Source organism: Ammodytes marinus (assembly GCF_949987685.1).
Source record: "Ammodytes marinus genome assembly, chromosome: 6".
Lineage (NCBI taxonomy): Eukaryota > Metazoa > Chordata > Actinopteri > Uranoscopiformes > Ammodytidae > Ammodytes > Ammodytes marinus.
This window is the reverse complement of record NC_137235.1, coordinates 25,815,818-25,917,319: the sequence shown is the minus strand read 5'-3', so window position 1 is coordinate 25,917,319 and position 101,502 is coordinate 25,815,818. Positions and strand designations below refer to the sequence as shown.

Sequence of the window (101,502 nt, the reverse complement as noted above, 5' to 3'; positions counted from 1 at the left end):
CGAGGAAAAAAGAAAAAGAAGTTGCCTCCCAGACGAAAAGAAAAAAAAAGTACAAGAAAAAAAGAAAGGAAGATAAAAGTTAAGAAGATGGAGCAACACATTGCTGTTTTGTTATTTTTTATTTTATTTTATGCCATCTCTGAAAAAAATGCATTGAATCTTGGGATATGTTGGGCCGCGAAGGATACATCTGATGCAGCCTTCAAAACCGTGAAACGAAGGCTGCATTTCTCGGCCGCATATGAGGAGCCTTGCAAGGAGCCTTGCAAATGGAACAACCTTTGCGCGCCGCTATGACGCAATCGGTCTTCAAATGCAGCCTTCGTAGACCGCAACCCCTGTATTGAGATTCACCCACAGTCTACAATCTGGCAGTGTCTGGAAGGTAGGGCCGGGTATATGAAGAGCGGTTGATTGCTGGTACCTGACTCCAACACACCTGACTCAAACCCTGCAATTACACCAGACACAGACAAGGCAAAGGGCAAAAACAACACCAGGGCAAAGAGGCCCAGGCAGGATCATGACATTTATTGTCAAGTCCCTTACCTTCAACTTGAGAGTTTGGGAATAATATATCCAGTTACATACAGTATTATCTGCCCCACCTTTGTTTGGACCCTCCAAAGCTGTAAAAACCTTAATACCTTTGGGGTGAAATTATTCTATAAGTATTACCAAATGTGTCACTGCACAGTATTTGAAGTAAATTGAGTCCAAAAGGTGGGTTTTTTTATCAAATTCAAATTCAAATTCAAAAAAACTTTATTTGTCCCCAGGGGGCAATTGAAGGCACATAGAGCAGCAGCATTACAAAGGACAAGGCCATGTCCAAACATAAAACAAACAAAAACACAGCGTTGCTACCTGGCAGACAATACACACAAGCACAGGTGTCTACAAATACACAAATATATGTAAATATGTATAAAATATGCAAAGTGCATGTTTATAAATGGAGAACTGACTCTCAACAGTGTAAAATGTGTCAAATATGACAGAAACAATAGCGCAGTTCGCTACCAATCATACCTTTGGAGGCATTGGTATAAGTGCCTTTTATAATTGGTCGGTATGTGTTTTTATTCTTATTTATGTGTGTGTTGTCTATTTCTTGTATTGTAAGTTTTTTAAATGGACCTTGAGTCTAATAATAAAAGTTGATGATGATGATGATGAATAGCAATCAGTTTATAGCTGTATATGACCGATGATATGACTGAAGATAGCAGCCACCTGACTAGTCCTTTACTGGAAGTCTACACCCTGCGTCATAGGACCTGCTGTATATAAATATACAGCTACAGAGGGTTGGTGGGGTTGCAGGTTCCACGTCTGAGTCAACAGAGCTGAACAATAGCAAGGTATGTTTGTAATTCAAAATTAAATGTTGTAAGTCTATTTACGTATATTTTCTATGTGTAAAATGAGTATACATATTAAAAATCTTGGTAACACTTTACAATAAGTGTACATTAATTAACTGTTAAAAAGGCTTAGTTTATGCTTTTTTTGACAAAAAAGAGTTGCAAACCTTAATGTAAGCAAGAAAAATAGCGTAAAGCAACAACTGCAATTTTTTTTTTCATTAAATTCAACTACGTACCAAACGTTTGTCTTTGCCAATTAACTGTTAATTTCCTCTTCAATACAGTACCCTGAATAACTGGCCTTTGTTTTGAAATGAAGCTCTTATGTTCTGTTCAAAAACACCAAGATATTTGAAAGAATGGCACAGAAAAAAAAAGCTCCTTGAAAATCCGCAAATTTAAATGGTTATTATCACGTTAAAAATGTTCCTATATAATTTTGTTCCTGAACATTTTCCTCTTTCTTTGTCATTTCACCTAGAATGTGAAATCTCTGATTCTTACTGTATGTGTCTAGTTCAGAAACATTTGGTAATAAAAGCATGCGCAATCTGTGCACAAATCTGTTCAATCACCAATATGTTCCCATTATTTATTATTTGACAACCCGATTATTGATATGTCATCATTTCTCTCTCCTTTTAGACTGGTCATGACTTCAGTGCAGGGCATAGTCCTGCTGATGTTGGCCCTACTAGGGTCCAGCATGGCCTTTGTCCCCATCGGGGGGATAATCAGTCACACCACCATTACAGCAACTACTTTATTGGAAAAAGTGCAGGAGGCGTGTCGGGCAGTGAATGAGGAAGCTGGTCATGAGTTCAACCCCACGGTAGGATGGAAAATGAGAAAGAAACAGTCACAATAAGAAGCTATATACTGTACATTATATATAGTATATTGTCAATATTGTATATATATATATATATAACATACATGCATGTCCGTTACAAGTTGAATTGTAATCACTTAGGGGATCTCTTAACTTTTTATCCTGCTCCATTATAAGGTCAACATTTTTATTTCATCATTACATAGTACTATTATTCTGACCAAATACCCGCAACCGGTTTACAGGGTACATCTGCTGAAGAGCTGGTCCAGGCCTGTCTGGGTCCCAGAGCAACAGGAGAAGTGTCTGGTGCCAAGTTTGTCTCTGCTCTGCAAGAGATCTACGTCCAGAACGGACTGGTAGACCGTGACTTTATTGCCAGGTAGGAGAAAGACTGAAACAACCGTTATTAAAGCCTCTGGAAACCTGGTCTGAAAATGTAAAAATCACTATATGATATCAAAGTGGGGGGTTTCAATAAGATTTTACAAATAATCAGATTGACAATAAATGTTCATTTTCTTTTGCTATTTTTTTTTTACTGTCTAGACAGTTTGACACTGTGTGGGCGTGGCCATATCAAATGGTCTCCAGGGCAACAGTTGTTGTTTTTATACAATGTTCGGGCAGAGAACTGCTGTGATTGGTTTAAAATAATTATTGTGTAATAAGAACCAGAGCATAGCCAGCCTCATATTAACTGAAATTCTGTAAAGTGTATCAAACTTAAATGACAATATCTTTACTTTGGATTGATAAATATGGCTAACTTTTTTCAGATGCTTACTATCATGATATCAAGTACAAAGTTAGAAAGATTTTGTGGATTTGGGTTTACGGGGCTTTAAAATGTAATTAAATAATGGGGCTGTGCGACGTGTTGAAAAACAGTCAATATGATTTTCTCTTACGCTTACCGAGTAATTTCCTGTGATCAATTCTTTCAGTGCTCCACACCACTTCAACTCAGAGGCCTTCTTGGAGGGACGCAGCCTCATAACGGAGGGCATAGTTGCCATCAAAGCCAACATTCACAAAGAAAACTTCCAGGCTGCCAGAGAAACACTGGGGAGAGTCCTTCATACACTACAGGTGCGAGGGCTGGAGAGAAAAAGCTCAGCAGAGAGAGGCAGGATGAGGAGAACATGGAGTTACTAACAGTCAGAATGAGCCAGAAACTAGATTGAAAAGATTGAAAGTAAAACTCTTAATTAAAGGCCTATGTGTATGTATAAAATAGTTCATGTGTGTGCTTCCATTAATTTCCAGGACTTCTACAGCCACAGTAACTGGGTGGAGCTGGGAAACACAGAGCCTTACGTCAATCTGCTACGCCCAGACCTTCCTCTTGAAAACCTGGCAGGTGTGTGTGTGTGTTTGTTATTGCCATTGGAGGCCTATACATGCATGAATTGGGTAATATGTCATAAAGAAGACTACTACTGCATTTAGGCTGAGTGCGTTGTCTTTGTCTTTATGCTATGGCCATTCTGATTGGCCGGTGGGTGTTTCTTTTCAGAATATCAGTCTGCTCTGACATAGCACTCCTGTCCCTGCTCTATAGCACACACCATAGAACATAGGTCAACACAGTAACATGAAGTGATGCTTACCTACCATGGTTTGGTGTTGAGTGTGTTTTACTCAGTGTGCCTTTTGCTTGTGCAGATGTCCTCACTGCCACCTGCAGTGACTGCTCAAGTGGAACATGCCCCAACTCCATCCTCCCCAACATCATAAAGGAGAAGAAACTCACATCAGGCTACTTGGGAATCTTCTCTTCTGACAAGCCCAAAGGTATCAAACACATCTCCAAGCCATATTCAAATACATAAGGTCATATTAACTAAGTCACAAGTAGGAAGGCTGGCTGAGAGGCTTATTGTTGGCACTAGACATTTGCTTTCTTGAGAAAGATTAGAAGAGAAGCCTGTCAATATAAAGCAGTCAATTTCTGGAGTCTTGATGTCATCATAATGTGCAAGACAAGTAGTCCCACACGTAACTGCTACTGAAACATAGTTTTTAATCTTTTACTTCCACTTCATACTCTATAAAATGTTAATCAATGACTTTATTGACCCTGGTAAGTGGTTTTGTTATTTGGACAGTGCCAGGCTAACTCTTTCCCCTGGTTCCAGTCTGAATGCTAAGCTAAGCCAAGTGGCTGCCGGTTGTCTACACTATTTCATATGAGAGAAGTGTCAGGTTCTTGGCAGGAGCGCAAACAAGCTTGTTGTACTTGGAGTTCAAGACAAACATGATCAAATTATGTCGGGTAGTTCAGTGTAGCAAGATAAGTAAGTACACGAGAGCTCATAAAATGCAAAAGTACACTTCAAATTGCCCTTTGAACCATGTCCCCGATCGACCTTTCTCTTCTGACCTGTGCCAGGTAAATGCAGCCATGGAGGTGCAGGTGACCTAACAAGCACAACAATTCCTCGCGGAGGCATCAGCAAAGATGAGCTTCGCAAGGACAACGCGGACATCTTCAACGCTGCCTTGAACACAGCTGTAAAGGCCAGTCTCCAGCTGCTAGAGGAAATCCGGTTAGCTGCCGGAGACAATGACTTCTTGAGGTATGACTTGAAAAACACATCTCGATTTGATCTCTAAGTTCAAATTTCATCATCCAGACAAAGACAATTTTCTTCTCTATAATGAATCACTATTTTTCTTTTTCACAGAATGATGGGAATCGCCCGCTCATCCGTTGTGGTTTTTGTTATTGACACCACTGGCAGTATGTCAGATGACATTGCTGAAGCCAGGGCTGTCGTTTATGAACTCATTGACCGCAAAAGAGGAACCCAAGATGAGCCCTCGGAGTACATTCTGGTGCCCTTCAATGACCCCGGTAATAACTCTTCTACTTTGTTGAACCTGTAGAAATGTTGGTGTTAGGGGCTCCTGGTGTTTGGTAGTGACATAATAATATATACAATATTATATACTGTATGTAATGCTTGATTAAATAGTTGTCATTCTAGCTACATAAGTTTATGACTTCTGTGAAGTAGATTTAGCACACTGTGGTGCAACCTGTACATTTGCATAAAGTCACAGTGGATCAAAATGTATTTAAAAAAAAGTTACATTTTGTCCAAAATACTCTGAACCAACGTGCTGTGCTTTTTAGAATTTGGACCCATCTTCAGGACAACAGACGCTGAGAAGATGAAAACAGAAATCTCTAAACTCAGACCAAATGGAGGTGGTGATTACCCTGAGATGTGCCTGTCTGGACTTCAGGTACTTAATCTACGATATTGTCAGATTATCAATGGGTTGGTTGTTGACTGGTAAAACATTTTCCGGTTATTTTTATGGCTCCTTTTAAAAACTACAGTTTTTCAGTAATAACTAAACAGGTTAATTTTTTTATTTCCCCAGTTGGCTCTCACCGGTGCCCCGTCCTCCTCCCAAATCTATGTTTTCACGGATGCTACTGCCCAAGACATCCACCTCAAGGACACTATCGTTGCTCTCATCAGGAGAACCAAGTCAACGGTAAATATAGACACCCAATGATGCCCTATGTTCACCGTGTTAATGTAATTGAATTCCACTTGAAAGGTTTGGGGTCTATTCTCCACAGGTATCATTCTTCATTACAGCGTCCTTTACAAGGCGCCGCCGTCGTTCAGCTAGATCCTTTGACGTCTATAAGAACCTGGCGTTGGCCTCCGGGGGCCAGGCCATCAGCGTGACTAAGGGTCAGTTGCCTCAGGCCACAGACATCATCCTCGACACCTCCACTTCAGCTCTGGTAGGTACGGTGGCCAATGAGTTCAAATGCACTAAAATGGCCCCTAAAGTTTACATCAGACGAAACGTGTGACAGCCAATTAAAAAACACATACCATAATCGACAAATTTAGTCAACACACCATGCATACTCCGAGCAACGAGGGGGAGTGCTGGGTGGAACAGTTTGATTTTCCACCTGAGGGAGAGAGAGAAAGAGGTGTTGTTAGCTGCTGTGAACGGAAAAGGTTGTCCAATAGAATACTGCTACTTTGAAGACTGTCAACTACCTGTGTATTTCTGCACCGATGTCTGTACATACTGTATATATATATATATATATATATATATATAGAACTGATAGAAAATAAGAAAGAATACACTATTCACATTATATTTTTGAATTGTCATTGTTTCTGATACTGCAGCACGTTTCTCCTGATGCAAATGTATTTCGCCCGTTGTATCAAGTTTGGCCTTTGCCTTGACTGTGCAGTTCCAATAGCAATCCTGTACTATCTCAACAATTCTGAAACATGTAGGCTACCAGGCCTTTCGAGGTTGGACCAGTTTAAAAAATACAGACATGTTCTTCCCCAGGTGACAGTTCTTCAGCGAGCAAGGGCCAGTGGGAAGCAGACATTCCCCTTCATATTGGATGAATCTCTGACAAATGTCACTATATACATCACAGGATCATCTATTTCTTTCACAATGACCAACCCTAAAGGTACACAACAAATTCCCAATTCCCACTTGAGACCTGTTAAGTATCCCCTTTCTTAAGAATGTTATTGTGATACCTATTTATGTAATAAATGATGATGCATGCATACACATTCCAGGTGTGACCCAGAGCTCCTCGGAGGCCAGTGTTAAACTGGGGACCATAAAGACAGTTGGCAACCTGTGGAGAATTGGTCTCAATGCTGACAAGCAGACAGGAACCTGGCAGATCAACATCAACTCTCTGCAACCATACACTCTTAAAGTCACAGGTCAGATACTCTTGCTTACATCATACTCTGTTAATTAATTACAAGTACCTTCTGTACAAATTAGCTGTTGAAATTGTGTCTTCTAGAATATGCACTTAATATGCAGATTAAAGTAACAAGCTTTCTTGCTGAAAGAGAGATGAGAAGATTGAGAGCACGCCTACACATTGAAACGGGTAAATAGCTAGCCTAACGTTTGCCAACAGTATTTAAAGTGAGGCTGCCTTGCAATCAGCGTAGGCTTTATGAAGTTACTTTTCGCAGCCAAAAGCCACTTATAACCCACCACCAATTCTCATTTGTGCACTTGCGTTTTGTACAGACCAAAGACAAATATATTAGTGATTCTTGAGAAGAATCACTAAAAAAACAGGGTGTAATGTTGAAAAAATACAAACCCTATGTTTCGGCAAATTAAATTACATGTATGTATCCAACATGTACTAAGCTGAGCTAAGCTTTGACACAATTTCCCAGCTTTTGTTTTTTTCACCGTCATTGGCCTATCACCACTGTCAGATGTCAAATCTGACGGTCTCAATCTAAGGCCTCATGAAGTTCAGTGAGTTCTTGTTTTGGTGTTTATTTGTATTAACTGTAAGTCTGTACTTGTGTTTCCAGGCCAGAGTATGATTACCTTTGTCTATGACTTTGTGGAACGCTTCGAGGGACCTCACCCAGGTTATGCAGTACTCAGTGGGCGTCCACAAACAGGTACACTACCTGCTATAAAATCAAGTGTTACAAAACAGTAGCGCCTCATTCCCCATCCCATACCATACAAGGCCATAAACTGATTATATTTAATCATCAATCATAATTGTCATGGCCCACATCTTTGTAAATAAGATGTTTATAGTACCTCTGTTATATTTTGTATATAAGTAAGGATGCACAGATTATATTTTTTCTACATTATAATAGAGCATGTATTGACGTTCATCATTTCCTACTCTCAATATCAAGCATCCCAACAGTTGTCTGTGACTGAGGCATTCAACAAAGTAACTACTCGCAGGAGTAGTTCGCTGCAGTACATGTGTTGGCAAGTTCCACAATGTGGAGAGTTTCTGGTGTTGAAAATAATGAAATGTCATCTTTAAAGGTGCTATAACTAATATTTACATATTAACATTGGATTACTTGTATGTATGTGAAAACCACAGACAACAGATACCTGACTGAGCAGTACCCTTTACAGAGCTCTACAGAGTCCTTTGGTATTTAAGTCCATAGACATACTTTTTTTGCTTCACTCTCACCACTCTCCTCAGTAATGCCCATTTTCAAGTGACCAGACAATCTGTTATCGCAGTTTTAACTATATAATGATAACCAGATTAGTCAACTATACTTACATTTCAAGACCACTATACTTTTTGTGAATGCAACTTTGTGTGCAATGCATTAAATGCTTTCCTCAGGCCTGCTAATTTCTTTAAATCAATGAGTCCAAAATAATCAGTTGCCTATTCTTTCCAGGAAATGATGGAACGGCCCAAACAAACACTTTAGCTTATGGGGAGGTCGGCAAATCAAGCGCCCTTCCACGACTCATTCCTAAAACCATCCAAAGTTTACTGTTCAACTTCAATTTCTTCCCTTAACTTGCTTATTTATTTCTCTCATTTTGAAAACCCAGGCAAGCCGGCCACCCTGATGCTCTCAGTATTGAGTAGGAAAGGTCCTTCCTCCATGACTGTTGGACAGGTTGGTCTAGTGATGGTGGATGGTCCTGAGGCTGTTAGCAATGGCACACTACAGGACATGGGCAATGGGGACATCCTGGTGACTGTTGATGCAGTCCCTGCAGGGGAGTTTGTGCTCACGGTGAAAGGAATGGACGAAGTTTCAAAAACTGAATTTCAGAGGCAGTCTACCACCCAGATGTCTGTCTCCAAAGTGATTATCCAGGTACGATCAAATCTTCAAATCATGTGCACCCAGTTAAGTAGGTTTTGTTCGATTTGAAGTAGCCTAATATGAATGAATATTTAACACTTTTGTAAAATGCTTTGAACTTCCTATAGGGTTACATAACGATAACAATATCTCCCTTCTTCTCCTCCATTTTGCTCTAGGCTGCAGTAGACAGTAGTGCAGAGCCGGGAAAAGCCCTCAAGATTCCCTTCAGTATCATGTCCCAGGGCTCTGGTGGTGTTTACTCCGTCACAGCCAGAAATGACAGAGACTATCATATGTCCGACCCAGGCAGGTGAGGGGAAAAACTAAAAGCAATTACTTTGATAAATATCCTTATCAATATTGACACATCTCCAAATCCAAAGTACAAGTCTCTGCCACCTGAAGCTTAAGTCAAAAATACATCTGGGTGGAGTAACATGTGCAACCCGCCAGTTGGACTTAAGGTTAAGGTCAAGTAGTAGGCTACACTCTGTTGGAACATCTTCTTGGACATTCAAAGATATTTTAGATGTTGGATTTGGGGAATGTCTTACAATTTCTCTATCTAAAACGGACAATTCCAAACCCACTTCCTGCCATGATTGACCAGCTGTGTGGAGGTGGTAGAAGTGGTTGATAGATAGCAGAGGCGGTATTTTAACTTCTGTTTCTAGCTCTCTTATCACATGTAATACAACCAAAGACAAACCAAACATTTCTATTAGTTTTCACATTTCTATCAACAACTGTCTGAACTTTTATCCAAATATATATATATATATATATATGTCTTTCCCCTCTCCAAACCCTATTTAACTTTTATGGTTTTCCATGCAATTATGTACACTCATTCTGGTCCTCCAGAAATTCTTATCACTTAGGTGATCCCTTAACTTTCTATCTAGCACCAAAGATTGGTTTATGCATAAATACATGAACAATTATTGACAGTCCCATTGGCTTGACTATGTGTTAAATGCTTTTCAGCAAATGCCAGCATTCAAAAGTGGAGAACATGGTTAACAGTATATCTGCGTAGCATGATTGTATCGTGACATTACATTTGAAATAACACTGTCAAATGTATGGATTACACACGGCCATACTTATTGTAATTAAAAATATATATATGTACATATTTCCTCTCTTCTCTCAGCCTTACCTTGGAAACGGGAAAATATGCTAATTCTACTTTGACCATTACGCCACCTGCCAACGTACCATCCGGAACAGATGTCACTCTGACTTTGGAAGCCAAGTCGTCCAGCGGTGCCGATTCCAATTACGCCGTTTTGAGATTATCTGTTGTTACCAAGGTAACCAGACATATAACAGAGTTAGAGTGAAACATTAATAGGGGAGAACGGGGTAATCTGAGCCACTTTTTACATTTGCTCCCCACTAAGCGAGCTAAAATGACTTTTCACTCAAATTTACACATATCCCATTAATTCAGGATGTTTCATAGAAATGGGCATTAGCAGAATTTGTTCAAGACAAAGGGCAATGAAAACATGATTGTTTAAAAAAAAGTTGTCATGTGGCTCACTTTACCCCAGCTGTGGGGTAAACTGATCCACTTACTTTTTCCACTCTGAAACTACAATAACAACACATATTGTAACAGTAAGAATCCTGAAAGCTAGCCACACATTCCAGAACTAATGTCAGACTAGTAAAAGAATGATGGGGTTTGCGCAAAGCAAATTTTCTAAACACTTGAAAGTAACTCTGAACAAAATCAAATACAACATATTATAATTCAAAAGGTTTTAATAAGATTCAAATGAAAGATAGAACCAGTTAGATTAGAACACAGTCTGGGGGTCAGAACACAGGACCCTTAGAGCCAGCTAGTGTCTGGGGGTCAAAGCATAGGAAAATCAGAACCAGCGAGAACAGCCTGGGACTCAGAACACAGGAGAAGACCCAACTGGATTATAACATCAGCCTGTCATACTCAACTAGGCCTACTCTACATTCCAGCCCTGAAGGTTACAGGGAAAGATGAGAAGGTGCTCTTTCCGTGTGGTTGCCCCAGGTCGTCTTCCTGGTGTATTTCCTTGGCATGATGGCTTTTCTACAATGTGTATGACATTAACATAAAACATATGTCATGTAATATTTAGGGCTGTCAAGCGATTAATCTAATTAATTACAGGCTCTGTGATTAATTAATCTAAATTAATCGCATACTTATATGACACTTGTATGCCTGTTTATAAACAACTGTATAGGCTACTCTCTCTCTCTCTGTCTCTCTCTCTCTCTCTCTCTCTCTCTCTCTCACCCTGTCTCTCGTAACTTCTGCTTCTTGCTAAATGACGACTGTCTATCTTCCACACAACAGACAGCGCTGCACTGCCACAGGTGCGGTGCACATAGCCTATGCCGACTCATTCACCGTCCTACTCATAGCCAAAAATATTGAGACACACACACACACACACAAAGGAGGAAAAAAAACAGGCATATGCCAGCTAGGAAGAGTGAGAGGGGGCGGGTGTCCATTTGTGGGAGACGATCGCAGCTAGCAAACAGACGGAGGAAGATTGAGAGATACTGTTTTGAACCTACATTGTTAATTAGGCACCCAATAGATCAATAATGCACAGACACTGCGGAGAATAACAAAAGACGTATTCCTACCTTCATGCTTATTTGCCCGGAGCAGCCCATAACACATCCATAAAGCCCTCGGCCTCTTTCCCCTGCTTCTTTCTTTACTCTTTAATCCCGTGCGGTCCGTGTCAGCAAGCTACAGGTGCAGCTCCGCTATTGTCTCACCTCTTTTGCACCGGGTCAAAGGGCAATATAGAAGTGCGATTAATCTGGGTTAATTTTTTTAATCACGTTAATTTTTCTGTGATTAATTAATCGAAATTAACTTGTTAATTTGACAGCCCTAGTAATATTACATTAAAATATGTTTAAGACTAAACTTAACTTGTGCCTCATGGTGGGGGAAAGTGAGACAGCAGCCCATAACACATCCATAAAGCCCTCGGCCTCTTTCCCCTGCTTCTTTCTTTACTCTTTAATCCCGTGCGGTCCGTGTCAGCAAGCTACAGGTGCAGCTCCGCTATCGTCTCACCTCTTTTGCACCGGGTCAAAGGGCAATATAGAAGTGCGATTAATCTGGGTTAATTTTTTTAATCACGTTAATTTTTCTGTGATTAATTAATCGAAATTAACTCGTTAATTTGACAGCCCTAATAATATTACATTAAAATATGTTTAAGACTAAACATAACTTGTGCCTCATGGTGGGGGAAAGTGAGACAGTTGCTCACTTTCCCCCACAGCATTTGGCTCACTTTCCCCCACTACCACAATTTGAGAAAAAACTACCTCTCTTAGCATTTCAGGCTAATCTTCAGTTATCAGCATCACATGGTTTCATATGTTGGTTCATCAACACGTATGATAGAAGTTTTTCTACGTGAATACATTTGCTTTGGCACAACAGTTGATTAAGTTGACAGCAAGAAAATTTACTTTTACATGCAAAATACCTATTTTGGTGGAAAAAACATGCTTACCACAGCACCATGAGGTCCTCTCTTTCAGGGCCATGGGGAAATGAGAGGGGCTTGAAAACATATATCTCACATGACCACAAATGTTTTCCGTTGCCTATATACAGGGGGTGGCTCACATTACCCGATGCCTCAGATTCCCCCGTTCTCCCCTACATTAAAAATATTTCGACACAGCCATTGCAGATAAACTCCTTAAAAAGTCATACGAATATCTAACCGATCTAAATGCCCCTCTGATTTATGCATTCATGTCCTGACTTTCTTTTCCTGTTCTTTTTGTCCAGATCACAGATTTTGTCCAGCCTTTGTGTGAAGTGATTAGTGTAATGGCTAATGCTTGCCCTCACAACGTGTCTCAGTGTGGAGCTTTCCAGTGGAAGCTTGTGGCAAACATGACAGACGGGAACGGCACCGGAATAGAGAGCGTTTCCCTGCGTCAGGGCAATGGCAACCTCACATTCGACTCCCTGGGTGCTCCCTTCACTATGGCCAACTACGCAGCATCCTGCTGCTCACAGAAGGTTACCTTTGTAGCTGTAGATAAAGTTGGCAATGTTGGCGGGTGCTTCCACTCCATTGAACGTTCTAATGGCCCTCCTGCTTTAACCCTGTCACTGCCACTGTGGTTGTGCCTGCTGGTATCTGCCTTTGTAGCAAAGCCCTAGGGTAGGTTGCACAGATATCCTGCTTAAATAAAATGTGAGCACCGATTAGGCAATGGATGATGAATGTTTACTTAATTTGTCAGAAATGTAATATTTATATAAAAATCTAAACATTCAATTGTATTGAAAGGTTGAACATTTGCAGAGAATGAGTGGCAGCAGAGAACCACTTTAACTCATGGAAATGTACATCAATGCCTTTAAGATGTCTTAGTTGCTGGAAGAAAGATGGTGCTTTCAGATGAGGCAGTAAAGCAATCAATTGCATAATCTGAGCAATAAACAAAGTATAGATTCATTTTAGAGGGCAGACAATACTATTGCTGTTAAGTGAAAATTACTATGTGAATAAAAGGAAAAAAATATGTAAAAAAAAATCAGCAGTTGATGTGCATCATTCACAATAGTTCACAATTTTATTTTTTATACTTTTTAACATCCACTGAAAGCTAAATACAGGATTTGTGACAATAGTATTCCTGAAAAGAATACATTTCTGTGAGAATATAAGCTTTCCTTCGACAATATTCCCCACCCTGTGTAAGGAAGTGATCGTTATTTTTCCCACACAGCCAAAAACACCAACAGAAAACAGTCACACACCCTACAAGCGTGAACATGTATCTGCCAGTACATTATCCCTGCCATGGATACGTTGCATGACAAACTTTCTGAATGAAAAAAATCCAACACATTAACCTATAGTTCGTCTTGCATTCTTACATCAAAAGGCCATTGCATAACTGACGACTATGAAGATTGGGGAGACAGTCGTGTTACCCTCTAGCTCTTTCAAACACCACACAAGCTCTGCCTCCCCCTCAAACTATCTTACATCAAGATTGCAAACAATTTCTGCCCTTTACTGCTATAAAACGCAGTAAACTGCATAGCATTCTTATTGTACATGAACCCTACAATAACATTTATAACTTTACTGGTTTAACTCTTATCTGCGTTGCTCTTTAATCAACATAGCCACAGACTGTTAAAGCTGCAAATGATATATGTGTGGTTACATTCATTGGCTTTTCAAGGACTTATTTAAAAAAAAAAAACACACATTCCAACAGTCAAAATTTGTTTTGTGTCCAGTGTGAACATACCTTAACATTCTTGTTGTCATAATTGCAAAATAATTACAATGAACCCTTTTGCTATTTTTTTGTGTATTATTTTTATGTAATAAAAGAAACAGCGAAATCAATGAACCCCATTCAAAATATTAACATTTTTACAGTTTTATAATAGTAACATTCAGTCATATTAATTTTTAACACATCTTGTGGATATGTATGAAGTAGTCTGTTTGAATACACTTTGTCATATCCCATATTTGCTGTCAATGTTTTCCTTAACATGGCTTTAGTAAAAGATACACAATCTTCATATACTTGTTCTTGGGTGATCTAACAAGAGTGCACTTGTTAAATAAAGGAATTAGTAGTTGAACAAAAATTTAGGTTTTCATGTACAATGAATACATATTCACCAACCAACTGATCATCATCATACAGTTCCCCAAAGAAACTTGGTCACAAAGATTAGTTTGATATATTGGTAATCACACTTGTTTATGTCGATTAACCGCTCTCACAGCTGTGCATCAAAGATGAAGCTGAGGCCTGGAGACAATCAGTTTAGATGGCACTATGGCTGGTAGGAGGGTAAACAACCAGCCTGGCTCTGTTCAAAATGTGTTGTAAGTTTGCAATCCAGCACCCCTGAAACTCTTTATCAACACTTTGTTGAATCTGCACTATTAAAATTGAAAATATTTTTTTTAAATATCCAATCAAAGCTTTACGAGGTACATATAGCGACTTGCTCCAGGTGTTTTCTTAAAATGTAAAACTAACCTTTCAAAACAATTAATGGAAAAAAAGCTCAAACAGGACTGCAATTCACAATTGACATTTGTTTTGCCAATAAGTTGCATAAAAAAAAGGATCCCGTCGGTAAACAGTATTCTTAATAAGGCTCTAGATGTCTGAATCCTTTCATTTTATGAACATTATTAACATGCTTTTTCAGGTGGCCTGACTGTGTAAAGTGTTTGGGGCAGTGGGGGCAGGATTCTGGTTTCTCCCGTGTGGATATAATTGTGCCTTTTCAGGTTATTGTAGTCTAAAGCCCCTATCTCACTGGGCTGCGACTGTTTGCGACCAGTTGGGGACACAAAATTGCGTCAAAATATGCCAATTTGCGACAATTTTCACTTGCAGTCTCACTGAGTTGCTACTTACGACACGTTTGCGAATGTCCTTGCCGGGAGGTTGCATTTATGTCTCACGAACGTCTGGCGAGTGTCGCACGAACGGAATGTCAGTCTCATTTTTGTCTCAAAGCAGTCGCAATTTAGTTTCATATGTCGCCAAACACTCGCCAAACCCTCGCAAAGTTGTCTCACACTTCTCGCACTTTCTGACTCGCCGAGACTAAATTGAGAAGGGTTTGCGACGCGTGCGACACACCTGCGACAACTCTGAGACTATTTTGAGACTGATTTGTCGCACACTTCTTTTGAACATGTTCAAAATTCATGCGACAAGACTGCGCGGCTCTGCGACTCATGTGAGGAAATTGAGACCTCCGCGAACGTTTGGAGACAGTTTAGAGACTCCCTCGCGAATGCAGTCTCCAACTTGTCGCAAACAGTCGCAGCCCAGTGAGATAGGGGCTTAAGAAACCTTTTCCACAGTATGAGCACCAGTGTCTCTTCTCCCCATAATGCCACCGTAAATGCAGATTTAGATCTGCCCTTTTTGTGAATTTCCTTTCACAGAATATAAACTTTCCTTTGACAATAATCCCCACCCTAAGTGATCGTTCTTCTGCCCACATAGCCAAAAACACCATCAGAAACAGTCACACACCCTACAAGCGTGAACATGTATCTGCCAGTACATTATCTCTGCCATGGGTACGTTCCCTGACAAACTGTCTGAATAAAAAAAAATCCAACACATTAACCAGTTAGTCTTGCCTTCTCACATTATGAGGTGATCTTGTAACTGACAACTATGAAGATTGTGGAGACCGTTGTGCAACGCTTTAGCTCTTTCAAACAGCACACACGCTCTGCCTTCCTCAAATTATCTTACATCAAGATTGCAAATTATGTCTGCCCTTTACCGCTATTAAACACAGTAAACTGCATGGAATCCTTTGTGTACTTGTACCCTACAATAACATTTACTGGTCTACCTCTTATCTGCTTTGCACTTTATTCAACATAGCCACAGACTACTGAAGCTGCAAGTGACATCTATATGGTTACAATCATTGGCTTTTCAGGGACTCATTCCAAAAAACATTCCAATGGTCAAAATTTGTTTTGTGTCCAGTGTGAACATACCTTTATGTTCTTGTTGTCATAATTGCAAAATAATTACAATGAAACCTTTTGCTATTTTTTTACATCATTTAAAAGCAATGTAATAAAAGAAACAGCGATATCAATTGAACACCATTCAGAATATATATATTTTTTACAGTTTATTTATAATAGTAACAATTCAGTCATATTCATTTCTAACACATCTTGTGGATGTGTATGCAATAGTCTGTTTTGCCCTAACATCGCACATTATGAAGGTACTTGAGAGGCTGGTCTTGGTCCACCTGAGACCACAGGTGACCAGCTATCTGGACCCACTGCAGTTTGCATACTGCCCAAAGGTGGGGGTTGAGGACGCCATCATATACCTACTCCACAGAGCCCACTCTCACCTAGACAAGTCTGGTAGCACTGTAAGGATTATGTTTTTTGATTTTTCAAGTGCGTTTAACACCATACAGCCAGTACTGCTACGTGAGAAGCTGGAGCTGATGCAGGTAGACACTACAACAACATCATGGATCATGGATTACCTGACTGACAGACCACAGTTTGTGAGGCTGGGGAGGTCTATGTCTGAGCGGGCAGTCAGTGACATAGGAGCGCCGCAGGGGACTGTGCTGTCTCCTTTCCTCTTCACACTATACACCTCAGACTTCCAGTACAACTCTGAGGCTTGTCACTTGCAGAAGTTCTCAGACGACACTGCGGTTGTGGGGTGTATCAGTGGTGGAGAGGAGACAGAATACAGGCAGCTGGTGGATAACTTTGTTGCATGGAGTGGGAAGAACAACCTGGTTTTAAATGTCACAAAGACCAAGGAAATGGTGGTGGACTTTAGGAGGGCCAGTCCTGAGCTAAGCACCATCTCTATCCTTGGGGATAAGGTGCAGGTGGTGGAGTCCTATAAATACTTGGGGGTTCACATGAACAATAAACTGGACTGGAAGCAACGCACAGAGGCTGTCTACAAAAAGGGCCAGAGTAGACTCTACTTTTTGAGGAAGCTTAGGTCTTTTAATGTGTGTAACAAAATGTTGGCCATGTTTTATCAGTCTGTTGTGGCAAGTGCCATTTTCTTTGCGGCCATCTCCTGGGGCAGCGGCATCAGGGCTTGTGACTCTAAAAAGCTCAACAAGCTGATCAGGAGGGCTGGCTCTGTGCTGGGTACTGCTGTGGAGCCCCTGGAGGTGGTGATGGGGAGAAGGATGGTACAGAAGCTGCTGAACATTATGGACAATAACATGCATCCCTTACACAGTCTTGTGTGTAAACAGGAGTGTTTTTAGTGGGAGGCTACGGCGGCTAAGCTGCAAAAATAACAGATACAAAAACACTTTTTTACCTACTGCAATTGCACTTTATAATGACTCCCCTTTCAGTAAGGACAGAGGACATTTGAACTTTTAAACTTTAGCCTGCGCTGCATATTTTGCATTTTTTGCACATATATAATTGCACACTTGATTGCTTTTTCTTTTAGCATAATTTTTGTTTTTTATCATATCATATGCACTGGCAGAGCTAGTATTTGTGTACTGTTATATACGAGTAACAGCTACTTATGCACTTATGCACAGAGACTATCCATACCACTTTCTCATCTTGGCTATGTATGTATGCTCATGTTTGGGTGGGGATAGGCCTATATGTGCTGTGTTGTGTTCTGTGTATGCTGGCTGCTGTAGCATCTGAATTTCCCTGCTGGGATGAATAAAGTATATCTTATCTTATCTTATACACTTTGTCATATCCAATATTTGCTGTCAATGTTTTCCTTAAAATGGCTTTTAGTCAGAAATACACAATCTTCATATAGGGGAAGGTGGGGTGATTTGTGCAACTTTTTACTCAAAGTGATTTTAAAGTGAGGCCTTGACAGTTATGTCTCCAACTCAAATATGTACATATATTTCAGGATGTTGTGCATCCTTGGCAATAAAAACTTTGGATCTGGAATAAACTGTTTAAGAAATATAGCTTTCGGAAAAAAAGTTGTCTTGTCGCACAAATCACCCCACTACGTGGGGTGATTTGTGCGTCATTGTGTCACAATGACAAAGTCACCATCATCATCTTTCTGGCCATCTGAACTCTCATCAGTGGTGTCGTTAAGTGGAATTGAGATGTCACTCTCTCCTGAGCTACTGTAGACTATCACTTTCTTTTGGTGACCAGCGTATACAGCCATGCCACTGGCACAACTCTCAGAAATGTACTTTGCACTAGTTGCTCCGTGCTTGTGGAACCAACTGCCACCTGACAAATGTGATTCCCCCTACATTTCTGCCTTTAAATCAAGGCTCAAAACCCATATGTACACCCTGGTGTTTCCTCCCCATTAACCTCTGCACTACTTACTTACCTCTGCACTACTATCTGTGTTTATGTGGATGTATGGGCTTTACGTCTTTTATTTTGGTTATTGTTATTTTACCTTCATTGTTTACCTACTGAATGCACTATGTACAGCACTTTGGACAGTGCAAACTGTCATAAATGTGCTTTTATAAATACATTTTACTTACTTACTTACTTATAACTCACCCAGGCCCTTGCGCACAAATCACCCCATCCCCAGAATTTTGGATAATAGGCATGATGCAGCAATTTAGGGTTGACATTGTGCTAACTATATAGACTCAAAGTGTAGCATACCAAAGCACTAAAACGTGTCAAATGTTTTCAAACGTGTCTATAATTGTTCAGACACAATAATCAAAAAACCTTGATCATGGAAATTTTACTTTGAAAGGCAAAACACAGTTTTTTGAGCTTAAATGTGCTTATATCTTATTCCTTGTGTCTCCCTTCTTTACAGGATGAGTCAAATGGATGGCTCTTCTTAAATATGTGGTCACATTTCCAATTTCTTCCACGGTTTTCTAGAAACAAGGGGTTTTGCAACTTCCAAAATGCACAAATCACCCCACCTTCCCCTACTTGTTATTGGGTGATCTAACAAGAGTTCAATTGTTAATTAAATTAATTATTAGTTGAACAAAAATGTAGGTTTTCATTTACAAATAAATCTATTCACCAACCAACTGATCATCATCATACAGTGCCCTAAAGAAACTTGGTCACAAAGATTAGTTTGATATATTGGTAATCACACTTGTTTATGTCGATTAACCGCTCTCACAGCTGTGCATCAAAGATGAAGCTGAGGCCTGGAGACAATCAGTTTAGATGGCACTATGGCTGGTAGGAGGGTAAACAACCAGCCTGACTCTGTTCAAAATGTGTTGTAAGTTTGCAATCCAGCACCCCTGAAACTCTTTATCAACACTTTGTTGAATCTGCACTATTAAAATTGAAAATATTTTTTTTAAATATCCAATCAAAGCTTTACGAGGTACATATAGCGATTTGCTCCAGGTGTTTTCTTAAAATGTAAAACTAACCTTTCAAAACAATTAATGGAAAAAAAGCTCAAACAGGACTGCAATTATCAATTGACATTTGTTTTGCTAATAAGTTGCATAAAAAAAAGGATCCCGTCGGTAAACAGTATTCTTAATAAGGCTCTAGATGTCTGAATCCTTTCATTTTATGAACATTATTAACATGCTTTTTCAGGTGGCCTGACTGTGTAAAGTGTTTGGGGCAGTGGGGGCAGGATTCTGGTTTCTCCCCTGTGTGGATATAATTGTGCCTTTTCAGGTTATTGTAGTCTAAGAAACCTTTTCCACAGTATGAGCACCAGTGTCTCTTCTCCCCATAATGCCACCGTAAATGCAGATTTAGATCTGCCCTTTTTGTGAATTTCCTTTCACAGAATATAAACTTTCCTTTGACAATAATCCCCACCCTAAATGATCGTTCTTCTGCCCACACAGCCAAAAACACTAACAGAAACAGTCACACACCCTAAAAGCGTGACAATGTATCTGCCAGTACATTATCTCTGCCATGGGTACGTTCCCTGACAAACTGTCTGAATAAAAAAAAATCCAACACATTAACCAGTTAGTCTTGCCTTCTCACATTATGAGGTGATCTTGTAACTGACGACTATGAAGATTGTGGAGACTGTCGTGCAACGCTCTAGCTCTTTACCGCTATTAAACACGGTAAACTGCATGGAATCCTTTGTGTACTTGTACCCTACAATAACATTTACTGGTCTACCACTTATCTGCTTTGCACTTTACTCAACATTGCCACAGACTACTGAAGCTGCAAGTGACATCTGCATGGTTACAATCATTGGCTTTTCAGGGACTCATTCCAAAAAACACACACATTCCAATGGTCAAAATTTGTTTTGTGTCCAATGTGAACATACCTTTATGTTCTTGTTGTCATAATTGCAAAATAATTACAATGAAACCTTTTGCTATTTTTTTTACATCATTTAAATGCAATGTAATTAAAGAAACAGCGATATCAATGAACACCATTCAATATATATTTTTTACAGTTTATTTATAATAGTAACAATTCAGTCATATTCATTTCTAACACATCTTGTGGATGTGTATGCAATAGTCTGTTTGAATACACTTTGTCATATCCAATATTTGCTGTCAATGTTTTCCTTAAAATGGCTTTTAGTCAGAGATACACAATCTTCATATACTTGTTATTGGGTGATCTAACAAGAGTTCAATTGTTAATTAAATGAATTATTAGTTGAACAAAAATGTACGTTTTCATTTACAAAGAAATCTATTCACCAACCAACTGATTATCATCATACAGTGCCCTAAAGAAACTTGGTCACAAAGATTAGTTTGATATATTGGTAATCACACTTGTTTATGTCGATTAACCGCTCTCACAGCTGTGCATCAAAGATGAAGCTGAGGCCTGGAGACAATCAGTTTAGATGGCACTATGGCTGGTAGGAGGGTAAACAACCAGCCTGGCTCTGTTCAAAATGTGTAGTAAGTTTGCAATCCAGCACCCCTGAAACTCTCGAATCTGCACTATTAAAATTGAAAATTATTTTTTTAAATATCCAATCAAAGCTTTACCAGGTACATATAGCGACTTGCTCCAGGTGTTTTCTTAAAATGTAAAACTATCCTTTAAAAGCAATTAATCTAAATAAAGCACAAACAGGACTGCAATTATCAATTTGTTTTGCTAATAAGTTGCATAAAAGAAAAAAAAAATTATCCTGTCTGCAAACAGTATTCTGAAAAAAGATCTAGATCTCTGAATCATTACATTTTATGTACATTCTTAACATGCTTTTTCAGGTGGCCTGACTGTGTAAAGTGTTTGGGGCAGTAGGGGCAGGATTCTGGTTTCTCTCCTGTGTGGATATACTTGTGCCTTTTCAGGTTATTGTAGTCTAAGAATCCTTTTCCACAGTATGGGCACCAGTGTCTCTTCTCTCCATTATGCCATCTTATATGTGTATTTAGTTCCACTTTTCTTTTAAATTTCCTTTCACAGAGGTTGCAATGGAATGGTTTCTCCCCAGTGTGAATCCGTATGTGGGCTTCCACGTCTTGTTTTGTGAAGAATCCCTTGTTACAGATCTGGCAGATAAAAGGTTTAATCCTGCCATGTACCGTCTGGATATGTTTGGTGAGGCCAAAACGGTAGACAAAGCCCTTATCGCACTGTTGACAGATATGAATTCTACCATTGCGATGCACCCGTCCGTGCCGTCTTAGACTCTTGGAGTTCGGGAAGTGCTTCGCACAAATTGTGCAAGCGAAGGGTCGGCGCCCGGTGTGGAGATTAATATGGCTTTGCAGGGCAGAACTGCTGCTGAGGATGCGACCGCACTCCCCACACTGGTTTTTGAGCTCACGGCTATTTGGTGTTACAACGGATGGTGCTCCGTCGGGTAACCTCTCTCCGCCTGCCGGAGATGTTTCAATGGCTGTAAGTATCGGAGGAGTCCACACAGCTGTAGATATACATTTCCGTGAAGTCAGAGAGCTAATACTGGTCTCTGCTAACTGGCTTGTATTAGCAAAACTCTGAAATTTTGATTGCTTTGAACTGCCCATTGAAGCTTTTGTTTTGGCTGTTGTTGCATTAGCCAGCTTCGTTCCATTCTTCACCCTTGAAATATGTTTAGGACTGGTACCATCCTGACACAATCTGGGTTTCTTGGCAGGAGTGGATTCCTGAGTTATTCGAGGACTGACACCGTCTTTATCCAAGTTAGGCAACCTAACAACTGAGGAACCTCTCTTACTCTTATAATATTTAGAACTAGCGTCATCTCGATTTAAATTTATGCTACAGCTCTTAGGACTGAAGGAATTGGATTCCCCTATATACTGTTTGGCGCTAGGATGACCCTTTGATACATTGGCTGATATTTTAGGGCTGGAACCTTTTTTAACTAAACTTGATATCCTAGGACTAACGGAAGTAGTTTTAATCTTTTTAGGACTAGCAGTCTTCTTAAGTCTCACAGAAGTGGTTTTGGCATTGTTAGGGCTAGCACCATCTCTACATAAAGTAGTCCTCTGAGGGTGCACATTAGTGTTTTGGGTCTTTTTAGGATTAACATCATCTTTACTTGAGCTAGATCTCTTAAGACTCACAGAAGTAATTTCTGTCCTTTTAGAGCTAGCCCTTTCTTTACCAAAGCTAAATCTCCTAGGACTTACAGATGTTATTTTAGACCTTTTAGGGCTAGTCCTTTCTTTACTCGAGCTAGGACTTACATACGTTATTTTAGACCTTTTAGAGCTATCCCTTTCTTTACTCAAGCTAGATCTCCTAGGACTTACAGATGTTATCTCTGTCCTTTTAGGGCTAGCCCTTTCTTTACTCGAGCTAGATCTCCTAGGACTTACAGATGTTATCTCTGTCCTTTTAGGGCTAGCCCTTTCTTTACTCGAGCTAGGACTTACAGACGTTATTTTAGACCTTTTAGAGCTATCCCTTTCTTTACTCAAGCTAGATCTCCTAGGACTTACAGACGTTATCTCTGTCCTTTTAGAGCTTGCCCTTTCTTTACTCAAGCTAGGACTTACAGACGTTATTTTGGTGCTTTTAGAGCTATCCCTTTCTTTACTCGAGCTAGGATTTACAGACGGTATCTCTGTCCTTTTAGAGCTAGCCCTTTCTTTACTCAAGCTAGGACTTGCAGATGGTATCTTGGTGCTTTTAGAGCTAGCCCTTTCTTTACTCGAGCTAGGACTTACAGACGTTATTTTAGACCTTTTAGAGCTATCCCTTTCTTTACTCAAGCTAGAGCTCCTAGGACTTACAGACGTTATCTCTGTCCTTTTAGAGCTAGCCCTTTCTTTACTCGAGCTAGGACTTGCAGATGGTATCTTGGTGCTTTTAGAGCTAGCCTTTTCTTTACTCGAGCTAGGACTTAGAGACGTTATATTCCTTTGAATGCTAGGACTTCCTTGAGTTGAGCTAGAGCTCCTAGGACTGACAGAAGTAGATTTATTTTTTTTGGAACCCCTGTCTGATTGAGACATCCTGAGATTCACGGGTGTAGATTCAGACGTACCATTCAACCTCCTTGAACTGGCAGATGTGGTTTCACCAAGAGTCAGTTTGGATGTAACACCATTTGTACATAGTCCTGATGTACTTGGACTAATCAGAGTGGGTTGAATTGTTGTCTCTTTCAGAGATGTAATATCTTCTGATTCCACTTGGCTTTTTGGGCTGTCCAGAATAGGTTCACCAGTTGTCTTTTCATTTGGGCTGTCCTCCTCTGACCTATGTTTTTTAGGGCTTTCAGTGAGAGTCTCCATTTCTTTGTGGGGTTCTTTATTTTGTACAGTTCTCCTAGCTTGCAAATGGGCTTTGAGGTGACTTCGGAGTTGGGCCACAAGGACGTTTTTTTGTAACCTTTTCTTGTCACTGGTACTGGGCCCTTCACAAGAAGCTCTGGCATCTACAGAGTCATTAGAGGAGACCTATAACAAATGAAAGGAGGAAAATACATTTATCAAAAAATAGATGCAGACCATTTAAATACTCAGCAGGGGTTTTAGTTAAATATTAATAAAAAAACATTTGCATATACATTATATAATCAATGCGATTAACAACTCTTCTTATATAACCTACAGATATGACATTTCAGATGCTGGGGTGTGCTTTCATACTATTACAGGCAGCCCTAATGTGTAGTGACAACTGCAAATATAAGTAGATCCCCCATGGAAATATTACAGACTGAGAAGTATTTCAGATCAAATTACCTTTTTTGGGTCCTGCACTACAGGTGTCACGTTCAGCTGCGCCAGGAACTGTGTTTTAGTCATCTGTGAAGGAGGTTCCAAAGTTTCCTTGGCTGTGATGGAGGTAAGATGTATGACAGAAGCTCTTTTTGTCTCTTCTATACGTGAGCCATTAGGGAATGCACAATCTTGCACAGAAATGCTTAAAGGTTCTTCATCCACGTTAGAAGTAGGTCCACTAGCCATTCCAGATACAGTTGAGGGCTTAGTGGTGTTGGGGGCTGTTGTCAGTTTCTCAAAAACTGGTGCTGACACCGTGGATGGTTTAGATGGTTTCATGCACCCACCGTCAGGTAACTTTTCCAAAACAGTGACGTCCTCAGAGGGTAACGATGCCTTTTTTTCAGTATGATTTGAATTTGTATTTACAGAAATAGCAACAGAAGTTTCATCTACATTGGAACCCATATCAGCGGTTTTCCTAGACATCTCAGATGGCTGTGTAGATATGACAACAGGTAAGGGGTTTTCTTGTGTCGCACCTCCTTTCAAAATTGATTGAGTTTCAGAAGGTTTATATATTGAGAGTCCTGAGACTGACACTGATTCTTTGGTGGATATTTGAAATGGGAGCCTGGTTAATCTGACCACAGCAGATAGTGGTACTACTTGAAACACAGAGGTTGAAACTATCCCAAGTGAAACGGTTAAACTGGAACGGGCTTTTGAGGGTTCATTTGTCTCAACAACTTCTTTTTCTCTGTGAGAATCCGGGGAAAAGCTTAATTCCTGTGATGAAGAAATTAATTTTGAAGATGACACCTTACCAGGAGAGGCTGACCTAGAAGACTCCTGCCTTGTTGTCTGAACAATGGTTGGGGACTGATCCCAATTTTCAGACGGTTCCATGGCCATGTCATCTAAGGTGGTTTGAGAATCTGCACAAAAGCTTAATTCTTGTGACGAAGAAATTAATTGTGACGATGACAACTTAACAGCAGAGACTGACTGAGTAGTCTTCTGCTTTGTTGTCAGAACAATGGCTGGGGACGGATTTTTCCTTTGTGCCACCGCCGATAACCGTCTTGAAATTATGACTGCTATTTTCGGGGGTGGAAGAGTCCCTGACTGTGTGACATTTGGGTTGGCGGTCAGCTGTGTATTGACAGCAGGTAGCGTTTTCTGCGACTTAACTTGTATGCATTTAGCTGTAGAAGGGGAATTTTTCTGTGCAGCAACAACGGTTGACAAAGCAGTAGGAAGCTTAGGTGGAGACATTGCAGCAGTTTTATGAGGAATTAATGAGGATACTGATGTCACCTCTACATTATGAGGTACTGTATTACCCTGTTTACTGGGTGCAACTGATGGTATCAGAGAATGGGGAGGCTGCTGCTTAAGTGAATGCACACTTGTTTGAGTGTTAGCAGTTGATGAGGGCTTTACAGATATCTTGCTATTGCATAGAGTGACTGTATGATGATCTTTTGGGATGACAATTTTAATGTGGGCCAGAGATTGATTTATGGGAGTGACATCGCTAGGCTTAGTAGTGACACCAAGTTCCTCTTTTGTCAATTGTTCTGTTGTGGACAGCTCTGATACAGGTACATTGCCTGACGCTTCATGAATTTCAAGAGGAAGCAGTGTTGTCTGTGGCTCTGCTGGGACTGGGTCAACAGTTTTCAAAGTACCCACACTGGAGGCACACTGGGTTTGGTGTGCTGCTGAAATTCTTTGTGGAGAAGACAATGTATTTTCACCTGTTGATCGATTCATGGCTTCAAACATCAGCATTGCATCTTGAAGTGTTACTGAGGTGTAGCGTTTTCTTGGCGTAACTGACTCATCTGTGGGAGTTTTTAGGATTTCAGTCTCAGAGGAAACTAAAGTGGATCCATCCTTAATTGTCCCTTCTTTGACTTCCTTGGACAACTGTTGAGATTTAGAAGTAGTTTTCTTTTCAGTAGATGTTCTACTCAAAGATGCTACTGTAAAAGCCAGAGGAACAACCTTCCTACTAACATGTTTTACAGCAGGGTTTGCTCTATTGTGGCCTGACATAGTGATAACAGATAAAGACTCTTTAGGCTCAATTGGAGATGCTTGTGGAGAATTGAAAGAAGTGATATTCATAGCATCAGCAGCGGATGACACCTCAACACCTTCCATTCTTTTCATTGGGGAATTGTTCAGATGAGAAGATGATGAATGCATTATTTGTTTCACTGGCTGTTGTTGATGCATTACTTCCTTTGGTGGTCTTCCTCTTCTCCTTGGTACTGACAAGTCAGGCTGAGAACAAGCCTCTGTAGATTTCACATCTGTGGATTGAGCCTTAATTGTCACTTCTTTGACTTCCTTGGACAACTCTTGAGATTTAGAAGTATTTTTCTTTTCAGTAGATGTTCTACTCAAATATGCTCCTGTAACAGCCAGTGGAACAACCTTACTACTAACATGTTCTACAGCAGGGTTTGCGCTATTGTGGCCTGACATAGTGATAACAGATAAAGACTCTTTAGGCTCAATTGGAGATGCTTGTGAAGAATTGAAAGAAGTGATATTTACAGTATCATCAGCGGATGACACCTCAACACATTCCACTTGTTTCATTGGGGAGTTCTTAAGATGAGAAGATGGTGAATGGATTATTTGTTTCACTGGCTGTTGTTGATGCATTACTTTCTTTGGTGGTCTTCCTCTTCTCCTTGGTACTGACAAGTCAGGCTGAGAACAAGCCTCTGTAGATTTCACATCTGTGGATTGAGCCTTAACTGTCCCTTCTTTGACTTCCTTGGACAACTGTTCAGATTTAGAAGTAGTTTTCTTTTCAGTAGATGTTCTACTCAAAGATGCTACTGTAAAAGCCAGAGGAACAACCTTACTACTAACATGTTTTACAGCAGGGTTTGCTCCATTGTGGCCTGACATAGTGATAACAGATAAAGACTCTTTAGGCTCAATTGGAGATGCTTGTGGAGAATTGAAAGAAGTGATATTCACAGTATCATCAGCGGATGACACCTCAACACCTTCCACTCTTTTCATTGGGGAATTGTTAAGATGAGAAGATGATGAATGCATTATTTGTTTCACTGGCTGTTGTTGATGCATTACTTCCTTTGGTGGTCTTCCTCTTCTCCTTGGTACTGACAAGTCAGGCTGAGAACAAGCCTCTGTAGATTTCACATCTGTGGATTGAGCCTTAACTGTCCCTTCTTTCACTTCCTTGGACAACTGTTCAGATTTAGAAGTAGTTTTCTTTTCAGTAGATGTTCTACTCAAAGATGATACTGTAAAAGCCAGAGGAACAACCTTGTGGCCTGACATAGTGATAACAGATAAAGACTCTTTAGGCTCAATTGGAGATGCTTGTGGAGAATTGAAAGAAGTGATATTCACAGTATCATCAGCGGATGACACCTCAACACCTTCCACTCTTTTCATTGGGGAATTGTTAAGATGAGAAGATGGTGAATGGATTATTTGTTTCACTGGCTGTTGTTGATGCATTACTTCCTTTGGTGGTCTTCCTCTTCTCCTTGGTACTGACAAGTCAGGCTGAGAACAAGCCTCTGTAGATTTCACATCTGTGGATTGAGCCTTAACTGTCCCTTCTTTGACTTCCTTGGACAACTGTTCAGATTTAGAAGTAGTTTTCTTTTCAGTAGATGTTCTACTCAAAGATGATACTGTAAAAGCCAGAGGAACAACCTTACTACTAACATGTTTTACAGCAGGGTTTGCGCTATTGTGGCCTGACATAGTGATAACAGATAAAGACTCTTTAGGCTCAATTGGAGATGCTTGTGGAGAATTGAAAGAAGTGATATTCACAGTATCAGCAGTAGATGACACCTCAACACCTTCCATTATTTTCAAAGGGGAATTGTTAAGATGAGAAGATGGTGAATGGATTATTTGTTTCACTGGCTGTTGTTGATGCATTACTTTCTTTGGTGGTCTTCCTCTTCTCCTTCGTACTGACAAGTCAAGCTGAGAGCTAGCCTCTGTAGATTTCACCTCTGCACTTTTTTGCATATGGACATCAGTTTGTCTGATTACTGACATATTGCCCTCCGTCTGACATTGTTGAGGAACCACTGATGGCTGCTCTTTTTCAAGGAGAGTAACCCCTGATTGTGGAGGAGCAGGCATTACTTTGTGTTTTTCAGATTTTAAGAGCTCTCTTTGTGTCCCAATTTTTGATTTCCTTTGACCAACTTCAGAATTGTCTTCAATTTGGTCTGTAATGGCAGTGAATGAGTTGGCCTGTGAATGCGTAACTTTAGGTGATTGGTACTTGGCTCCTTGTAAACTGCTGTCCACTCCCAAACAGGATAGTTTCAGGGCCACTCTGTTCTCTTCATCTCTTTGAGGCAGGGGCATTTCTTTATTGAGAGAAGTGACAAAGGAAACATGAGAAAAAAGGTGAGAATGGTATTGGTAAACCTTTTGAAAGCTTTATTATATCTTAGAAATTAAGGATTTAACAGGGAAAAAAGTCAGTTTTTAATTTATTTCTCACCTGCTTTATCATTCAAGACTTGCCCAAGAACCATATTGGGCTCAATTTCCTCTTGTGTCAAGACAGATTGCTGTGAAGAATCATAAGCATCCAGGAGAGGAGTTAAAAAAACATTCAATTTCAAGACGTGAATGTGAAAAACCATGTTTGCTGCTAAGATACTCACGCACCTCCTGTTTGACAAGTATACATGGCATTTGATAATTCTCTTTTGCTTTGGTCACATAGTTATGCTCCTGCAAAGTGTACCACATGCCTTCAGAACCACATTTCTGCTCTTGGCTTTTCAATGATGAGTGCCTCAATGGCTGACATTGCTCCACCAGCATTGTGCGGAACGGAACAAGATCTGTTAACAAACACACACAAAATAAGTCAACTGGTTATGTCTAAGTAAAGATGCTGGAAATACAACATCAGTAGGACCAATATAGTTGATAATGGGAAAAATGTCAATAGATGCGTTCCAAGTCCATTTAATATGTGCCCCAATATGTTCTGCTTGCGCCCCTAAAGATATTTAGGGGCGTGAGTGCAACTAGTAAAACAGGTTAGAGTGGAGCCATGGTATTGATCTTTGAAAGGGTGTACTTGCATTATTATGCCATTATCATAATATTAGTTGAAAATGGTCTCAAAGCGGCAATATTATTGCTTATCACAATCATTTCTGGGACAATTAATCACCCAGCAAAATGTGTTATCGTAACAGGCCTACTAAAGTGAGATTCCGATAAGATACTCATTTGCAAAAGTATCGATACCAATAGAGCCGTCTTCATCTCCAGTTTGTTTTTCTCGCCTCCTTCAGTTGACATAACTACACACAGGACCTCAGCAGACAGACAGGCACACAGCCCTCCCCTCACCTGCTGCGGCTAACCTCATCACAACAGCAACAGTTATCTGGTGTAGCCAGCAAAAAACCTAACATGAAAGACCTACTCCCTGGTCTTTTTGAAAACATGCGAGTGGTCAGTTAAGGTCCTGTTTGGATTAAAGAGTGATCATAAATGTTAATCTGGCCTGCAGCACACCTGAATGTTAAACGTTTACCGATTAGCAATTAGCGGATAGCCACGTTAGCCGCTACATGCTAACACGCTAGCTAATGATAAAACGACTAACATTAATGTGGGAGTTTGGCAGCAAAAAGAATCAATCTTGCCCGCCTGAAACGGAAATAGACGGTGTTAATTTAACAGGATAACCAGACTGTATAATATATAAAGAGAATAACGCAATTATGTTGGTATGGAAAGAGTTATGTTTCTTCTTTTATGATTTTATTAGCAGAATGCAAACAACTTTAAGGTGCCTGCCGCCACCTACTGTACAGGAGTGTAAAGCACAGAAAATAAACATTAATAACCTACTATAAAAGGACTACAACTTTTACAGTCTGAACACAGCGGCGCGCTGCTGCTATACAAATCATTTGCATATCAATTTAGGTTTAAAAGAAAAAAAAAAAAAAAGTTTGCTTCATTCAGAGCCTGTCATATCCGCACGTCGCCCACACTCCCAACAGGTGGACACTTGCGCAGCTTACCACTAGGAATATCTGTTGAAAGTTCTACAGCTCAGGATTTTAAGCTATGAATTGATGAACTTGCATCAATGAAAAAGATGTCAGTTTTCTAAAGGGCTTTAAATAGGCTAATCTATGTGGCTAAATAGCATGCTCATATTGATGTTTGATTTTGTCAAGTAGAGCTGCAAAGTAACCGACGAATCGATCATTAAAATAATCGCCAACTATTTTGATAATCGATTAATAGTTTCAAGTCATTTAATAAAACAAATCCAAATTCTCCGATTTCAGCTTCTCAAATGTGAATATTTTCTGGTTTCTTTAACCCATTGATGACGGCTGCTGCGCTATGCCACATTGTATCTCCTGCCTGATGCTGCGTCGCGCAGCATTGTTACTTTATCTAATTTTCATGGCGTGCGCAACATAGAATGCACCGTCATTGGTTCAAATACACATGAGGTGGGTTTTGTTGATTTTTTAAGACCACGTGACCACCCAAAAAATGTGTGGTTTGCCGAAAATCACGGCAATCAAAAAATTAATAAATAAATAATAAAAAAAATACGCCAGCTGTGTCGGCGATAGTGTATTACAGAACAGTTAGTGGCGTTCGGATCGCAGAATCAAGGTCTACTATAGGCAACTGACGAAACTCACACAACACATTGCATCTATTTATTAACAATATTTATGAATTAAGGCTATATTTTGCTGCTCCAACTGAAATTCAGCCCAGCCAGGCGATAGTTAAGTTTCAGTTTCGTTTTCATCTCCGTGGTATACAGCCGTTTGGACCAGCTGATCGGCTCCCGACAGCAGGAGTCAGTCAGTCTGCGTTGCGTTGTTGCAGCCCTAGTGGCTTTGCATTTCATTACCAATGTAAACGTCATAAATAATTTACACCGGTGCTGGGTCATGATTCCTAAAAAAATCATATTCCTTAATAGCTCTTTCTCAATGAACCTGAATGTTGTCTTCACAGAAAAAAAAATACATTTCCACTAAATTTATTCTAGAAAAGGCGCAGATCATCGGTGGATCCACCAGAATGCAGGAAATTAAGTGTTAAGTTCAAAATGATCTGGGTGCCCCCATCTATAATTTGTAGGGCCCGGCCGATTTTCGCATATTTCGGAATTATCGGCATCGGCCGTTTTTTTTTAAAGCAATCATGTGTGAAATGTATTGCTGCCCTGGAGGTAGCCTAATTAAATAGCATAAATGCTATATCCTATTTACAGCAGCAGCAGCAGCAGGTGTGTTGTAATACATTGGATTAATTTACACTCGACAGTTCCCCCTGCAACCAATAGCAGAGGCATTGGTTGCAGGGGGAACTGGTCATCGCTTGACAGTTAATAATAATAATAATAATAATAATAATAATAATTGATAGAATTTATATGGTGCTTTTTTGGAGGTCATTCAAAGACACTTTACATCATAGAGAATCATACACGTAGAAAAAGAAAACAAAATACAAAAACAATTTAAATAAGGTTTAAGTAGAGTCAGGTGTCATTATGCTTCCTTAAAGAGGTGAGTTTTGAGTTGACTTTTGAATGAGTTTATTGAGTCTGAGATGCTGATGTTTGGGGGGAGGGAGTTCCAGAGGGTTGGGTGCAAGTTCCTGTACATATTTTCAACAGTAAAAAGGTATATATATATATATATATATATATATATATATATTTTTTTTTTTTTTTTTTTCTCTCAAAATTAGGGCTCAAAATAATTTTTTTCCAATATATATTTTGGGGATTTTTATTATTTTTTAATCGGCCAATTTAATCGTAATCATAATTTTTCTCTGAAAATAATCGGCATCGGTACTCCAAAATCAATATCGGTCGGGCCCTAATAATTTGTACCCCCAAATGTTGACACAAAACCTATATGCCCTCTACGCAGGTTGTTTTACAATATATTCATAGTAGGTATGTTGTTTTTACTTTTTGGATTAAAAAGAAAGCATGTCGGTAAACTACCCATGCGTTCCGAATCGCATACTTTCTACTATATAGTATGTAGAAAAAAGATTTAGGATGTCCCGATTCTTGTGGCCAGATTTAGGATGGTTAGAAGTACCTGGATGTCCTACTTCATCCGGCCAAGATTGTTAAGTGTTGAAAACAGCATCCTATTTGGGCGATTCTGACCCACAATCCGGTGTGCACGTGAAGTGACGTCACATCGACGAAGCCTCCATATGAAAACAACGGGGACGCGACGGATATAAAAACAAGATCAAGGCGCAATGTTATGATGAAATAAAAGAGTAAAAGTATGTCCCAATAGTATGCCTACTGCATCATAACTAGATTATTTTTATCGTCGGAGGTAGTATGTAGAATAGAAAAAAGGAAGAGTATGCGATTCGGAACGCAGGGTACATGTCTGGCCCTTAGTGTGATTATCATATCACAGAATGGTCCTTTGTGAAAATGAGTTTGACACCCTTGATCTAGGGCTGGGCGATAAATTGAAATTCAATTTCGATTACAATTTTGGCTTCCCTCGATCATGAAAACAAGATAATCGTAATAACACGATCACTGTGTCGCTCGCCGTGTCTTGTGTGGTAAATGCATGAATGCAGCAAACTCTTCTGTGTGTGCTCCGCTCTGCCCCGCCCCCGCACTTTCGCTTTCAGCAATTGCAGTGCAATGGTTTATTCAGTATAAAGTTATAGTACTCGCCCAAGACCGATGTTAAATCGAAAAACAAAACCCTTGCACGAGCAAAGCAGCGATTGCCAGTTGAAACTCCGTGATGGTGGGTAACGGTGTCATTCACAGTGACACCTTGCCAGTGTGAGCTTCCGTACAGAAAAGCCATGTGGCTTTACGGTAAAATGAGCCGGGGATGTCCTGCCCGTTAACGTTGTTGATGTGGAAGGCTTCTGCGATCGGATTGCATTTCTTGAGCCTGGATACACAGAGCCATGTCACTAAACTGACAGCTCGACTAGAGAAATATACAGTGAGCCGCCTCCCTCCGTTAGTTTCAGTCGACAGCCGAAAAATTACAATAACCATCATGGACATCATTTAAATAAACAGGGTTTTTCCTGCATAGAGAACATTTTGGCGCCCGCCAAAGCGGATTTATCCAGCGCCAAAGGAAAATCAGGAGCGCCAAAATTATAAAGATTGAGAATAAATATAGCTATTTAAAACCTTTCCAAATTAAGCCCAATTTAAGTCATCCTTCTTGAGGGGTTGGGCAATAACTTGAATTTCATTTTCGATTACGGCTTCCCTCAATCATACAACAAAATAATCGTTATTAAACTATCATTGTTCCGCACGCCGGGGCATGCAGGCTGTTAAATGCAGCGAACCCTTTCAGCCGAGCGGTGCGCTCGCTCGGCCCCTCCCTCACTTGGTAATTTAGCTATCGGTAGGGCTGTCGCGATGAAGGAATACCCCGTGCGGTGAGTCAGGGTGGGTAAACAGTGCGGTATGCGATATAATTGCTCCACCCCTTTTTTAGACCTAATTATAGGTAAGACGGGGGTTTTTCCCCTGGAAATAGGTCATAAAAAGTCGGGTCGTCTTGTATTCGGGGTCTAGTATTCGTCGTCCCGTTACTAGAGCGACCATTCAGCTTAATAATAATAATAATAATGATAATAGGCTATATTTACTTTTACTGTGGCAGTAAGGAGAGATCAGATTGCCAACTGCACTTTTCCTTTTACGCACACGTAATGTTTAGATTTCATCTTTTACATCAAAGCCCTAATGATAATAAGAATAAGAGGCTTTATTTAAACGCTGTCCATGCAGTCGTTGTGATTGTAACTTTATCGGCTGTAAACTGAAACTAACGGAGATCGCGGAAGCCTTCCAAACGACAACTGTAACGTGCCCCGGTTATCATTTCAGCCTTAAACCACGGCGTTGATAGCTTTTGTTTCAGCACTAGGCTATGTGATTAACTATGAGCATTAAATAAATGTTGCGTCTCAGACGCCGAGGACAGCAGCGAGGATGACCGAACCAGAGCATAGAGAGATGACAGCGAGAGTGATCACAGCGGAGCAGAGGAATAAAGTCTGTAGTAAACACAGAGTTCGGTCTATTTGCACTACTGTTCATTTGCAATAAAGGAAAGTGTTTTATTAAATGTTCGTATATGATTTTAATAAATTAAATACATTTCCTTTTAAAAACAAGATCTGGCCTTCAAATCTTTTTTCCAAATATGAGTTTTGAAAAACGGGGGTTCGTCACCTTTTATAACAGGTCCATGGACGTCACGTGCCTTGACATACGCGACCGCGCACGCAAGAGAGAAAGGTACACGACCTGATCTGCACCTCTAAACATCCCGACCAATTTGTTTATTCACTTTAAGTCGAATCATAGTGGTCTATGACCAAGCAATCACTGAATAAAAAACACAGGAAGTTTAAAGCTCTTTGACTCCTGCCACCACAACTGTCAACACTACAATGCAACTGCCTATCCACCCTGCTCCTTGACATAGATAAATCATGCCCTTACATTTAATGCTATCAAAAGACGTTCCCTATCAACACCATTTACAACGGGTTATTTTTATTTTGACATATTTATTTTATTCAATTATTAAAAATATGTTTCACTTATTTAGCCTATTTCTATTCTCCCTGTTTTCAGTTCAATTAGGCCTTAGTTTAAAGTCCAAAGTCATGGTGTTATTGGAAAAAACCTTGTTAAAAGTTAAATAAATGCATAATGTTCTTAAAACAATGATTAACTGTCTTTAATAATCGTGATAACACAATGTGATTACTCAATCCTGATTATTTCTTTCTTCTTGCAATTTCCTTGGTTTAGATCAATTAGAAACAATTAAAGTATTAAATAGGTAGGCCTAGTCATTATTAGTATTTTGACTTCATATCTACAGGTTGTTTATTGTGATTTCATAAGCGTCAGTGAGCTCCATGGTTACGCAGTGTTTGACAGGCTGAATGAAATGCTCTTGAGCTGGACAGAAACTCCCCTCTCCCAACCCCACACCCTCTTAAAATACATAAACCGTTTGCCTTTACTGTTGCACATAGTCGCGACTCCAAAAAAAAATTGGTCGCGTACTGACCCCCCAAAGGCCCATTCTGAGCCAGGAAAAACCCTGTCATGAACAGCCTACTTTTAAAGTTTGTACTTGAAACAATGGATGTAAAAAAAGAAAGAAGATGAAAAGCCAATTTAAAATGTATGCATGGGAATCGTTTAAGAATGTATTTAATAGTTTGTGAGAAGATATATATTCAGTAATTTCGACAAAGTGATTTTAACAAGCATTGTCCAGAATTGCTGACTCTTAAGTGACTTCTCTCTGGGTCATTCCCAACGTTCCCAAGATGTGTATGCCAACAAATGGGACGTTTAACTAATATCATATTCCAGTAGAACAAAAATGTGAATAAAGGTTTGTGGATAAAATACAGTTGGTACGTAAACACCACTGACTTGATATTCATGATACATTCATTATCTGTTAAATCCACCGGATTGATTAATCTGTTTACCACAAGAGTGAGTAAATCCCCCTCCCCCTTACTGAGGCTGGTGGTTAGCTGAGATAGCATAGTATGGTTTCCCTCCTACATGAGAAACCATGCTTTAGCTTTAGCAGACTCAGCTAGGCTATGCTACAGTTACATAGACATAAAAGGAGCTGCAGCATGTCTCCCTAACACAACGAATACACATATAATATCGGATAAAACTTCACAAAGTATGGTCAGACAACTATTCCATAGCTTAATGAGGAATACAGGCCTTACAACTCACCGCATTGAACCGCTCTGTTACGTTGCTCGGTGGCGTGGCTTTGGCCTGGACGGGGCTCACTTTCTCTGGCGTGAGCAGCCTCTTGTCTCCTCGCGTTCTCAAACTGACTACATCTTGTTTTGAGGTCTTCGTTCTCCTTCTTGATGTTGGATATTTCTGCCTTCAACTCGTCGACCATAGTTTCGAAAAGTTTTCTGGTCTCTGCGACGGCACCCTTGAGCATACCCTCCATGACGGAGGAGTATTTCGTCTGAAAATCGTCCGCAGACATCTTTGGTTGTCGATGTTTCGTTATTAATCCACTTCAGTTTAGATTCACTGTAGCGTGATTGAGTACATGGCGTAAGGAGCTGGTTTAACATGGATCCTGGAAACAGAGGACCTCGCTTTTGTGTGACGCACTAGGTCGGATATCATTGAACGGCGCGAAGTTAGTTTTAAGTTGGATGTTATTATCACCACCTACTGGGTGGCGGGTGGCACATTGCGTTAAAGGTGCATTACCGCCACCTACTGCATTGGAGTGTGTGGCCTACCTATAAACAAGACAATAAAAAAAGAATAATAATCTGTATAAATATAATAAGTTATATTCGTTCCGTTAATTCAGTCCCTCTTAAAAATTCTAATACGATTTTTAATTTCCCCTGTTACCTCTTTCAGATATAGGCTATAGCTCTCCCATCCCTTATCCCAAGTTTTTCCTTAGCTTTTCCCTGTTCTCTGCATACCTCACGCAATCGCAAATTACATGTTCAACTGTTTCTGCTTCCACATTACAAACTTCATAATCCTGGTAGTTGCTTACCTGGAGCAGTAGATTAACATACATGAACAAATACATAAGTTTATTTTCACTAAGACAATAATAAACTAAACTAAATTCAGACTTGCATTAAAGTATTGTATTATGTGATAATGCATTCTCCATGCTGCATCGAATTTGACTTGTTCATCAGCGACATCCCTGACATCAATAACATACTGTGTAATTGACACAAACAAATGTTTTTCATACACCTTCATGCATTAAGTATTTTTGAAAATAATGTGGAACAGTCATTTTCGGGCAGACATTTTGAAAGTTCACCCACAAAGAAGGAATGGTTTGCAGCCTCGGCTTCAAATCCCATCTACACTTGTCATTCCTTGCATTGGTAACATTTCATGTGCTAACTTTTGGGAAAATTACAATAGGTTGTTCATGTTTTTAACATTACATCAGGTGAAAAATATATTTAACATTTAGGAACGTGTACTGGTAGAGCTCATGCACTTAAATTATAATAATTATAGGTTGATTGGTCCGACATGAACTGTGTGAGAGTTCCACCCTGTTATATTAGGGACATATACATAAGTATTGCAAAGGGTTAAAAATGTAAATATTCAACAATGGTTAGCTTTTTTTACATCATATGTGTCCCTTATTTTATCATAAGTTATTTTCTTAGAATAATAATGAAATTATTACATAATTGTCACATTACTGCACCCAATGCTCCCAAAATGGGAAATAATTACAGACATTTTCACAAATAAACATATGCATGTTGTTGATGATCCTTATCAAATCTGCAAACTAATATAAAAACATGCAAAACATCTAACATAGTTGTTTCGTTATTTAAAAATAAAAGTGACTAACAGGGTGGAAAGAAGCTCAACAGTATGGGAATCACCCTAACAGATTTAGGCTTAAATCCTAACAGGGAGGAATTTAACAGGGTGGAAAATAGCCATTGATCTGTAAGGCAGCTAATTTGGTTAGCTAGCTATCCACTCATAAAAATTACTTTACTATACATAACACACATATTTCTATATTATAAACCTTAAAAAACAGAGAAACTGGAATCGAGACTCATTAGACCAGGCAAGATTTTTCCAGTCTTCTATTGTCCAACTTTGGTCAGCCTGTGTGAAATGTAGCCTCAGTTTCCTGCTTAGTTGACAGGAGTGGCATCCGGTGGGGTCTTCTGCTGCTGTTAGCCCATCTGATTCAAGGTTGGTCGTGTTGTGCGTTCAGAGATGGTATTCTGCATACCCTGGTTGTAACAAGTGGTTATTTGAGTTACTGTTGCCTTTCTATCATTTCGAACCATCCTTTTCTGACCTCTGACATCAACAAGGCATTTTCTTCCACACAAATGCCGCTCACTGGATATTTATTTTTTGGACCATTCTCTGTAAACCCTAGAGATGGTTGTGAGTGAAACTCCCAGTAGAAGTTTCTGAAAAACTCTGACCAGCCCGTCTGGCACCATCAACATTGACATGTTCAAAGAAACTTAAACCCCCTTTCGTCACCATTTTGTTGCTCAGTTTTAACTTCAATAAGTTGTCCTGTCCATGCCTACATGCCTAAATGCATTAAGTTGCTGCCATGTGATTGGCTGATAAGTTATATGTGTTAACAAGAAATTGAATTGCTGTATTTAAGTGGCCGGTGAGTGTATAGGGGAGAGTGGGGTGAGTTCTGCCACTTTTTACTCAAAGTGCCTTTAAAGGTCACATATGCTAAATGCACTTTTTAAATGTGTTCCAACATATCCATGGGTCCACGGTGTGCCTAGAGACTGCCAAAATATTAAAAAAAATAACAACCTCTCGTTTTCTCACTCTCCCCCTTTCTGAAACCCCCACCCCTCCCCCCCAATATACTCCAGTCAGAATTCTCGCCGACTATTACGTAATAGTCGGCACAGCCACATCCCCATATTTTCTTTATATGTCCATGCTTCCCCCCCAGAAACGTCCACCGTCCACTAGTCTATGATAACCCCACCCCCCCATTTCTTATTGGTCCACGGCCCCGAGATCCTCTAGGAAATTTTCCGAGCGACAGCCATGTTGCTTTCCCCGCTAAGCGACAAGATGCCCATAGTAGCCTACAGCCTGAATGTTACATACACCAACACAGAATGCTTTTGCTCATACTCCACTAATTTATCTTAACCACAGCAGTCTATGCCTCGTTTTTAATAACACAACGGATAGGAAGCTACTTGTGGGTTTTTTCAAACAGTGAAACTGAAAGAAATGTTTTTATTGGTATTTTTGCGTGACTGGTGTATAGCTATTTAGCTTTGGGACAAGCATTCAGCTTTTGCTCATACAAACATAATTCTATTACCCACACCAGTCTGGAAATGCCTCGTTTTTAACAGGACAAATGATTGGAACTTAATAGTGTGGAAGTCAACTTTGAAGATATTTTTAATCACTGATTTGTGTGGTATTTTTAGCCGGTAGCTTCCGTGCTAGCTTCGAGACAAGCAATCAGCTTTTGCTCATAAAAACATAATTCTATTACCCACACCAGTCTGGAAATGCCTCGTTTTTAACAGGACAAAGGATTGGAACTTAATAGTGTGGAAGTCAAATTTGAAGATATTTTTTTCACTGATTTGTGTGGTATTTTTAGCCGGTAGCTTCCGAGCTAGCTTCGAGACAAGCATTCAGCTTTTGCTCATAAAAACATAATTCTATTACCCACACCAGTCTGGAAATGCCTCGTTTTTAACAGGACAAAGGATTGCAACTTAATAGTGTGGAAGTCAACTTTTAAGATATTTTTTTCACTGATTTTAGTGGTATTTTTAGTTTATTTTATCGTCTGAGTCTTATTTTTAGCGTTAGCGCCCATGTAGCTTCGATTGTAGCACCAAGTTTTGCTCATAACACGCTGTTTATATTCCCCACAGCAGTCTGAAAATGACTCTTTTTTAACATGACAAAGGATGGGAAGATATTCCTGTAGAAATCAAACTTTGAAGCTACTGTTTTCACTGGTTTTAATTATGTCAGGTCATGTCAAACTGTTCAAAGTATTGCTTAGCTCCGGCCGGGTAAACACTGTGTTCGCAGTCACACAGTGTCTCTCTAGTATCGCGAGAGCACGGCAGAGACGGTGGGAGAGCCCCATGGACATATAAAGAAAGCCCGGCAGAGAGGTGGGAGGGGCCAGCCAGATCGCACAAATATAGGTCATCCTGAGACCAGAGGACAATCATGGTATAGAGGCTTGCTACAATAAATGATCTGAACGGGTTTTTCAGAAAACATCTAAAAAAATAAGTATTAGGGACTACTTAGACCATATAAAATTGACAGCAAAGTGCATAATATGTGAGCTTTAAAGTGAGGCCTTGACAGTAATGTCTCCAACTAAAATATGTATGTATATTTCAGGATGTGGTGCATCCCTGGCAACAATAACTTTGGATCTGAAATAAACTGTTTAAGAAATATAGCTTTCGGAAAAAGGTAAATTTTCCTAATCAAGGCCTAGCAGGTCTATGTGGTTTTACCTGCAAAGCTCACAATGACAAAGTCACCATCCTGGCCATCTTAAAGGGGACATATTATGCCAAATCTCGGTTTTAAAGGTGTATTTCCAAGGTCTACTAGAAGAGGTTTTCATGGTTTATTGTTCAAAAAACCCATTAGTTTTCTACCATTGCCCATTTCTTCATCGCCTTTTCCAGCCTTCTCTGCTCTCTATCTCAAAAGGTTGGTTTTGACATCTACCCCCCTTCGCAAAAATCCTAGTCTGCTCTGACTGGTCAGATCTACACAGATTTTTGATTTTGTTCTTTTACCTTAATTTTTTAAAACTATGAATTTTATTTTTTATTAACCTTTATTTATACAGGTAAAATCTCATTGAGACCCAGGGTCTCATTTACAAGAGAGACCTGAATGCACTATGTACAACACTTTGGTCAGTGTGAACTGTTATAAATGTGCTTTTATAAATACATTTTACTTATTTACTTAAAACTCACCCCTGGCCCTTTGGCACAACCCCAGCATTTTGGAAAAACTAGCATGATGCAGCACTTTAGGGCTAACATCGTTCTAACTGTATAGACTCAAAGTAAAGCATACTTAAGCACTAAAACATGTGTCAAATGTTTTCAAGCATGTCTATAATTGTTAAGCCACAATAATAAAAAAACCTTGATCGAAATTTTACTTTGAAAGGTCAAAAAAGTTTTTTTTATAGCTTTAATGTGCTTAAATCTCATTCCATGTGTCTCCCTTCTTTGCAGGATGAGTCAATCTAAAATATGTGGTCACATTTCAAATTTCTTCTATGATTTTCTAGAAACAAGGGGTATAGGGGTCTCCCCTATATACATTATGTTTATTCAGCAGTGCTTAAACCCTCATTACAACAAGTGGTTGTAACGTTGAAAAGAGACTGTCCTACAATAACCAGCTTTATTGATGCAACTCAAGGTCCATTTAAAGGTGGATTAAGCGATTCTGGAGAACGCTTGTCAAAATCAGTGAATATATCCTCACCATCCACTACCCGTCTGTACTGTGTGCGCTAAAAATATCCAGTATTAATACACAGCCTAGGCTCTGTAAACTGGTATGTCAACAAAGGGTAGCCTCTGTAAACACAGGAGACCCACGGTAGTTAGCAACATGACAGTTTACAGAGCCTTGGCTGTGTTTTAACACCATATTTTCTGTTTCAGTGCACACAGATGGACAGGTAGCAGATCTTGAGGAGATATTCGCTGATTTTAACAAAGTTATATTAATAACAAGCATTCTCAAGAATTGCTGACTTCACCAAGACTTAGGCATATAGGCTACAATATATTTCAAAAATAAGGAGTTAGTGGTGGAAGTTTTAGTGTAGCATGAAAAGACAAATTGCATTTTAATAACCAACACCATCATAAAGTAACTTGCTTAGATTAGTGTGACATATAGGGCCTATTGGCAATCTCACTTGTTTCTTTTTGATTTACCGCTCTCAAAGCTGTGCATCAAATATGAAGCAGAGGCCTGAAGACAAGTATAGCCTAAAAGCTGGTAGGAGGGGAAAACAGCCAACCTGGCTCTGGTCAAACCAGAGAAATATGCCTTCCAACACCTCTGAAACACAGAATCATGTTGTTTCTCAGTTGTTAAATCTGTAGCCTACAGTTAAATACATTGTTTTTTTAAAAATGTTTATTAAATAGACTTAAAAACATAGTCGAGACAGTACAGATATATTACAGAGAAGTTGGACATTGTATTGTATATTGAATTGTTCCAACAAACTAAATGGGAAAGGGAAATATGTAAAAGGAGTTTTGCAATTGGAAGTATAGAGATTTTGGGGCCATGCTTTTACTGGCCAAACTTGGTGACAAGCTTTTCAAAACTTCCAAATGTCTTAACAAAATAGGAGTCACAGAAAGAGATAAGACCTTTCTCCTTGTAAACTAAATAACAGGAAAAAAAAAATACATTTGACATTTATTTAGATAATTGCAAATAGGGGTAAGAACAGAAGGGGATTTTGAATCAAAAAAGTTGTCTAAACTGTTTTCAGGTTTTTAATGAAATAGTGCAACCGGATGGTTGATGGAGTGACTTGTATTGACATTTTTAACATTGAAACAATGTTTTAGGGGGCTGCATCTTACTATGTTAACTCTAAGCTATTTGTTATTCCTTGCTCCAGGACCAATACTGTAAACATCCAAATCTCTGCAAAAAGAAGTGTCTTCTTAAAATATCATACTACACATTTAAAATATAATGAAAATCAATCAACTTTTTATGTACATAACATGTTAAATCACTGCAATTCTCAATTAACATTGGCTTTGCTATTACATTGCATCAAAGAAAGAAACTGAACCTTTCTGCTCCCAGTATTCTTGCAAGGCTCTACAGCTCTCATAAAAATACATTATAAAAAGGCTTCTTTGATGTCCATCTCTCATTGGATTTTATGTACATTCCTTACATGCTTTTTCAGGTGGCCTGACTGTGTAAAGTTTTTCGGGCAATGTGGGCAGGATTCTGGTTTCTCCCCTGTGTGGATATACTTGTGCCTTTTCAGGTTATTGTAGTCTAAGAATCCTTTTCCACAGTATGGGCACCAGTGTCTCTTCTCCCCATTATGCCACCGTAAATGCACATTTAGTTCTACCCTCCTCGTGAATTTCCTTTCACAGAGGTTGCAATGAAATGGTTTCTCCCCAGTGTGAATCCGAATGTGGTTTTCCATGTCTCGTTTTGTGAAGAATCCCTTGTTACAAAACTTGCAGATAAAAGGTTTTTTCTTGAGATGCACCGTCTGAATATGTTTGGTGAGGCCAAAAGTGTAGACAAAGCCCTTCCCACACTGCTGGCAGACATGGATCCTACCATTGCGGTGCACCCGCCCATGCCGTTTAAGACACTTGGAGTCCGGGAAGTGCTTCCCGCAAAGCGTGCACGAGAATGGTCTGCGAACTTTGTGAAGACTAACATGTCTTTTAAGGGCAGCACTGCCGCTGAAGACGCGACCACACTCCCCACACTGGTTCTTGAGCAGACGCCAGCCAATAACTGACAAAGGCTGTAATGGTGACACTATAGGTGGTGCTCTGACAGGTATAGGGTAGAGGGAAACACTGGGGGGAAAGACTACCGTAGGTTTCTGAGATCTTGGGGATTTTCTCTCTTTCTTTGCAGGGAATGGGGAGGAACCCTTTCCTCGTGCGGGAGATACTTTATTGACTGTAACTTTAGGAGGAGTCCATACAGCCTTAGCTATACATCTTTTTGCAGCCGGAGAGCTAGTACTGGTCCCTGGTAACTGGCTTGTTTTAGCTCCATTCTGCAATTTAGTTTGCTTAGCATTTCTGAGTTTAGCTGTAATTTGGGCTTTTGCTGCAATAGCTAGCTTCGTAGCATTTGCTACCCTTGAATTATTTTTAAGACGACTGGTACCATCCTGACATAATTTGGGTTTCTTGGCAGGAGTGGATTCCCGAGTCTTTCGTGGACTGACACCATCTTTATCCAATTTAGGCCCCCTAACAACTAAGGAAGACCTCTTGGAGTTCTTAGTACTTGCACCATCTGATGTTATACTACAACTCTTAGGACTGGAAAACTTTGATAAGGAACACCTATGGCTGCCAGAAGTCAATTCATTGGTAGACATTTTAGGGCTGGGTCCATTTTTACCTAAACCAGATATCCTATCAGAAGTACGTTTAATCTTTTTAGGACTAGCAGTCCTCTTGGTTCTCACGGTAATAGTTTTGGTATTGTTAGGGCTAGTACCAGTTTTTGTAATTTTTGGACTAGCACTACCTCTAGCACTGATCCTCTGAGCGTGCACAGTAGTGTTCTTGGTCTTTTGAGGAACAACACTCTCCTTACTCAAGCCAGATCTCCTAGGACTCACAGAAGTAATTTTAGTCTCGTTAGGCCTAACACTTTCTTTACTCGAGCTGGACCTCATAGTACGAACAGAAGTGGATTTTTTTATTTTGGTACCTCCACCACCACTGTCTGAACGAGAACTCCTGAGATTCAGAGGAGTGGATTCAGAAGTACCATTTGACCTCCTAATACTGGCTGATGTTGGGTTAAAAGTCCTACTGGATGTAACACCATTTTTACATAGTCCAGATCTCCTTGGACTAATCAGAGTGGGTTGATTACCTGTCTGTCTCGGACATGTAACAGCTTTAGCTTCACCTTGGGTTTTTGGGCTAACACCAGTTGTGTTTTCTTCATTTGGGCTGTTTTCCTCTGATCTAGGTTTCTTAGGGCTTACAGGGGGGGGCTCTATTTCTTCGAGTGCTTCTCGATTTCTTTCAGTTCTTCCAACTTGTAAGTGGGTTTTGACGTGACTACGGAGTTTGGTCACAAGGGTACCTTTTTGTAACCTTTTCTTGTCACTGGTACTGGTCTCTGCACAAGAAGCTTTGGCGCCTACAGAGTCATTAGAGTAGACCTATAACAAAAATGAAAGGAGAAAAATGTATATATCAAAAAACATGCATAAAAATTACAATACTCCACAGGGTTTTCAGTTAAAGGGGGAGTCAGACATTCTGGAGAATGCTTGTTCTCTGCTTGAATATCTCCTCACGATCTGCTACCTGTCCATACTGTGTGCAATGAAAAAAAAAAATCCAGTGTTATTACTAGATTCTGTAAACGGGTATGTTGCTATCTAAGGTAGGCCCATTTGTTTACATACCATTTTACAGAGCCCAGGCTGTGTATTAAAGCCAGAATTTATATCAGAGTGCACACAGTAAGGACAGGTAGCGGATCGAGAGGAGATATATCCTGATTATGACAAAAATAAATGTTGACAAGTGTTCTCCAGAATCGCTGACTCCCTAACCCTAAACTCCAAATTCACAGAAATTGCTGACACAATCTTTATAAATAAAAAAGATAAAACACAACATTTATTTGCACTTCATTATATATCAATGTGAATTACAAAAACAAACTATATCTTTATAATCTACAGATTTTACGCATTTCAGACACTGGGGTGTGCATTCCTACTACTAGCCAAAAAGCCATCCGTTTACTACTGCCTTTGGACTATAATCCATCACCTCCCCAATATAAGACCTATTTATTTCTTAATTTCCTAATTGGCAATCATATTGCTGGACAAACCGAGGAGTATTTACGATTAAATTACCTTATTACGGTCTTGCACTACAGGTGTCACTGCCAGCTGTGCAAGAAACTGTGTTTTAGACATCTGTGAGAGAGGTTCCAAAGTAGCCTTGGATGTGATGGAGGTAAGATGTATGACAGAAGCAGTTTTTTTCTCTTCTATAGGTGGGTCATTGGGGATTGCAACATCTTGCACAGAAAGGCTGACAATTTCCTCATCCACATTAGAAGTAGGGTCACTAGCCATAGCAGATACAGTTGGAGGGTTAGTGGTGTTGAAGGCTAAAGTCGAATTCTCAAAAACCAGTGCCGACATATTTGATGGTTTAGATGGATGCACGTACCCGCTGTCAGGTAACTTTGCCAAAACGTTTTCAGAGGATACTGATGCTTTTTCTTGATTTCCGTTTGAACCTTCTGATATCAAGGTATTTACAGATACAGCAACAGAAGTTTCTTTTGAATTGGAACTAATATCAGTGGTTATCCCGAGCATCTCTAATGGCTGTGTAGACACAACCAACGTTGATGGATTCTCTTGTGTTGTACCAGCTTTCAAAATTGATTGAGATTCAGAAGGTTTATATGTTGGCACTGCTGAGACTGAGACTGATTCTTTAGGGGAAATTTGAAATGGGAGCCTGGTTAATCTGACCACAGCAGTGAGTGGTACTGCTTGGATCATGGGGCTTGGAACTAGCCCAACTGAAACAGGTAAAGTGGAACAGGTTTCTATGGGTTCATTTTTTGTTTCAGAAACAGAGGGAGTTTGATTGACTGGTCTTAAGTTGTCAGCTGCATTATCCCATGTTTGAGACGACATTGGGACTACCTCAGCTAAAGTGGTCTGTTCATCCCTAGAAGTGCTTAATTCCTTTGAAGAAGAAATTAATTGTGATGATGACACCTTAACAGGAGAGGCCGCCTCCTGCTTTGTTGTCAGAACAATGGCTGGTGCCTGATGTTTCCTTAATGCCACAGCTGATACCCGTCTTGGAATTATAATTGTTACTTTAGGGAGTTGTAGTTTACCTGGCTGTGGATCATTTGAGTTGGTGGTCCATTGTGAACTTACAACAGGGATCGTTTTCATTGGCCGGACTTGTATGGTTTTCTGAAAAGTTGATGAAAGGAAAGGTATTCCGAGATTTAAGCCTGTAGCTGTTGAAGGTATGGCTGGAAGGTCACCATTTTTATGTGCAGCAACAACGGTTGACAAAACAGATGGAAGTTGGGTCGGAGATATTGCAGTAGTTTTATGAGGAATTAATGAGGAAACTGATGCTGACACACTTACATTATGATGTACTGTATTACCCTGTTTACTGGGTGCTACAGATGGTATAAGAGGATTGGGGTAGTGTTGTTTAAATGAATGCACACTTGTTTGAGTTGCAGTAGTTGAGGAGGGCTTTGAAGATGTGTTGGTGACTGTATGATGATCTTTTGGAATGACGGCCTTAATGTGGGCCAGAGATCCACTGCTTGGTGGGACATCGCTAGGTTTAGTAGCGGCACTAAGTTCCTGTTTTGTCAATTGTTCTGTTGTGGACAGCTCTGATACAGGTACATTGCCTGACGCTTCAGGAATTTTAACAGGAAGCAGTGGTGTATGGGGCTCTGCTGTGACTGGGTCCACAGTTTCCAAGGTACCCACACAGGAAGCCCACTGGGTTTGGTGCGCTGCTTCCATTCTTTGTGGAGAGGACAATGTATTTTTTTCCGTTGACTGATTCATGGCTTCAACCAACAGCATTGCATCCTGAAGAGTTACAGAGGTGTGGCGTTTTCTTGGCTGAACCGACTCAGATGTTGGAGTTTTTAGTGTTTCAGTTTCAAAGGAAACTGAAGTGGATGGAGTTTTAGTCGTCCCTTCTTTTGACAACTGGATTTTCTTGGACAACTGTAGAGATTTTGATGTTTTTTCCTTTTTAGAAGATCTGCTTCTCAAAGATTCTACTGTAACAGACAGAGGATACTTAATACGATCTACAACAGTGTTCACTGTACCAGCGGGGGATAAGACCTCAACCTCTTCCACTTTTTTCGTAGGGGAATTTTTAAGATTGGATGGTGACTTGATTATTTCTTTCACTGGCTGTTGCAAATGCTTTACTTTCTTTGCTGGCCGTCCTCTTCTACGTCGTACTGACAAGTCAGGTTGGGAAATGGCCTCACCTTTTGGTACATCATTTTGTAATTCATCAAGTGCTTCTCTGTTTTTTATTGCTGTGGGCTGTGCAAATTGTTCTTCCTTGCTATCCATTCCCAAACAGGGTAGTTCCAGGGCCACTGTGTTCTCTTCATGTCTTTGGGGCAAGGGTATCCCCTCAGTTGAAAGTTCCGGATTAATTAAAGGGTCTTCATTTACAATCTCACAAGCGAATGCCAAAGATGAACCTAGTAATGGTGGTAGTCGGACAGAGGAAACATGAGGAGAAATAAAAAAAGGTGAGAATGGGGAGTTTTAAACCTCTTGAAGACTTTGTTACATTTTATAAATAATTAAAGGATTCAATGGAAAATTAAAGTTGGTTTTAATTCCTCACCTGCTTTATCATTCAAGACTTGCCCATAGACCACAGTGGGCTCAACTTCCTCGTCCGTCAAGACAGATTGCTGAAAAAAATAATAAAATCATAAGCGTCCCACAGAGGAGTTACAAAACTTTCAATGTCAAGACATAAATGGGAAAAAAACATTTGTTTGCTGCTAAGATACTCACGCACCTCCTGTTTTACAAGTATATAAGCCTTTTGAGGATTGTCCTTTGCATTGGTCACATAGTTGTGCTCCTGCAAAGTGTAGGATATGTCTTCATGTTCGCATTGTGGCTCTGGGTTTTGCAATGATGAGTCCCTTAATGTCTGATATTGCTCCACCAGCATCGTGCGGAAAGGAACAGGCTCTGTTGACAGAAACACAAAAAAACAAGACAACCAGTGATTTTTTAGATCGAATCTGCAAAAAAAAAAAAAAAAAAAAAAAAGAGGGCTGAAATTTGACTGCCATATCGCCAGATGCTGTTTGGTCTTGATCTTTGTGAATACTGCCCAGGTATTTTGCAAACTAAGTTGCCTGATCTCCAAGTACAGCCTTCAAACAGGGAATGCCAGGAGCATCACTTTAAAAATATGCATGTGCCAAAAAAAATACATACATTGACAATATCTTCAAATAAAGTGAGATAGTATGCATAATATATGCACAGCGCGCATTTGCAGCAATTCAACACTTCACTCAGTAGTCTCGCCTTTTATTTTTCAATGTCAGATGGCCATTTTTTTTTTACACCCGACGATTGAGTCTCTGCTAAAATCAGGGTTTTTCCTGCATAGAGAAATTTTCGGTGACCGCCAAAGAGGATTTAACCAGCGCCAAAGGAAAATCACCAGCACCAAAATTATAAAGATTGAAAATAAATTTAACAATTTAAAACCTATACAATTTGAGACCAATTTAAGTCATCCTTCTTGTAGGGCTGGGCGATAACTTGAATTTCAATTACTATTATGGCTTCCCTCAATCATGAAAACTAAATAATTGTGATTAAACTATCAATGTGCCGCACGCTGTGACATGCAGGCTTTCAAATGCAGCGAATCCTTGTTTCAGTCGTGCGCTCTGCTCGGAGGGAGGGAGATACACCCATTGAGCTGACGTATACCTCCGAGGCAAAGTGAGGGACAACGGGCGGAGAGCTGTCACTCAAGAGGTCGCGCCAATACATTTTAACCCCCAAAAAGAATAAAAACAAAAAAATTCACCCCCCTCAGTGTTGTCATGGAGATATGAACTAAACAGTAACGGACTAGAATGTTTTTTTGGACCAGGCTGTAAATGGGTTTAATAAAACTGTGAAAACAAAAACATTGCAAATTGCTCAGTCTTGGTACCACCCCCAGTGGCCACCGGAAGGTACTACAATGTGTGTCACTTCCTTATTGGATGCTGGTAAAAATCGCAGAGGGCTTGGTGGAAACACGGCTATGCTCACCGTCTAAAAGACTCCAGTCAAGACGTGAGTAGCCTTTTTCCCCCCTCAAGTGACTTAGCCTGGAAATCCAGACCTGCCACTGGCAAATTAAATTGGCTACGCATGTTGGTCTGGACACTCTCCATTGAAGCTCAATAAATATGTCAGAAAATTCTGAGCTACATTTCAATTGGTTCTATCTAATATAGATGGGCCAGGGCCCTATGTATGGTGCTCTGGGGCGGCCGTAACTGGATGACGATAGTGCTGTGCATTCGCTGTCGAAGCCGTGATAGTAAACAACAGAGATGGCTGTGGATATGTTGTTCGAGTTTGAGACGGCTTTGGCCTCTACACTTAACGATTTGGAAGACGGCACTCAAATCTTTCATTAGCAAGAAAGAGGAATGTTCAGTTTTGCCGACCGACCACAGCAAAAGTTTAATTTACCAGTTAACCCCGCTGTTCGCTAAACAAACAGGGCTTAAAACATCACCTTGTTCATTACTCTGATTGGTTGTAGCGCTATCCAATTTGCATGCAGAAGTTAAAGGTGCTGTAAGCGGAATGGTTCTTTTAGCTAACTTCCTGTCAGTTACTGCAGTTAGCAGTCCCCTCGCTTGTCCCTACGTCACCACATTAATGCACTGCGGTCTTCAAGCAGCAAGTTATCTAGCATCATCTCCAGTGTTTCCCCTAGAATTTTTTTTAGGCCCGGTGGTAAAAGCTGATAAAGAGTATGCGCGCGGCGTGCATACAACATTTCTAGTAGAAAACTAACCGTATTATGGATGAGCCTCTTTTGACAGCCCGCTACAAATTAGGGCATAGGGTTATGCCTTCACATTCGGTACGTTTATACATTTTGTGTTTCCCCTCAGGATTTTTTGAGACTGCTGGGGGAGAATGGACCTTCTAGTAAGGTCTTGGGGCATGCCCATGCGGAAGAAAACATTTAACTTTTTTAAGTTAAATGCATCAATCTGGTGCACTTTGAGAAGCTAAATCTGATTTTCAGCTGTCATATATGTCCTGCCTAAAACAATTTTCTGTAATAATTTGGAGACACACATGGATATGAAAATGAAATACAATAAACACTAAGACCTAATATAGACAGGTATGTTCTGTCTAGTATTAATTTCTGGAATAATCTGGATCATGAAACATTTTCTTTAATTTATCAAATATTAATTTAAAATAAATGAATTAACCTAGGCTACACATCATGATTAGCCTATCAATCAAAATGTGTGCAAAATAAGCCAAATTTCATATTCCGACCATTATATTTCATGTAGCCTAGTTCTCAATTTAAAACATAAAAATAAAGTAGCATTGAAAATACCAAGAAATAAAGCTTGTAGGGCTACAATAGCCTGCTCTTTTCAAGATAACTTGCTGCGATACAGATTGGTTGCCACGGTGACGTAGCGACTTCAACTTTCTAAGTTTTGCTCAGCACTTTTTCCTGTTCAACTCCCTGTTACTGAGTCCTAAATATCTCCAGTGTATGCCATGGACCTATAAAGGAAGGTTCTTTCTCGTCAGTTTTCCTGTTTGACATGTGCGCTCCGAATGCACACGCGCATATTAATATATGTATTTATTTTTTTCGGGCAGCTGTTGGCCTGGCGGGGGCCTGTATAATGGTAGGGGAAACACTGATCTCAGATCCATAAGTGTGATAAAACATGATAAAAACCATCAAAAGAGACATTGGGAAGGATTTTTACCTGCTCCGCCCTTTTCTAGGCGCATACACATTCACCCATCTGTTGCTCTGGCGTGCACCGGCAGTGAGACCATGGAGTGTATAGTATATATGAGTGAGACGAGTTTCGGTTTGTAGCGTTCTGTCTTCTGATTGGATAAACATTTCGGGATACTACAATAAGTTCATTTGCTGATTACATGCAAAGCAGCTGACTGAGAGATCGGCTTTATGAAACGTGCACATTATGTAAGTGATCACTAGGGCTGCCCCCTGAAAGTCGATGATTCGAATCATCAGTCGGGAACCACCGCAGTCGACGCAGATTCTTCAAGTCAAACCATTTATTTTTTTCAGGCAGTGTACATTATAAAAAAAGAGAAAATAAGAGCAAAACACTGACGTTATCATGCCAGGGCAATAGGTGGCGGTACTGTGTCACGTCAAACGCCATAGAAGAAGAGTGGTGAAAACTAAAGAGGAAAGGCCAAAAGAGAAAACCAAAGCAGATGTATACGTTTGCGCTGTGCAAGTTGCGCACCATATATGCCTATTGATTCTGCTCTGCTATGTGCTGTAATAAAGATAGGTCGCCTTGGAAACAATTAAGCCCCTGTAGACCGCAAGCATCTCGTCTTTTTTACTCGCGCGAATCACCATTCTCTGCAGCCGTCACCGGCTCTGTGTTGTTTGTCTCTCACCGGCTCGGGCACGCTCGGGCACGCTCGCGCTTCAGCTGCGCTCCAACTCCCCGGTTCACTCGTAAACTGATTTTTTTAATATATCCAACCTGGAGGTTGTTTATTTTAAGCTCTGTTTTCGGTGGTCTTAAAGTCTGTTTTCGGGTTGACGGTTGGTCAAATATCTCACTCCAATGCACTTTTCTGATTGACAAATAGTATCACGAAAAGTCGAATCTCTGGTTTGAACAGGCAGATCCGATTCGACTGAGAAAATTCCGAGTCGGGGACAGCCTAGTGATCACTGTGTGAATAAAGAGCGATTTTTCCACTTATATTAACACAAATAAACCGCTTACTTCACCTTTAAGTGCCGCCCCTTGAGGTTGGGATGGTCTATTGATCGTGGCCAGACCCTATATCGTTCTTGAAATGGGTCTAGATTTCCAAGCTACCATCAGCAACATTTTCCATTAGGACATACATAATTGCCTTTATTTCTCAATGAGTGTCTGTATTTCTCTAATATGTGTTCAAAATAATAATAATAAAAACAATCAACTTGATCGGCAACAGAACGCTTCTTCCTCTGTCACTTAAGTTAAGCAACATCTGAAGTGTTTTATTTGTAAAAATGTAACTGGCTGCTGTCCAGCTGTCAACTTCATTTTTACAATTAAGAAATTAAGCCTAAAACACAACCGTTTTATCATACCAAGTATACCATTTGTAATACAATTCCTGCAGGGAATCACTGCCTACACAATTTATTTTCCAACCAGCTAGTATGTCAGAACAGAGATTTAACATTTGAATAGGCTCAATATATTTTTATTATAAACTTCTAATTTGGCTTCACTCCAACTTAACTCAGATCTGAATTACATTAGTAGTGAAGCTTAGACGTACAATCAAATTAAGCAGTACACAAATATTGTTTGTAAACAGTCTGGTTCGCAAAGCGTGGTATGGTTTCCCTCCTGTATTGAATCCTGAGCTTTAGCTTTAGCAGACTCAGCTATGCTAAGCTACGGACACATCGATAGACACTTACGGCTGTATGTGTCCCGAACAAAAAGACCACACAAATAGTTTTGTCTAAAACATCACAAAGCTTGCGCATACAACTATTAAAAAGTATATTGAGGATTACAGGCATCTCAATTTACCGCACTGAACGGCTGTGTCACGTTGCTCCGCGCCATGGCTTCGGCCTAGATGGGGCTCACTTTCTCTGCTGGAGACGGCCTCTTGGCTGCTCGCGTTCTCAAACTGACTACATCGTGTTTTGAGGTCTTCGTTCTCCTTCTTGATGTTGGATATTTCTGTCTTCAACTCGTCGACCATAGTTTGGAAAAGTTTCGTGGTCTCTGCGACGGCACTCTTGAGCATACCCTCCATGACGGAGGAGTATTTCGTCTGAAAATCGTCCGCGGACATTTTGGCTTTTTCGTCGTAGCTCCGTTATTAATCCACTTTGTACAGTAGCTTACATTTACTGTATCGTGATCAATAACCACGGACATATGAAAAAAAAATTATAACGCGGCATTATGAGCCAGTTCAAAATGGTTCCTTCCTTCCCAGAATCGAAGAAGGCACCGGAAATCGCTTTGTGTGACGCACAGGACAAGAAGGGTATTTGATTGTAGGCCTATTTGAACCACGGTGAAGTTGGTTTTAAGTTGGATGTCTGACTATGGGTTAGCCTACACATGGAAGGAAAAAACAACAAATCGATTTGAATTTTAATTTAAAAAAATCCAATATAAAAGGAAATATGTAGTGTAGTTAGCCTACTAATTAATACACACAATTATAATTGATACTTCATTTTGTGTCCCTGGGTCACATACAATGGAAGCTAGGCCTATAAGAAAAAGACAATCTTTGATAAATATTTGTTGAAAATAAATGAATTACACAATAGTCTATCAATCAAATGAGTGTACAACATGAATCCAATTTAACATATTAGTTTGATTATAATGAATAATATGGCAAAGTCCACATGAAGGTATTAAATTAATAAACTTTATTTACAATTGACATTAAGTAAAATCGCAACCAACAATACAATAATTTGCAATAGTAGCAGTAAAAACATAGCACCACATTTGTTAGAACACATCTTTTAATCGTTTTGATGGCTTTATTTTTTGAATATAGAATATTAAAATAAATATAAAGCCTAGTTTTCATATGTTTGGTTTCATCTCAAACATGTAATCCTGGCTTTTGATTCCTTCTAGACAATTCTAAGGTTGATAATAGCCTATTCATACTATTTTGTTTAAGCAGAAGTTTAGTTGGTGAATCTTAAAAAAATAAAAAATAAATCAAAACAAAGATATTGAGGTCAATGTGTTGCAACTTGTCAGCGCAGTTTCCTTCCTGTTTTTAATGAATTTCTTATTTAGGGGTATGGATGGGTGGGAGGGGGAATGTTTTTGCATGTATGCATATCTCTGGGTGGGGGGTGTGTGTGTGTGGGGGGGGGGGGGGGGAGTTGTATTAAGCACTTTGTGTTACATTTGATTGTATGAAAAGTGCTATATAAATAAAGTTTGATTGATTGATTGATTGAGTGTAATAAGAGTATATCGTTCTTCAAATTCTTCGAATGAGAAGAATTCCAAAATAAATGAAAGATGTCCTCAAGGTAGGCTACATTATAGAACAACAGCCATCATCTTTATATACAGTACATCTAGCTAAATATCCGGTGGTCCGGTGTATTTTGTATATTCAATATGTAAAGACACAATACACTACTACTTGTGTCGGTAATATTGACCACAAATGCTCGTTGAACCTATTCTTGATCGGGAAGCGCTATTCCCTACGTCCAACAGCTGAAACGATTAAGATTGTCCATACCCCCGACCTGTAATTTTAAACTCCGGAAGTGCGACTGTTTACAGAATCGGGAGGAAATGCTATGGCTCAACCATGGGCTCAACCGAAGAACAATTTGTAACGTCAGAGTAACAACTAAGCTTTAGTTTGGTCTGCTACCAAACACATATTGCACTATTTATAAACCGTCTGCATGCTTACTATTGCCACCTACTCTTATGTTTTAGATAGTTGCTTGTTATGTATGCCTAGTGGTTGGAATCTGTAAACTAGTGCAGCAAGCTAGTAGTACGCTAACGTGGACACAGTCTGCTCGAAGGACCGACGGTGCCACTCTACTCCAGTTACTGAATTGCGTGTTGGATTATACTCAGTTTACTTTAAGGTATCTGCTCGGAGTTATTACACGCTATTGGCACAATGGCCGAGACAATAGTAACATTTCAGTCCCAACTCTCTGGTGTTATGGAAACGGTCTTCAAAGCCGCCATGTACGAGATCACTCGGCTGGTGGAGGACAGTTTTTTGGAAGAGGTGACGCGGTGCAGGGACCAGGTGGAGACCCTGAAGAGGCGCCTCAGGTGGTCGGAGAGCCGGCGGAAGGATACGGAGGGAGACGGCAGCAGGGCCAGGTGTATGGACTACGGAAGAGTAGGGGAGTCCGGCGAGGAAGAACACAGAGCGTTGGGTGAGCATTGTCTGGTGTAATTCATCTAGGCTACTATCCATTCCATTCACATACCTTTATCATAATAGTTTTGCCCCAATGATATTGCGTGTGTGTGTGTGGCCCATGTGTGTGTCAACAATAAGAGTGAAAATTACATTTCACAAAAGTCTGTCTCTCCATCATCTTACATTATGTGGGTGTGTGTCTTACATGCAGGGTGAGATGGGGACCTTGAGGATTGTCTTTAGTAGCCCTAAGTAATCATTTTTGTGAGAAAGTAGTAGAATAAGACTATAGGCCTATGTCCAAAAAAGGAGATTTAAAAGCTGCCCATATCAATTGTTTTATATTAACTATAAAACAAAGAGTCAAAATGGGGTGAAGGGGTTGCTGTTCGTCTACAGAGTATTTGAAGGTCTTAAAACGTGTCACTGTGTTGTTCCCTCTCCCTGCTCTTTCTAACTTTGCTTCCAGCAGCAAGCTATCAGGAGAAACCACCTGTACACTTTCTATTCAGTACCAAAGCACGGACAAGACAGAGTGATCAATGAGCTGGTGACGATTATATAGGTGCAGCAGTTTACTACTTAAAAAGCCAGAACAAAAGCCAGAACAAAAGGTACACTATTTCAATATCTTTTAATCAGATTCAAATAAGACACAAAATATTTAAACATGTGCTAAACCTTTCTTCTTTAATCAATACGGTAAAATAAACAGTATCTAAGATGTAAATTGTATTAAGTGAAAATTCAACTTATATACTTTTTTCATCTTTTATATATTTAAACCAAGATGAAGTGAAATCCAATTCAAGTTTCTTAAATATCATAAATTATACTGACTGCAAAACACGATTGGTTAAAAACCCATGATATTAAAAATGTACTTAATCCACTAAAATGTACATCATTTTACATCATCTCTTCAATAAGTCTAAATCCACATTACATACCAGAAGAGTCTTTTGGTGAAGCCGTGAGTTTAATCTCCTCCTCTGTCCCTCTCGGTGCAATGTCTGTGCGGAGAGTGCGCTGGCTGCCACAGGTGTTTTCTATTCAGCTTGCGTTAACTCTTACTTGGGCCACAATTGCAGTGGCAACAACCCAGCCCTGACCCCACCTGCTGGACTGGAGCCCAACATTTGAAAACCCAGCCTCTGCCATTAACTGCTTTTGTCTCCCATAATAATTGATTCTCCTCAGCTTTGACACAACAATAACACGCAATCATTTGATCCATAGTTGTTTTAGAATGTTGCTTACGAAGGCACATTTTCCTTCTATATTCTGCTGCAGAGAAAAGCCTTAAACAGGAGAATGTGCTACAAGAAGAGGTTAATAGCTCCCAGGACCCTGGTGGAGGAACGCCTAGTCATGAAACGGGAAAGGCCCACAGTACCATGAAGGCACCACAGGTAGAGGACAACTTATTAACTGAAATCCATTAGGTTTAATGTTAACCATTATGAGTCCATGTATCTCTGTAATGTTTTTCAGTCATTTGTTTTTTGGTATAACTGCCTTAACATGAAATCTAACCTGCCCTTTGATCTAACACCAACCTTATGGTTTCTCTTGAGGTGAATAGAGTCTAACTTCCTGTATTAATTGTATTATTTCTGTTTATCTTCCAGTCTCCAGGGGAACAGGGTGAAAAGCTGGATAGATTGCTGAAGGAGGAAGCCCTTCTGATCACGCCAGAAACTTGTGTTGACTCCCAAGAGATATGGGGAGTCGGTTTGGACGGTAACAAAATACATTTTGAATGGAATTGTAGTGCATTAAAGGCATAGTAAGGGATTCTGAAAAAAGGATGTTGTCAAATTGCCTTTATGTCATAATCAGTGAATTTATTCTCACGACCAGCTACCCGTACTGGGTGTGTGCTAAAATAAAATACAGTGTTAAAACACAGCCTAGGCTCTGTAAACCGGATTGTTGCTTTGTTTACATACCTGTTTGCATAGCCTAGGCTGTGTATTAACACCAGATTATTTTCAAAACACACACAGTACGGACAAGAAGTAGATTATGAGGGAAGTTATTCACTGATTTTGGGGGGACGGATATTTCAGTTTTTATACAGGGTTTGTGTCTTTGTATTCCCTGTAACCATATTTCATAAAACTGTTTCCTCTTCTCATTGTTCAGAAACGGACCCATCCGGTCTACCTGGGCCCAGTAAACAATACAGTGACCAAAAGATGCCAAAGTGCCATCTGAACTGGGAATCCAGCTTCGAACAAAGGCCAGATTCCGGCCAGGACGGAAACTCAGCCACGTCGGAACCCCTTTTCCAGAGCAGGTACGGTCTGGGAGACTTGGGCGGCTTTGACAAGACTGGCTACGGAGACGCCCACATGATAGACATGGCTCACTTGGACGGGTTACAAGGATCCCCGTCCCACCTGGGTGCCAATCTGAGTTACATGGGGCACTATGAGGGGGACGTGGGAGCTCCAGAATCAACTGAGCATCAAGCTTACCAAGCAGGCGCCCCACGGAGCAGAAAGGGCGCGGCCGGTTTGTCGTTGGGATCACCTTCAAGGACTAACATCAGTCGAAGTGCAGAATTCAGCTGTTTATTGATCAATGAAGAAGGGTATCTACAGGACCCGAGCATGTTGTACCCTGGACATGTGTCTGGCAATTCGGACGGAAGGTTGAGCCTTAGGGGCCAGGTTATTCGCATTGAGCCGTCTCTAGGCAACACAGAGGAAATGCATGGGCGCTCAGAGACATACAGTGATCCCTTACATCTCGGGCATCAGGCAGGAGGGAGAGGAGGAGGAGGAGGAGGAGGAGGAGGAGGAAGGAGACACACTTGTAACCAGTGCCCCATGTCCTTCCCTGATTCTGCCTCGCTAAAAGCTCACAAGCAGACACACAAAGACACCGGACAAGTGGCACCACAATACTCCTGCACCCAATGCACAAAGACATTCACCCAAGCCTGTAACCTTAAAGTCCACCAGAGGATTCACTCGGGACAAGGGCTCCACCTATGCAGTCACTGCGGTAAAGGCTTTCCCTCTTTCTCAGACTTAAAGACACACAAGTGTGGCCAAACGGGCGACAAACCGTACTGCTGCACTGTGTGTGGGAACAAGTTCAGCCGTCTCTGGAATCTGAAGTTGCACAAGAGAATTCACACGCAAGAGAAACCTCATCGGTGCACCATGTGCGACAAGAGCTTCACGCGGGCGGACATTTTGAAAGTTCACCAGCGAACGCACACAGGAGAAAGACCATACTGCTGCGCTGTGTGCGGCCTCAGCTTCAAGCGCATGGATCATCTCAAATCCCATCAACGCAAACACATGACGGCTCTATGAGACTAAGGGGGTGTTTGGAAACAAAGCATCAGAGAACATAGTTGTATTAAAAATAAGTTTTTAATGGTAAGGTAAATGGACTTGTATAGCGCTATATCTCCATTTATCACAGACCCAAAGCGCTTTACATTGTTTTTGTACACATTCACACACACATTCATACACCGATAGCAGCAGCTACCACGCAGGGTGGGCTTAGCACTAGGGTGCTAAGCTAACTAAGCTAACTATCGGGAGCAATTCGGGGTTCAGTGTCTTGCCCAGGGACACTTCGACATGTGGCGGGGAGACGGGGGATCGAACCTCCGACCCTGCACACCACTGCCGCCCCTCAGGGCAGTTATTTATGAGCCATGGGAGTTTTTCATCAAGATCATAATAATGTCCAATGCCATGTTTTATTCTTATTCTCAGCAATGAAAAGTTACTTGTTTGTATTGAAAACATTATCTATTATGGAAAATATGGAATACAGAATACATATCATGTTCAGTCACATTATCAATGTTTTTTTTTAAATAATTTTTGTACATTTCTATCTATTCCGTCAAGGAAACTAATGATGTGAATGAAAGCCACAAGTTTTAATAAAATCATTGGAACATTTTCTTATGATTTCTTTTTAACATATGAACTGAAAAAAATATTTTTTGTCTTTGAAAATACGGTTTGTTCATCATGATACCTGCTGAGGCTAAGGATAAATTTTTTCTTATTTCATTCTCAGTCTAAGGATCCAACTTGTGTTAGCCAAAAGTGTAGTAGGATAAGTGAGGGTTTGTATGTTCACAGGATTACCTTCAAGGTGATTGTGTTAGTCAATTTCTGAGCGAATCCCATATTGCGAAAGGAAAAACAGGTTAGACGATGCCAATACCAAAATAAGTCATGTAGCGAATCCACTGGTACTTGGTTGAATGCATTCAGCTTCCATTCTTATCTAGAGCAACCGTATATGTTTGCCATATTGGTTGGTATTGAAAATCATATTCTGCCAAGTGAGAATAGAGACCAACATGGCACTGAGTCCCTTTGTCACAGGTCAGGAGTGTGACGAATGAAAATGAAAGGTGGTTAAGAAGAGAAAAGACAGCTTGGATAGAGAGTTAAGTCTAAAGTGTGTCAGAGATATATTTGTATATCCAACCTACCCCAAAAAAAGGATTGGTTAAATGTCAAACCAACCTAACATTAAAAATCACAAATCTTTAAAAAAAAACTTCCATCAAAGGAAGTCTGTGTTTTGTGCGGTGTGTGTTGCCTCAGATTGACCCTGCTGGGGTTTATCTGTGTAACATGTGCAGCATGTTCTTACCACTTGTATAAGTTTTGCCTGGGTGTCCCACGCTTATATGATATATTGAGGTCATGGCGTCATAACACATTTAGCATAGGTCAGTTAGCATAGGACACACCATTTTTCCTTTTTAGCCATAAAGAATGATTTTCCCAAGCAGACGTTAACATATCCACATATATCGGTAGCCTGCTGACAAAATCTAGGGGCCTGGTTTTAAAATGGAAGTATCACATCATGTTGGTGTCAAATACTTTAATGGAGATTATGAATAAATCATCTTAAACTGGATAAAAATGTAATGTCAACAGGAGAGAGCTGTCCTATGGGGCTACACTTTGCTGTTGAATAGTTCAAATGCATTACTCATTTAAACAATGAGCTTATGTTACTGTCATGAATCCTTACTTAGTGGTTATGATTAACTCACTGACTCTTGCTGTAGAGTTGACTGTTTAATATTTCGGCTCAAAGTCATACACGGACATTGCACACTGAGCTCAACATAACGTGCCTATATAACAAATAGGTCAATAATCTTTGAACTACACATATGAGAGCCTGTAGCGCTCTCTAGTGGCTAACATAGAAATATATCACCATTCACCTAGTCTGGCATGACCACTTCCGCCAGCGTCTATTCGCTTGCGTCGAAAAGCAACGCAGCCCCCGGTTGCTGGCTTTCCCCTATTGTGATCCCCCTCAAATTCGGAAACAATTCGCTCAGTCAACCCGTGTGCTTATGTGCAGCGCTCTCTCTCTCTCTCACACACACACACACACACACACACACACACACACACACACACACACACACACACACACACACACACACACACACACACACACACACAGGGTGTGAGAAGTCACATTACTGTAGACAGATATAAAGTGTGGCGATACTTCGGGATAATAATATTGGCGGCGGCGGTCCGGGATGCATCCTAGCTTAGCCTAGCTGTCCAACTTCATTGTACAACTACCCCCGGGCAGAAATACCCTCATAAACTCTGGAAAATGAAGCGTGGGGGTTTGAATTGAGCACCGGACCTTATAACCAGCTAGATTAAGATCCGCCGTTCCCTTTCTTTGGTGAATTAGGGACTATGCAGCGGTGTTTTAGCGACGGGGAAAGATTCCAACGGCTTCCACTATCACCTAGCAACTCTTACGGCTACTTGCTGCAGTTGGTGTAGCGCTCACAACGTCAAAACCCTGTTCTGCCTGTAAACAGACGGACTACGGCTCTGACTACAGCGATAGGAGGTGGTGACATAAGTTCTCGAATGCTAAAAATTCTACTCGACCGCCGTAGCCGTCCTCTCAACCGCCGATGATAATGTTACCAGAGATAACACTACGTGGGTGGCTAGTTAACTCCGGTTAAGTCAGTGCTTCTCAATTACTTTCTGTCATGCCCCCCCTAGGAGACTGAAATTTTTTCGCGACCCCCCTAAATTGAAATACTATTGAGAACCTGCTAATATTTATTTATTTATCTGTATAAGAGTTATATATGAGTTTGAGTTGCTAGCACCAGCATTCTGCATACAATCACCTTATTATTAAAATAGATTAATAACATTTGCTGACATCTGCAACATCTTAAAACAATTTCCAAGTTTATTAACTCAATTTGTAACATTTAAACAAGACCGTTCAGTCTGTGTGAATCTCAAAACACAGAAACAAGAGCAACTGATTCTCTGGGGTTTTCATTTAATTAATGACATTTTTAAACAGTAAACATTGGTCACTTGTCAGTCAGCTTCATCAGCTTATTCCCTTTCAAAAATATATATGACTTAAATAAAAATAAAATGAAATAAACATTACTCTTTGTGTGCAACATTTGCAACAATATTTAATGTACAATTTGCATACTTTCCCTGAACATAACACAAGACATTAAAAAAGCCTTGAACCCTGAACTATTTGAAACTGGCAGCTACATCAGTTTGAGCTTTTTTAATATAACTAAATTCACCTTCACAATTATTTTGAACTTATTTCCCTATTTGTCTGTTTTATATGAACACATTCTGCTTATAATACACAAAAATACAATTTGCTCTGTATTTTAGTGGCTGCAGTGAGCCCTCTTTGCAGTGCACATCATTCCAAATCTGGGCTTCAAACTTGATACTGCTACTCTTAACTCTTGCTCAATGTTAAGCTGGGACCTGTACTTTGTCTTGAGTGCAGCAACAGTGGAAAAGCCCATCTCACACAGATAGGATGTGGCAAAGGGTAGTAAGATGTTGACAGCCTTCTGTCCAATGAGTGGATACTCCCTTTCCACACCCAGCCAGTACTCACTCAGTGTCTGCGATGCAAACTTCAGCCTCAGGGTGGAGTCACAAGACATGTCGATCAGCTGGTCCTCTTCTGCAGAGCTGAATTCAACAGGAGCTGTCGCGCTGAATGGATCCCTCACCCAGTCATACTGAGAGCTGTCACCAGGGAAGTATTTTTTAAAGAATCCATTTAGGGATGAGATGTGTTGCCTCAGACATGGAATCACTGTGGTCACATCACAGTCATTAAGTCCAGCAAACTCACTCATGTTCTCAAATGGAGAAGTATTTCCCTGGTCAAGTCGCTTGCCCCACGTCTCCAGCTTGCGAGTGAAGGCACTGATTTTGTCTGTGAGGTCTGGGAGGTGTTTGTCTCTGCCTTGAAGTTGTAAGTTTAGCTCATTTAGCTTTCCAAAAATGTCACTCAGGTAGGCCAGTTTCAGCAGAAAGTCTTCTTCACCGAACTTGTTTTCCCCTTGATACGTGCGCTCCTGCTCCAAAAAAACCCTGATTTCATCTCTGAGCTCATACACTCGTGACAAAACTTTGCCTCGCGACAGCCACCGTGCTTCGCAGTGAAATAGAACAGCTTTGTGGTCTGCACCCATGTCTTCACAGAGAGCAGAGAAGAGTCGTGCTTTCAGTGGTCTTGTTTTGATGAAGTTTACAACGCTGATGACGTGCGTTAAAACCTCATTTAGTTCGGGGCTGAGCTGCCGGGACGCAAGTGCCTCCCTGTGAATGACACAGTGTGTCCACTTCGCATTCGGCGATTCCCGCCTGATGAGGGCTTGCAGCCCGTTCCGCGTTCCCGCCATGGCCTGCGCTCCATCACTGCACACTCCGACACAGTTCTCCCACTTGAGCCCGTTCTCATTTAGGTGCTCATCCAGCAGCTTGAAGAGCTCATCAGCTGTTGCTCTTGTTCGTACATATTTACAAAAGAGCAGGTCTTCATGCATTGACCCTGACATGTCAAAACGGACATAAGCAATAAACAAACAGTCCCTATTGCTGTCAGTGGCTTCGTCCATTTGTATGGCAAAACGTTTGTCTGTTAGATGTTCTGTGAGTTGTTCTTGGAGGTCGTGTGAAATGTCAGATATACGTCTCCCAATCGTGTCATTGGAAAGAGGGATAGTTTTCAGTGTCTCAGCACTTTTCTCACCCAGCATGATTGTGACCATGTCCAATGCTGCCGGGAGTATAAGCTCCTCTGCGACCGTGTGAGGTTTTTTGCACCTTGCGATGTGGTAGGCAACTTTGTAAGAGGCTAATTGTGCATTTTTGTTGACTGATACCGCGCTCACAAAAGTACCGGCCTGTTGGCGATACTCATTGAGTTTTCGGTGAAAAAACTCCAGTGGCTTATCTATACAACTGGGATGTAAAGTCTCCAGGTGCCGCTTTAATTTGTTTGGTTTCATGCTCTCTGCTGCCAGAGTCTTGAGACACAGTAAACACACAGGTCTGTCTTCATTTGCGACCGTTTTCACGGTAAATCCAAGGGCTAAATAGGCTTCATCGTATTTTCTGGTTTTATTGAGTTTTTGCCGGTTACCATCACTTTTTTCCCCCTCTGATGCCTCCGCCGTTTTTCTTTTTCCTCCTGTCAGAAACTTCTCCATCTCTCCTCCTCTGTCAGCTCTGTTTCTTTAAAGGTCCGCTAGCATCACACCCACATTTCAGTGTAGGTATACTTCTTCTACTGGGTTTATTAGTTTGAGCACTGCTGCCACCTAGTGACTGGAGGCTTGTTCATCTTTCGAGCTTGAATAAAGAAACCGAGTCCTTCTGTCATGACTTTGTAAGATCTAAATTCTGTTACACTTCTGACCCTTGGTATAATGTTTATTTTAAAAAAAAAATATATATTAAAAAAAAAAAAAAAACGTAAAAAAAAAAAAAAAAAAAAAAAAAAAACACTAAATCCCCCCTGCCGCTCGCGCCCCCCCTGAGACCCCACCGCGACCCCCCAGGGGGTCGCGCCCCACCATTTGAGAAGCACTGGGTTAAGTTATCCCGTGAGCTCCTCGGGGGCTAAAGTGTATGGTGTCTTGACATGCTGGTTAGAAAGCAACACACTATGTATATTCCTTTTGTCTTTAATAGTTTTTGTGTGGCGTTTGCGGGTTTAGCCATTTCTCTGACAGTCTCTGGACGTAAAGACGTTCCATCAAAATAAGTCCCCCCCCGGCACTATTTTGCAGGACACCGCTGCTGCTTCCCGGGGTTAGCCCCGCCCTAGATGATTGTGATTGGTTTAAACAAATACAAACAGGCTAGCCCAGTTTCCCCGGTTTCCCCATCCGAATAGACGGCTCTAAACAGAGTGCTTCCAGACCCTACTACTTGCTGTAGTTTGGTCTGGCTTTGCGAGACTACCATTCACCTCACATCACAGTTATGTTTTGTTTTCAATTGCTAAACAACAGTGAGCACAACTGAAGCCACACGTGCAAAACTCTTAACACAGTGTGCATCACTAAAATGCTTCTGTGCGATTCAGTTCATTTCACCTCCAAAAGTCACTCACAGCAACAAAACTCTTCATACATGTCTCAAAACATTCAAGCTCACTGGTGCAAAACACTGGCAACATGTTTCAATGAGAAAAACACTTTGACACACACAACACACAGACCTACAAAACACTAATAAGATGCAGCATAACACAACAGATGAACTCTATATATTTCAAATATTTGAGGTTCAAATGATCTGAGTGATTTTAAATAAAACAGTTTTTCATTAGAGAATACTGTAAGAGTAACATATTTTAATTTAATGACCTTATCATATTGTAAACAAGAGTGAATGAAAACAGAGCACTTTGCTTCAGTATCTTTTAGAGTAGGATTTTTCACAAAATAAAAATGTAATGTTAAAAACTCCTGAATTTCCAGGGCAAAAAACAACAAAAAACAGAAAAGCTAATTGTCAAGTCTGTTTGAAGCTCACGCGCCTTCTATGAGGCCTACAGAGTGGGTGAGGGTTCCTTCCTATCTTCAGCATTTTACAGTGATGATCACCATAATATCTTACGTGTATTTTCTCTGTATGGATTCATGTTTAGGGCAGCAAACCAGTCTGAGATTCAGTAGAACACCACATTTGTTCTACAAAAACAGGAGTTAAATTTTTTTTAATTTTTTTTTTATTTTTTACAAGGGTTTGTGCTTTTAGCTGATATTCAATAAGCAATTTAATTTTTCATTTTGGTAATATTCTTGGTAATATTCTTCCACAAATCCAACACATTTCATAAGGTAAATGCAGAATCCAATATTTTGGTTTGTATGTGTTCCTAAGAGTTTTGAACATAGTGTCTTAGCAATTGAACATTCTGTCAGAAATACACAGTGTTTTGTAGGTTGTTGTTTATGAATGGGACAAAAGCTCTTGACTTTTGGTGAATGTGGTTACTGAATGCATGTTGTGTGAAATGAATGAACAATTATCCACTGTTTGGAACACATGTACTTCTGTATTGCACACTGTGTTAAGAGTGTTTCACAAGTGGCTTAATGTGTGCCCACTGTCGTCGATTTTTTTTTATTATTATTCTTTGGCGCAGCACACAGGTTTCCCTGTATTCAAACGCGGTTTTTGTTAATCTCAGTTTGCAGGTGCGGCCACCGTAGTCCTATGCTCATGACGTCACGAGCAAAAACAAGCATCTCCTCGAGCAATTTTTAAAGCTAACTCGATGAAATGAGAAGTGCACATGGATTTGCTTTAAAGAAAGAGTAGTTTATCGTAAACCCAAACTGTTAATAGAGAAACGCGTTAGCCCGACTATGTTTGTTATTATTCGTAGTTGTGTACGACTTGTTGACGGGTTGACGCCATCATCAACGCTACGTAGCATACCGAAGCGACAGTCAAGCTAAAAGGAGTCAACATTCTCCTGCTAGCTGACAGTTCAAATGAACGTGAAGACAACTAGTGCCGGTTAAAAGCTCGCTTAGTTAGGTATCGTTAGTCGAAAGTTTTTATATAAAATATATTTAATGTTTAAACAAATATATGTTTATTTATGTCTCATTGCCTTAGACACTCATTGCAACAAGTTGATGTAGGCTACAGTTGAAAATAGACTGCTCTGCTATAATGGTATACGACCTAAACAACCTGTAGCATTTTATACATGAACAAAACCTCCATTCCTTCACTTTCATCAAACGGGACTACCTTGAGGTAACACGCTGCTCAACACACACGGCACCCTGACGGCATTATATCATGTCGGACGTGGACACCCTCATTGTGACGTTCCAGACCCAGCTCTCTGACGTGATGGAGACGGTGATAAAGACAGCCATGTACGAGGTGAGCAGGCTGGTGGAGGACGGCTTCATGGAGGAGGTGAAGCGCAGGAACCGGGAGGTGGAGAGCCTGAGAATGCAGCTCCAATGGCTGCAGAGCAAACTGAGTGACCGGGTGGAAACTGGGAAGTGTGTCGACTGCACCGCCAAGGATGATGTGGAACTGTCCAGACACACTATGGTGGGAGAGAGGCCCGAAGAACAGGACGACGGTAAGGGTATACAAAATATGTTTATTCTATGTATTTAAAAATCTCTCTTTATTTTATGTTGTACGAGGCTACTTCCGTACTTCTATTTTTACAGACATTTCGGGGGGCTGTCCCTTGAAGGAAGAGGTTGATCCTGTGGAAAGCTGGACAAGAAGCCATGAAAATGAAGTCACACCGGAGTCAACGCAGACATCGGATAATCCTTTTTCCACCTGCGGCCCTGAATCACAGGTTGGTCACAAGACTTGTCTTTGAGCAAAAAAGACTCTGCTGCATTCAGTGTTGTTCCAAGAGGCTTTGTGTACGCATCTCTAAATGCATCATCATCTCTTGTACTCTCTCGTGCTAAACAGGCAACAGTAGAAGAAGAATATGGGCTGCCAGTGGTGGATGTGAAAGAAGAAGAAGAAGTGAATTTGGGAGTGTGGAGTGGCACACCTGCTGCTGCTGCTGGTGAGTGTTGTGCTGTGTGTCACCCTAGGTCCATTCTTAAAGGCCCAGTGAAGAATGATCCACCATTATATCTTGATACTACTACTACTGTCATTGCTACTATTAGGGACTTACCAATGTGAAAGGCAACTGTGTATCAGTTTGACATCATTTGTATGTATTAAACCATTGACAAAGTAAAAATAAGTCGGATACATGTGGTTTAGTTTGCTAAAAATTTAAGTTTCATTGTGCCCTGCATGTAAGGATAAACTCTTCCCCTTTTCTTCCCCCTGGAGCTAGTAGGAAATAATTTGAAAGTGTGGCTTGGAGAGCTAAAGGTTCACATTTTCTCCTTTCTTTTCTAGGTGAGGCAGGTCCTGAATCCCACAACACCGCTGACGATACCGACACATCACCAAAACAGACTCTAGAGAACAGTGAGGAATTATTGCAGAATGTCACGAAGCAAGACCCACAGCTCTCGGCTGCATATGTCTTTGCTGAAGAGCTGGAGGAAACCAACATGGCTACGGACGCATCTTTCCAGGTGGACAACAACAGCAGTTGGGCCGGCCTGACTGTCGCTACACCCGGATCGCTTCAGAACCACCGACCTGAGACGGAAAATGACTGTGATCCAAGCAAAATTATGAGATCTCTAGCGCAAAGAGAAGAAGAGCCGTCCAGCACACTCACCGCAGACGTTACAGCTCTGTTTGCCCCAGGTAGTGATCAGATTTCACCCTCTAGACTGCAAAACAGTGATGCACTGGGTGTGGCTATCAAGCAAGAGGTTCCTGTCGATTATGAGCAGTGTGTGGAAAGCCATCCCGAGGAAAAGACAATGACCAAGTCTGCGACGCCATCTTTGTCGTGTTCGGGAAAACGGCACAGGTTGAGTTCAGAAACGCTCAAGCAAAACCGCGTTACCCATAAAGCCACTGTGCAGGACTTTATGAAGCTGCATTCCAAAGCGGGCACAAATCTCCGATTACCAGCTGCCATACAGCACCTCCACCGACCAATAAAAAGGCCCCCACACACTCTATCGAACAGCACCAGTGCGGCACTATCTGTAGCCCACTCTCAGGTTGTTAACTTAAACAGAATTCCTTCCACGTCTAAAGCCACGTCTGCTCCTCCACTTTCAGTCCAGAACCGAACTGGTGCATCATGGGTAGGCATCAAAACCCAACAGCAACAGTCTGCAAACTCCCACCAATCACACACCAATCCAGCACCACATCCACAGACTCACGGTCATTCTGGCAGGCACCTGCTGCGCTGTGGCGAGTGTGGGAAGTGCTTCCCTCACCCCAGCAACCTCAAGTCCCACTTGCAGACGCACACGGGCGAGCGTCCGTTCATCTGTGCCCTGTGCGGCCGTAGCTTCACCAAGCTGAGCAACCTGAAGGCCCACAGGAGGGTCCACACCGGAGAGAGACCGTACTGCTGCTCGGCATGTGGCAAACGCTTCACGCAGAAATGTAACCTCAAACGCCACCAGAGGATCCACCTGGATATCTGTTGATTAGACAGCCAGTGAGAAGAAAACATCTGATGTGTTTTGTTTGAAAAAAAAAATCCAGTGTTAATACACAGCTTAGGCTCTGTAAAGTGTTCTCCAGAACCGCTGACTGAAGATGCTACCTTGTTTTTAGTGTGCGCTGTAAATACAGTTGCTGTGATGCATTGCAAAAATACTTTCTATGTATGAGTTGCTTGAAGTGATCGTTCCGAAGTTCTTCTCTCCATTCCAGAGATGTTTATATTATAACTTATGAAGGTGTTGTAGTGTCATTAGAGAACCAAAGCAATGTGTTTTTAAACGTATCATGCTCAGAGATACACAGTAGGTCAGTTGTCCCTTTCGTTCAATAAATAATAATTTATTCTGTGAAATCGTTCCCATTTTTTTAAAATTGCACCATGCTTTTAAGCACTTGCTGTATATTTGACTGTTGATCATAGCCTGTATTAGTCAACCTACTGAAAGAGACATTTTGGTGAATATAACACCACAAGTTATTTTAGTTATGTAAAAAAAAAATGATTTGCAGATTAAAAAAGAATAACTTGATTTGTATTTCTGTATGATTTATCTGTCACTATAAACAGTTCCACATTTTGTAGAGGCGAAAATCACACGACAAAAAAACACATCTAAGAATGAAATCAAAATATAAACACAAGCATACCCATGACAGTGAGTGATTGTCTACTCCTGCTTTAGATAGCATTCAGACCTCTTCAGTTTTATTTTTCACAATGCATTTAACAATTTGAATGACCTCTTTGTTTTGCATCTTAAGTGTAATCCTAACATGTTTATTAAATATCAGCTCAGGTAAGATGACTATACACAAAACACAATTTTAATGATTTTTTTTTTAGTATCCTTTTTAAAGAACTGACAATGTATCATGAGGGAGGACTGAACCTATACTCTTAGTTATTGTTGATTTAATACTGCTCTGTCAGCATGCAGTTTAAAAACTCCAAAAACATCCCACTGTCAAGGTTTGCATCAGCAATATTGCTGTATCTTAATTGACCACTTGGTGGCCTTTCACCTAACTGTGTGTTGCAAAGTAAGGACCATAAATTACATTTCAAGAAGATATTATTAGTCCTCCTTAATCTGGCTGCTAACGCATTAATAACACAGTATATGAAATATATTGTATTTAAAGGAAAACCATTCCATTTAAGTAACATATCATCTCTATAAGTGTCTGTAGACACTGTTATAGTTGATCTGTGAGCCAGAGCACGCAAATGTGCGTGTGCATTACATATCTCATGTTTAGGATTAAGCGTATGTGTTGCATCTGTAGTTAGAGTGGGAGCTGAAGCAGCACTGCGCAGGTGGTACAACTGATAACATTTTAATCTTATTTTCAAGGTGAGGTAAAAGCTAGCAGAGAATAAACTCTATATCTCGCTCGGTGTGTGCGTGTGTGTGTGTGTGTGTGCGAGAGAGGGACATTTTGGATTAAAGCAGGGCTTCTGTTCTAGATGCTATCTTCTCGTTTTGATGTTTGAACCCAATAACAAGAGGAGTTATCTATGAAGAGCATATTTGTGAAATACCTACTTAGCTGATTCTGCAGAAAGCATTATACATTATTATAGACAGTGGTGGTTGTGCGAGGGGATTGGGTAACCAGCATGCTGTTTTATCAGTTGAGTGTGTGGGAGTGCACAGCTTATACAAACATATTCAAGGATGGAAGCCAGTGCACATCTTGTGTCTCTGTTTCAAATTGATGCTCTCTTTTTTAATATATATTCAAATTCACATATATAATATTAAGTAGAAAGAAAAATGAAATGCCCATCCACACCGCCATTCTCCCAAAGAGTTAAGACTTTACTTCAAATTAAAATGGCTCTTTCTCAATCATTTTGTATAGTCCCTAAATGAACTGAATAGTTGTGCCGGTTAAGAGCCTGCAGTGTATAAATACCCAATCAGGACTTGTTGCGCCTTTGCCTTCAGATCTCCCACTGTTTTTTTTAATATGTTTAAAATTGTAACATGTGGAGCCTAGCACAGTGCTGTGGTCTTTAGTCACTGCCTTTCATTACAGAGGCTGTTATTAAAGGCCTACTTCACCGGTTTGAATATGAAGGTGTATTGAATTCTGAGATCCTATGTAGTATAAATGTGCAAAAAAAATTGAAATTGGTTCATCCTAGCCTGAGAAAAGGCCGAAAGAGTGTTTTTTTTAACCCTATATTAATCTTACTGTGACATCACAGTAAGATAAATATAGGGTTAAAAAAAAACCTTACTTTGTAAATATTACTGTGATTTCTCCTACTGTGACATCACAGTAATATTTACAAAGTAATTTTTTTTTTAACCCTATATTTATCTTACTGTGATGTCACAGTAAGATTAATATAGGGTTAAAAAAAACACTCTTTCTGCCTTTTCTCAGGCTAAAATGAACTGATTTTTTTTTTTTTGCACATTTATACTACATAGGATCTCAGAATTCAATACACCTTCATATTCAAACCGGTGAAGTAGGCCTTTAAGTCTCCCTGGGCTGGGTGAGGCAGAGGAACATGAGAAAAAGGGGCATAGGAGACATAGAAGCAGACAGAAGGGTTTAAAGGATAGTGCCTCTTAGAATAAAAAGAGGAATAATACAGTTTCTTGGCCATCCCCATCTCACAATTCTTGCTATGACATGGGATCGTCACCCCTCCTCTATCCCCCTGCCTGGTACATTTACGGGGCAATCAATAGTATTAGCGCTGCCTGACTGGTCTTGCAAAATAATGTCTCCTCCTACTTGAATTGATAGCTAATACTATAGAAGAAACTTCTTCCTTTTCTCTTCTGTGTCAAATCACTCCAATATTAAATGTGGTGCTTAACAGGCCATGGGAGTGCACTGTGGCAGATTTATGCCAAGTGTTGCAAAGGCTGGGGTGCCTTATGCATAACACCTTCATATTTCATAAGAGCAGCTCGGGCGGAAGAAATTGAACTTAACGTGTTCCTCATTTTAACTTGTATTCACATTTGTTGTAAGTCCACTGAATCCGCTAGGAGAGGAGCTTTAAGTCCTTGAGCTTCACACATTTCTATTGAGTATATGAACAAAAACAAGTGTTGCCATGAATTTAACATTGCTTTCCTTGTTTTCTCACAAGACAGTTGCTGCATACATAAACGTTTTGGGAATTCCCTCACATACCATTGCAAAACGTATTTTTCTTACATTGAGTTCTTTGTATTCATCCTTAGTTAACTGGGACATTCATTTCTTATCAATATCCAGTGCTAATACGTGGGATCCTTTAGAAATCTTTTGTATAGACAGTATGGTTCTTTGAATGAGAATTAGATCAGGTCAACTGCACCATTCCTTTTAGCTAGAGTTCCTTAGTTTTCTTTCATTGGTTTTTCTAGAGGAAACACATTATTGAAACATGTAAATCCATTAAGGAGAACTCCTGTTGGTGAGATAATAAAAAAAAGCACTGAATACACCCCGTTTACACAAGCCCTTCTCTTCTGCAGTCAGTTAACAGGATTGAGAGCAGCCATTTGACATCAGGAGTTATTTATAAAAATGGAATGCATTTCTATTTGGCTCACTCTCTGCATGTGTGAGTGTGTGTGTGTGTGTGTGTGTGAGTGTGTGTGTGTGTGTGTGTGTGTGTGTGTGTGTGTGTGTGTGTGTGTGTGTGTGTGTGTGTGTGTGTGTGTGTGTGTGTGTGTGTAATAATAGCTGTGCTGGACACTTTCCCGTGCCAGAATCACAGTTTGACGCTTGTTTGTCCTTCAAGTCTGGCAGAAGCTTCTGAAAGCAGATAACCTGTCTCGCTGTGCGGGTAAGTGCACCTAACAGTGGACACACTGATGTATAACAGAAACATCGACTTTCATAGCAAAAAGCGTTAAAGCCTAAAAATCTGCCCTGTTCCGCTCATGTAATGATTAAGAATGTTTTGTGCCAGTAATTGTTCTAAGTGAGTTACGTGTCTGCTTTATTTTGCCCTTTTGGCATTGACCAGAGCAGCACAGAGTTCAGGAAGGATCCTTGTTAACAAGGCCTTTGAAATGAATGCGAAGGCCTGCAGTGTTTTTGTCTTCTTTCGGTGGTAATTTGATTTCATCTTGTCCTTGAATATGTTCTGCGATGTAATGAAGTAAAATTCATACTTAGGGGAAGTGCATGAGTAATCAGACCTTACAGTATTGGGTTCATAGACAGTTTTAACGTGGTAGGTATAGGCCCTGGAAGAAGAAACACAGAAACAGTCCTATCCCCTTTGTGCATTTCGCTGTCATGTACACGGCCGACTATTTACTGTACATGTGGCAGTTTAAATTATTTGTCCACACATCCTGAAACTAAACAGAATTCCTATGCCTGAAAACCAACAAAGCGTTTTAATGAAACAAGACAACCTTAATTAGTAATTTATAAAGCATATAAAGGTTTTATTGCTGTCTACACATCCAAATATGTCTTATTCCACTGTGCCATAGAGCTCTATTGTTGACTATTGTGAGATGTACCTTCTTTACGTGGGCACCGCTGTTCACTTTGACACAATTCTACCTTCCCCCTCCTGCAAGTACAAATACTACAAATAGTTTCCAACAAATGTGCGTTGTGCTAACTGTTTTAGTAATCTTTAATGAACTCTCCAATGCCAGCTGTTTAAGGGAAATAACTGGTCAGTTTAAAGAAAAATTAAACTATACAGTATATTTCACCTTCACCTTTCTGAAAACCTGTGTTCCAAATCCCCAGTCAGATTTCCCCCTCCCTATGATGTCACAAGGGGGGAAGCCACGCCCTACTCATTACAAACCTAACTAAGCACTACCTCCACCTGTGATAAGCACAGCCCCAAATACCCCTGAATCTAACTGCTGGTTAGAGTCATGAAAACAGTTGGTAGTAGAAACACACCAGAATCACTGACTCCACCTTTAACTCATCAATCCGCTTGGAGTTTGGGCATTAACTACTTTTGCTCCTTTTGGAACTAGTTCATGTTGATTTGTCACTTCTTATCGGCATTCAACCCAATTGGCTGTGTCAGCGCCCTTCTAGTTGTGAGTGTGTTCCTTCATTCCTTCAAAGTCCCGTTTCATGTTGGGATCTCTTCATGTTTCCCACCCTTCATATTTAATCAAGTGATCTTTCTTGATTTTTCTCCCTTTGACTTCATTTGTGTGCCTCTCCTCCCTCGTTTCATACAATCCGTTAACTCACATCTTTGCCCCCCCCACTCCTCCCCCCCATCTCACACACACACACACACACAGACACAGCCACAGACACAGACACAGACACAAACACACACACACACACACACACACACAAACACACAAACACACACAATGACTTAACGGATTTAGTGTGATTAAGTTGTGACATGCAAGTGCACACTTTTCCCATGTTGCAACATTTTCAGCCAAGCATAGAATTGCTCGTGTTAAAGCAGGTGGCATCAGCATTACGAGAATTCAGAACATTGGGAAGTGCCATTCCGACTTGTCATTTTCCCTCGTTTAGCTGTAGGCACACATACCCACCCACACTCCCACAAGACAGTGGCTCCTGTCGCCGCTGTCATCTGCCGGCGGTTATATTATTCTGTTTAACTACTTTCTCCAGTCTCCTTGTCAAGAAGCTGAACATGCCACTTGAGTGTCTGCATTTACACAGCACCTAGTGATTTTTAAATATATTTACACTGGTGGAGAGCTGACGTTTTTCTTGCCTTTTTTTTCTCTCCCTTGTCTGTGGAGTAATTGAGTGTGTATGTGTGTGCGCATACCATATCTATATTCTCAAATCGCCTGAGTTTTTATTTAACCCTTCAACGGGCCCAACAAGAAACATTTGGTTTTGTTGTTATATTTCTTACTTTCTTTTGGCCAACAACAACACACATCTTTCAACGCTCATACAAAATTGGTAGACCATTTTTAGAACAAGAGTGAGACTCCACAGCCATGCTAGTGGAACTGTTGGACTGCGTGTTGCAAATGTCATCATGGCAATGCATCCAATAATTGTTGAGACATTTCATTCAACACCACTAATATCTACCTCAGGCTGGCACCATAGAGAAGGTAAGAGCATCACCAAAGTGAATAAGATTCATGTCTGTACGAAATGTATTGGCAATCCATCAACATGATATGTTGAAAGTCACAGATTTAGTATCCGCTGACATCATTCCATTCAACAGCCCTCTGAAACTAAACTAAATCAAATATATCATACTCCCAGACATAGTTTAATATTCTCCCAAAATGATATAATAATTGAGCATCATTGAAATGAGTAAAACCCAGCACTCTTTGTGGTAAAGATGAAAGAGAGATGCAACATCATCAGATCTTAATCAGTGAAAATGAAGGATTTTTAGCAGTGGGCCACATCCACTGGTTATTTTTATTGGTTTTTCAGCAAATCTTGTCTTCCTATCGGACTCACGCGCACACACGGCGCCACAAATCAAAAGCAGACTGACATTAGAGGTTCAATCAGCCGCGAGATTGCAGCCCAATTCCCCAAACTGCCATTTGAAAATGTCGTCAGCGCCCCTTGAAGGAAATATACCAGCTTGCGCTTCTGAACAATCATTAGTTTTTGAAGAGAGCCGGGACGGAGGTCATTAAAAGTTTATAGCACTGAATCTAAACATGATAAGCATGGCCTTTGACTGTGTGGCCTGAGAGAGAGAGAAAGAGGAGAGGAGAAAAGGAGAAGAGAAAAGAAAAGACTGGCAGAGTGCAGGAGCCACCTTCAAAGAGCATCACTCACTCACTCACTCACTCACTCACATTCCGATTAGGTGTTCATTAAAACACACTCAAATTGGTATTGCCAAGTGCCCTGTGATGCACTTGCAACAACACATCATCACCTGATTATTCCTCCAGATTTCCTTCAAGTTAACAGGGAGGCAGTGGCGAAGTAGGTAGGGAGATCGCCTCTGGAGTGCAGGGTCTGAGGTTCGATCCCCCGTCTCCCTGCCACATGTCGAAGTGTCCCTGAGCAAGACACTGAACCCCAAATTGCTCCCGATGGTTCAGAGAGCGCCTTGCATGGCAGCTTCTACCATCGGTGTATGAATGGGTGAATGTGGTAAGATATGTAAAGCGCTTTGGGGCTAAGAAAAACGGCTAGAAAGCGCTATATAAGTCAAGTCCATTTACCATTTAACAACTTCTGTGTACCAAAATAGGCTCTTGAAATCCTATTATGCCTCAAGTCTGTGCTTTAAAGCCTCTTGGTGTAAACATGCGCTGTCATTAGCCAGCATCAAACCAATACTGATTTCTACCCTATTTGTAAAATGACTGCATTCAGTAGGGGTCAGTGTTGCTCCATTGAAATGTGTGAGACCACCAGCAGGCTGCGTGTTGATTGAGCTGTGTGTTTGTTTGTGTGTGTGTGTGTGTGTGTGTGTGTGTGTGTGTGTGTGTGTGTGTTTGTATGTGTGTGTGTGTGTGTCTGTGCACGAGTGTCATTCAAAGAAAACCTTGTCACATAGATTGACATGACACCACACACACATGAACAAAAACACACTAATCTTGTCTAGTCTCTGATTTCTGCAACTAGAGCAGATGACAATTAGCCTACTCTGACTTCCACCTCTTGGTCTGTTCCAACTTCCAACTCTCTCTCTCGCTCTCTCTCTCTTTCTCTCTCCACACACACACACACACACACACACACACACACACACACACACACACACACACACACACACACACACACACACACACACACACACACACGCAGATAGGTTTTTCTTGTTTGCAATGGAATAGAGCAGTTGGAATGAAAACGGTCAACCTCCCCTAGTGCTTTTCTTTATGTGGAATAAGTGTGGTCAATTTGACGATCATTTAGACACACTGTTTTCTCTCTCTCAGTGTCTGTGTGTGTGTGTGTGTGTGCACAAATGGCTATTTGTGGGAGACAGGAGTAGGATCCAGCACGGTGGGTGCACATGTCCGTATGTCTGTTATCAGTGTCGGCCAGGATGATTTAGACTGCTTTAGCTGTGTAATGTTTGTCTACTGTCGGGCTAAAGGTACTCTCTCCCCCTCTCTGTTGCCCCTTTCCCACCGACGCAAAATCGGAGCTAGTTCGGAGCTAGAGCCCATTAGAGCCAGTGTTTTGGTACCCACCACCAGGGAGCCGGCTCCGGGCTGGAAAAACTTCTAGTTTCGGTATGGAAACTAGAACTGCCTACGTCAGGGGCTGGGTTATCCTGACCAACCAGACCAACTAAAACCTCTTGCCCGCCATATTTAAAAACACTGCTACTACGAGACGTAAACATAGGCCTAACATAATTACCGAACGTAGCGATCAAATCGACCGGCAAAAATACGCTGTATGGGTCGTGTTTGGTTAACAAAGCAAAGCAAGAGGCAACACATGTAAAAATAAAACGTATCCGCCGCTGTTTCTGTGCTTAAATCTAGCGCCAGCTTTAGCTTAAGCATTAGCAAGGGCGATGAACACGGACGTTTACAGTGACGTCATGACGGTGCTCTCTTTCCAGCTCTGGTCAGTGGGAAACGAAGCGGTCCACACCCATGGACATATAAAGAAATGGACACCGTATTGAAAAATGGCGCCCATTCATTCCTATGAAAGCTTCTCAGGCGCAGAGAAGCAACAAGGAAGCTGCCATATTGCTTTCATGTAAGCCCTGGCACGCCCAAGTGTATGACGTGCCGCTCCCTCCTCCTCCCTCGAAAACAAACTGAAAGCCGTTAAAAGCCGTTGGGCTAATAAAACGCTTTATGTGGCGTTTTGAAATGAAAAAACTTCAGTTTTAATAGTATATGGTCTCAAGATAAGTTTGAGCCTATGATTGATATCCAGAAAATGTTTGCGGCGACACAATCTTGTTCGCCGCTTGTATTGGTGTGGACGGGGAAATCTGCCTTACGGCTACCATGAAAATAAGCTCCCATTCACAGCATGCAGTACCAATGGGTTGGCCACTAGTCCATGCTGGCTGCTCGGAGAAGGCAGCATCCTGGGGGCCTGTCCACACCTTGTGCCAGGGTGAAACCAGTGGTGAACTGGCCCCAGCACCAGCCCGGAGCTGGCACTTGGTTCCAGTTGGTGGGCAAGGGGTATCTCTCTTTGCCTCTCTCTCTCTCTCTCTCTCTCTCTCTCTCTCTCTCTCTCTCTCTCTCTCTCTCTCTCTCTCTTTCCCTCTTACCAAAGCCTATTAGATGCTGCTGAAGCCAAGAAGGACACAATCCAAGCCTAAGCCTCATGCCACTATCTGGACAAACTATTGACGGTCTTGGAGCCAGCAGACACAGGTCTGTCTCTCAATGTACTGAGGCAGTGCGATAGAGAGAGGGAGACAGTGGCAGGAGATGGAGAAAGAGAGAGAGAGATCGGATTAGCTGAGTCCCAGTTATTCCATTACCTCTCTCAGCCACATAGCCTATACATGAGTGACTGTGTCTAGACGTGCACGCACGCACACACACACACACACACACACACACACACACACACACACACACACACACACACACACACACACACACACAAACCCTATTCTGTGTTTGGACAGATTTTCCTTGCTGAACAAACGAGAAAAAGAATAAAAGATAAAGAGATGAGGAGGGAAAAAAGTGAAATGGTGAGAAAATTGATTGAGCAGTCACTCCTTTAATTGCATTCTGGAGGCGCCGTGAGTTCTGTGAGTTCTGTGAGCGCTGGAATTAAAAGTATCCGGGATGTCCTCTGACGATTCTGTCTTTTTGAGTTGCTTAGCAGCATAATATTTAATAAGCCCAGAGTAAACACTGGGAGGAATTGCTCAATAAATAATTGAAGGGGAATTTATAAATAATTTCCCCTCTTAATCTACTCCAGTGCTCTGCTTGCCAGGTCCCCGAAGTGATGCACATCCCCGTGGACAGCGGGCGGTTCTGGCTTGTGGCCTCATGGGGGCGCTCTGGTTATGCTGGAGAAAGCGCCTCCTCAGGCCTACCAGAAAAAATAATAAAAAAGATTGATAAATAAATGGGTTATTCGTTAAAAAAATAGTACATGCTTCTAAGAAATGGGCCCTAACCCACTATTAAAATCCTTGTTTTTGACTACTTTTGTTATTAGGGCTTTCTGAGATTCCTGGGTGTTTTCAGGAAATGAGAGAGGTTTCATGCTCCCCTTGCAGCTGCAGCATTCTACAACCTGCTCCCGGGGCTTATACCCAATGTCAGGAAGTACACTGAGGCAAGCCTGTTGGACTCTGCACTTGGATTGAGGTGTCCATATCGTGTTCCAACACACACACAAAAATACATCATTTAAGGTAGAGTGTATAGAATGACTTGGCATTTTTCAGAACAGACTTGGTAGAAATGGATTATGATATTCATCACCATGTTTTAATTAGTTTATAGAAGCTTGAAAATAAAGTTCAAACAAACACTCCACTTATATTAAACCCATTCAGTTTTTTCTCCGTCCTCCATCCCTTCTCTTTTTATTCACATTTGATCTGCCTTTCCTTTTTTAGCTAAATTCTCCATCAGTTCCTCCCTGCGTCAGTCTCGTATGTGTACAATTAACAACTGTTTGCTAATGAGAAAGAGTGGGGGCTCATTATTCATTATATCATTAGCATTTAATTGCCCCGTGCTAATCCTAATAACCATCTCACACGGTTTAATCGCTTCTCACTTTCTGGGTGCGACTACCACGTCTGTGTTGTTTGACATGAAGTCTCCCAAGGTGAGAGGGAGAATCCTCTGTGTAGTAGTATTGAAGTCAGACAAAGCCCCTCGTTGTCACTGATCACCGATATGGTTCTAAGAGGAGCTTAAGAGTGTATTGGGTCAATTCTCCCTTTTCCCTCCCTGGTGTCCTCTCCCTCTATCTGTCCCACCATATCTCTCTAGCTTCCCATCTTTTTGCCTCATTCCCTGCGTTCCAAATCGCGTATACTCTTTCTCTTGTACTATTCTACATACTACAGCTGATCATAGACAGTATGTAGTTAGCATGCAGTAGGAATACAATTGATACATGTTTTTATTTATTTATTCATAACATAGCGCCTTGAACTTGAATTTTTTCTTATTTATCCATTGCATTGCCGCATTGTTTTTACACGGACACTCTGTCGCTATCATGTTACTTCGGGTGCACAGTGGATTGTGGGTCACAATCGCCCCAAATCCACAAAAAAAATCAAGACTGGATGTAGAAGGGCATCTGGGTATTTTAGAGTATTCTATAATTGACCACATGTATTGGGACATCCTAAATATTTTTCTTCCATACTAAGTAGTAGGGAAGTATGTGGATTGGAATGCAGCCTTTATGTTGCTTTCTGGTTTGTGTCTTTGGTCTCCTCCACCCATCCCACAGTGGTTTTCAAATTTGACTGGGTCCAAACAGTGAGGGGCTGTGGGAGATGCTGACACTCTGAATGGCAGGTAGAAAGGAAGAGCAAGGGACAGAGAGAGGGACAGAGAGAGGGAGAGAGAGAGAGAGAGAGAGAGAGAGAGAGAGAGGGAGATACTGTATGGGGAGGGAAGAGAGGGAAATTGAAATGGAGTGAGCAGCCACCCAACACAGTCATCAACTCCCTTCCATCCATCATCTGCCTCAGCCCAAAGGCGGCCGCTGCTTCATCAGAATCAGCTGCCTGTACACTGTGTGTTTGTGTGTGTGTGTGTGTGTGTGTGTGCGCGTGCGTGTGCGTGCATGTTCACAGGCCAGTTTATTAATATTTGTTTGTGAATGTGTGAGCAAGATTGAGTGTGTAGACGTGTATGTGGGCTTGATTGGCCGGCTCCTTCTCCTATATACGTGTATATTTATATTGCAGTTTAGCACAAAAAGTGCAAGACTTCAGAACAAAGTTAACATTCCTCGCGGCAGTTCTCAAAAAGTTTTGCTCTGCTGTAGACATAAAGTCCATCTGAAAGGCAAAAGAACATTACATATCCAGAAAAAATATCAGATAGCCTAACACCAGATTAAAAAAAAGGTTTAGAAAAGTTTGCATTCATGCGATCGTTGTGCTTAGTTATATAGAGTATAAGAAAAACCTTTGAACTTAAATGCAAAACAATAACTGAAAAATGCATAATGGGGACTGGAGCCTATCCCAAAATGCATTGAGCAACAGGGTATCACCAGTTGATCACCCTTACGATTAGTGGTGGAATGTAACTTTGTACTTTTATTTGAGTATTTTAACCTTAGCACAAAGTTGAGATACTTACTTGTGTGTTTGTGTTTTATGCAACTTTAAACATCTATTAACTACATCTCAGAGGCAAACATTTCACTTTTTATTAAATTTGGTTTTGTTTAAAATAAAACAAATTCCGTAGGCTATACACTTTCTGGGAATTGCATTATCACAATGCCGACAACAGGTCTGTTTTTCGGGAGATACGTGGTTCTCACAGGACATTTCACTCTACAAATATATGGTAATCTTATAGAATATGATGCATTGCTGTATAGATTAAACCAGCCAGCAGTATACAAAGGCATTAAATTAAGCTCAACCTGAAACATCTACGGCCGTAAAAAAATGCAACACACACACAAATGTAGCCGGAATATTCATCCACAAACATCAGCTATAATAGTGAAACACTGACAGGGAACATTTTACTGCACAATAAGTCATTTTACTTTCTGTCGGAGCCATATATCTGTACTCCGCTGCACTCGAGGGCAACTCGTAACATGACATGTCTCAGTCTGTAAATGCTGCTTGCCTATACGGGGTCGATCCATAACGGCCGGGCATAAAAAAAAAACACATTGACGGTGGTGATATTACCCATAGCCTTACAATTCACTGGGTAAAAATGTGTTTAGTGTACACTTCCACAGCAGACATTCCATCACTACAACAACAACAACAGAATCATGTTTTACTCAAGTCCAACTGAAATGAGATGTCATTCTTTTGTCTGCGGCAGTTTTCCTATCTGCTCTGTGAATCACTCACCCTTTCAAGAAATCAGAAACCAAAAGGGATGCATTTATATTTTTAAGGGATTTGTATTAATGCCCCATAATAACCTTCCAGTCTCTGTCTACATAGATAGACACCTTATTTTGTTACAGCCAAGCCTTCTTGCATGAAGCAATAACTTCAGCGTTTCTGAACAGTGTTGATGGGAAATAGTGCTGCACAAATCGACATCATGATACATTTATAAAGACACTAGCTAAACATGGACATGCTTTTGGGCTTGCATGAGTACAGCCCCAATTTCGAAAAAGTTGGGACGTTATGTAAAATGTGAATAGAACCGTATGTGATCATTTCCAAATCCTTTTCGACATGTATTCAATAAATAACAGTACACATACATAATATGTACTGTATTTGTTTAAGCTAATACACTTTATTGTTTTTTGTAAATATACACAAATATGCAATTTGAAAATTGCAACACGTTTCTAGAAAGTTGGGACAGGGGCATGTTTACCACTGTGTTACATCACCCTTTCTATTAACAACACTGAGTAAGCATTTGGGAACTGAGGACATTAATTGTTGATATTTTGAAAGAAAAATTATATCCCATTCTTGCTTGAAATACAATTTCAGATGCTTAATATTCCGGGGTCTCCATTGTGATATGTTGTGCTTCATTATGTATTCAATGGGAGACAGGTATGGACTGCAGACAGGCCAGTCTAGTACCTGCACTTCTACGAAGCCAAGCTGTATTAAGACGTGCAGAATGTGGCTTTGTATCGTCTTGATTAAATAAGAATGGACTTCCCTGAAATAGACGCTGTCTGGATGGCAGCATGTGGCCAGCATGTGGCTCCAAAACCTGTATGTACTTTTCAGCATTAATGGTGTCTTTATACAGTAGGTGTTGGGTATTTACTCACCCCCGGCCCTTACCATCACAAACGCTAGCTTTTCAACTTTGTATTAGTAACAATCTGCTGGAACTACGTCTGCCAGCCAAGGCATTCAAGCAGTATCGCCCACCAAAACCACAACTTCTGTTTCTGTGTGTATTTAAAGAAACAAAATGTTGTGTGTTAACTGATGAAATGTAGAAGTTGGCATATCATTTTTTAAATTTAGACAGAGCCGGATTAGCTACTTCCCCTCTGAGCAAAGCTTATTACCTGCTGACCCTGGCTCCATACTAAATGGATGAACGTGAGAGTGGTTTTCCATCATTTTGTCTAAATCTTGGCAAGTAGCCAACAACAATGCCTGATTACTAGGTAAAAAGCCCACAATGCAATGTGAGGCTCTCTATAGCCCTACCTACTACAATATATCGAAAAAACAACAGTTCAGTTTCACTTTCATAAGAAACACATTGAGGCATGCCTTGAAGTCCGTAGTCCTTCCTCTGCAAGAGCCGTACCTACCATGTGTGGTGTATTTTTAATTAAAAAGCTGTCGTAATTAAGACTGAGTATTTTCATATTAAAATACTTAAACGGCTCATTTTACAGATGATAATCAAATGATATGGATATAAAGCCTTTGGAAATGTGGAGAGCACCAGCGGCCCAGGCACAATAAATGTTCTCAAAAACACCCTGACATTTCCATACAAACTGCGCTCCACTCAACTTAACCTTTTTGTTTCTTTTCATTGCTTCCCCCCTCCGCTCCGCCACCTCGCTCTTTCCTTTCAGCTAGTTGCCTCTAGCACCATATTGCTAATTGTGTGTGCTTCAAGAGGCCAGATCTAATTGTGCCGAAAGAAATGTGGACTGGAGAAATTATCCCAAGCTTTTAGTACTTGTTTATTATTCAGCCGAATGCCAAAACCAGCGGTGAATGCAAGTGGCAGTCATTTTAAGGGTTTGACACATAATGAGACTTTTAGGCATATTGGCTTAGTTTTTTTTTATATACCTATTTTCTGTTTGGCTGGGTCTGACATCAGATGATTTCCATTTGGCTCAATGCGGCGTCTTGGTTTCAACAGTGTTAGAAATCTTTATTTCCTCTATGCCAGCTTTGAATTTGCAGTTGATATTTAGTGCAAATGCCCTTTTGAAAGTCTTCTCTACTTCATTATATTTGCTGGCTGCTCCAATCTCCCTCCCTCCCTCCCTCTCTTCGACAACTCCCTCGCTCCTCCACCCTTTTTCAGACAGCCAATAAAAAAACATGAAGCCAAACTTCCCCTAACACTCTCTGCTCCATCTCCTCTTGTGAGGAAAGGGCAAATGAATGAGATGCCCACTGTATCGACACAAAACTCCCCCCCCCCTCGACTCTCCTCCCTCTTTTGTTAATGAGCAATGCTAGCGCTATTGACCTACTTGTGGACTTAAAGGAAATCCAATCACAAATGCCTCAGGTCGCTTTCTTCCCACTTTGGGAGATTAAAAGATTCAATTCTGCCGGCCTATCCGCACTCATCATCGTCATTTTCTCCTTCCTCTCCTCTGGTCTGTCTGCTCCGCCGCCTGCCCCACGCACGCACGCACGCACGCACGCACGCACGCACGCACGCACGCACGCACGCACGCACGCACGCACGCACGCACACACACACACACACACACACACACAGGGACACACATACATACACTGACTGTCACTCTATTCCCCCTACCTCATTCCCTAACTGAGTTTTCAGGCTCTTTTGCAAACTTGTTCTTTGTCTTTCCCATTTTCAAAAGCGAGGAGAGCAGTCGTGCAGATAATTATCGGCAGGAGACGAGGGTGTTATTGGGACACAATGGAACTGGCGGGCGGAGTCTGATCTAGTCGGATGTGCAAGGACAATGAATCATGGGCCACCGCACTACCATGTGTGTACACATACATATGAACAGAAACACACACACACACACACGCACACACACACACACACACACACACACACACACACACACAACACGCTCATTAAGTCAAGTCACGAGTGCAATTTCTTTCCTGTATTTGTGGCACACAACAACACACACATTTCTCAACTTTATGAAGTTATTTTGAATATTGTGTACTGACCATCATTATCCCAAACCCCACCCTATCAAACAAACAAACAATCACACACACACACACACACACACACACACACACACACTAGAGGCAGCACAGTACAGCACAGACGTCATACTGCGCCTTAAATGGCAGCAGGCTGCCGAGCCACTGTTTGCCTCGCCTATCTTGCCAGGGTGTTTATTTGGCTTCCTGCATACTGCGCAGTAATAGAACACAGTGACCCGGGCTCCAAAGGGGGTCCGCTAACAAACGGACAGCACGACGAAAACAGTGGGCTCTCTGTGGGGCACAAGCCATATTCACAACCTATTCATGCAGCCTTAATGCTGGCGTGGGTACAGACAAGACGAAAACCCTTAACCATGTCATTAGTTATTCTGACAAGTTGAATCTGTTTTGAAAGCTTTGACCTTAAAGACATAACCACTTTGACTGCAGGAGGGGGCCTAATTAGAGATGTATTGTTGATGTTTCATAACGCCTCCAGAAAATGTGTTTTTCGGATTTGCTGGAAGATGACAATTAAAAGTTTAACAGAGCAACTCAAACATTATATCTGTCGCTGTGGGTTTATGCCATAGATAGTAAATAATATGGATGTAGCATCCGGGCTGACCTCAGTTATTCAAACGACATCCAATAATCCTGGTTTGTGCGCGTCGCCATTTTGTGAGATTTTTTACCCTGCCTCACGTCGGGGGGAGGGAGATAGCTGACGTATACCACCGAGGCAAAGTGAGGGACAACGGGCGGAGAGCTGTCACTCAAGAGATTGCGCCAATACATTTGAACCTCCGATAAAATGGTCCAAAAAAATTCACCCCCCTCAGTGTTGTCATGGAGATATGACCTAAACATACAGACTAAAATGGTTTTGTGGCCCAGGCTGTAAATAGGTTTAATAAGACTTTGAAAACGGCCTATCTAACAAGTGAGTCAAAGAAAAACTGCTCGGTCTTGGCACCGCCCCCCAGTGGCACTTCCTGGTTACTACAGTTGTGGTCACTTCCTTATTGGATGCTGGTAAAAATCGCTGAGGTTGGGGCTTGGTTTATGCGGTGTATAAAACAGTAGGGGGCCATGGCAGCAATACTTCTGCTTATACTCTCGATGTTGAACACATCAGGACACTCGGGACTCCTCCCCACGGATATTGGAGAAAGTCCAGACTGATCTGTGGGAGAGAAACAAATGTGACGCTTGTGGGATCCGGCTGGCCTCTCCGGGCTTACCTCAGTTTGGGTTAAGGAACAGTTGAAAATTGAACACACAAGATCGATATCTCTCTCATATCTGCCCGTTCGATGTGGAACTGAAGTCAGAAGGCAGTTAGCTTGGCATAACATGAAGACTGGTACCAGGAGGAAACACTGAATCACCTCAATACTACAATGGAAAAAGATCATGAGAAAAGAACAAGCTTTGCAAATAAGACCAGGCTATGGGTGCTATTATATGTGAAACTGTTTCCCATCTCATGTATATCTCCTTTTGAAAAATGAAACACTTAAAAAAAAAGTTTTTAATAGATAGGCTATGTAGTATTATGTATAATATATAACTGTTTAATGTGTTTTCCTCAGGCAGTGTTATGCAATGAAGACACTGCTTTTCACAGAAATGCCTTTAACTTCTACATTTTTGGTGAGTCAGAGTTGGAAGTGAACGAAAGCGAGAGAAAGAGGCAGGGATAGACAGACATGAGAAATGAGACTAAAAAGGGCAAAGCCTTTCTGAGGGTTTTTTATTTGATGCTGATGTTTTTGTTTTTCTCCTCCACATTTGTTTATCTGCTCATGCAAGACGGCTGCAATAGTAAATGCACTTCTAAACATGAGAAGAAAAAACAACAACTAAGCCTTAAGCAAGATGAGTAAGACAACCATAATACGAGGGTGGGATGGACAAACACGAAAAGGGAATTTGGGATTTTTAAGAAGAAGTGTTTATCTACAGGCTGCAAGTCTGGGCCCGGGAGAAGGAAAGTCATCGGGAAAATAGACAAACGTGCAAAAAATACACTCCTGAATTATTCCGAAAAAAATCAAGCAACTACAAGTCGTCTGCATTAAAGAATGTTCAAAGAGCATATAGTGCACAGGTGCAAACAGACGCACCGAAAAAACACAGACACACAAAGTTGTTTCCACCGCAACTAACACTCCTCTCAATTAGCCAGAAACTTGCAGTGGGCCCACTTATTTTCATGGCCAGACTCAAAAAAGTAAATTACATCAGTTGTTCCTGTTCGTGTCAGAGCAAGAGCTTCACTTCTCACCCTTTTGACAAGAATCTTTGGTTTGGCAAATTAGTGGCAGGAGACAGGAAAAAATAAATGATATCTATGTGGAACATCCTCCCACGTCTCTCCTCCCTGATGCTCACTCTAAACTTAAGAAGAAAGAAACAGTTTTTTTTCTCCCACTGCTGGACAGTAAGATTGGACAGCTTAAGTGCATACGTGCTCCCCAATCGAACTGCCTGTTCTCATCTGATGTATCCTTTTTGTTTTCTTCTTTCTTTTCTTTTCCCTCACTCGCTTTTGTCTTCCATTTTGTCATCTGATTGATCCCTGGACCCTTTAAGTGCATACTTGTTCCTATGTAGCTATATGTGACTGTGTTTCTCTTTAGTTTTTTTTTTTTTTTTTTTTTTTTTACTAAAGTACACATAATGGTTTGACCATATAGGTTCAAAGCTTTGAGTTGTTCTATGTTTTACTAGTGAACACAAATCAATGTCGGTAAGTGCTTTGAATGCCCTTTTCTTCTAATGGCTTGTGGATGTCTTAATGAAACTAGTTGTTCTTGTACAATGTGAAGGAGAAGATTCTAAGGAGCGCTTGACAATCACGTTCAGCAGTTTCCGTCATCATTGATTCATGTGCAATCAATGTCCATTTAGGCAGGTACCCTTTGTTGGTTCCCAGTACAACTCCCCTTTTCCCTCCCAGAACAGCCTGACATCTGGTCACACATTTCCTAATTTCTGCTGATTTCTAAAGCCTACTGTGTGCTTCCCGTTTCATCTAATTCCAAACCTCATATATATTATTTATGGTCTGAATACTGCCCAACTTAAAAGCATGACATAAAGTAACTGTGGTGTTCCTGGAACCATTTTAAGATTATGTGTGATTATCTGATGTGACTGTAGCCATGATGTGCCCATTTAGTTTCAATTGCATGTACTTAGTTGACATTAAGAGAACCCAGACAACAACAAAAAAATCCAATACTGTGGTCCTTTCAATTGCAGTCTATGCTTTGTCACAGACTCTTTTTCCCATTTTGATGGAAAGAGTTTCAAGGAGCACTCAATGTGCACAATAGTTTCCAGTTTGGTGGCTTGGAGATTACATTTCTGCTCTTTGCTGATGATGTACTCCTGTTGGCTTCATCAAGCTGTGACCATAAGTGCGCCTTAGGGCAGTTTAGGGAAACAATGAGACAAGACGTCTTGACCTAATACACATTTAATTGAGGAACCAATATTTTTCTAACAATAACCCAAGCCCTTTTGCTGCCAGATGGCACATCTTAAGTAATTGCTTCAATTCTACACATCACCAATGCATTCTGGATGGTATGTGAGACAATGAAGTTGTATAGTCAGAGACGCAAATAGTCAAAAGGTGCATAAACAAGCAGGTAAACGCTGAAAAGGGCAGGCAGGGGTCAAAAACTGGGCACATGGAAAACAGGCAGGGACTTGAATGCTATAGGCTGGTATGGATCCATGATCTGGCCTAAGGTGGATAGTGGTATTACACTAAATGAAGCCTTGCACATGTAAAATAAAAATAAATAATAATACAAAAGTTCACTTTCACTTTCTCACTGGTACTGAATGTTGATGAAGAGGCTCTGAAGCCATTTGACCATTTTAGTTGAAGTATACTTCTATAGTGGGTGATTGAGGACTGAGGAGGTGTGTGGATGGGTGTAACTGACAATGGCAGGACCACACAAGGTCAACTGCTGGTGAGAATGTAAAGGACATTTTTTAAATGTATTTAAAAAAAATATTAAGTTTTATCTAATCATTCCAAACATGTTATATAGAACCAGGAGACCTTGAATAGTAAGTTTCCCCTCCCATTCGGTTGACTTTCTCTGACTTAAAATATTTCCATTTCTGACGTGTCTTTTGATCACGTGTTTTTTCCATTAGCTGAGCTGAACATTTGTCCAGCAGCACTCTCTGACTATCATGGACTTTCTAGCTTCCAGTAGACATCCAGGGATAAGTTGATGGGGTGCACAGTCCCACTTGGTCTCATGTACTGTATGTCTGTCAGTTTTAAGTACACTTCCTGCCATATTTTAATTGCCTGCCATGTGATGAAGTTTCACTGAACTGAACCAGAATGAAGATGAATTGTACTGAAAATGCAATCCATGGCTGAGGGACAATGAAATACTTTTTTTTCTTTTTTCTATTTTCTTCTAAAAGGATTGGCTCACTCAAAAAAGCCTTATTAGTGACATTTCCCATTTGGGTCCTTGATCCATAATTGCAGCATTGCCTCCAAGATATTCTTCTCACTTTGACACACTAAAATGATTCAGAAAAATATGAACTAAACAGTTTTATACAAAACGGAATATGAGCTTCAATAGAGAATTAATATTATAATTAAACTGAATTTAAGTGGCTATGTTTGCTGGCAAGAAAAAAGCTGCTCATGTACTTTGTAATTGTGATTCACATTTATTAGAGGATAAGGAAAAATTTAATAAGTTCCAAACTCAGTGTTGCACAAACCCTGGCAGTATTAGGCAATACAATTTGTTTTAGCTACGCTATATTGTGACTCAATGTATGGGGAAGTTGGTCGGTCCAACACTTTGGTCCAGACTGAACAATCTTTCCTAAACTATTGGATGGATTGCAATTCAGATTTCTACAGGCATGCATGGGCTCCAGAGCATGAAGTCTACTTACCCTCACTTTTCCTCTACTGCTACCATAAGACTGATTTTTAATTTTTTTTAAAACGTCCTTCCATTTCTAGAAGCACTAAATGGACATCATTCCTCACACAGAAGACCAAATTGTGTAGATGTTTATTAGATTTACTTTAAAAGCACATGTTAACTCATGCTGACTCGCAACTACTTATACATTTTTTTGTATGCCAACAAATGAATATTGTCAGACTTGAAGATTGAACCTAAGAATAGCTAGTGCTGCACATGGGTTGGCAATTTGTTTGAGGATACGGAAAATAAAACCCTTGGAACACTTTTAGTTTTTTTCAGGAACTTTGAGGAAAGTGGAACCGACGGCAGGGACTACATGTCAGTAGTTACAACCTGGAGACTAGTGACAGCGCTTGCTCTGATTCCCTCACACAGCAGCTGAGAATGAAGCTCAGAGAACATCAAGGCCAACTGTGAAGATAAACAGTTTCCTCATTTAAATTGCTATGATGTTACCAAGGTAGTGGTGACTGATTCACTTGTTCCACTGACACTGAGTCTATCCAAAAAACTGCTGTTTATCCACTAGCTGGATGCTTTAACTACAACCGTGAGAGTAATATTCACTCTGCAGGTGCAACATACATTTTGCTGTAGAAACATGTCAGTGACATATTTATATAGCATTGCCTCTCACAGCCAAACCGATCATTTGTGATGCTGATATTACAATCAATTTCCCTGCAAACCGAGGTTAACTTATGGCTCTCCTTGTGTGCGAAAACCGCACATTTATCCTTGATGGCAGGTTTCAAATAAAGACAGCAGGCGTTACCCTCCCTGTAATGTCCTCTCCTACTGATTTTAGCTGTCATGCCAGGTGCCGTGTAGATGGAAGTCGAGACAATATTTCAAATGGTCGATAAATCACTCTGGAGTACAACAGTTACCCGTGCAGATGGAGAGAGATGGAAGGCAGAAATGAGAGGAGAGACAGAGGAGGAAAACGGTGAGAGAACCGGGGGATATCTCAGATACAGGTGTTGTATTTATAGCTGGAAAAGGAGAGGCTCTCTATATCTCTCTCTTTAACACACACACACACACACACACACACACACACACACACACACACACACACACACACACACACACACACACACACACACACACACACACACACACACACACTAGAGGCTATCCTAGTCCAGCTGTTAAATAATGCAACTGCTTTGAGATCTGAGGGACTCCTATTATATTAAGCTTGTGTGTGTAACTACCTATGTGTGTGTGTGTGTGTGTGTGTGTGTGTGTGTGTGTGTGTGTGTGTGTGTGTGTGAGAGTTTGTGTGTATGTGTGTGTGCCAGGAAGCCTACACATGCCCATGTGTCATTGGAACGACACAAACCCTCCATCTCCCTGCAGTCTTTTGCTCTTTGTTAATAGGCCTGAGTGTGGGCTGATTTGTGTGTTTCTGCCAGAAATCTTCACGTCAAAGTTTGTGACTCCATCATGTTGCTGTCTCTGCCCCTTGCATTTGTAAATGTGTGTGTGTGTGTGTGTGTGTGTGTGTGTGTGTGTGTGTGTGTGTGTGTGTGTGTCTGTGTGTGTGTGTGTGTGTGTGTGCGTGCGTGCATGCGTGTGCAATCGCATGTGATTACCCGCTCCTCGGTTATATGTTCCTCTCCTGGCTGGCTTCAAATTAGAAAAGTGTTTTTTGAAGTGTTACGCCACTAAACTTGCGAGGCCTCTTGTGCCCAATTAGGCAGCTTGTTTGAGTCGCCCGTCGTCACATGGCTCCCCTCTCTTGGCAACTGTCTTCCCCTTCATCACTCCGATCCCGTTGTCCCTTCATCTGTCCACCCTGCAGTCTGTCTGAGAGTGAGCGAGGGAAAATAAATGAAAGTCGGTCTGTTGAAATCACAGTAAAAATGTATGTTTTTGGTGCCTTTGAAGTCGCACCTCAGGTTACAGGCGTGCAAACTGTTGGATTTCAGACATGATAGTGGGCTAGCTGACATGCGGGGCCTGCCCACACACACACACACACAAAGACACACACATGTTAGACACTTTTCAACCTTGCATTGGAAAGGAGGACAGGAGGAGGACTAGAAAATAGAGTGATGGAGACAAGACAGAGAGGAGAAAGAGGAGGAGAGGAGAGTGAGAGAAGGAATGAGATTCTCTGCTTACTTTTTTAACCAGTCAGTGGATCTGGATCTGGGAGAAGGGGGCGACACTGATAGCAGGTTGGGTCTCTGCCAGCTGGCAAAGGGGCACACACACACACACACACACACACACACACACACACACACACACACACACACACACACACACACACACACACACACACACACACACACACACACACACACCCCTGCACTGAGACATTCTGTGACCTTGGTAGGGGCAGCAAACTGTACAGCACCAAGCAGACACACATAACCCCCCCCCCCCCCTCCCAAACACACCACACATAAACAGACACACACAAACAGACACACTAACAAGCCACCTCCTCTCATCTAAATGGTACTCCGTGTTGTCACTGACCTGTTGTAAATTCACCAGGTTGGTTTGTTTGTGTGTGTGTGTGTGTGTGTGTGTTGAAAAAGGACATTGTGCAACTTGTCTTTGGATATACAACTGAAATAATTATTCAGTGGTATTCAGTGTTCAAGCCACAAGACTGTATAAAATGCTAATCAAGCAGAATATTATGCAAAGATATGCTCATAATTACAGTTGTTTAAGGTTTTTGGGCTGGACAATATTTTTCAAAGGGAACATATCATTTACGGTCTTCTCATAAAATTCACACACCGGTGATTGGGCAGCACACTGAAGTAAAGTGTGTGTTTATGTCCCAGATTGGGAGAGAGACAGAGACAGAGAGAGATAGAGAGAAGCAGAGACACAGTGTGTTTGCTGAGTTTTCTGCCAAACAGATGTTCATCAGCATTTCAGAGTGTTCCTGTGAAGCCATTACACTACATTACCAAGAACATTCTAATTACCACGTAGGTGCAACTGAAGGGAAGTGGGCCGACACACACACACACACACACTCAGACACACACACACACACACACACACACACACACACACACACACACACACACACACACACACACACTCACGCACACACACACACACACACACACACACACACACACACACACACACACACACACACACACACACACACACACACACACACACACACACACACACACACACACACACACACAAATACTGTCACAGTCACAAATTCCTCGTGTATACAGTGAAACCAATACAACTTTCATACGAAACTAATGTGAACCTACTACATTGGGCCTATTACTTGCTATTGTGACGATAAAAGTAAAATGGAGCTTTTCCAAAATGTTAATGTATGATTTTCACAGATATGGTGGGGTGCAAACGTATTGTAAATGTTTGGACTGAGACAAAATATATGCATCCAACTCGAGGCTATCTATCATTTGAATGCCAATGAAGCCAATTGCTGAAAATAGCGGTTGTAAGTATACAGTATATCGCATTGGGGGTAATTCCTTTGTTGGGATGTATTGCTGCCAATTTTGATCTAGGCCTACATTGAAGTGCTAAAAACATTTAATACATGCACTTAAGCTGTAATGATTTATGATTATTTGCACACACTCTTCGCACCGCACTCAAGCAGCAACACAGTTCCATTGCCTTAGTTATAAAATAATATTAAAACAAGGAACTGAATGTAATATGTCTATCTCTGTGTAGGTGCACACAGCTTCACTCATTGTTCCAGAGTCACTTTGGTAAGTAAAGTCAGTTTGATAAGTAAACTTGCCTTAACATTTTTTTCAGCCACACGACATAGACAGGGCTGATATAACAGAATGATCAGATGGCCGAACAGCTTCTGCTGCTAAATGCTCCGCTATGTTCAGCAGCTAGATGATAACTGTCAGCCGCTTGGCGCTGAGCCGCTACTGTACAGCTGGATCGTAGAGCTTTGTCAGTTGCCTGCTGCTGCGGCTGCTGATGCTATTAGTCAAGTCAATTTTGTTTGCATAGCCAAATTCCACAAATAACAATTGGCTTTAGGGGGCTTTACAATCTGTACAGCATATCCTCTGTCATCAGACCTTGGATTCACATAAGGAAAACATTCCATCAAAAAAAAAGCAAAACAAAAAATCTAACAGGGAAAGTTAGATCAGAAGGGTGACACTGCTTTAATGTCTGTAGCCCTATGGTAAATATCAGGCTACAGCTAGCAGCTAAATGGTAAACGGACTTGACTTATATACCGCTTTTTAGACAATTTTCTCCAAAGCGCATTACATTTCTTACTACATTCACCCATTCATACACATACTCATACACCGATGGCAGTAGCTGCCATGTTTGAAAAAAGTGAAACTAATATCTGCTCCACTGCCGTGGCAGAGCAGAGACAGGCTAGCCCTCCACCAATCAGATGACTCCGTTTGAAAGGCTGGCCGACGCCGATTAGACATGTTGAATCGGTTGAAAAGAAGGCAGACGACATTTACGACGTCCAAAGTCATTGAACACACCAAACAGACAAATGTCCCAGCCCCCTCCAGATAATTTTTTTTAAAGATATTTTTTGGGCATTTTTATGCTTTATTGATAGTGTAGAGACAGAGTTGAAATGGGGCAGAGAGGGGAGTGACATGCAGAGAACGACCACGGACTGGAATCGAACCCGGGTCCGCTGCTGGCCAAGGCCCATGGGGGGGACGCCCTACCAACTGAGCTAAGGGCGCCCCCTCACTTCATATTTCACATTTTCTACTTGTGCGTTTGCCTGACAACTAAACCTATGGAGGTATACAGTATAAAAATCAAAGGTTCAGCTTGCTACGGCCAATTTGAGATGAGCTGTCGTGAACAATCTTGTTGTTCGGTGCAACAGGAAGAGATTTAAAACTGATATTGTCGATTCTAACCAACAGTATCATTTTTCACCAGACACACACACGCAATATCACACACAGCTTAGCAAGCACGGCGGCGCCCAATTCCATTTAACCCCAGAGGGCTTAGCCTGACCTGAACCGTAACCCCAATTAAGACAAGCCGTTGTACACTGTGCTTGTGAGTGAGAGTGTGGTTAAATAAAATGTTGGGGCACAGTAAGATAGTGTCTCTGGTTTGACAAACTGTCCCTGGTCAACTGGTGTGAAGGCCAGATTTGGTCCCCAGATGTGGCCTATCACAGAAACAAGACACAAACACACACACACACACACGTTCCCACATAATAGCCGGCAGCCAGCCAGAGTGAAATTAAGAGTGACAAAGGGAGTGTGAAGGTCCACTGTGATGTGACTGATCAGAGAGAGACGGACATCCATTATACCACTCTCACCTCCCCAACACGTCTACGTATAGCCCCTCTCCCCTTTCTCTTATTCCGCTCAGCGCCTGGCACACACACGCACACACACACACACACACACACACACACACACACACACACACACACACACACACACACACCGACCTCCTTCCTTGCTCATTTTTTCTTCTCTCTCTGTCTCGCCCCAGCATCTGTCTAATTCAGTGGCTGGGCCCTGTGGTTAGCAGCAGTATGGTTTTTATGATCACCCTCTGAGTACACAGTGACCTTGGACATTATTCACACACAATGGATGGAGCTGTCCACACCGGGGAGCGCTGCTACTGCTGTGGGCCGTTGCCCATGTGTGCCTCTGAGTGTGTGTGTGTGTGTGTGTTTGTGCGTGTGTGTGCGCGTTTGTGTTTGTGTGCTGGGCAGTGAGAGAAAGAGAGTGGGAAGGAGGCAGCAAGAGTGAGTGTTCCAATTTAAAATGTGAGCAAAGGAAAGAAAATATGAACTGTAGAGAGGCATTGTTCCATTTGTGTTGGGCTAATGAATGTGAAAGTGAATGTCTAAAGGACCCGGTCTTTTTGGGGTTCTTGAAACGCATGGGACAATAACCTGTAACACCACCAAACACTACAGAAAAGCACTAGTCTTGTTTGATCTTTTTGACTATTTCTCATTGTGTAGCCTAAGGAACCTACTTCCAAATTAAGGGAAATTAGAACATCAAATTAAGGCCAATAAGATAGACAGGTTAAGTTATCACCTTACTTACTACTTACTACACCATTATATTTTGGCTAGAGACCTCTTGGCGCGCGACTCTTTTCGTCTCGGTTTCTAGTTATTTAGTTAGTTCGATTTGATTTGACATGTACATCACAATTCCATTCGATGAACCAGATGCATTGCAGTGTTTTAGCATACATACTACACGTTCAAATATTCTATATTCAAAAATGCCCCAAAATATTTACTATTCAAAGTAGGGATGGGACGATCCACTTTTTTCAGTTCCGATCCGATTCCGATACCTGGGGTTTAGATATCGGCCGATACCGATACTGACCGATACGATATCATAATTGTTAAACATTTTTTCGTTGGTGGTGATGTTATGTATTAGGCTAGGAAGGCTTAAGCAATTCTAATTTAAAAGAGCAATAAATATACACAAATGCATATAGGTTTATCTTAAAGGCAGAAATCCTTCTCAATGATCACTTCTGCCCCACTAGAATATGTGGTGGTCTGTTTGTCTAAACAGTCTTTCTCTCTCTGGCTGTATTTTACATAGTAGAATTTGTCACAAGCCTCTCCACTTCCTTGACTTGGATTAGCTTTGGTTAGCTCACTGGCTAACAAACTGATATGTACTGTATGTCAAATTTTAAAGTGATGTCCTCTCTCCCTCCACCGAACGTCGGCGCATGTTCGCTCTTACATAGTAAAAAAAAAAAAAAAAAAAAAAAAAAATTGTAAAAAAAAAAAAAAAAAAAAAAATCGGATTTTAATATCGGAGCTGTCAGTCCGATATCCGATACGCAGATTTTGGCCATATCGGACCCGATACCGATACTGGATCGGATCGGCCCCATCCCTAATTCAAAGTATATGTTTTACTATACAATAAATATAAGTTTGTTGTGAAGAGCTTGACTGCTTTGCACAGAGCCCAAACCTCAAGCCCCTCCAATATATTCAGACTGAATCGGAACGCTAACTGTGGGCCTTATCGGCCAGCTTAAGTGTCTGACCTTAGTGTGCTCTGAATAGAAGAAAATGCCTCTACCCGGGTTCCAAAACCTAAGTATATGCTGAGTGAACAAATAAAAATTTGAGATATAGACACTATTGTATCGCCTTCTGAGGAAGTCTAAAGTGTGGATATTTCGATTGGGCTGATGGAAGGTATGGGAATCTGAAAACCAAAACCAGCAATACAACAGACTCAATGACACATGTCCACAAGTGGCTCCTGTCATTATATATGGCTCAATGGAGCAGAAAATGTTCATTTGAGATCAATAATTGTGGAGATACTATTGTATACTGGTGAGACGACTACACTGTGGAACTTTCTTTTTAGAACATTTCTATTTTCTTTACTGGCAGAGTCATTTGTCCACCTCAGTGCATATATACACAAACACAAACACACACACGCACACGCACACGCACACACACACACACACACACACACACACACACACACACACACACACACACACACACACACACACACACACACACCTGCCTTGTTATAACACCAATCACTCAACTGTCAGAGGCGGAGAGGGTTTATGGCAGCTTTATGGGAGGTGAAGCAGCACTCGGTAGTCCATTTGGCTGCCCATATAAATGACTCATCCGCGTGTTTTTTGAGTGGGTGTGTATGTGTGTGTGTGTGGTGAATGCAAGCATGTGTGTGACTGAATAACTGTAGCTTACCACTGGGCACTTGACACAGCCGTGCACATCTCTGTGTTTGTCAGAATGTGTGTGTGTGTGTGTGTGTGTGTGTGTGTGTGTGTGCAAGTTATACGCAAGTGTGTTGCGAGGGCACATCACTGTCTGTTCTGTCGGGAGGCGCAGTAGATGAAGTGAACTGTGAGTCTGTCTCTGCACCATTTGAGGTGTAAGATACCAAGTAAGAGTTAGAGACTCAGAGAGCTGGGCAGAGGGGAAAAAGGAAGGGAAGGAGGGAGGGAGTGAGAGGGGTGTTAAAACGAGATAAGGATTACGAGTGAAGAAAGAGAGAGAAAAAGAAAGAAAATAAAAATCTAACTTTAGAATTTTTACTATAGCCTATGTATTTCGTTTGTGTCTAGTGCTTTGTATATCTTGTTATCCTCCCTCTTAGTTGGTTAAGTTTGCACCCCTACACATTTTCTCATGTTGATGAGCATGCTTCCATGAATTGAGGCCCAAGCCCTCGCCGCAGGATAGCAGGCCTCTGAAAGGACAGTGAAAACATAGATAAAAATATCAGAATAAAAGAGCTAATGCCAATGTTTACTTAATGTTTCTCACTGCTTTCCCACCATACTTGTTTGGTTGTTTTGCTTGACACCATAGATCGGGGGTCACTAACAGGCGGACCGCGGTCCGGGTCCGGACCCAGACGCCGTCCTATACGGACCCGGACCTGTAGTCAATCAATTATTTAAGTATTTAAAATTTTGACGGGGCGCTTCTATTTTGACCGGCGCAGCTTTTCTAGACTTTACGGTACTGGTTTAGCGAATCAGGAAATGCTTTCGAGTTAAGCCATCCCGCCTCCTGCTACTCAGGCAGCCAATCGAATCTGTGCATTCCCGGCTCAGGCTGGCTCACAGACAAAGAGACAGTGAGCTATCATGCGAGAGATGACAGAGAGAAGTGCAAGAATTACGAGAATTTCAGCGAAATAAGTCAGATTAGAGTGAGAAAGACAGCGGGAGGAGAGTGAGAGACAGCTTTCTCTCTCGCTCGCCCGCTCGCTCACCGGCTCCGTGTGTCGCGAGCGAGTTAACGAGCGATCAACAGCTGAGTTTTTTCCTATTATTTACTATCTATGGTTTTTTCCCCTTTTGTAAGACTGGTGAAAACCGGTCAAGGTGCAATCATGTGGACTCTCTATTACCCTGATGTAGACCTATGTGTGAATGACACAGACATAAGATTGACATAATCACCAATCGCCAGCAGCACTGCATCTACTGCCCACAACAGCAACAGGAAAAACATTATTTAAAAAAAAATTTTGTATGTAGTTTCAATTATCTACATTTTAAGTTTTACATATTCTTAGTAATGGCAGAATTTATAAATACAGGTTAATTTTTTAGCAAGATATTTGGCAGTAGCCCCCACTAACATTAGCGAAAGCTAGTGGTCATCCGTCCCTCAGTCCAGTTATCTGGCTGCTAGCAAGTTATGTTGTTTTGTTAATTTTTCTATTCATCTTAACTATATTAAATGTTGACCTTTTCTTTTATTATTTGCACCAGAATGCTCCGATTACATTCTAAAAACACAAAAAAAAATTACTGGGGGGGAAACCCCCAGACCCTCCTACAGGGGTTTAGTTTCTGACATGTCACTTTTTCAGAGCTTTTCAAAATTGCAAAATAAAAATCCAGTATTAGACAAAGTGGGAGATTACTATGTTAAACAAACATAGTAGGTATAGTGAAGTTTAGAAATGATACATTGAAAATATTTCTCAAAATTATTTAATTTTTCAAAAATGAATTATATATTTTATCTTTATTTTAAGAATATTATTATATTTATTTTCACAATTTTATTTTTAAATGCAGCCCTTCTCTATGAAGAGATTAGTTTCAGTTGAGTCACTTAAATAATACATATATCTTCAGTATTATATATCTATAATTATTTAAAAGTGAGAATAAATATTGTTGAAATGTTTTTGAATTGTTCTTTCTATATTGATCTGACAGTCAGTTGTTAATTACATGCAGACGTTGATACAACTACTAGGCTACTTCACTATATATCACACTGAATCATAACGCAAGTTAGACATTATGATGTTCCGGACCTTTGCTTGAGGACATTTTCTCTAACTGGACCTATTTGAATTTTAGTTGAATACCCCTGCCATAGATAGTATGTACACCCACAACCACTACGAATGTCCAGCTGACATTTGTAGCGATCGCATGTGCCAACAAGGTTTGGTCGTTTTCTGTGTCTGAAGTTTAAATGTGCTTTCTACGGTTGTACACTCCACTGTATGTCTTCCCACAAAACCATCAATAATGCCAATGTTTCCAACTTCTCAATAGCCTTTCCTCAGGCTACACTGAACAAATGCTGCAGCTGTCAATCAATGACAAAGCATTGCATTATGGGAGTTTTTTTTAATCAACAAGTTGAATAATGACACTGATTTTTTTCACTCAGCTTTGTGGAACTTTTTTGAGGGCATCACAGGTCAGAGTTAGGTCACACGAGGGATTTAAATCAGAGCCTTGGAATGTGATTGGTATTGGCGCGGCTTAGCTTTGGAGTGACATTGGGCTGAGGAGGAGTGTTTGCCTGCACTCAGCTCCCTCAACCATGTCTTTTGATCCAGAGGATGACAGTAAGGTTGAGAAAACACACACAGACAAACACTTTGAAGTCTTTCATATGGACATTCCTTCTCCAATAGATTGCCCTTGACCATAGACTGCTAGTAATCTAACAGTATCTTATACCTTATGTTACCCCTGCTTGCCCATGCCAAACTCCTTTGCAATTCAACTGAACATAATAACATCGTGAAATGATGTTGTGGAATTAAAATGAATGATCTTTGAATTACAGAGATGGTTGGTGCTCCAATTTATTACAGTGTTGTTATAGTTCATCAAGTTTATTGGACTTCATTTCAGCACCGGGAGCTGTCCACTGGCCTGCTCTACAGAATGAGGTACACTATCTGTCTGCCTGTATCTCTCTACATGAAAGGGTATTGATTATTAGATGATGAAGCGAAGACATCTTTCTTAAAGTTTCCTTCGTGTCAAATCCCACAATTGATGCTATTTAGGGCCACCTTTTTTTTCACAATACACATTTTGCATTTTGCAATCTCATCTTTTATATTTAGTAGACCTGGCTGCACAGGATTCAAATGACATAGTCGCAAGGGATTGTGAGTTCTCAGCTTGTTTGGCTGCACCTCGTCTACTGTCTTTCAAGGACAGAGAGTGTTTACTGCCCCTAGAATTCCAACACCTGTTCCATCAAACCACACTGGATGTTACCATGGTAAGCTTGGTTGATACCAAATCTAACAGGGTTGACATTTTTTTAAGATGACATTTGTAAGGTGTCTTTATAGGAGTTAAGATAAGCCTTATAACATTCATACTGTTCTAAATACACAATCATATGAAATGCCTCACATCTTCTGACACAAGCTCAAACATCACTCAGGTTGCATTCCAAAATAATTGTGTTCAAGGACCAGTAGCCTATTTGCTGATCTCTTGCATGTAGCCTACTTCAACTTTGTATTCTTTGCATCACACCTAGATCTCAAGAAGAC

At 40.9% G+C, this 101,502-nt stretch overlaps 3 protein-coding genes and 1 long non-coding RNA gene across 4 annotated transcripts; 2 read left to right on the top strand and 2 right to left on the bottom strand.

Moving 5' to 3' along the window:
- Positions 1 to 2,022: 2,022 nt before the first annotated feature.
- LOC307251499 (von Willebrand factor A domain-containing protein 7-like) lies at positions 2,023 to 13,096 on the top strand (the record flags this gene model as incomplete). Its single annotated transcript, XM_080028866.1, has 17 exons — positions 2,023 to 2,202; positions 2,448 to 2,584; positions 3,150 to 3,294; positions 3,472 to 3,565; positions 3,871 to 3,999; positions 4,598 to 4,784; positions 4,893 to 5,062; positions 5,345 to 5,457; positions 5,599 to 5,715; positions 5,804 to 5,974; positions 6,553 to 6,682; positions 6,798 to 6,950; positions 7,572 to 7,664; positions 8,593 to 8,864; positions 9,032 to 9,165; positions 10,012 to 10,171; positions 12,682 to 13,096. 17 exons carry the CDS (start codon positions 2,023 to 2,025, stop codon positions 13,060 to 13,062), a joined length of 2,766 nt encoding a protein of 921 aa, XP_079884992.1. The 3' UTR covers positions 13,063 to 13,096.
- Positions 13,097 to 27,431: 14,335 nt separating this feature from the next.
- LOC307251498 (uncharacterized protein) lies at positions 27,432 to 36,696 on the bottom strand (the record flags this gene model as incomplete). Its single annotated transcript, XM_080028865.1, has 5 exons — positions 36,389 to 36,696; positions 29,233 to 29,411; positions 29,063 to 29,132; positions 27,652 to 28,925; positions 27,432 to 27,458 (listed from the first exon to the last, which is right to left on the bottom strand). The coding sequence occupies exons 1-5, from the start codon at positions 36,657 to 36,659 to the stop codon at positions 27,432 to 27,434; spliced, it is 1,821 nt and encodes a 606-aa protein (XP_079884991.1). The 5' UTR covers positions 36,660 to 36,696.
- A 5,702-nt stretch (positions 36,697 to 42,398) lies between these two features.
- On the bottom strand, positions 42,399 to 53,771 carry LOC307251359. Its single transcript, XR_013844904.1, has 5 exons — positions 53,372 to 53,771; positions 48,562 to 48,740; positions 48,382 to 48,451; positions 45,855 to 48,232; positions 42,399 to 45,143 (listed from the first exon to the last, which is right to left on the bottom strand). It is a non-coding gene; the product is annotated as an uncharacterized lncRNA (long non-coding RNA).
- A 1,559-nt stretch (positions 53,772 to 55,330) lies between these two features.
- On the top strand, positions 55,331 to 69,498 carry LOC307251496 (uncharacterized protein). Its single transcript, XM_080028863.1, has 8 exons — positions 55,331 to 55,749; positions 57,030 to 57,148; positions 57,368 to 57,479; positions 57,885 to 59,045; positions 66,903 to 67,208; positions 67,297 to 67,433; positions 67,556 to 67,655; positions 68,003 to 69,498. The coding sequence occupies exons 1-8, from the start codon at positions 55,482 to 55,484 to the stop codon at positions 69,166 to 69,168; spliced, it is 3,369 nt and encodes a 1,122-aa protein (XP_079884989.1). The 5' UTR covers positions 55,331 to 55,481; the 3' UTR covers positions 69,169 to 69,498.
- Positions 69,499 to 101,502: the final 32,004 nt, after the last annotated feature.

Excerpts from the sequence above, each read along its gene's own strand:
- LOC307251496 (XM_080028863.1), top strand. The coding sequence starts at position 55,482 with ATGGCCGAGACAATAGTAACATTTCAGTCCCAACTCTCTGGTGTTATG. Across the intron at positions 57,480-57,884 it reads ATGGGGAGTCGGTTTGGACG|AAACGGACCCATCCGGTCTA; the intron begins GTAACAAAATAC and ends CTCATTGTTCAG. Across the intron at positions 59,046-66,902 it reads TCATCTCAAATCCCATCAAC|ATATCATGTCGGACGTGGAC; the intron begins GCAAACACATGA and ends CCTGACGGCATT.